This window comes from Nymphalis io, chromosome 17 (assembly GCF_905147045.1).
Source record: "Nymphalis io chromosome 17, ilAglIoxx1.1, whole genome shotgun sequence".
Taxonomy (NCBI): domain Eukaryota; kingdom Metazoa; phylum Arthropoda; class Insecta; order Lepidoptera; family Nymphalidae; genus Nymphalis; species Nymphalis io.
The window spans coordinates 852,898-997,076 of record NC_065904.1 but is presented as its reverse complement, the minus strand read 5'-3'; the positions used below and the strand labels follow the sequence as shown (position 1 = coordinate 997,076).

The following is a 144,179-nucleotide window of genomic DNA, read 5'->3' as shown; positions in this document are numbered from 1 at the left end:
GTTGATGACGTGTAACGGATCTGGTTCTATCCGGATCTACATGAACATTGAATGAAATGCCTTAAGAGGTTAAACGTGCATATGCTACTTATGTTATCACTTTATTACCACAAGAAAAAAATTATGTTACAAAACTAAACATATGAAATAAATAATTGTTTGTAACACTTGTTAGCTTGATAAAATAATCATACTGTAATTTCAAATAACTATTGAGCATTTTGTAAAGAATAGCCGTGCCCATTAAAATAAGTCTGCATTATGAAAAGAATTTAATAAGTTATAATTTATATTATTGTCATATTTACTACAAAACGTGATTTTTGCTTGTTTATTTTTTATATTGTATATTTAAATATTCCGTACTTTTATTATTTAGTAGCTCTATTTTGACTACCGGTTCCGAAAAATATTATATTATGATTAGTCAGTTGAGTACTAGCAAGAGGCTCGCATTGTTTTTTTTTTTTTAAAAAGAGGAACGGTAATTTTTGAGTTGTAAAACAAATTGTATTACCACTGTGGATAATATTGAGTTATATTAAAATAATAAAACTGTTAAGACGGAGAAGAATGTTTGAATTTTAATACCTTCGAAATTAAGAAAGTTTTACACACTTAATATTTTGTGTTACAAGCTTTTAGTTTAATTATATAATTAAACTAGCAGGTAAAAATAACAGTTATTCATTGAATTGAATTGAATTCATTCGCCGTACAAATGGTATAGACTATAGATTAATGTTTGCCTACTGATTAAAAGAATATATAGAAAAATTAATTTATATTGCATTTCATATAATAATAAAATAGTTAATCCGATTTTATTGAATTTGTACAGTTATTGGAACTTTCGTGTGTGTGGGGCTCTTCCTAACTGACATAAATCGTGTTAGTAGAATAGGAAAACGGCTAAACGGGTACGATTACGTTTCGATTCGATTGCGATAAAGTGACAATTTGTTAATAGAATTGGGCTCCAGTCCGGACACCGGCAACGAGGGTTTTCTCTTTACCCGGGCATTTCCTCTACGTCAATCTTAACTGTAACTGCCGCGTCGCTAATTTAGGCCTGAATTTCCGAGGTCTACATTTTTTTTTTTATATTCGCCAGTAGGGCAAATGACTCTACTCCACCTGATGGTAAGTGGTAGTAGAGTCCAAACGCGACGACGGCCAGTACAGTCGGAAAGAATGTTCTGTACTAGCCGTCCCCGCCTTGTCGGCCCGCAAGATGCCTCTTCACGCCTCGTTTGAAGGAACCCGGGTTGTAAGAGGAGGGGAACACGTGAGCTGGTAAGGAATTCCATCTTTTGGTAGTGCGACACAGAAAGGAGTTGCCAAATTTCTTTGTGCGCGATGGAATTGATGTCACAGTTAGGCGGTGACATCGAGAACCAGCTCGCGTGGACTTAAGAAGGAAGGGGGAAGCAGGAATTAGACAGAATAATTCCTCAGAGCACTCGCCGTGATACAGTCGATAGAAAGCGCTCAGTGCTGCTATCTCGCGACGCAATTGTAAAGGTTCAAGGGTGTTTGTGACCTTTACGTCGCCAATAATGCGTACAACACGTTGCTGCAACCGGTCCAAGGCCTCAAGTAGGTACTTAGCGGAGCCATCCCAAAGGTGCGAGCAATATTCCACGCAAGACCGTACCTGTGTTTTGTACAGCAGGCAGGTCTACATTGACCCAGTAATTATTAAAATTTCTGATATAGCATGATAATTTAGCCAACAACATACAATAAATCAAACGCAAGTTATATTAGATAATTGTTCACAAAATAAATTTAAACAGGCATTGCAACGCATGGCTATCAGCTAGTATTTTAAACATCTGCCGTAATTCAAAACAGATTTATTTCGTGAGACCTAATAAACTCATAATTTAAAACAAAACTTTAATCGGCAATCAAGTAATCGAGACAGTCATGTGTAAGTGACCTGACAGAGTACAGTTTATGTCTGATTCGTTTACATTTAATTTAGTACTTCAAACGAGATTATTTTTTTTTATTAAAACTAACTATACAAAAACTCACATATCTGGCTAGAATATTTGAATCGCAGATTGCGAGTCATGACTTCCATTTGTGTTTATATTTTACCTCATGCTCATTGGTGAAGGGAAAATATTGTGAGGGATTCTGCATCGGATGATGAAATCAGCCAGTTCTGTATCCATTAATCTGAAGTGAAAAAAGCTCAAAAATCTTCTCCTCAAAGTAGAGTAAGCGTTATCCCAACAGTAGTACATTTAAAGACGCTTAATCATCTACTTACCTGTTTATTCCAATACAATAATATATTATTATATTTATAATAATTACTGATGGAAGAGCTTTGTGTAAGCTCGTCTGGATAGGTACCACGCACTCATCAGATTTTGTATCGAAAACAGCAGTACTTGGTATTGTTGTGTTCCGACTTGAAGAGTAAGTGAACCAGTGTAATTACAGGCATACGTGACATAACATCTTAGTCCCCAAGGTTGGTGGCGCATTGGCGATGTAAGCGATGGTTAACATTTCTTACAATGCCAATATCTATGGACGTTGGTGACCTAACTACCTTCTTCCTGTACTAATTAAAAGTGGAAAGTTGATTAATTTAGGCGTTATTATTATTCATTAAGAACTAACCGTCCTTGGCTTCACACAGATCTCCATACAACATTTATATCATAAAATATAATATTATATATTTTGGTTTACGCTACGTACGCCAGTACAACTCGCAGTTGGCATGTCTTTATCCGACATCTTTAACAATCATCGTCATATTTCAGTCAATTTACACAAAACCCTGATGAATTAATCGCTTAAACCTTTCTCATGAACCACTCCGTTCATTTGTGAAAACCGAATTAAAATAAGTTCAGTGGTTTTTGAGTTTAACACGTGCAGACAGACACGGCGGGGACACTTTGTTTTATAATATGTAGTATATATATATATATATATATATATATATATATGTATGAAGTAACAATAAATAGCATGCTATATGTTTAAGCTTCTCAAGTTAATCAAGACTAGTCTTGTGACATAATATCTCCAAACTTTAAAACATCTTATTTTCTCTGGAATGACTACGTCATTTATATTCTAGCTGCTTATAATAATTCCTGTCATCATTTTAATTAGATCTGCTTCAAGTTAAATGACACTCAATTAACGGGTAATTAAAAATAGCAAAGGTCATTTCTCAGGGAGGAATTTAATTTAAAATAAGTTGACTTAATAATTAAAGATTCCATACAGTTTCTACTAAAATGCTTTAGAGACCTAAACGAAGAATCTTGTGAAAAATTATCTGAAAGAACATTGACAAATTTAATTGTTACAGATTTTTGGCTACTATATAATACAAAAGTACTTATTCCCTAAATAACAGCGTAATCACCGCTGACAACTTAACTGACTCTTATGGTAAAGATAATAAACATGTGAGTTCATGTATTCACGCACACATTAATGCACTATAACAAGTCTTACGCTCGAAACCTTAAGCTAACGTCATCTGACAGCTAGCGTGTATCGAGCGCTAAAATATTTAAACATGAAAAGCAACAATTTATAAATGTCCTATTGTTGGCTTAAGACTTCCTCTCCTCCTTAAAACCTTACTCCACCACGCAACTCTGTCACCGTTTTTTTTTATATAGAATAGGAAGGCGGACGAGCATATGGGCCACCTGATGGTAAATGGTCACCAACGGCCTTAGACATTGGCATTGTAAGAAATGTCAACCATCGCTTACATAGTCAATGCGCCACCAACCTTGGGACCTAAGATTTTATGTCCCTTGAGCCTGTAATTACATTTGCTCACTCACCCTTCAAACTGGAACATAGCAATACCAAGTACTGCTGTTTTTCGGTAGAATATCAGATGAGTGGGTGGTACCTACCCAGATGAGCTTGCACAAAGCCCTACCACCAGTAAAGTTGTAGCAATTGTTACAGATTCAAATTTCTTTACGATGTTTTTATCCAGCACGAGATGAATTACAAATGCAAACACATTAAACGTATACATACGTGAAATATATAAAGTGAAAGGTGTACGTTATAAAGGTAATAAAATTTGAATATTTTAATTTGTCGAACATATTTATTTTAACGAGATTGAATTTACTGATTTAGTATCAGATTACAGACAGACATATTGAATTGTATTTTTTACGATTTAAATACAACATATACAATATATGTATATGTGATATTTTCAAATGAAAATTTGTTACAGTGTGCTACGAAAAAGACTGCGTTTTCAACGTTTGTTTACCTTTAAGTCTACCAACAAAATGGCGGTTTGAAATTAGAGACCGTCTATTTTAACAAACCTGTTTTAGGGATAAAGACATCTATCCTCCTTATATATATATTAGGAGATGTTGTTTTTTTTGTTAACAAAAAATCGCGGCCAAAAATGATCCAAACGGGCTTCAAAACGAAAAAGTATAACTCTTCTAGACAAATAAAGAAACTTCTAGAACATAAATAGCTTAAGCAATGACGCAAACAAATTTACTTAACTCGAAATCCCAACCTTAATCACTGACTCGGTGAAATATTAAACAGCGAGCGCTAACGGTCTGGAAACCTAATACCAATACTAAATTTACTTCACAGTGGAAAAAAAGAAAAGAATTCAATTTTAAGATGGCCTCCACAATGAGCTTCATTCTACTTAGCACTGTTGCCACTGTTAGTTCCATTTGATGTGGAAAATTAATTTTTTTGTGGTATTCGACGATTTTGTCTATCGTTTCTATATGTAAGATATTTGGTATATGTAAGATTTTTATCAAGTGATTTTTTATATATAATAGGTAGGCGGACGAGCATATGGGCCACCTGATGATGAGTGGTAACCAACGCCCATAGACATTAGCACTGTAAGAAATATTAACCATCGGTTACATCGGTTACATTGCCAATGTGCCACCAACCTTAGGAACTAAGATGTGCCTCTCTTGTGCCTGTAATTACACTGGCTCACTCACCCTTCAAACCAAAACACAACAATACCAAGTTTTGCGGTAGAATATCTGACGAGTGGATGCTACCTACCCAGACGAGCTTGCACAAAGCCTTACCATTAATTATTTGTATGTGTATTTATTATTAATAATAATATAACATTTTATAATTTAATAAAATATTTTTGACGTAAAGCTTTAATATCTGTCACGTGTCTTGAGCTTTAAGCGCTTTAAGCGCGTACTCTTCTTAGTGTTTACTGAATTATTTATTTATATTTTGTCGCAGTTTCGGATCTCTTCCGTGTCCTGAGTTGCAAGTTGCAAGTTGCTTCAATCGCTTACTCTTGTTAATGTTTATTTAAGTATTTCTTTCCAAACCGGTGTTCATTTTGCAACAATCGATAAGTGATTTTCTTTATTGAATAAAAACGAACTTAATTTGGATAAACTATCTTTATTTATTATTTTTATTTATCTGAAAGTTAAATACCTAATTGGTCATGTGATACGACCTTAAATTAAAAGTTTTTTTTGGGCAATTAACATTAAATCTCATTAGGATTAGTAAACATCGTTACTACAGTTGCACAGTCATTTAAACATTGGACCAACATACGTACATTTGTATATAAAAAAATATGTGTGTTATTTACTTTGTGTGAATATTTATATGTATCTACTACATACATGCACACACATATATTTAAAATATTATAGTATAGTAACAGCCTGTAAATGTCACTTGTCACTTTTTAAAGAAGGTATGAAGCTTATTCTACCAAGCTGCTCCAATGCGGGTTGGTTGATTACACATGTGGCAGAATTTCAGTGAAATTAGACATATACAGGTTACCGCACGGTGTTTTCCTTCGCCATAAAGCACGAGATGAGTTATAATAACAAATTAAGCACATGAAATCTCACTCAGTGGTGATTGCCCGGGGTTTTAATTTAATATTCGTTGATTGGACCTTGATTGTGATATATATTGTTAATTTATTTATTTCAGATAACGAATACCCATACATTATACAGTAATTATGTAAATAGCGCATATTTCTGTATTTATTTCGACATTGTTTACGTTTAATATTTTTATTATGTCCTCAGCGCTGCCGCACACATTGACAAATGACGGAGACGATAAAAGTAACGAATCTGTGTGCACGTGACATATTTATTGAAAAGATTAATTGTGTAAAAAATACTATTGGTGAAGAGGCGAAAAAATTGCGAAAAAATATTGATTGTGACACCGGGCGAGCTATCATGCTTTCAGCTTCGATAAATAATGACAATTATGATGTTTAATAAAACTTGTCGACGAACTTCGAACATAGTATTTCCAGCTCACGTGTTCCCCTCCTCTTACAACCCGGGTTCCTTCAAACGAGGCGTGAAGAGGCATCTTGCGGGCCGGCAAGGCGGGGACGGCTTGTACAGAACATTCTTCCCGACTGTACTGGCCGTCGTCGCGTTTGGACTCTACTACCACTTACCATCAGGTGGAGTAGAGTCATTTGCCATCCCGGGGCATATAAAAAAAATAAAATATTTGTAATAATTTTTTTTTTTCAGATAGTCGAGACACAGACGTATTGCGCGTGTCTTGTATGTTATTTAATGTGCCTGCATGTTTTCTATATACACGTAAATGTATATTTAAAAGAATCCTGAAAGATTCAACATAATCTATTCCAATATTTAAATCTTTGTCATATGCTTGATAAATCATAAGAAATTCCTAATTTGAAAATGATTCCATTTTTAAATAACAGGACCGAAATAGAACAAACCTTTAACGGAATCGTATCATCCCTCATTACCGTATAATTGAAATAATCATAAATTAAATAAACTGCGCCTGTGGAACATAAAAGCTTTGGATCTGAATTGAAAACCATTTTCATTAGACTAATGCTATGCGACCTTTAGACTGACTATCCATTTATTTAGAGCAAGACATAGCGCGACCTCAAACAAAAAAAACTTTCTACAGAATAGGGTACAAAAGGGTTGGATATCTTTAAATATATTTGTCGATTACCTGAAGTTAACTAGCTTATTACTAGAAGTTTTAGTCCCAACATATAGCCTAATGCAACCACAGGAGGATTAAAAACAAATAAACTTTGACATATAATCAACGTGATATCATTATCATAGATGTGTCAAAAATTACGTTTCAAATGTCAGAATTATCGGAATTTTAGAAGTTAAATTAAAGTGTATATAATTAGTTAACTAGAATATATCTTTATTTATAATTACAATCTAATATTATTGCCCAATATCACGCGATAAACAAACAGGACAACCGTCCTAAGCAGAAGTTTTATAAAGGCCGCAAACATCGAGAGGAAATAGAATGGATTTTAAACGAGATTTCGTGAAATCGTTCGCATTCAACTCCATGGAAAACGGTTTTGCGATGTTAAACGTTTATTGCTAAAGGTTAACATAAACTGGAGACAGCGCTCCGGATACATGCTACATTATTTATACATATATTTGTTATATTATAGAAAATTCTTTGTATAAATTCCGAATTTAATATTGTAACGTAATTCAGAAATGCTTGTAATAGTCTAGTTGAATAAAGCATGCTTCGCTTTTGATAATATAAATTGCTTTTAGTAAATATTCCGATTTGGTATATATTATCCGGTACAAATGTGTTGTCACAAGTCATGTTGTGTAAAGATGAGCAAGTTGTTAGAATGAACGTAAATCTTACTCGAAGATCGTAGATTCAAATTGGGGCAAGTACCAATTTCATGTGCCTAATCTGTTTATCTCGTTCTCGACGGCGAATGAAAGCATAGCAGGAAACAAGCATGTGTCAGGTGAAATTCTGTCCCATGGTATATCCACCATCGTGCTTTGGAACAGCGTAGCAGAATAAGCTTCAGACCTTCTCAAAAGTAGAGAGAATCTTAACCTAACATTCAGATGCTATTAACTTCACGTTTTTGTTTATATTTTTCATTTTCTTTTGTGTTTTATTTTAAAATCGTCGATAAAAAAAAGATTTACCACTCTAATTACAGCCAAAAACCCAAGTCCGGATCGAAACAGCGAATTTCACATCGCTAGACGACCCGAAAACATTGCGCGATTGACGCTTAAACTATTATGTTATATCTATTTAATATGTTAATATCTGTAAGTAAATAACAGCCTGTGAATGTCCCACTGCTAGGCTAAGGCTTCGTCTCCTTTTTTTAGGAAAAGGATTGTAACTTATTCCACCACGCAAGACTAAGCATACGGAGAAATTATATGGGATCGTAATTAAAAAACCGACACTAAATAAACAATCAATCACGAAGATAGATAGATATTTTATGCGACTATATAATTGCTTTTAACACATAAAACCATAAAAAATACTGACACGCTCATATAATATATGCACGAGTTCTTAACCTTGAACAAAACCACACAGCATCAGCTCAGTGGTAAATTTCTGAGACAACATAATCAGTTGCTAAATTCTTATTAGGTTTACTTGAGACAAAACAGATCAATCTGTCTAGACGTTAAGAAAATTAAAGCTTTCACGTGAAAATCTGTATTAAATTTTGCTTTATATGATAAAACTGTCTTTTAAGATTGATAATATTAGCCGAGCTTATCATTTTAGTTCATTTGCTACCGTAAATATATTTATTTTTAATTCCCACATTTACAAAATAGCTTACATGAATGCATGGCGCATAGCATACAAAATAACCTAACTAGTTATTACCCAACCGTGTTTAAAAGCTCTAAAAACTAAGCGCGAACACAAAACAGCATAATTAATCTTATACTCATTCCTGACTAACAAAAACCCTGTAAAATGCAAGAACATTTTTACAATTCTCTAAACAGATATGTATGTCCACAAAGATTATTTATCGAATAGAAATATGCAATCCATTATTTTAGGCATTATCAATAGTTTTCGCAGCGCACGTCAAATAATGACTTTTATAGGAAAAAATGATTCATTAGATTACATTATTGCAATTTTCGCAGGGATATCTAATTTTTTTAAAATAAATGTTAAAAAGGCTATGTTATTTACTGATAATTAGCTTTCTGTAGGTGAAAGAATTTTTAAAATCGATTTAATATTTTTTGAGTTTATCCATTACGAGCAAACATACAAAAAATTTTAGCTCTTTATAGTATACATATTTCTATAGAAAAAATAGGATTGCCATGTTCTCATTTGTAATTTCTGTTTAACTTCATTATGAAATTAGTTAGAATCGGTTGAGATCGGTTGAGACAAACTTTAATATACAAACAGCGCTATCTATGTTTTTTGTTTTGAATAACAACAAATACACAACGACTAACTTATCTGTTCAAATAAGAGCAGCGCGTAAGTAATCTGTCAATTTAGTATTAAGTTCATGAAATAACGTGATATCTCTGGGTAATATTAAATAAAACTAATAAGAATAAGGTATTTTCCTATAGTAAAATGGAGCCTATATTTTAAGTTTGACTTCTAGCAATACATCACTGAAAACCGCCTTCAATTTCATGCAGTGATTTTTGCGTGATGCAAACAAATTCTAAAAATGTTGTTTTGGTTTCTGTTGCTTTAATTTTTTTTTTTTTTTTTTAGTTTTATAGAATTGGAAGGTGGACGAGCATATGGGCCACCTGATGGTTAGTGGTCACCAAACGCCCTTAGACATTGGCAATGTAAGAAATGTCAACCATCGCTTATAGCCAATGCGCCACCAACCTTGGGAACTAAGATTTTATGTCCCTTGTGCCTGTAATTACACTGGCTCACTCACCCTTCAAACCGGAACACAAAAATACCAAGTACTGTTGTTTTGCGGTAGAATATCTGATGAGTGGGTGGTACCTACCCAGACGAGCTTGCACAAAGCCCTACCACCAGTAAGCTTTTTTCGAATATCTTTAATGTACAGACATCGGCCTGGAATATTTTTTATATGTATAGATAATATATTTATTTCACACAGACATATTTCAACATGTTACAGCTTTTTTCCAGCGAGATTAAAAAGGACTCTGAGCACAATAACATAGTCATCAAATGAAATATTAACTGATACGATAATGTAATATTAACAGAACGGAATGTCCTAGCTAGACTAATTCAACTTGTGTTAAGGATAGTGTAAGCCGAGATGGCCCAGTGGTAAGAACATGTGAATCTTAACCGATGATCGTGGGTTCAAACCCGGGCAAGCACCACTGAATTATCATGTGCTTAATTTGTGAATATAATTCATCTCGTGCTTTACGGTGAAGGAAAACATCGTGAGGAAACAAGCATGTGTCTAATTTCACTGAAATTCTGCCACATGTGTATTCCACCAACCCGCATTGGAGCAGCGTGGTGGAATAAGCTCCAAACCTTGTCCTCAAAAAGAGGAGAGGAGGCCTTTAGCCCAGCAGTGGGACATTCACAGGCTGTTACGGTTACGGTAAGGATAGTGATAAGGAAGTCCTCTCCCCTACTGGAAAAATAGTCGAAAGACACAAATATCGCCTAGGTAAATAACAAATATTATAAACAACAATGACGTAAAGTTAAAATAAGTAATTACATTGAACATTGAAATGTAATTCTGTATATTTTTGTCTTTCTGTCTAGATTCGCGCTTGCAAGTGTGTGTATTGTCTCTATCAATTCTATATTATCTGTGGATATTATTAAAATACCTAGCCCACACTTAATATGGCATGTGGTCACTTCTACCATTCAATGATAAGAGTTAACCCGTGTCATTAAGCTTACAACATATGAATAAAAACAAGCATAATTACAAAATATATAAACGCACTTTCGCCCCCTTACAAGCATATTCCTTAACTAAAACGTACACATACAAGCACACAACAACAAATGTACGTGTGTTTAGTCACGCGTACATATTAATGAAATCATACATAGATTTGTTGGACTCAATAATAAGCGTATATTTGAAATGGTCCCAAATTGTAATTGACGAGGACACGCTGACCGCGATGCGGCTGTTCGTTAGCGAAGTCACGCCAATGACTGGCGCGTCATTAACTAAAGGTTTCCACTCCTCACTAATTTCCCTTTTAACAAGTGCGGTAGGAGAAAGCGTTGCGTGCTTAGGATTGAAACGAAAATAGGGATGTTTTTCGTACGTCATCATATATTTTTGACGTATGGCGTATTACCGTTCACTTAAATGCCCTTTCCTTGTTCTTAATGTTCAAAGACCAAAAGAGCGCACCTAAGAATTATAGTATCCTCTTGAATAAGGTTATGGTTCCGGAGTTACTAGTAAAGTAAAAGTTAAGTAACGGCCTATAAATGTCTTACTGCTGAATTAAGGTCTCCTCTACCTTTGAGAAGAGTTGGAGCTTATTCCACCACGCTGCTTCAACGCAGGTTGGTTGACACTTGACAGAATTTCATTGAAATAAATGATAAAAAATTCTGTACACTCCCTTACCTCGGAAAGGCGTCGGTCCTGCACCTGAACTCTTTCCGATCGTTTCGCATTGCCATCCCAATTATGAAAGTGAAGGAATAGATAGTGCACCTGTGTTCGCGCGTACACTTGTGTTCTATAATATGTCTTGCGCAGTTGGTGATATCGGTTAGAAGAACGTCATAAACGACTGGAGTAATATAACTTGAATACTTTTAACTTTTACCGTTTAACACACGTAGCAAATATAAATGCGAAATGTACACAGTAAATAATTTAAACAGTGACAGTATCTTTATGTAAATGGCAACGATTTCAACTCAGCACGTGGCGTTAACCAAGTAGACAACTGAGAATTGCTCGCTCCGACCGCAGCACGTTTAATTACGAGTTGCTCTGTTTAATTAAAACTGCCGACAAAGATACGAAAAATTGCACACGATATTTATGTATATATAAGAATATTTTGCATTGTTCAACGTGAATTTATTTAACAATAGTGAATAATGCCATTGTTGACAACTTGCTTGTTTATTTTACAATCATTTGATTATAATGAGTTAATCAGTGAATAGACAACAAAGCAGTAAGCCTTCAGTCTCAGCTTCGTACGGGAAATAAGCGTTTAAATCATAAAAATCGACATAACTATTTAGAGTGAAAAGAAAATTCTTAAAGTTGAATCATTTTTCAAATCATTTCATATTTTATTATAATAAATACAAAATTATTATTATTAATTTTTCTTTGACCATTTAAGGGATATTGTCTTAAATATCATATATAATAATTATTCTTTATTATACAAATTAAATAACTTAAAAGATATTAACTACAAAGTAAATAACTTTATAGATCAATAACTCGTACTAACTCTAAGGATGCATGTGTCGGATAAAAGTGTGTTACATCACACATGTGTAACTACTGACCTTTTAGGTCAACCTTCAAAAGACTAGGAGGCCTTAGCTCTGCTAATATTTACAATTCTTTGCTAACATTTAACTTTTTTTTACAATTAATAGGCCAGCGTTTGACTGTTGACTTGCCTGATGTTAAGCATCGACACGGTCTAGGATGTAGCACGCTTGCCTATAAGAAACCTGTTTACTCTGGATTTGAAGACACCAACATTGTACCTATCAGGTAGGCCAATACAGACTCTGACAAAGCATTCCACAGTTTCGCAGTGCGAATGATGAATGTAGATTCAAATCCGCTTCGTACGTAGGCGGGGAATTTCCACTGTGTACCTATGGCGCTTTTGTCGCGTTTGCCTGGCCGTTCGATAGTAAAAGGGGCGGGAGGAATCAGTTCGTGTAATTCCTGATGACATTTCGGAGAGTGTGCCTCTCCGAAATGTATCCGATAGAAGACTGAAAGTGATGCTACCACACGTCGATGTTCGAGACTTTAGAGCCTAGACTCGACCAATGTGTCGTCTCCTATCAGCCTCCTGGCATGCCTCTCAATCAACTCTAGAGCCTGAAGGTGGTACTTAGCAGAGCCATCCCAAAGGTGAGAGCAGTACTCCATACATGACCTCACTTGTGCTTTATATAAGCTGAGCAGTTGGTCTGGAGTAAAGTAAGGTCTCACTTTGGAGAGGATACCAAGCTTTCGAGCGGCTATTTGGGCTTTGGACTCAATAAAAGAGCCGAAATTTAAAGTCGACGTGAGAATAACACAAGGAGGTCAAGATGGTCAGTTATAGGTACAGACACATTTCAGAAAGAGGGAGGTAGCTGGAATTCCCTCTTTTTGGCGGAAAACAAACACGCCTGCGTCTTGGATGCATTGAACATGACCAAATTGCCATCGCCCCATGGCCTCTCTCTGAGCCTGGATTTGAACCTTACTAGCTCGCGCGTTGGACTTGTGACAACTGTCCAATCATCTGCGTACCCATGGATACCGGACATCAGCAGATCATTAATGTGCAGCAGAAATAGGTCACCGAGGGCACTGACTCCTGGGGAACTGACACCTATATTTATAGCCATTTGATCCGAGGAGTGTCCATCGACCACCACTCGTAACGATCGATTCCTCAGGAAGTCTGAAACCCACGCACACATTTTTTTTGTAACTACGCTACTTGGTGATAGAGCTTTGTGCAAACCCGTCTTAGCATGTTAACACCAACCACTCATATAGTCTACAGCTACATTCCAATACTTAGTATTGTTGTGTTACGGTTTGAAGGGTGAGTAAACCAGTGTAACTACAAGCACAAGGGAAATAACATCTTAGCTCCCAAGGTTTGTGACGCATTGGCGATGTAAGGTATGGTTAATATTTCTTCCGCCGCCAATGCATATGGGCGATACTGACCACTTACCATCAGAAGACCCAATTATCCGTCTGCCTAACTTAACCTATTTTAAAAAACAAAGGTATTCTCTTAATGATTTACTTTTGAACAAAAGATATTTGTTTTAATAAAAAATAAATAAATATTTATTCTACCGTTAATCACTTAATTGTTGTAATTTATTTCCGCCTCGACCTAAAAAATATTTGCAAATATAATCAGTATGGTGTTTCATACGAGTACACAAACTTCGTAATATTAGCTGGTAATAGCATGGCTTGAAGATACAATGTTGATATTATTTTAACGAAATCATAGTCAAGTATTCAAGTCATTTAATAATACTGATTCAGCGACTGTCCCTCGTGTCTGTTATTACACTGGCTCACTGAGACTTTAACCTAAAACAGATTTCATGTTTGGTCGCAGGATAAATGGTATAATAATTAACTTTACCAACAAAACTCTAGATTATATTTTATTTTCAGCGTATTTATTTATTAGTTTTCTTCAATTATAAATTCTTGTGATTATAGTTTCACTGGCTCACTTACCCTTCAAACTGGAACACAGCAATATGAAGTTTGCAGTTTAACGTTACTATGTAATGAGAAAGTGATTTATGAGGTAACATCCAGTGATTTTAGATTTCAATGGTTGACGTTTTGTTTTACACCAAAATTTTGACGGATGACATCATCCTTTGGCTCGCCAAGTATGTGTGGGATGTTTTTTACATATGTGAAGATAGAGGAAGCCCTACCACGGAGTATAATGTCTTCATTAGTCAAACCTCGGATTTTGAGGTACCGTCTCCCCCCATTTATTTAAAGCGAATTATTGTTTAATGCGTTATTTTAAGAGGAAATAACTATATATTTCTTACGTGGTGATGTTGGTGGTTAAATTGGTGGTAGGGCCTTATTCAAGCCCATCTGGCTAGGTGCCACCCACTCATCAGATATTCAACCAACAAGCAGCAATGCTTAGAATTATTGGCTTGGAAGAGTGAGTGAGCCAGTGTAATTACAGGCACAACGGACCTAACCTCTGTGTTACCAGGGTTGGTGTCGCATTGGCGCAAGTAAATATAATATTCCTAACGATAGCATTGTCTATGGGCAGTAGTAACCAATTAAGGTCGGGTGGCCTACTTAACAGTCTGCCTACCTAATACAATTTTGGTACATATGTCAAAGTCAGTGTTGATATTAATTGAAATATTTGTTTATTTAGTATGGTGATTTAAATGACATAGTTTTCAACCATGACGTTACGCTCATGCCAATTGATTACTCAATTTTCAGTGTCGGCAAACGAAATAACTTATCAGCAATTCCTCGGCAATAACTCACGGAGCGCGGAAAACTGTAAAATGCGCAGTTTATAACCAATCAATGCAGAAATGTTTGCAAAAGTGTGGCAACACCGCGTTATTTATCGGAAGCCTGTGAAAATATAGTTGCATATTTCTCGAATCACGCTGCCAACACTGTGTGATTTGTGGCCGGCTTAGGGCGTATTCACTCGTTATATTCAGTCCTGTTTTGTTTGCGTGATAAAAAAATAGACAAACACTCACCGTATCGCAATAATTGCATAATATTAATCAATTGATATTTATTTCATTTATTTACTATAGGCAGACGAGCAAATACCCTAGACATTGACACTATAACAAATATTAACCATCCATTTCATCACCGATGCCTGTAACTTGGAAACTAAGATGTTATGTCCCTTGTGGTGTAGTTACATTTATTACAATCAAAATATACATAATTCGTTATAGCTTAATTAAATATTAAAAAGCATTGATTATTTTTTTAATACATGCAATTGAAAACCAACACTTACTCATAAGTAGTAACGTCGGTAAGTTAAGTTATAGCAGAAGTTTCCTGATAGGTACAACGTCGGTGTCTTCAAATCAAGAGTAAACAGGCTTCTTCTAGTCAAACGCTGGCCTATTAAGTGTAAAAAAATTACTTTAAAATTTGAACCCTTTTCCTTGAACATAATAAAAACAAATATTTAAATTAAATATTATTTATTATTTAAGAAAAAAAACTGAAACAAACAAACGTTGCAAATATTATTCACTTCGACTCTTTTATTCCAAATTATAGACGACATAATATCCTGGGGCATTATTCACAGAAAGCCATCTGATCCCAAACTAAGCAGAGCTTATACTATGGAAACCAGACAACTGATATACTACATATACTACTTTTCTTTTGTAAATACATATTTATATAGATAATTACACCCAGACTCAGGACAAAACGTCTGCCCTAGGTGGGAATCGAACCCATAACCTTTGACCTGAAAGGCAAGTATACCAACCACTCCAACCAGCCCGTCAATTATATCATTGTTCTTTGGAGTAATAGTGCAAAAAGTTTCATTAAAAATATAATACCTCGTCTTATTGCTTCTACTGATGACAGGAAGGCTGGTTAATTTTTCGCCCACAGAATCGAAATTGCGATTCAAAGGGAAAATACTGCTAGCATTCTTGCCACCAATCCACGTGATCATGATTTGTACGGTAGCTGTTTCTAATTTTTATTTGCATATATTTAAGTAATTTATTTATCTACCTTGGAAGGCCATTAATGATTTCTAGGGTCTCACATTAAAGAATATCCAATAATTAGGCCAGGTAAATTAAAAAGTATATTTTGCTTTGAAATACGTTAACCTCGACGCTGTTACAGAAAACTCTAAACTCGAGAAGTTATTGAAGCACTGAACAAATTTTTCGTAGTGTTGCCAGCATTAATCAGTAATAAATAATTGCCTCTTTTTAAAAACTGGAAACAATTTGTAATTAATACGTCTTTTCAAATTAATTATCGAATAAAAATCTTACTTGTTACAATTCAGTTACATAAAACGTTTTACTATTCTTGGTGTTATACTTTTCTTGGTGTTGCTAACATAAATATTTTAATTTCTCATAAATATTTTGATTATGAACATGTAGTTTTATTAATATAAATAATAATATAAATGTTTAATTAAATTCATTGAAAATATAAATTCAATTTCATGCATTTATATACATAAATGTTTTATCTAAACCGACGTGTCTCGTGTATCGCATTTAGAATATCTGTCACACTTGTATATCCATTAGACCGTTTTTTTTGCTTTAAAGAGCATACAGTTAAAATGGATTTACAATATCCACATATTTGGAGCTTTTAAAAACTAAATCTAATGTATATATCCGGCTTGAAGGACCATTTCTGGAAAAATAATTTTGTATGCTTCAGCAATTATTCATAAATATATATATTTTTTATAGAATAGGAAGGCAGACGAGTATATGGGCCACCTAATGGTAACTGGTCACTAACGCCCATAGACATTGGCATTGTAAGAAATGTTAACCATCGCTTACATCACCAATGCGCCACCAACCTTGGGAACTAAGAACTTATGTCGCTTGTGCCTGTAATTACACTGGCTCACTCACCCTTCAAACTGGAACACAAGAATACCAAGTACTGCTGTTTTGCGGTAGAATATCTGATGAGTGGGTGGTACCTACCCAGACGAGCTTGCACAAAGCTCTACCACCATATTTCACGGGTATTTTTAAATAAATGTATTTTTTGGATAAACACTATTTTACTGAATATATGTATATAACAACAATCGGTATTTACATTATTTATTGATCTTCGTAAGTATTATTGGCACGAATTATATGAGAAAGGCAAACATGGCATTATTTATTTCAAATTACAGGAGACAAATAAATAATTATTTAAATCGGCCATAAACTCAAAGCATATCAATCAATCAATCAATCAACAGCCAATCGTTGTCCACTGCTGAACATAGGCCTCTCCCAAGGTGCGCCAAAGCTCCCTGTCCTCCGCCTTCCGCATCCAGTTGGTGCCCGCCACCTTCTTAAGGTCGTCGGTCCACCTGGCTGGAGGGCGCCCTACGCTGCGCTTGCCGATTTGCGGTCTCCACTCTAGGACTCGTCTGCTCCAACGGCCATAACTCAAAGCATAATTGACTTTTAATTACAAAACGAGTGTTTTATAATAACCTTGCACTTACCTCCTCTTAAGGTAAGTTAATTAAATATGTTTTAATAAAGATCTTATTAACAGATATTTATAAATAAATATAAAAGTAAATCCCAGCCAATGTTAAGGTAAAAAATATATATTTATAAAGTATAATAAAAAAAAAAAAACGGTATGTAATCATCATCAAATCATCCTGGCGCCCGAGCATTTTGCATTTTTAAATTTAATAATTTAGAATCAATTTATATTTTTATATATAAATTATTTAGGAAATAGATTTGCAATCGATTTGGTGAATGTTTGTAGTAATAATATGGGCACTTTTTTACTGACTTCCGGAGCACTGTTCTTTTGAAGTTTGTTAAATTTAAAATTTTCCATCTCTACCATTTTTATTCTTATTTGCCTCTCTAGAATTTTAAATTTAACCTAAGAAAGAATCACCTTACAATTCTACACTTACAATCCTATTTTATTACAATTCCGCTAACTACTACTGTTATTTACTAATAATGTTTTCTCTGAGAAATTATAAAAGTAACATTCTTCATGTCACAATTCCGGTCGTTCGAAGTCATGAATACAGCTCGTTTTAAATAAATTCCGATTATTATAGACAGGCAGAACTGTCAATTAAGATTTATTATTTCACGGATGCACGTAACGAACATTTTTGATAAATTGTATGTGTCCGAAAATCTGTCGGTTCGGAGTAAATTAAATATTGCGAGAGTGTTATTTCGTCATATTTCTCGATCGAATCGAAAAGGTGAGATTGTTTTACAGTTTTCAAGTATCGACAATTCTATATAAAACATTACATTTGTATGAATATAATTACAGATATTCATTTGGCGGACACAGTTCGAGATAAACATGGTTTGAGTATTTTCTGAATAATTTGTCAAATTGGACCATTATATTGGGCAAACATCATAATTCCAAGCAATTACACCTATTTTCTAACTCAGACATTTTATTTAAATGAAAAGAATATAAATACCTGGTGGCGTGGATATGTGTATAACCGTCTAGGTAGGAAATACGCACTTATTAATTCCTTTAGGTAGGTCGTTTACGAAGATAACATAGGCGCATCGCGAAAAATCCACCCATTAGATTCAAAATGTAGGCGTGCATTGAGCAAATATACATTTTGATTAATTTATATATAAATTTTATTTTTACATATAACAAATTTCAAAAATTGTTTTTTTACATTTTATTACTTAATCCTCGCGAGCTTGACCCAATCGTCATTAACACTATAACAAAACAGCATCACCATCATTTGATGACAAAACACCTTAGAAATAAATCAATCGCCTCCAAACCATTTCGAAGCAAAATGTACATATACTAAATGTAAACGAAAATAATTGTTAAAAAAATAGAATCCCTGAGTTCATTCCACAGGGTCTTTTATCTGTAGCATTTGTTCCCAGATTTGTCATAGTTAATTAATAGTCAAAAAGTAAGTAACTTGCTTCTATATTGTATATTATATTTTAACTTTTAGTTTGAAATCATTATTTGCCTGTCTCGTAACAGATGGTGAAATATGTAAACCACATAGAAATTAGAGAAAAAAACGTCTGCCTGTTCACCCTCCCTAGATCCCTAAGAATTTTCTGTTTTTTTATTCGAAATAAGTGTGCTCTTGGCCCTTCTGGCCTTGACAGCGTTACCGGGTGGAATTGCGACGCTCGAGCCGCATGGTGTAAGTGCACTTAAGGGCTCAGAACACGCATGCCCTAAGGGTTGCTCCTGTGTGGCTCTCGGCTTAGAACGTTTTCGTCATTAACGACATATGAAAATTTTGCTCCCAATGAAAATTCTCTCAGCCAGCTCTTAAATATATAAGTTGAAGTGTAGTAGCTTCCTTCTATTCTACTTTACCGCATCACACGGCTAGCACCCAACACAGTCACTATCTAACCAAACAATTTCAATTGATTTTATTGTGAGAGCAATCTCACCCCTTATAAACTGACTAATTACCTTATGTCTTTTACACCCACTGCTGGGCTAAGGCCTCCTCTCCTTTATTTTTTGAGGAGAAGTTTTGGAGCTTTTTTCACCACACTGCTCCAATGGGGGTTGTTGGAATACACATGTAGCAGAATTTCAGTGAAATTAGACACATGCAGGTTTCGTCTGGATGTTTTCCTTCACCGTCAAGCACAAGATGATTTTTTTTATCGAATAGGAAGGCGGACGAGCATTTGGGCCACCTGATGGTAAGTGGTCACCAAACGCCCATAGACATTGGCATTGTAAGAAATATTAACCATCGCTTACATCGCCAATGTGCCACCAACCTTGGGAACTAAGATGTTATGTCCCTTGTGCCTGTAATTACACTGGCTCACTCACCCTTCAAACCGGAACACAACAATACCAAGTACTGCTGTTTTGCGGTAGAATTAATCAATACACGATCATCGATTAACATTCACACGTGCTAACCACTAGGCTATCTCGGCTTTTTTTTACACTAAGCTTGTTTTTATTCGTTCTTACAAATATTGATTACGTGCAAAGGTATATTTTTAAATCAAACAGGTTTATCAATTTTATATAATGTTATTTGTAAGGAAAACAGTGGTACAAAATATATAAGTTAATATAATGAAAACGGCCATTATTATTTTTTAAATTATTAATTGAGGCAATAAAGACCTATACAATATACAAAACATTTGTATATTAAATATTTAAAAAAAATCGAAACGACATAAAAGTCTCGAATGGCTTTAATTAATTCATACAATTGCTTCGTCACAAATTCAGTATTGCCAGTCTAATTCATTAGTTTAGAATTCCCTATAATTTAGATTGGAAAATAAATGAAATTCGATTTTACGTTTAATTGAAATAATCATTGATGCAATCAGATTTTGTTATATGAATTCGAATTTTATAATTGTTTATATTGTTTTAGAATGTGTTTATAATTTATTATCTGTCATCTAAAGGTAGTTCAATCCTCAACACCCCAATCTTTTCTTATCGCTAGAGTGTAAGTGTGCAATATAAACTACGAAAGTGCGTCGCATTTTCATGGATTGAACTAACTATACTCTGAAGATTAGGTTTTTTATTTCAAATAATATAATAACTTTTTCAATTTATTTAATAATCTGTATTTTTTTTATGTTATAATAAATTGTAAAGTTAGTATTTATTGATTTTAAACTGGGATACATATAAAAAATGTATATAATGTAGGTATGTTCTACATAATTGTTGAAAAAGACTTTGTTACTGGTTATTTTCGATATAATCTATATTAAATACCTGTACCGTACCGTACCGTAACAGCCTGTGATTGTCCCACTGCTGGGCTAAAGGCCTCCTCTCCTCTTTTTTGAGGAGAAGGTAAATACCTGTGGTCAGTTAATATTTAAAAAACAACTCTTTCATTTATATTTAAGTTGAGTGAGCTTCATTCCTTCTCAAAAAAGAGAGGAGACCTTAACCCAGCTTGATATTTAAAATATTTTCATTGAGTTCTATGGGTATTATATTTAAATTACACTTGCTTCAAAAAAAAGATAATGAAGTAAAAAACGATAAGAATATAAATTATTTAATTCATCACAACATCAGAATTGGCAATTATCTCGATTGCCTTGACTTCATAGGCTTTACCTTTTCAAACATAGAATACAAACGTAACAAAAACTATCCTGTGACGCTATCAACAAATGGCCAGTATTTACTCTGCAAACATTGGCAGTTTGAAAACTATAAATTTTTTATCGTTTTTTTTAACAGACGAAATTCATATCTCCAAACCGACCCGACTCTTAATCTAATCATTATGTTAATTATGTTTGTTAAGAAAATTTCAATATGTTTATATTATTTTAACTATGTAACTATTAATTTCATGAAATCTTGCAAGTAAATTTTATCCTTTTATAATACAAAATTTATAAATTGTTATGAAGTTAGGAACCTATAAATTAAATTTATATTAAAAGTTTTTTTTATAGATTAAGACGAGCATATGGACCACCTGACTGTAAGTGGTCACCAACGCCCATAGACATTGGCATTGTAAGAAATGTTAACCATCGCTTACATTCCCAATACGTCATCAACCTTGGGAACTTAGATGTTATGTCCCTTGTGCATAATTACACTGGTTCACTCTTCAAACCGGAACACAACAATACCAAGTACTGCTGCGTTTTTCAGTAGAATATCTGATGAATGGGTGGTATCTACCCAGACAAGCTGGCACAAAGCCTTACCACCAATATAGTAAAGTTATTTGGCATGTTCTGGTAGACATTTTATTTATGTAGTGTCTATTTCCCAAAAAGCCGGGATGGCCTAGTGGTAAGAACGCGTGAATGTTTACCGATGATCGGGGGTTCAAGCCCGGGCAAGCACCACTGCATTTTCATGTGCTTAATATGTTATTATAATTCATCTCGTGCTTGACGGTCACTGAAATTCTGCCACATGTGTATTCCACCTATGCGCATTGGAGCAGCGTGATGGAATAAGCTCCAAACCTTCTCCTCAAAAAGGGAGAGGAGGCCTTAGCCCAGCAGTGGGACATTAACAGGCTGTTACGTTGCTTACTCTCTATTGTCCCTGCACACTTCATACACTACAAGTAACAAAAAAACAATAGAAGGTTTCAAAATAAACTACGAGACAGGTATCATAGATGCACTTAGCTCTGACACCAATAAAAATATACGTAAAGTGTCAAATAACTCTCGAACGATTCAGAAAGGTGCGAACGTACTTCATTTAAGAATTCCGTTTAAGAATTTTATATCAGTGAAATATGCCACAAACGTCGTAGTGCGACTTTAATATAACTCGTAACTCGACTGAATATCCTGAATTTTATAGATAGACAAATATTAAAATTTTAGAGGGGCAACACTCGGATTACAACACAGCTGTTGTGATGACGTCATGAGCGCTTCTCACATACTTGAATCAAGTCATGTCAAAAATTTTATGTCGGTATATTTTTACAGCCTTTTCTTCGGGTATTAATTACGATTAATTAAAAATAAGTTGGCGTGGTTGGACTTGTCTTTCACACCGAAGATTGTGGGTTTGATTCCCACACAGGACAGACATTTGTGTGCATGAACGTGTCTGGATGTAATTATCTATATAAGTATGTATTTACAAAACAAAAGTAGTATATTAGTTGCCTGGTTTCCATAGTACAAGCTCTGCTTAGTTTGGGAATAGATGGCCGTGTGTAAATAATGTCCAAGAATATTATTATAAAGGACAAAATAAGAAACATTTTAAATATTGTAATTGGCAAAACTTAAATCATACAAGCTATAATTGGCAAATTTTAAAACCTGTAACAGATTTTATAATTATACGCTCAAGTAACAATGTCCCGCGTAAATTAATTATTGTTATAACAAAAATCTATGTCATACACAGTCGCGCCATGTGACCATTGATGCGAATCGGGAACATTATTTAAATAACGTAAATTATTTTTCCATGTACACTGTTTTACTGTACTTATCTAAATATACAGACAAGTCGAGTTATATATGAGTCAAAATGGCCCAGAACACCTGCATCTTAACCGAAGAATGTGGTTTTAAGCCCGAGCAAATTTAACTGAATTTTCATGAGCTTAATTAGTAATTATAATTCATCTCGTGCTCGATGTTCAACGAGAACACCGTGAGGAAACCTGCATGTGTTTGGTGAAAATCTGTCACACGGCTATGCCACTCATTCGCATGAAAGCAGATTAATGGAATAAGCTCCTAACCTTTTCCTCAAACGGAAGTCTAAGCCTATCAAGGGTACATTTACGGGCTGTTTACATTATACATTAGTATATAGGCCACTTTATAGTAAGTGGCTATTTTCGTTCATAGACATTTCTAGCGCTTAATGAATAAACTACTTTTTACACCTTAAATCCTTCAAACTTCGGTGGTTCGTTCCTCGTGCTTGTAATTACATAATCTACTGACCCTTCAAAATGAAATACTGAAAGTCAACATGCCCATTCAAAAATCAAAAAAATATTTTGCTAATTACATACGCTTGAGAAAAAAGAAAAATCCCATTTAGATTTTTTCGCTGGTTCCTCTCAGGTGTCTGAGGTATTTCTCTTCGAACCGGTAGTCGATATTTATGTAATTTCCTGTTTAAGAAAGTCAAATATAACTATATATTTTGTTGAGCTTCAATTGCTATTTTTTATTTCGCGCTTACGCCGTCATTGGATCTCAGCGTTCATTTGAATCAATCGTTTGTCAAAATAGCTAATTAACTTTATGGTGACGTCACACAATTTTACGAAGATTTTTTTTAATCACTGTGTAATATTTTTAAAAAATTACCTCAGAAGCATTTCACATACTTATTGATTGTCAAGTACCACAAATTCGGACTTTCAGAATGAAGACACCTGAAAAGACCGAGCAAAAGAATATCAACAGTAATAGGTTTGCTTAGTATTAGATTTTATTTTTTAGTAGAAAATCTATCTGCATAATTCAGTTCTTTTTAAACTTATTCTAGATCCAGATCCAAAGAGCAATTAACGAGAACAAACACTGTGTCTCGTAAAAAGCTGCAATGCAAACGTTTTATCCTGTTTCGAGTTCGCAATAATAAAAAGTCGATGTTCTCTTAGGTACTTTAATTCGATTCGTTAAAAAAAAATTGACTTAACACAAATGCACTTGCAACTACGAATGCAATTATTTACCCAAGTATTAAGTAAATATATATATATATATATATACATATATATATATATATATATATATATATATATATATATATATATATATATATATATACCGTTTTATCTGTATCAGTTAAGATAGTTTCACCTTGATTGAAGATGTACTACTTTTTAAAGGCTTTTATTCAACTGCTATGTGTAGTTGCTTCTTTACGAGAAATTTTGAAAGAATATATAAAACCACTTTTTATGCTATGGAGTTGAAATTATACACCATTGTTCAATTCCAACAAAACTGCATTATTAAGCATAAATTGGTTTTACACCCAGGATTAGCCCTGACGAACTCCTCAACTGTCAGCACCATAAAAAAGTTTTTTTATTCAAGTCACTTTAAAAATTACACTTTTATTCATAAATCGAAGTCGTATATTAACTTACCTCATAATTACCCACAAAATGGAATTAATACTTATTAAAATCATAAGGCAATTATGTTAATTATATTAAGTTTATCAAGTAAGTGAAACGAAGTGTGAAATTATTAATTAATGATTTTTACTCGGCGCTGACGGGGTGGACTTTTCGACGCTTGAAGTGTTTTCAGTTTGGGGAGTTGGAGTTACGGTTATATTGCCCAGCCTTAGGAGTCTCGGTAAACGAAAAGAAAAGTGTAAAGACATTTTGTTTATTGATTTTGAACACACAAACCGAAATAGATACATATAATTTTTTTTTTTTTTTTGAATTAGATAATTCAGGTCTGCCAGGTGTGCATATTATATATATATATTTGATTATTAAATAAACATTCTTCAATTATTCATCAGAGTTCGAGATTTTATTCAAAGATTGTCGAGATTTTCAAAAGAACTACAGCGTCGACGATGACGGTTTCCATTCTGTCATCTCAGCTTAAAACGTCATATATAGTATATACATACATATACTAGCAATTTATATATATAACACATAGTGTAATAAATTTTCTGAAGAAAATGTAGAAAAATATCGTCCAAACGAGAAAATACCGCCATCTGTATTTTTCATGAAAAACTTTTTAGTGTGTGCTTCGTTTAGTTGCATTCAAAGCAGTTTACTATTAAGTAACAAAGATGGCGTTAATATGACAATTTAAGAAATTCTTCGTGTTCCCGAGATTGACGATGTATTAGCGATGTGAGAAATGGTGAATAATTCTTAAAATCTCAATGTTTATGGGCGGTGGTGACCACATTCTATCGGGTGGCCCATTTGCACTTTGATCTTTATATAAAAAAATACTTTTATTTGTGAGTTAAAGACAGTTGTTGCAGCTTTTTCGAAAATCCATCATCAAAAAGGGGGAAACTGATGATGAAAGTTTGCATGGAAGTTCGACATTTTTGATGTTAGAAATATAAAAATCTATTTCCATAGACATTAGCACTGTAAGAAATATTTACCATACCTTGCATCGCCAATTAAAACCGGAAGACAAGATAATTGTAGTTTGGGGGTAAAATAAATCAAGTAAATAAATCTTAAAATAGATTCTTCCTGAGTGATACTGTACTGAACTGTCTCGTTGGTTTAATGGCTAGCCAAAGTAGAGAGAGCAGATCAGCAATGTTACAATTCAATTTCTTATATACATCGCTGGTACAATCTGATCACTATTACAAAGCTTTTATAATAATAGTTTGCCTATGTATTAAGCATTGTGTATGTATTCAGTGTTCTTTAATTTAGGATATTGCTTTAGTCATGTACTAGATGGCGCTGTACGCAGTTAATTCACGCTAACGTTATGACTTTCTAAACATTCATCTCTCTTAACGGAGTACGACTTAATGATTAAATTATTGATTGCTAAATTTTCTATTTTTTGTAAAGTTTCCGATGGTAATCAGGGACTTTAATTATTAAAATGCTCATTTTAATTTAAAAAGTATACTTCAAAGGGTTGTGATGAATGGATTTAAATCTAAATTGTAAGCTATGTATATATGCTTCATTCTGGTAATTCTGGTGTACTTCCCGATTCATCCTGCCCTATCTTAAAATCTTTATTGAAATAGTTTTTGCACATACATAACTAAAAATTCGGAAATAGTATATATAAATACCTATTTTTTATAGATAAATCACTGTAACCATTGTAATTATTTTGTTAAATGACACCTGTAATTTTGTTTAATTGGCACAAAAGTATTAATCTTAATCAAAATAAATAACATATTAGTTTTGAACGTTTTTTGTTGATAAATATTGCTAACACGAGATATTTAAATAAACGCATAAATTATACCCAAGGCTTGGTTTACACTATTCTTTATGTATATACATATATTATTATATGCCCTTAACACTGTACTGTATGGACGAATAGATCAATTATCGAATGTTTATATCTCATTGATTAAAACGTACACGGGATAAAATACTTATTTTACCTGTATGTAGTCGGAACGGGCAGCTAATATGTAAATAAGAAAATTTACACTAACGCCATCTTTGTTACGTAATAGAAATCTTCTACGAAAATACGACGAAGCGTTCTGGTAAAAGTTTTCGAATAAAAAATATAGATGGCGATATTTTCTTAAAAACAGCAGTAATTGGTATTGTTGTGTTCCGGTGAGTGAGCCAGTGTAATTACAGGCACACAGGACATAACATCTTAGTTCCCAAGGTTATTGGCGCATTGGCGATGTAAGCGATGGTTAACATTTCTTACAATGTCAATGTCTATGGGCGATGGTGGTCACTTACCATCAGGTGGCCCATATGCACGTCCGCTTTCCAATTCTAAAAAATAATAATATCGTTTTTGAATAAAATATAATTATAAGATATATTTCCGAGTGTTTTTAGATTTCGTTTTGGTAATTAATTCGATGCTTGTCATATATATCATCTTAAGTCATGTTGTGTTTGACCGTCTCGTTGGTTTAATGGCTAGTAGGACATCGAGGTCCTGGATTCAAATCCTCGTGCCAATAAAAAGTTATTATTTTATTTGAGTAGTGTAAATGTTTAGCTTTTAGTTACCAATAGTTTGGAGCTTATTCCACCACGCTGCTCCAATGTAGGTTGGTAGAATACACATGTGGCAAATTTTAATGAAATTAGACACATGCAGGTTTTCTCACGATGTTTGTCCTTCACCGTCAAGCACAATATGAATTATAAACAAAAATTAAGCACATGAAAATTCAGTGGTGCTTGCCCGGGTTTGAATCCACGATCATGGGCTAAGATTCACGCGTTCTAACCATTAGACCATCTCGGCAACCTTCTCCTCAATAGGGAGAGGAGGCCTTAGCCAAGCAGTGGGGCATTAACAGGCTAAACATCTAAGAATCAATAAACTCTTTGAAGGCGGTTTGGACTTCCGCATCGGAGTTGATTTTTTTCCTTGTAAGAAGTTGTCCAAATTCCGGAAAAAATGGTAATCTGTTGGAGCAAAGTCCGGGTAGTACGGTGGATGTCGCAGATATTCCAATTGTAGCACATCTAACTTAGTGGTTGCTTGTTATGCAGTGTGTGGTCTTGCGTTGTCGTGAAGCAGCACTGGCCTAGAGCGATTGACCAATCTCGGTTGTTTAGCAGCTAGTTCTTCCTTCATGGTTTGCAGTTGCTGACAATAGATATCTGCCGTAATCGTTTGGCCAGATTTTATAAAGCTGTAGTGAACGACACCGGCGCTAGTCCACCAAACACTCACAAGTAACTTTTTCTGAGTCAATTTTCGTTTAGGGCAGGATTTGGCTGGGTCTCCAGGGTTCAGCCATTGCGACGAGCGCTTCCGATTGTCGTACAGTATCCACTTTTCATCACAAGTAATGATTCGATTTAAAATCCCTTCATTATTGTGCCGGTTAAGCAAAGTAACACATCAGTCGACGCGTGTTTGCAAGTTCGATTCCCTCAATTCATGAGGTACCCATCGTTTAAGTTTTTTTACTTTCCCGATTTGCTTCAAATGGATTAATACAGTTTTGTCACTTACCCCCGAAGCCTGCAGCTATCTCTGAAGTGCTTTGTGATGGATCCACTTCCAAAATGGCCTTTAATACTTCATTTTCCACTTTGGTCTCCGCCCGTCCACGAGGTTGGTTCTGTACTATATACTATTTTGGTGCATGTGTTTTTAAAATTGTATGATTATAAAGGTCAATGTCGCATATCTATATTTCGAGTTTTTCATAACAGAATAGCCTTATAAAAGGATTAAAGGGAATACTTAATAATTGCGCAACCGAACGAAGCTTCACCGCAACGAAGGTATATAATGATACAAACACACATGCGAACAAATACACAAGATATATAAACCCACATCTTCACAGGTGTCATTTACTACAAACTTAAAAAAATGTGTAAACCAACCAATAAACGAATAAGAAAATTGTATACTATCTATTTATTTTTTTCATTTAATGACTTGGCAGAATGCGATTAAGTCTGAGCTATTCATATAATAAAGAAATAAACCGCTAATGACTTGTTTGATTTAAATAAGTATCTATAGCTTTCATTGTTTATATTATAATCTATTTTATTCGGTCAATGCTCGACCTGTTAACCTAACCAGATTAGAACAACATTTTCAAACTATATATATTTAATTAAATAAATAAAAGACATTTCTTTATTTTAATTTTTTATTTTAATGTTTTAAAATTGTATTCCTTTGTATCGAATATTTACGTTGAGAATAAGATTGGAAGTTCATCACATCTTGCATCGCAGATCATACGGTTGATTTACCGCTACATAATTAAAATACATGTTAAGCGTGTTGGGATTTAACTGGTTCCGTGATTTAGATTAAGTTTAACATTTTAATATATTTTATGTTCATTAATCTATGTCATACTCTTAAAAATGATAACATTTATATATTTACATATTATAATTCACGTGTTATGTATATGAATTAATTATTATCGATTTCAGTAAAAGAATTCCCTTTATCGTTATAACTTATCGTTAAACCTCAGTTTTCATGAACATTAAATTATTATTTTGAATTATGATTTCGCTTTAATGATGTTACATAATTGTTGTGTTGTTTTTTAAATCGTTTTAATTGTTATTAACTATATATAAATAGGCAAAAACAAAATAATTCAGTGATCAACTAATTATCGTCGAATTTCGACCACTTGACGACTAATTAGTACATTTTACATGTTAATATTAAAAAGTGCTCGCCCGACGGCGCCCTGACATTTGTAAAAAAATGAACATCAATTACGATATACGGATTTTATTGATTCGTCTCGATAAATGCATTTCGCTAACAATATAAAACGGTATTCACAAATGAGGTCACAGATAAAAAGCTATAACTGTTACGCATCAATAATTAAATAAAGAAAAAAAAATGTTACCGACATCTGCGCGCACACATTCGCGCGCGACCTTTGCGCGAGCGGCGGTCAGCGATCTAGTCGAGCGCATCTCTCTTAACAACGCGGTTTCATTTCCGTTTGAACTAAGAATGATTTTTTTAAATGAATTCTTATGTTGTTGTTCATTTCACTGTTAAATCATTAGGCTGAATCGAGTCGTACGTTTTACCGGCAAAGTTACATTAAAAAGTTATTAGAAAAAAAATTGTATTGTAGGTACCTGTTTAGTTTGTTATTTATGAATTTAATAATAAAATTACTTGTAAAATGTTAAAAAGTTTTATTCTTTGCTTTGAATGTGATACGAAAAAATTAAAAAGTGTTTGTGATATTAGTTAAAAAGTGCATCGGACGAGTGTTTACACAAAAATCTGGTAAACATAACGTGACAATGCGTTGGTTTATCATATTGTTTATAATACCGGCGCGAGGGAATTTCATTGAAACACCACAAAACATTACTAGGTCAGTGTGATTTATTTCATTTTCTATTTTATACATACGTAGTATATACATAGCCGCTCGAATATATTATAAATTTTATTTCGTATTGAACAACAGTCACGGCAAGCAAAACTAATTTTAAACTAGCTTCATTAGCATTGTGAAGGAATAGTATTATATGACCTATGTTTATTCAGGTTATAAGCTATCTCTGTTCCAAATTTCATACAAATCTATCTAGTATTTTTAGCGTGAAAGAGTATCAAAAATCCATTTATAGTGTATAGTTGGATGAATTATTTATTTTTCGTTAAATTCTTCTATCGATATGCGATGGTGGTTTGATTCGTAGGGAATTCTAGAACTTACCCTATCTAGTATACCTTAAATAAATTTTTAGTTGAATTTTGTTCAATATAATCTCACTCGCTACTAAACATTTCTTAGAAATAGCCTAGAACTTCCCTTGACTAAGATTATACATCAACGGATGGACCACCGGCTAGCGTCCCTTAGAAGATTTGAAGTAATTCAAGTTTTTAAAACAATTTATGTTCTAAATTACATATATATGTACAAGCTGAATTCTAAAAACTCGAAAACTCTAGAAAAAAAAAATAGTACGCAGTAGTGCTGTAATATTAATAGAATAAAAAAAAATGAAAATGTTTGGTAATTATAGATGAACTTCCTTTTTGTTTTGGCTTAGTCTGTTCTTAAAAGTGACAAAACAAACATTCATAGATAATGTCAACAAAATTAACTACTGTAATACTTTTTACTTGGCCCGTTTGGGTAGGTACCACCAACTAATTAGATCTTCTACCTCTAAAGAGCAATACTTATGGATGTGTTCCGGTCCGGGTAAGTACTGTACCGTACCGTAACAGCCTGTGAATGTCCCACTGCTGGGCTAAAGGCCTCCTCTTCTCTTTTTGAGGAGAAGGTTTGAAACTTATTCCACCACGCTGCTCCAATGCGGCTTAGTGGACTGCACATGTGGCAGAATTTCAGTGAAATTAGACACATGCAGGTTTTCTCAAGATGTTTTCCTTCACCGTAAAGCACGAGATGAATTATAATCACAAATTAAGCTCATGAAAATTCAATGGTGCTTGAACCCACGATCATCGATTAAGATTCACGCGTTCTTGCCATGAGCTGGTGATCCAGTGTAACTACAGGTACAACGGACATAACATCAATCATCTTAGTTCCCAAGGTTGGTGACTCATTATGTAATGAACGGTTAATATTTCTTACAGAGCCTATGTCTAATGACAGTGGTGATCACTTACTGATATAATAATTTAAAAAAAGTTATTTATTATGAAGATTGAAAGATTTGGGGAGATCGTTTGTTTTGCTTACGACTTTGTATACATGATCGTACATCGTATCAGCTCAAAAAAGCTTGTATATTTATTATTTATTAACTCAATTTAAAATGTACGGTAGGCAAGTATGATTCACATCTAGCGCGTTGTTTGTTTAATTGTCACGTAATGTAGTGGCAACAACACCATTTAGGCATATCATTTTTGCAGAGAAGCTTAGCAATTAAAGTAATTTATATTTAGTATACGATCAAATGAAGTTCGATACTATAGCATTTTGATTACTGATGGTTGAGCTTTGTGCAATATCGTCTGGGTAGGTACTACCCACTCATCAGATATTCTATCGAAAAACAGCAGTACTTGGTATTGTTGTGTTCCGGCTTAAAGGGTGAGTGAGCCAGCGTAATTACAGGCACAAGGGACATAACATTTTAGTTCCCAAGGTTGGTGGCGCATTGGAGATGTAAGCAATGGTTAACATTTCTTACAATGCCAATGTCTATGGGCGTTGGTGACCACTTACTAACAGGAGGCCCACATACTCGTTCGCTTTCCTATTCTATAAAAAAAAAATAGTTTAAGTGTGTAATTTAGGCACTTTCCATTTTAGGCATGTCTGAGAACAGTTCTTCACTAAAATCGCTAGGAATATGTAAACATAACCTCTCTCGGAAATAAGAATGAAGTGGCAAGTAACAGCTCAAAAGAATAAGAAACCAGCCATTTATATATGTTAATAAAATGAGTCTAAAGCATCGATTGAAAATCGATTTTCTAGTCTAAATGTGTGGACAGTGCCTGTAGACTAAACGGAAACTACCTGGTAAATTGTATCTTTGAACGAAACGTCAAAAATATAATCCTATCAAAGAGCCGAGTGGTGAAATGTATATCTTTACCGAATCTCCAATATTCAGAAGTCTGTCTGTGTTTGAACAATATTCGGTAAAGATGCACGTGTCACGCGTAGTTATCATGTGCGGAATTGTATATCAGGTCGTAACATCTTAGTCACCAAGGTTGGTGGCGCGGTCTTGATGTAGAAATATGTCTAGCGATTATACCGCAAGACATCTAATATTTTATACAGCTCCAGTTTGAGTGGTATAGCCAGTGTAGTGCACAAAAACACATCTTATTTTGTTACTAAGGTGGGCCGAACATTGACGATAAAAGAAGTGCCTTATAATCCTTACAATGCCATTGAAATGGAGGTTTTTTTTATAGTATAGGTTGGCAGACGAGCATATGAGAACTAAAATGTTATGTCCCTTGTGCCTGTAATTACACTGGCTCACTCACCCTTCAAACCGGAGCACAACAATAACAAGTACTGCTGTTTTGCGGTAGAATATCTGATGAGCGGGTGGTACCTACCCAGACGAGCTTGCACAAAGCCCTACCACCAGTAAACCTTGTGTCCTTTACCTAAAGTTAAGATAAATAAATTACAAGGACTGAGGACATACCATTTTATTCTCTTCTGGTCCCGCGATTCGCGGTACATTGACGCTAAATACGCGGTATATACTTCTATATTGCCAGTGTAAACGACCTTTTCTACCTTTAGATGGGGAAAAATCGTTCTTCCGTCTAAAATACATTGTAAATAATAAAATGACGAAAACATGGTCTTCGTTTCTCGCTGTAATAATAGTAATTATATACAATAACCTCTGTAAATTTTCTCACGATTATTTTTTGCTTCATCATTAATGGACGACTTACAAATAATAAAAATGTTAATTGAATATAACAAAAAAGTTAAGTATTCTGACTTGTCGAACAATGGACAAAGGTCCGGCTGGGTGATCTCAGTAGACTAAATGTGTATTTCTAAGAAATAAATTATTTTCCGCGGTCGTCAATTATCAACAAATAATATAAGATATATCCAAAGAATTGGTTCACAATTTGGGCCCAAAAGATAGCTTATAGCTTACTCGAAAACTGAGCGTAGCAGTTCAGAAAGGTAAAATGGGCATGGTCCTGGGTACAATGCCAATGGACATTTTTTGAACTGCGTATATTTATTAGTAATTTATATATAGATCTATTTTGTTTTTTTTTTTACTTTTCTGTATTTTTTCTTATTGAAAGTTATCAGTCTAAGACTATTAAAAATGTAACGATTGGATACCACAAATTGAATCAATGTAAAAATACTTAATTGAGTAAAAGATTAGTTAAACAAAAACTATAATAAAATATTTACTAATTCGTTCTTTATACGTTACCATCATCAGTATATTTGCACTTGGTCCTTTGGCATTTTAAGAAATATTAACCATTTCTTACATAGCCAATGCGCCACCATGGGATCCGAGTTGTTTTGTCCCTTTTGACTGTAATTATGTTGGCTCAGTCATGTTACAAAACGTTAACACAGCAATATTAGGTATCACTGTTTGGCGTTAGAATATGTGATGGTAGTACCTCGGTGATACCTCGGTGGTGCTCAGCCCGATGAACCATTCTATGATTGTAAATTTTGCAAGTGACTGTATATAACTTGGGTGATAATAATATAATTTTGGGATCGTGCAGGTTGGGAATAGTGGAAACCATTACTATCTATTACTAAACACATTATTTAACGCTGGAAAAACGCATTACGCGTTCCCCCCACGGGAACAGTAGGGGTATGTGGGGTTCGCCGGTGTCCAAGGCGCCGAGCGCGCCTGGAACATCAGAATATCCACTAAAAAACCAGCGATACCCTTTCCGTCTTAACGAGGAGCGCCAGGGGATCGCTTGCGCATACTACCGTGACGCTCTGCAAATATTACTTAACACCTCCAGTAACATTGATTTTATTTGTTTTAACAAATCCCGTACATAACGCTTACAAAAACGCAATATTGATTTCGAGCTATAATTTAAATTAAGCACATACTTTATTTAGTATAACGTAAATTAAACAATTTAAAACAAAATAATATTCATTTCTTAGCATAATATATAAGTATAAGTTGTTTGACGGCCGCACTAATCCAGTGCCATAAAAGGCCGTAGACCTCGAGATCCCGGGTTAGAATCGCAATTAAAATAAATTATTAATTGCAAAATATTAAATTATCAAACGTAAACAATTTCGTATATCGATGTCTCGTACTTTGACCTCTAAACATCTGTCAGTTTGCAGGTCCTCGATTTCTTTTATCTGACCTCCATAACGTTAAACATTACTGGATCTTGTTGAATTTATCGACGTCGACTTTGACCCAAAAAGAATTGAGGATTTAATATTTGCATAATAACGTAAAGAATAACTGTAATTTATCTGTCTTTATGTTATTGAATAACTTATATACGCGTGAGACATATTTATTTTTATTTAACTTTTTAGAGATTCAACGATGTTTGTACTCTTGTCTTGTCTGTTTAGCTTAAAGTTAAATATACAAATCATTTTTATAAACGCTATAATTTTATTTTATATTTTTAATATAAATAGTTTAATGTTCAGGTAAAATTGCCAGGACTGTAAATGTATGGTAAATTTAGCGAGATAACTGAACGAAATAATATTATTGGGATTAATTAAAATCACCCCCACGTTACATGTGGACGAAAAGAACAATAAGAACTTAAAGAATGGTGACCGCTTACCATCACGTGGCCTCTTTATTCGTCTTAGGCAGACGAATAATGGAAAATTTAAAAAAAAAGTTTGGGCAAAGTGTATGTCGATCCGTAAGAGCGTCACGTCATGCCCCCCCACCTACCACTAGCACATTATATAAAACAGAGATACATCCCTGAGAAGTAATATTAAAATGACTAATTTAGTATGAATTTTGTAATTATCATTTAATATTAAATCTATCATTATTATTTATGTGTGTAGTTCACCATGTTCGGACCGGTACCATCTATTCCTGGCGCCAGGCGTGCTAACATCTGGCGGTACAAGCAGGACTTGTGTCTCTCGGTTCTACCCAGAAGGTCCAGCGCGCATGGTCCTGACATTGCTCACAGAGGACGGTCAGAGTTCAAGCGCGACAAGGGATTTGACGCCTGGTATGTACTCTCTTCACCTTTCGCCTTAAACCACTATCGATTTTTCTCGGGTATTAGATTAAACAAAAATATAATCTAATCGGGATGTCGGACTACCATGCAACCGTATTTCCTGATAGGTACAATGTTGGTGTCTTCAAACCCAACACAGTAAACAGGTTTCTTATAGGCAAGCGTGCTACATCTTAGACCGTGTCGATGCTTAACATCAGGCAAGTCAACGGTCAAAGGCTGGCCTATTAATTGTAAAAAAAAAATGTAGAAGTTTCCATACAAGGGTTTTATATTATATAAGTATAGCCTTCGGAGTGTTGTTTAAGTCTTTGTCTAAACTATGAACTACCTATATTTAATGTTATGTTAGATAGTAAACGGCTGGCATATAAGGCATACGTAATACACAACGAAAACACAGCGTAATACATACCAACTTGTTAATGGAGAGAGAGCCGGTTGGCGTGGTTGGTAGATATTTGCCTTTCACGCCGAAGGTTATGGGTTCGATTCCCACCCAGGACAGATATTTGTGTGCATGAACATGTCTGTTTGTCCTGAGTCTGGGTGTAATTATCTATATAAGTATGTATTTACAAAAGAAAAGTAGTATATGTAGTATATCAGTTGTCTGGTTTCTATAGCACAAGCTTTGTACAAGCTTAATTTGGGATGAGATGGCCATGTGTGAAAAATGTCCCAGGATATTATTATTATTATTATAATGGTATGAACTGAGATGATCATAAGATCCTTAAGCCTTTAAATCAGCTAGCTCAGTTCGTACCATTATTAAAAGTTATTATATTTCGCTGTGCACTTTTTTTGCACCATCTCTATGTGTTAACATAATGAAATAATAGAAGAGTGATGTGTCTGTTTCCAGGGGACGGAGGCTGTCTTGATATTTCGGTTCCAGAAAAACCCAACACAAGAGCTGAACTCAGTGTTAATATAAGGTATTATTGTGACCTTGTTGTTTGTAACACAAATATTTGAAAAACATTCTGTTACCAAATAACCGAATATTATAACCGAATATAAATATTTACTGGTGGAAGAGCTTTGTGCAAGCTCGTCTGGGTACCACCCACTCATCAGATATTCTACCGCAAAATAGCAGTACTTGGTATTGTTGTGTTCCGGTTTGAAGGGTGAGTGAGCCAGTGTAATTACAGGCACAAGGGACATAACATCTTAGTTCCCAAGGTTGGTGGCGCATTGGTGATGTAAGCGATAATTAACATTTCTTATAATGTCATTGTCTATGGGCGTTGGTTACCACTTACCATCAGGTCGGCCATATGCTCGTCCGCATTCCTAATCTATAAAAATAAAAAATATTTGAGCAAACTTAGTGAAAGTCTTGAATTAGTCCAATCGCGTTGTTCGAAATTCCATCCTATGATTTGCTTTTTTGGTTAGAACTAAACAAATAATTAAACGGTTTTATTGTGAATATAAAACCGTTTAATTATTTGTTTTAGTTCTAACTAAAACTGTTTTCCTTCACCGTCAAGCACGAGATGAATTATAAACACAAATTAAGCACATGAAAATTCGGTGATGCTTGCCCGGGTTTGAACCCACGATCATCGGTTAAGTTTCTCGTCATTCGTCTTGCAGATATTATATTATATTTTTATATAATAAATAAAATAAAATATATACATACATACACACACATATACTACAATTCACGTTCAAAAACATATTCAAATATTGGAAATTTATCAAATTTTTGCCAGTTCAAAACAATTTCATGATAAAAATCTATCTATTTTCCAGATATCCCGATGCGAACTGTTCTTGGGACCGCCGTATATCCCTACGGATAGCGAGTGGGAAGATAGTGGTCGTCCACACTGATCGTGCAAGATACCGGCCTGGAGACTTGTTGAGGATAAGAGCCATCGTGCTCAAAGCGGACCTTACTCCTGCACATTCTAACGTAAGTACCATATAAAGAGACAATGACTTGATAATTGATTGCTAGCCAATCAACTGTTTACCTATATATATTAAGCGGATGATGAATTAAATAGGGTTATCTTCTTTTTACAGTAACAGCCTGTTAATGTCCCACTGCTGGGCTAAGGCCTCCTCTCCCTTTTTAAGGAGTAGGTTTGGAGCTTATTCCACCACGCTGCTCTAATTAAAGTTGGTAGAATACACATGTGGCAGAATTTCAATGAAGTTAGACACATGAAGGTTTCCTAACTATGTTTTCCTTCACCGTCAAGCACGAGATGTATTATAAAAACAAATTAAGCACATGAAAATTCAGTGGTTTGAACCCACGATCATCGGTTAAGATTCACGCGTTCTAACCACTGGGCCATCTTGACTTATCTTCTTTTTACGAATGTCAAATCAATAATAAGTAAGAAATCAATGTTTAACTAAAAACCAGCTAAACTGCGCTTATGAGTAAGGTCGTTAGTTTTAATTTGTTATCAGTCATACCAGATGGATATAGGGGTATAGAAGGGCTCTTTCGTAATCTAAAATAAGTTGAAAGCCAAGGGTGGCCTGCCATCCGATTTTTTGTAAGACATGTCCGAATTTTTAATTTGTTTTTAATCATCACTCCGGTTTTTCTCATGCAAAGTTTTTCTTTTGGAATTTACGTCGTACTTATAAAGCCGAAGCTAAAAAATCAAAGTAATTAGTACTTAGTAAGAAAAAAAAGGCCAAGTAGTACCGTGCAAGTACTTAGTTATTATTAAGAAAAAAAAAAACTAATTACATTTGTTTAATTTTTTTATTATATAAATATAGTTTTCATTACATGAAACGATATTCAATATTACCTGTTCTTTACCAAACATATTTCCAAAATGTCCTGGTTGCCGAGTCCTAGTTAGTGAGAACCTTAAGCATCGTATGCTGCCTCACGTTCAAGTATCTCGCAACAACTAGGAGATATCCACTTGACCGAACCAGCCTTGAGTGAGTCTCGGGACCCGCTTGTACGTCCTCTTAGCCCTGCATCCAATGTAGTCGTAATCTTCAACACTAGTATATCGTCTGGATACTCTCGTTTAATTTCTCTTTGTTTATTTATAGTTACGTAGAAATGTAACTGTAGAATAATAAAAAATCTCACAAGGAGAGTGGCCATTACTTAGAGACTTAATATTTTGTTTAGGTATTCTCATTGATTAGAATGTTATATTATTTTTAAAAATTAGGTTCAGTGCTTTCATAGATATGGGTAATGTTTGTTTCTTTAATTTATTTAAAAACTACATATTTAAAATATAAAAAATTATACGCGTGTCTACCAAAAAGTCGGTCAAATATTTCACAACTTTCGCCATTGCCGCCAAAATTTATTTCCAATAGAATATTTTTCCCAACTCTGACTAACTTCTAATGAGTATTGTATTTTATCATTTGATTGAGTATATTCATAGAAGTAACATCCCAACCGACGGGATACATGCACGAGTATGTCTTTAGTTTTAAAAAGTGAATAACCGATGAGTACACGCAACTCGGTGCTCGTGACAAAAGTACTTACGACCTTTTTTCATCAGAAGCGCATCACTCAAATTTCGCACCTAAAGAAACGGAAAAATCAAAAGCTAGAAATCGTGCCAGTATCAGAATTTACTGCCGCTTTTTTAGTAAAATGGGGTTAATAAATAGTTGAAATGAGTCAGATATAATTTCAACTACCCACTTATGGCAGCAACGCTCATGGACGAGTACTAACGAATACATGTATACGCGGCAGTTCGAAGAGATATGGGTGTCGGGCCCGCGCGGCGCGTGGGACGGCGTGCGCGTGGCGCAGTGGGCGCGCGTGCGCAGCCGGCTGGGCGTGGCGCAGGCGCAGCACCGCCTCGACGGCGCCGCGCCGCCCGGCCGCTGGACGCTGCGCGCGCGCCTCGCCGACGGCGCGCAGGTACCCGCCGGCCTCGTGCAGATTGTACACGACAAACTTCAAAATTCATTCATACTTAACGCGATGTCGGTAAATTAGATAAATGAATTAATATATAAATAACACAAAATATACATAAATCAGTAGAAATACCCGTAGATTAAAACTATGTGCATTAGAGATTGCCTTTCAATACTCAACGTCAAGCTTATTGTAACATCTAATAATATTAAACATTATATCAGAATTATAAAACTTTCATATATACAAATCAATTATGTGTATGTATTTGCCAATTTAATTCCGTAGGGATCTACGACGTTCCTGGTCGGTAACTACGAATTGCCGCCATTCCAGCTGACAGTCAATCACTCGCCTAAAATCTTGAGGACTAGCGAGAGACTCGTCTGGACTGTGTGTGTGAGGTAAATAGTCCCACTGCTGGACGCTTTTATATTATATTCTGAGCTTATTCTGCCATGATATTCCATTACAGGTCAGATTTGTATGATTTTAATTTGAATCGCTGTATTCCTGATATCCTCTTCAAGGGTCAAGACCTGCAATTTTACTTTCGTTGGTCCATCCGATGAGCTAACTAAAATATTAAAGGACACTTCTCCTAATTTGAATCTTATTCCACTGTGCTGCTAATGTGCAATATAAAGTAGTGATTATACATACATGTGATAAAATTTCATTCAAGCCATTCAAGTTTCCTCACGATGTTTTCCTTACCCGCTGAGATCTACATCTACTGCATCTGCACAGTTAACCAATTGTAAATGCAAACCAAGCCCCTGACAAATCAGTGCTGTGCGAATCGTGGGCTTCACCACGACTATCACTACCAGCTCAGTTATCTGGTTTTAATCTTAAACGATCGCTTTCCAAGATACCCGTGGTCAGAAGCAGTGGAAGGTATGTTAGTCATCCGTCTCCGTGGGGTGGGAGGTTCTGGTGAAGGCACTGGTGGAATTCGAACCGCTGTCCGTCTGAAAGCGCCCCGAGCGTGTCACCGACACGCCGCTGCGTCTAAACGTATAGGACTGGATGGAGACAGTTCCCCTGATGTTGTTGTCGCTGACTTCTCATTTCAGGCAAGTTTTAATACATTTTAATGTTTTAGTTTTATTTTAGTAGAATCCAATTTAAAAAAGTGGTGACTTCTGGCCATGGAAATAGCACTGTAAGTAATATAACCCATTCCTTACAACAGTTATGCGATACATATGATAGCTTGCTTGCTTGTTATAACTTTGCCCAAACCCAATTTAAAGTGTGAATCAAAGACATAGGACAGTATTATACGTTAGGTTTTTATCAGTTCGTCTAAACAATACCAAAGTTGGTATGTATTTACTATTTTGTGGTCTTGCTCATAAGTAGCTAGCTTATTTCAGGACCCGAGGACCTAGGTCCAAACAGCGGGTCGAGTTTAGACCTGTTTCTTAGGTTTGGTTAAATTTTTCTGCTAAGAAATTCTTAGTAGCCGCTTTTGGATTAAGAGAGTGACCAAATGGTTTTCGCACATTACTACAAAATATCTGCTTATGTCTTTATATATTATTAGTAATATTATTGTTAAAGGTTAATGATAAAGTCACTCCAAAATCGCAACTAATTACTTTATTGTGAAAAATCAAAATATAAAATCTACGTAATCTTTAAAATGTTCCTGTTATAGGAGGAGGGGACGAGAATATGGCAGAATACGACCGTGGTGTCCCATGTTGTGGACGATGCAGTCACCTTGGAGTTCCTCACCAAGCACAGTGTTGTTATATCACCGGGACTGCCTTACAAAATTAAAGTACGTACTTGTTTCATTCTGTACAATAACACTCCATAATTGTTCCACTGGACTTAAGTCTTCCCCCTTATTTGAAGGTATATATTGGCGATGTAATCGATGGTTAACATTTCTTACAATGCCATAGACCATAGATATTCTATGGGCCTTAATGACCACTTACCATCAGGTGGCCTATGTGATCATCCGCCAACCTTTACTATCATCATCATCATCATCACCCTTTTCGCGTCCACTGCTGGACATAGGTCTCTCCAATGGCACGCCACTGAGCTCAATTTTCAGCTCTTAATCTCCAACCGCTGCCAGCCACCTTGCATATATCGTCACTCCACCTAGCTGGAGGGCGTCCTACGCTACGTTTGCCAAGGCGTGGTCTCGACTCCAGAACGCGTCTACTCCAACGGTCGTCGGTTCTGCGACATACATATGTCATGCTAATAAGCTGAAGTGACAGTGGGCTGGACACATGTCCAGCCCACTGTCACTTCAGCTTATTAGCTCCTTTGGGCTATGTCGATAACCTTGGTTCTTTGTCGGATCACCACATTTGGGATTCGATCCTTCAGAGAAACTCCGAGCATAGCCCTCTCCATAGCTCGCTGAGCGACCTTAAAATGGTGGACCAAACGCACTGTCAGTGTCCACGTATCGGCTCCATAGGTCATAACCGGTAAGACGCACTTGTTGAAGACTGTTGTTTTCAAGCATTGCGGTATTCGTGACGAAAAGACTTGACCGAGTTTTCTATACGCTGCCCAGCCCAGCTGTACTCTTCTTCGTGCCTCCCCCTCGAAGTTGTTTCGACCCAACTGCAAAGTTTGCCCAAGGTACACATACTCCTGAACAACTTCGAGAGGAACTCCGTTAAGAGCTATTGGTTCTGGACTGACGTGTTCGTTGAACATTATCTTGGTTTTTTCCAAGTTCATCCGGAGGCCAATTCGAGCAGAAGAATCAGCCAGGCTGCTCAGCAAATATTGCATATCCTGCACGGCTTCTGCCACGATGACGGTATCGTCTGCAAATCTCAAGTGCGAAAGGTACTCGCCGTTTATGTTTATGCCCCGCCCTTCCCAGTGCAACGTCTTGAACATATCCTCTAATGCATTAGTGAACAATTTCGGTGAAATGACATCCCCTTGTCTTACTCCTCGATGCAATAGGATAGGGTCAGACTGCTGATTCTGTACTTTGACGGTCATAACAGCAGCGTCATGCAGGCCTTTCAGCACTTGGATGTATCGCCAATCGATTTGGCACCATTGTAAGGACTCCAGAACAGACCAGGTCTCAATAGAGTCAAAAGCCTTCTTATAGTTCACAAATGCTAAGCATAGGAGCTGATTATACTTTCCGGTCTTCTGCCGCACTGTGTAAATGTGGTCTATGGTTCCGTATCCTCTTCGAAACCCGGCCTGTTCCGGGGGCTGAAACTCGTCAAGTCTACGCGCGAGACGATTCGTGATGACCCTAGAAAACAGCTTATAGACATGGCTCAAGAGGGAAATAGGTCTGTAGTTTTTCAAAAAGGTTTTGTCCCTCCCTTTTTGAAGAACATTACGACAACACTCTTGCTCCATGCCTTTGGAGTTATCCCCGAGAATATGACAGAATTAAATATTCGTTGGAGCTACCCTAGTAAAGGTTTTCCAGCTGCCTTTAGTAGCTCCATCGTAATTCCATCTTCCCCGGGGGCTTTTCCATTTTTAAGCTGCCCCAAAGCCATCACGATTTCGTCTTGGCTTACTTCTGGCAACTCTTCTGTGAAGGGGGCTAAAGTGGCTATAGGATCCCCAGGGTTGGGTTGAGACGAGACTGATGTATATAATTTACCGTAGAAGTCCTGAACTTCCTTAAGAATCTCGAGCTTAGAGGCGACGACTTTTCCCTTTGAAGTGGTCAGCTTCGTCAGATGGCTTCGACCTAGTTTTTGAACAAAGACTTTCGACCCCGATTTTGCTCAATCGCTTCTTTTATAGAGCGTGTATTGGAGTTTCGGAGGTCGCCTCTTACTAGCTTTGATATTTTTTTATTAAGATCTGACGAAGTGACTGTAGGGTTCTCACGTCGTTTTCGCATTAGCTCTAGAGACTCTCCCGAAAGTTTGGTCCTCTTGCCGGTGTTTTGTGCTGGATAGAATTTCGTCCCCTCGTCCCTAAGGATATCCACCACTTGGTCGAGTTCTTGGTTGATGTCAACGTCATTGTTGGTTTCCAAGGCAGCGAATCGGTTCTCCAGTTTTAACTGAAATGTACTAGACTCCACGGCTTGGAGCAATTTTGGTCGGAGTGTAGACCTCATTAGACGGGCGCGCTCGAGCTTGTAGTCAATATTTAGAGTGCCTCGTACAAGTCGGTGATCACTTCCGATATTGAACCTTGTGATCACAGAGACATCTCTAAATATTCGCCTCTTGTCCGTCATAATAAAGTCAATATCGTTTCTAATCGTAGCGTCTGGGCTTCGCCACGTCCACTTCCGTTGAGGCTGTTTCTTAAAGAAAGAGTTCATCAAGAATAGACCCCCTTTCTCCAGAAAGTTGACGAGCATTTGCCCCCTATGATTCCTGCTTCCAAATCCGTGTTGTCCTACTACCGATTCGCTGCTAGTATGTACTCCCACTTTATCGTTGAAGTCCCCCATGACAACATTGAAGTGGGCCTTTTGGTGTGCAATGCCTTAGAAATGTCTTCGTTCATTTCTTCCACTTGCCTACCGTAACCCGGGGATTCTTAGCACCCCCTGCCCCACCCTTACCATGACCGCCGCCTTGGCCAGGAACAGCGGGGCGACCGGGAACTAGGGGCCGTTGCGTATAGGTGTGTTCCATAAAAGGTTTTGCCCGTAATCACCACGCTGGGCAGATGGGTTGGTGATCGCAGAGCGTAGCTCATCGTACAGATGACGCTGGTGCCCGTCACAGGTCTGTAGTATTTAGCTACGCCTTAATGGAATGCTTATACCGCCATTAGTCGGTCGCCAGAGCCTCGTTTGTCAATCGGCAGGATGCACCACGTGCAGATGAGGTTGGCTGGAAATAGCTAGATACAGTGTAGTGTAGTATATAAGCAGATGACACATGGTATTGAGGGGCAGTAATAAATTTATCTTCAAACCTTAACCATCTACTTTATTTACCTAGTCCCGTCCTTACATGGCGACCCTGCCATTTAAGGTTCGGTTTCGGGTTCTAACGAAGTGCAGTATAACAATATAATGTCGCTCTGTGTAATATTGGACATTCGTGTATTTAATTGTTCGAACGTTAGTAGCGTCATAATACAAAATGGGCAAAGAACAAAGTAAAGAACAAATTGTGATTGCACAAAATGCCGACGATGTGAATACACCAAAATCAGAAAGTGACAAATATAATTTTGGGTATTTTTCTTTTACTTTTAATTTTGGGGGCAAAGTTTGCCATATATAAATTATATAAACGCTGCCACATAAACTGGATGCGTCAGGAGATGGCCAGGAGCGCTTTCAGACGTTCGAGGCGTGGACCAGAGACTGAAGAAAGAAATCAGGAACGTGTCGTTTAGCCTGGAGACGCATCAATAGATGCTTATAAAAAAATAGGAGTGTAAAAGTGTGAAAAATATATAAAAGGAGAAGTGAAATAGTATCATCAGCAAAGGTGTTATGGTATTATACACAATAGATATATTCATATTTTATCATTATTTTTAAGTGTATATTTTTAAGCCATTTTTTGTTATTTTTCGGTACTAAATATTATATTATGTTTCTTAAGATTTAAATGGATCATATATTAGATATAAAACATCAAATTGAAAATATAAAAATAAATTTAATTAAACTAAGTAAAGGGAAAAGAACTTAAAAGTTGTTAGAACAGAAATATTTAGAGGCAAAAAGTTTATATGACGAATATATAAAATATCGTGACGAGTTAAACTTTAATGCATCTAAAGGGTATATAAAAAAGGAAGAGATAAATTACTTATTAGTTGCTTGCGAAGAAATTGAATCGTTTTATCAAAAAATTCAAACAACTTGTTTAGTTAGTGACCAAGATTTTAGCACCATGACTGACTTTGACATGAAAACTGCTACTTCTCTTCTACCTATTATGACAGGAGATGAAGAAGTTACTAAAAAATTAATAGATTGTATCGAATTCTATAGCCAAACCATTAGGAAAGAACATGAACAGTCACTTATTTCTTTTGTCCTTAAAACTCGTTTAACTAAAAATGCCAAATTACGTTTGTTATCTAACTATGAATCTTCCACAGAACTTATTGCCGACATGAAAAATAATCTGTTGACTAAGCAGTCAGCCACGGCACTACAAATAGAAATGTTAAAATCTAGACAAGGTTCGCAGAGTATTGAGGAATTTGGTAAGAAACTTGAGGATTTATTTGTTGAATTGACTATTTCCCAAGCTAACGGTGACGATAACGCGTTTAAAATATTGAGACCCGTAAACGAAAAATTAGCAATACAGCGATTCACCGAAGGTTTGAGAAACAGTCGATTAAGCACTATTTTAGCGGCCCGCAACTACTCAGAGCTGAAAGATGTTATAAGAGCAGCCAAAGACGAGGAACTGTCGCGTCAAGGCTCTTTTACACCAGCTGAAACGATTTTCACGACTCAACATCGAGGTAAGTACCAACCATCATATAGGGAGCATAGTAGAGGTCGAGTATTAAACAACGCACGCCAACATTACACGTCAAATCGTTCATTTAGGCCGATGCCGAATCAAACATCTATTTTATAACACCGAGGAAACAATAGAGGATCCACAAGTAATTCTCGAGGACGCGGACATAATTTTGAACGTGCAGTATCGCGAGGTAGAAATAATAACGGTAGAAAACAGCATGGGTATCTTATGAATCAATCCCAAAACGATATACAGGTTACTACTTCGGAAAATAACCAAAACTTAGTTTTTTCGTTCCTAACTTTATTCTAGCATGCAATACATATAATAATTTCGTAGAGTTTATAATATTAGGTACCAAATATAGAATGCTAGTTGACACGGGCGCCTCGATGTCAGTGATTAAATACGATGTAATAAGAGATAGGATCCAATACATCCAAAACGCGAAGCCGTAAATGGTATTGGTGGCACCTCGTACACCGAGGGCTATGTTTACATACCGTTTACCTTATGTGGAAATGAATTCAAACATAAGTTTTATGTCTTAAAGAATTTGCCTTGTATTCAAGATGGTTTAATCGGACAAGAATTTTTAACTAATTATAATTGTGTATTAAATTACGAAAATAATACATTTACTTTTAATAGCTTCGACAAACCAATTACGCTCTCCTTAGGTTTAGGAAAATTAGGTAAAAATACATTTATAAAGGTACCTCCGAGGTGTGAAAAGTTTTTTCAAGTTGATTCTTATTTGAATGAATCGTGTGTTATATTTCCCAGAGAATTGTGTGAAGGTGTATTTATCGCTGGAAGTATCTGTCAACCGAAAGAGGGAAAAATATTTATTCAAATTTTAAATACTCGCGAAACAGAAATTAATCTTAGTTATTTTAGGCCTGAAATTGATTTATTATCGAATTATAATATTTGTTCGTTTAACAAAGAAAATTTGGACGGAAAAAGAGTTCGGAAATTATTATCATTAATTAAATTGAATCATTTGAACAAAGAAGAAAGCAGTAGTATACAAAGTATTTGTGCGAAATATGCTGACGTATTTTTCTTGCCACGAGACAAGTTAGGTACGTGTAATCTTTACGAACAAAATATACATCTAAAAGCTAATACGAATCCGGTCTATACTAAACAATATAGATTACCGTTTTCTCAACGTGATGAAATAGAAAAACAAGTTCAAAAAATATTGGCCAATGATATTATCGAACCCGCTAACAGCGAATGGTCTAGCCCAGTACTATTAGTACCTAAAAAATCAGAAGATAATAATAAAAGCTGGCGTTTAGTGATAGATTTTCGGAAATTAAATGATTGTATAATGCATGACAAATTTCCCCTTCCGAATATAAGTGATATATTAGACTCACTTTCAGGAGCTATTTATTTTTCTCAATTAGATTTAACACAAGCTTATTATCAAACGAAGCTAAATGCTGACAGTAGGAAATATACCACATTCACAACACCGTCTGGCCAGTATCAAATGACCCGTATGCCATGGGTTTGAAAACCAGTCCTGGTTCATTTTCACGCTTAATGACAGTAGCAATGTCGGGACTTAATTACGATAAATGTTTTGTATATTTGGATAATTTAATTTGTTTCGGAAGAAATTTAGATAGTCATAATAAAAATTTGTTAGATATTTTAACAAGGCTTAGAAAAGTTAATTTAAAATTAAATCCTGATAAGTTAATTTAAAATTAGATCCTAATCGTAACCTACGATTTTCTTCGAAAAGAAATTTTATACCTCGGACACGTGGTATCAGCGGACGGCATTAAACCAGATCCAGAAAAAATTAAGGCATTAATTAATTATCCGGTTCCTAAAAACGTAGACGAGCTCAAACGATTTGTAGCCTTTGCGAACTATTATCGAAAGTTTATTCCGAATTTCGCCCAAATCTGTATTCCATTAAATGATTTATGTCGTAAAAATGTAATATTTAATTGGGATAAAAACTGTCAAAAATCATTAAGTACTTTAAAAGAAATGTTAATGAGCACTCCAATATTACAATATCCTATTTTCGATTATAATAACACATTTATACTACAGACAGACGCCTCAGGATATGCAATAGGTTCGATTTTATGTAATGCTGATCGTAGACCAATAGCTTACGCCAGTCGTAGTTTAAATAAAGCTGAACGTAGGTATCCAACGATTGAGAAAGAGCTTTTAGCGATTGTTTGGTCTGTTAAATATTTTAGACCGTATCTCTATGGACGAAAGTTCATTATAGAAACGTATCATAGACCCTTAATATTTTTATACAATATGACAGATCCTTCCAGTAGATTGTTAAAATTTCGGCTAATACTTGAAGAGTATGATTTTAAGGTTACTTATGTGAAAGGGTGTGATAATGTAGCTGCAGATGCATTGTCACGCATAGAAATTAGTAGTGAAGAATTAAAGGCGATGAATGATCATATTTTGTCAGTACTTACAAGGGCACAAAAGAAGAAGCTTGATGAAAAACCTTGTAATTCTACTTCGGTTTCTAATATTTCTACTGACGATTGGACTGATCACCCAAGAGTTGTAGAGATGTTAAAACTACCGAAGTATTACACGGAGTTGGTATTTGTGAATGAAGAAGAATGGAGAAAGGTTAAAAAATGCGTATCATTAGAGCGTGGTGATTATGCATACTCGTCGTCAAATCGTACAATTTTTGTGAAACTGTTTACCCAATCCCAGTGTACACGAGCTGTCTCTGTGAGGGAAATGGAATCATTTTGTATCGATTTAAAAATAAATACGTTATATGTAATAAAAGATGAGAATAATTTTCAAATAATTAAAGAGCTAGCTCAGGTTATAAATAAAATGCGTAAGTGGTCCGGACCCCGTTTATGCGTAATTAAAGGAGTTACAAAAATTATAGACGACGATACGAAAAGAGTTATATTAAACGATTATCATATCCTACCCACTAGCGGATACGCAGGAATAAGACGTATGTTAAATAACATTCGTAAAAAATATTTTTGGCCAGGATTAGAGCATGATGTTAAGCTTTTTGTAAAAAAATGTAGTAAATGTCAACGTTATAAATATTTAAATACCATAAAAGAACCTATGACCATAACGGACTGTGGAAATTCAGCTTTTGATAAGATTTATTTTGATTTGGTAGGTCCATTGACAAGAGATAATAATTATAATTACATTTTAACGCTCCAATGCGACCTCACCAAATATGTCGAGGCATATCCGATAGCAGGTAAGGATGCGCGCACAGTAGCTACAACTCTAGTAAATAATTTTATACTTAGATATGGCATCCCTCGGCAGATCGTGACCGATGGAGGAACTGAATTTATAAATTCTACAATGGAAGAGGTTTGTAAAATTTTAAATATAAGTCAATTACAGTCTACAGCCTTCCACCATCAGACCTTAGGATCACTTGAAAATAGTCATAAACATTTAACATTTTATTTAAGAATGCAAGTTAACAGTCATAGTCAGGAATGGAGTTCATGGATTCCTTACTGGTGTTTTTCGTATAACACTTCTGTACACACGAGTACAAAATTTACTCCATACGAATTAGTGTTTGGCAAACAATGTAACTTACCAAGTAATCTTAGGTCGACAATAGATCCAATTTACAATTTTTATGATTATGCAATAGAACTAAAATACCGGTTACAAAAGTCACAAAATGATGCTAAAACAAACCTCATAAATTGTAAAACTTTAAGAAAAATAAAATATGATATAAGTATAAACCCAGTGGAGTATAAACAAGGAGACTTAGTATTGGTTAAAAATAAAAATATTAGCAAACTTGATCCATTATATTCAGGCCCATATACAGTTGCTGTCCAGAGGGTGGATCTACCAGTTATCTGTCCGATAGCTGGTTGGAATCACTACGGGTACGCGACCCCGGACTGCTCTAGCTACTAGTGTCACATTCCTGTATCTTCCGTGACCACAGTATCCTCACCCCTCTCCTTGATACGTTGTTTCCCAAAATTATCCTAGCGTCACGCCAAAGAAGAAGGAAAACTAATATTAAACCCGGAGCGGTGCCTCCGTTTAGGCGTAAGCCAGTCACCTGCGGCCAAACCAGCACCACACGTATTGACTCGTCATTCCTGCGGATCCTGCTGGGGAGGAGGAGAGGATGGCATGGGTACTGGGCAAGCCCGTGTTGCCATAAAGTCGCCTGGCCCAGGCGTAGCAGCATCCACGGAGAGGACACTTCGCTCACCTGTCTTGCAGGTGGAAAACAACACGGAGAGTGGCAGTCACCGGTTATAAGTCAGCACGAATAGGCGTAAGTGCGGACGCCAGGGGCCACTCTTGACAGTAGGAGGATCCATTGTAGATCCATTGATCAGTTACCGCCTGCTTTAAGTCGGGCAGCCCCCGATCAATAAGGTACTGATCCGCCTCAGCGTTAACTTGTTCCGCCTGGGTGAACGGAACACAAGCCTTACAGCTAGACGTTGACGCTGTGACATTAACCACCTGCTCAAAGAAACAAAAATCTCAAAACCCACAACAACGCTGCTTACATGCGCTTTGCGACATGGAATGTCCGAACGATGAGGACAGGCTTCCCGAACACCTACGGAAGCTCCGATTGCGCCCAAAAACTGCGCAAAACTTACAGTATCGACGTGGAGCTTAAAAGGCTCAATATTGATATCGTAGCCTTACAAGAGACCAGAACTGAAGACGAAGGGTCTTTGCGTGAAGCTAACTACACTTTTTACTGGAAGGGCAAGAGTTCCTTGGAAACACGAGAGCATGGTGTAGGTTTCGCGGTTCGAAACCATCTCATCAACGCCATAGAGACACCTGTAGGCGTTTCCGAGCGGATTATGGTCTTGCGTCTAAACACAAAAAGCGGCTTTGTCACGTTAATTTCCGCTTACGCACCGACGCTTAGTTCAAAACCTGAGACCAAGGATAAATTCTACGGCCAGCTCGATGAGACAGTGCGCAGGGTGAATCCAACTGACAGACTGCATATTTTGGGTGACTTTAATGCCCGCGTCGGTCAGGGTACATCAGCCTGGCCTGAATGCCTCGGTGCACACGGCATAGGCAAGCTTAACGACAACGGACAACGATTGTTGGAGTTTTGCTCAAGGCACCAGCTGTGTGTTACCAACACCTTTTTTAAAGGCAAAATGATGCGGAAAGTCTCGTGGATGCACCCTCGATCTAAACACTGGCACCAATTAGACCTTGCTCTTACAAGAAGGAGGGATCTACGGGAAACGCTCCACACGCGGGCGTTTCACAGTGCCGATTGCGACACCGATCACAGCCTCGTCGCTACTAAAGTCCGACTTGTCCCTAGAAGAGTCCATTCTTCCAAGCCACTCGGTCGAAAAAAGATAAATCTTTTCAAGACTCGTGACATGGAAGTAGTGGAGTCATTTGGGGAACTCGTCCGCGAAGAAGTTGCAACTTGGGATAGTACGGCATCAGCGCGAGTCGAATGGGAAAAAGTCAAGTCTCTTCTCACTGACACTGCAGGCAAGATTTTTGGCTATCAAAAGGCAAAATCTTACGACTGGTTTCAAGAAAACGAGAAGCACTTACTTCCCTTGATTGACTCGAAACGCCAAGCCGCTTTAAATTTTCGCCTTAACCCTTGCGATGCGACGCGTAAAGATCTCACGAAGGCAAAAGCCTCACTCCAGCGTAGCACGCGCTTCTTTGTAAATGCGTATTGGACAGAGCTTTGCCAAAGCATCCAAGCGTGCGCAAACGCGGGGGATATTGGCGGGGTGTACGCGGGCATCAAAAGAGCTCTTGGACCTACTCCAAAAAAGACGGCACCTCTCAAGGAAACCGACGGTTCTGTTATAACAGACAGCACCCGTCAGATGGCAAGATGGGTAGAATACTACAAGGGGCTCTACTCGTGCCCAGTGGATATTCAGCCAGAAGCAATGGAGCTTGTCCCGAATCTGGCAACTTGGCACGAGCTAGACGTTGCACCCACAGTAGAGGAACTTTATCTGGCCATCAAGAAGCTCAAATGCGGAAAGAGCCCCGGAAAAGACGATGTTGTCACCGAAGTCGTCAAGCTTGAGTGCCTCTTGCCCATCCTCCATAACCACCTGGCTAAGTGCTGGGAAGAAAACTACGTCCCTCAGGATATGCGAGATGCTAACATCGTCACTCTTTATAAAGGCAAAGGCGATCGTGGCGACTGCAACTGTTACCGCGGAATATCTCTTCTTAGCATCGTCGGTAAAGCCTTTGCCAGGGCCATTTTAGGCAAACTACAAAGGCTCGCCGACCGCGTATACCCTGAGGCACAATGTGGTTTTAGATCCCAACGGTCAACTGTCGACATGATATTTTCACTCAGACAGCTACAAGAAAAGTGTAGGGAGCAACATACCCCCCTAGTCATTGCATTTGTAGACCTAAATAAGGCTTTTGACTCCGTGAGCAGAGAGGGGTTGTACTCGGTTCTTGTCAGAATTGGATGCCCCCCAAAACTCCTAAGGATAGTGCAATCGTTCCACGAAGGTATGGAAGTTACCGTCCTGCACAATGGCAACGCATCCACGCCATTCGACGTACGCCGTGGTGTTCGTCAAGGTTGTGCACTGGCCCCCACCTTGTTCGGAATATTCTTCTCAGTGCTTCTGAAGGTTGCTTTTGGAGATGAACAGCAAGGCGTCCACTTACACACGCGAACCGATGGTAGGCTGTACAACATCTCAATGCTCAAGTCCAAACGCTACAGGGAGGACCTATTTGTAGATAGTCTCCTCTTCGCTGACGACGCTGCCTTCGTTGCTCATGACCAAGCTCAACTCCAGAGTCTAATGGACAAATTTGCCAGAGCGTGCGACCTCTTTTCAATGTCCATAAACTGCAAGAAGACCGTTATTTTAGCGCAAGGATGTTTAGAGCAACCAGTCATCTTGCTTAACGGCGCACCTTTACAGGTGGTTAACAAATTTTGCTACCTTGGGTCGCATTTGTCGAGCAATCTCTCGCTTGATGCAGAGATCGACTTCCGCATCGGCAAAGCAGCCTCTACGTTCGGGAGGCTCTGTTCAAGGGCTTGGGATAACAGACACCTTACGGTAAAAACGAAAATGCTTGTTTACCAATCATGTGTCCTAAGCACACTCTTGTATGGAGCAGAAACGTGGACAACGTACGCAAAACAAGAACGCCGACTAAACACATTTCACTTGCGCTGTCTTCGGAGCATTCTGGGCATCACATGGCAGGATCGCGTGACAAACGAGTCTGTTCTAGGCGAGGCACAGCTGCCTAGCATCATGGCCATTCTAAAAAAAAAACGGTTACGGTGGCTGGGACACGTGCATCGAATGGAGCAGACCCGTCTTCCAAGGCAAATACTACTGGGAGAGGTTGTGGATGCAAAGAGGTCTGTTGGGCGGCCTAAGCTCCGTTACAAAGATTGCGCTAAGCGTGATATGGTTGCGTTTAACATCCCTAGCAATCGATGGGAGGAACTGGCAGAGGACCGTGCCAAGTGGCGACGCCTTATTCACGAAGGTCAATCAAAGCATGACAATGACTGGTTTAAGCTACTAAAAGAAAAACGCACTAGGCGTCATGAGCGGGCTTCAAACCCCCGCCCATCTGGGGGCGCATACACTTGTCGGAAGTGCGGCCGGAGGATCCTCTCTCGCATTGGTCTATTCAGTCATGAACGCAAGTGCCTTCGCGATGCCGCTTAAATCATCTGTCAAAGATGCAGAGGCCTATATATATATATACAGTTGTTAAAGATTTATCACCGAATGTTGTAATTTTAGTCAATGGCAAAGAAAAAACTGTTCATAAAAATAGGACAAGACTTTATGTTGAATGATCATTAAACATATTGTTAAGACTTGTGATTATGACTGTACCTATTATGATATTTGATATTAAATTTCAGCACTGCATTATTACACCTTTGTTTACATATTTGTTTTATTTTGTTTAATCATTATTATATTCAATTTTATTTTACTTTTTCATATTGTATTTTGATAAAAAAATGTATGTAGTGTAGTATATAATAATAATAATAATACTTTATTTCAGATTAAACAATCCATATTAAATTAAAATTAACATTAAATTCAAATAAAATTAAAAAATAATAACAAATAAATTAAAATAAATAATTAAAATTAAATAGATTAGTAACGAATGCTTAAACTATGTTAGTACTTAATCCTAGAATTAGACCCGCTTCACATGTACACCATTCCAGTGTTCCCAGAAGTGACTGTCCAATTTACAAGCCAATGTGCTGTGGAGGGTGTTGGTACTTTTCGAAGTTCTGCTCATAATGGAGGCGACACGCTTGCGTATTATAGAGAAAAAATCGTCCACGCGAGCATCAGCGAACATTGCCGACGCACTACAGTGTCGAGGTTTCCTCAACACCGCCCTCAACACATTGTTGTATTGGACGCGTAGGGCACTGTAGGCCCTCAGCGTATAGTTCGTCCACAGACTGCACGTGTAAAATGATTGGCAATATGCTCGAAATAGGGCCAGCTTTACAGGTGTCGTACACCGTGCAAATCTGCGAGCCAACATATTACCTCGGACCGACAGAGCCCTACGCTCACGTTCAATGTCACTGTTATCACTGAGGTTTTCATTAACTATGTGACCAAGGTATCTGAAATCAGTTACCTGTTTCAGGGGTGTGCCATATAGTCTTATGTCAGGATTACAATTTATCGGCTTGTTCCTACCCCTGAAAAGCATAAATTCACTTTTCTTCACATTGTAACTGAGTCCATTCACCCTGGCATAGTCCTCACAGATCTTTAGCAATTTTTTGAGACCACTGACTGAAGGGCTCAGCAGAACCATGTCGTCCGCGTAGCTGAAATTGTTCATAGCCACGCCATCGATGGAACATCCAACTCCGTCTCCACTCAGCCTCCCAATCAGTTGGTTCACATACAAATTGAAAAGCCTGGGCGATGTGAGGCCACCCTGTCTTACTCCGCACTTCAATTTGTATGAATCGCTTAGTGACTGTCCCCATCTCACCACGTTCGTTTGGTTTTCATACCAGTACTTAAGCAATGAGATTTGATTGGATCTTAAGCTAGTTTCGGTTTTGAGCTTTTGCCAAAGAATTTTATATGACACTCGATCAAAAGCTTTAGACAAGTCCAAAAAACAAGCGTATACCGGCGTTTTCCTGTCAGTGTAGTACCGCACAGTCTGCTTGAGGCACAGTATTGCGGTCTCAGTTGATAATTCAGGCTTAAAGCCAAACTGCGCGTCGTGAATTTTGACTGAATTATTTAACTGTGCATCAAGAAGACTGTCCAGGACCTTTGCTGTGATTGTCGCCAGTGATATCGGCCTGTAATTTGACCCGTCTGCCACATCCCCTGTTCTGTTTTTAACTATGGGCACCACAACAGTCATCATCATTGCATCTGGTAGATAAACATGGCTACAACAAAGATTATAGAGTAACCTGAGAACTCTGGAAAGGTGAATACCGGCATACTTTAAATGATCGATGCTGAGGCCGTCGTGACCCGGCGATTTCCCACGTTTAGTGCTGTTTAACGCTTTCATTATGTCATTTCTTGTGAAACAGACCGGACCCTCACCAGCGACACTAATGCCCCCAGCATCGCTCTCATCCCCACAGTCACAAATTTCACATGGGTCCACGCTAAACTGGGCTTTAAACATATTAGCAATATTTTTAGAGCCACTGGTACCTCCTACCTCAGCCGGAAGGCTCGCCTTTGCATTCAGCCTGTTAGTTTGTTCCCAAAATTTACTGAAATGTTTAGCCTCATACGACGAGGCGAGGATATCCATTTTTATTGTTTCGGCATTGTCTTGGCACCACTTTAATTTGCTCTTAAAAACCTTACGTGATTCTCGCATCTCGTCGTATGTCGCTCCACATGTCGGCCTTCCAGCTAATATCCACGACTGAAAGCAATTACGAGCCTTCAAATGAGCCATCCTAACGTGCTTATTCCATCCCATAACATATTCTTTCTTACTACGCTTTACAGTTTTGTGGCTGGATAATATTGCAGCCTTCTGCAATATACCTATAATATCACTATACAGTTTATCTATAATTACTTTATGCTCGGACTTATTACATACGTTATTGCAACAATCGATCATTTCTATTGGAAAATTAACTAAACTTAACCTATTGTTACATAATTCAGTATATAGTTTAATCTGGTCACTATCCCTATGACCCCATATTATTTTGTTAGTAGAGAGCGGGGTCGATTCTAGTTTTTTATGATTGGCTTGTGCATTATAGTTAAAACTACAATGGACTTCCAGAGGATAGTGATCAGACCATGACACATTATTTATAACATTGATACTTTGTATATGCCTTCTAGCTAGTTCCGTTACAATGCAGTGATCTAACCACCGCGAGGACCCATGACTGTCACTAACATATGTGTAAACATTGTTCTTATTAGCAAGCATTTCATAGTCAGCACATACATAAGACTGATCAGTACAAAATTGCATCATTTCATCAAATATATAAGCAGATGACACATGCTATTGAGGGGCAGTAATAAATTTATCTTCAAACCTTAAACATCTACTTTATTTACCTAGTCCCGTCCTTACAGTGCTCCCTTACATCCCTCAATATACAACAACCTTTACTATAAAAAAATATATTAGGGAATATAATCTCTCCTGCCCAGGTTTCCTCAGAATGTTCTCTGTTACCGAAAAAAACATTTTATATAAGATTTTAAAATTATAAGAATAGTCATTTCTTGCGTGTTCATTTAAACTGCAAATGTATAACCAATAAAAGTAAATATAACTAGTGCAAATTAGTGCACACGACAGAAGTAAATTTAAGTAAAAAAACGCTGCACTAAAGTTTGCCTTTAAAAAGTTGCCATTTATCGTTCTCATTAATCTTAACACAAGAGATTCTATCTCATCACGCAGGTGAAAGCAACTCGCTGGGACGACAAGCCCGCGACCAACGAGAGTGTCCGCATGTGCCGCGCCGCGGCCCGCACTCTCGACGAGGAGTTCAACTCCACCAGCGCTTCGTGCGTGGATTCCATCACCGACTGGAAGGGCATCGCCAAGGTCATGTTCACAGCTGAAGATGATGGCAGTCCCTATTATATTTTTCAGGTAAATGTGGCTTATATTTTTATTCAGTTTAATAAAATTGTATTTATATGGTTATTTTCAAGTATGTTTTGTTGTTGTGTAGGAACAGACTGTTATTTTACCGTATACATGTACTGTGTTTCGATTCAAAAAGTGAGTGAGCCATGTAATTACTATCACGCTGGACATTAGAATTTAGATTATTTGGTAGAGGTCGTGTTGGCAGTTTTGAAAATATGTATATTATTAATAATTTTCATGTATGTGTCTATGGACCGAGGTAATTGCTTACCTTCAGGTGATCTTACTATCAAAAACCTATTTAAAAAAATTGTGTTCATATACAGGGTTACAGGGTAATATGTCACGATCCTTTTAAAGGGTTATAGTTCAGGACAATAGCTATCAAATGACCCCCAAAATGCTTATGCAAAAGTGTATCGTTTTCGAGTTATTAATTTTTTAATATTTTTTTTATTTAAAGGATGATTAAGATTCTAAAATTCAATAAAAAAAAAATCAACGTATTTTCCCTATTTTTTTTTTGTATTTCTTGCTAGGGTACATCCTAGTTAATAATAACCAGTTATAAAACAAAAACAATCTTCAAGCATTTTTAAATTACAGATCCAAAACTGTACAACTTTTCGATTTTTAATTTTGATTCTTTAAGTTACTCGCAATTTTTTTGTAAAAATCACTATGGCTCTTATCGTGCGGATCATTTTAAAAACATCTGCGTTTCCTTAGCTATCCATCGGTACATAAAAAGTACAGTAACAATCATAAACTCAGGAGAAAATTAGATAACAAAGAGACCAGGTAGGAAATTCTAAGAAATGCTATTGTTAAGAAATTAAATCTGGATCAAAGACAAAAGGACCTCAATGCAAAGTAGTTAAAGATTATTTTTAATAGGGGTAATAGGTAAAAAAGGAGAGATAAACCAGAGCTGTTTGTGGAATACTATTATCAATTCCTTTGAATTTACCGTCATTTTTTCTAATTTCCTTTTATCTCATTTCTTTTAGGAATAAGAGTAATAAAACCTTGTCGGGGTACATAATACTCACTGTACTTGCACTGCTCGTATAGTGTGGACGCGCTTTAGTGAATATTGATCTCTTAAATTTTTGAAAAAAACCGCTTCGTTTACTGGACTCTGTTTCTTACAACTTCGTGACTCGGCTAGCTAAAAGGAATTTGTGATTTGTGTTTATGATAACTTGGCGCGTAAAAAGGACTATTATGGCTGCAGAACAAAATTCTTCTCGTCGTCCGTACTCTAATGAGGAATACGCTGACATCTTATTTTGCTATGGATATTGTAACGGTGACGCCGCAGCTGCTCGTCGTGAGTATAATCGTCGATTTCCGGATCGCCGGACACCTGACAATAGTGTCTTTATTGGTGTGTATCGTCGAATTAGAGAAACTGGTCGCGTGCAAAGGAGACAATCTGATTCCGGACGCCCTCGTGTCCGTTCTCCAGATGAAGAAGATGTAATTATTCGTCATTTTCGAGAGGACCCTACAGGTAGGAAATGTGGCCCAACAGGTAGGAAATGTGGCCCAATAAGATTATCATTGATAATCCCCATCCAGACGTTTACCGAGAAACGTCTTTGGGAACCGCTTAATCGCTTTTTGTGAGGGTTTCCCTGTTCTTTTTGAGACCAATATCGAATATTGTGGTAGTTAGTAATACCATCTTTGTCAAACTTTGACTCGTCTGTCCATAAAATTTTTCTCAAAAAATTGGGATTTTCTGCATCACAGTGTAGCATAAATCGGCAAAAATCTAAACGTCTTGCAGGATCTCCTTCTTCAATCACGTGTACGAGTGTGTAATGATAGGGATACAATCCAGCCGCGTGGACAGTAAACCAGACTCTCCATTGAGATACGCCCAGTCGGTTTGCCACAATATTGGTGGAAACTGTAGGGTCCTCTCGAAAATGACGAATAATTACATCTTCTTCATCTGGAGAACGGACACGAGGGCGTCCGGAATCAGATTGTCTCCTTTGCACGCGACCAGTTTCTCTAATTCGACGATACACACCAATAAAGACACTATTGTCAGGTGTCCGGCGATCCGGAAATCGACGATTATACTCACGACGAGCAGCTGCGGCGTCACCGTTACAATATCCATAGCAAAATAAGATGTCAGCGTATTCCTCATTAGAGTACGGACGACGAGAAGAATTTTGTTCTGCAGCCATAATAGTCCTTTTTACGCGCCAAGTTATCATAAACACAAATCACAAATTCCTTTTAGCTAGCCGAGTCACGAAGTTGTAAGAAACAGAGTCCAGTAAACGAAGCGGTTTTTTTCAAAAATTTAAGAGATCAATATTCACTAAAGCGCGTCCACACTATACGAGCAGTGCAAGTACAGTGAGTATTATGTACCCCGACAAGGTTTTATTACTCTTATTCCTAAAAGAAATGAGATAAAAGGAAATTAGAAAAAATGACGGTAAATTCAAAGGAATTGATAATAGTATTCCACAAACAGCTCTGGTTTATCTCTCCTTTTTTACCTATTACCCCTATTAAAAATAATCTTTAACTACTTTGCATTGAGGTCCTTTTGTCTTTGATCCAGATTTAATTTCTTAACAATAGCATTTCTTAGAATTTCCTACCTGGTCTCTTTGTTATCTAATTTTCTCCTGAGTTTATGATTGTTACTGTACTTTTTATGTACCGATGGATAGCTAAGGAAACGCAGATGTTTTTAAAATGATCCGCACGATAAGAGCCATAGTGATTTTTACAAAAAAATTGCGAGTAACTTAAAGAATCAAAATTAAAAATCGAAAAGTTGTACAGTTTTGGATCTGTAATTTAAAAATGCTTGAAGATTGTTTTTGTTTTATAACTGGTTATTATTAACTAGGATGTACCCTAGCAAGAAATACAAAAAAAAAATAGGGAAAATACGTTGATTTTTTTTTTATTGAATTTTAGAATCTTAATCATCCTTTAAATAAAAAAAATATTAAAAAATTAATAACTCGAAAACGATACACTTTTGCATAAGCATTTTGGGGGTCATTTGATAGCTATTGTCCTGAACTATAACCCTTTAAAAGGATCGTGACATATTACCCTGTAACCCTGTATGTGCATATAAAATATTTGTTATAAAATAGTTACAAGTGACATGCCGTCTTAATTACTGAGGTTGCATCGCATTGGCGGCTTATAACTTACAGCGCCAATGATTATTTATAGTAGTGACCACTTACCATCAGGTGTATTGTAAAAGAAATTCTTGGTTCAGTGCTCGGAATTTATCTAAGTTTAGTCTTTTATTTGTAAATTCGTATCTTGTCTAACTTTGTTTTGCGAGCTTATAGTAATTATTTTTAATTGATTTATTTTTGACACATTATCAAGACACTCCATTAAGTAAATCCATGGTTCTATTGTTTATATTGTTTTTCCGACAGATTAGTTTATTTTCATATTAAATACTCCTTGTGTCATCTAAAATAGAATAATTCTAGAAACATTATTAGTATATAAGGAGGCTTAAGTTTATGTTCTATAGTACTTCTCGTTTCACAGATAATAATTACTAAAAATAATAAAATAACTGATTCGAATAAAAATTTGCGCACAAATTGATCATGTCGGAGACTAAAACTAAAGCAAGGATAGTTGTACCATGTAATTAGATAGAACCGGCAGATAACAGTGTGACTTAAATGAAAACGAGTGGTGTGTGCGCAGGCGCGCGCGCGCAACGCGACGGCGCGGCTGGGCGCGCGCGGGGCGCGCGGGGCGCGCGGGGGCGGCGCGCGCGCGGCGCTGGGCGCGCTGCGGGCGGACCGGCGCGCGCGCACGCTGCTGCCGCTCTACCTCGCGCTGCCCGACGCCGGCGCCGCGCTCACCGTGCACTTCGTGGTCAGTGCCTGCCCTCGTCTCTCTGTCGTATCATCGGTCCCTCCCTCTTTGCACCTTTTATTCCTAACACAGTTGATGTATCTTTTATCTTATGATATTCTACGACCTTCTCGTCTGGTTGAATGCATTTATTTTTAATCCGCCGCCTCAGTTACCGAGCATAATCATTCCATGCGTAAGTCGGATGATTCATTTTATAAATTTTGCCTCATCGAGTAAAACTTTGCGATCGAAAATATTTTTTGGAACCGCTTTTTGGAGCGCTTAATTTTTTGCCTCTTGATTAAACTCTGTAATACATTTATCCGACCAGACGTTTGATCACAGGTCATCACCCGCGGAGGAATCATATACCGCTGGGGTGCTACCACCCAATGCCCGATCACTAGCACCACCAACGTGATCCAGACGTCACCTCGCAACAGCGTCTGCCCCAATACCAATCTGGTGAAACTCGATAAAATCTTCGATAAGAATTTAGATGCAAGGAACTCGTCGAAGCTAGACGCTCTCATGGACAGACATTTGTCCAAGATAATGCTGCCGATTAAAGTGTCCCACCAGATGTGCCCCGACAGCCACTTGGTAGCGTATTTCTATTATAAGAACGAGCTGATCACTGCGAGTAAGCATTTCGAGTTGGAAGAATGTTTTGCCAATAAGGTAATCATTATATTTCACACAATTACATAAGCTTAAATAAAGTTGCCCATTACAAACGACCAGGTTTACAATTTCATGTATAATTAAAGTTTTTAAATAAAATTTCGAATTTGAGTTTTTCTATGTTTCAAACATTCCAAAATAAAATGTTTCGCTCAGTAATATTTTTATTTTTATGTCGTGTTTATTTTAAATTTAATATTATAAAGCAGAAGTACTTGTTTGGTTTTGATCAATATTCTAAGATCTAATAATTCTAGATTCAAAATTTTTTTGACATATGGCAGGTAGAAGCTCGCTGGGCATCCCGTCACGTGTCCCCCGGCTCGCTGTCGCGCCTGCACGTGCAGACGCCGGGGCCCGCGCTGTGCGCGCTCAGTGTGCTGGAGGCGGGCGCGGCGGGGGAGGGGGGCGCGGCCGGGGCGGGGGGGGCGGCCGGCCTGCGCGCGGACCTGCTGGCGGCGCTGCGGGTCTTGGTGGACGCGAACAGGAACCTGACGGAGCACGACGCCGCTGGGGAATGTTTCCTCAGTTAGATATTAGTCTTTTATAATTATGTATTATTTTATTGGCGATACGAGTACGTCCACATAATCTTAATAGTTCAGTCGACAAATGGATGTTCATTTAAGAGGAATTATTAAAAGATAGATATAAATATATGTGTATAAATTTATACATCGCCTTCATATACAGCATCAGACACGCCCGACGTGCCCACATCGGGCATCGAACTCATGTCCTCGTGGCTGTCGTCTGCTGGAGTCAGACTTCTCGGCGGTGGCAATATTGTGAGACACTGCGGCCCCTCTCCGGCTAAACTTGTTACTGAAGACGTCATTGTGCCGAGGAGTGACTTCTCTGAGGTAATACTTGAAACACTTTCAATTACGAAGGTATTTAATACCAAACACAAAATAGTCTTTTACTGGTAGTAGGCCTTTGTGCAAGCTCGTCTGGGTATGTACCACTCACTCGTCAGATATTCTACCTTACAACAGTAGTACTTAGTATTATTGTATTCCGGTTTGAAGTGTAAGTGAGCCAGTGTAATTACAGGCACATGGGACATAACATCTTAGTTCCCAAGGTTGGTGGTACATTGGAGATGTCGATGGTTAACATTTCTTTCAATGCCAATGTCTATGGGCGTTGGAGACCACTCACCATCAGGTGGCCCATTTACTCGTCCACCCACCTATTTTATAAAAGTAAAAGTTCAAGATCCTGGTTCGACCCTCAATAGCTAAACGTATAGTTTGATCAATGAAAAAGTGTAAGTTAAAGTTATTGTGTTTTATTGCGACGATAAAAAATATTTATCACCTATGTCTAGTCATGGCTGTGGCGCCTCGTGGGCGTGGGTGCCAACGGTTCAGTGGTAGTTAGTGCTCGAGCACCGGATTCCATCACCCGATACGAAGCGACGGCTATCTGCCTTGCGAAGAGTGGTATCGCAATTTCGGAGCCTGCTGTGTTACAGGTAACATGCTTTTTTCGTTTTTGAATGAAATACTTGGGTCTGTATCTGCTATCCGTTATATAAGGAAGTTGGGCGAGGACTTTCTTTATATTTCAAGTGAGTTATTTTTATTTATTGTTGTAGGGTAACAAGCCCTTCTGGCTAAGTAGCACCAACTCATCCGTTATTCTACCCTCAAATGTCCTTCACGACTTAATTGTCGAGTGTCCCGGTGTAGTTACAGATATAAAAGATCTGAAGATCTGAAACAGTTTACAATTTTATCTTTCGCCCGCGTCAGGTGTTCCGTCAGTTCTTCATCCATGCCACCGGCCCTCAGAGAATGAAACGAGGGGACTCCATCATCGTTCCATATCGCATCTTCAACTACCTCTATGAGCCTCTCAGTGTGAGTATCGTTATTATCATTATGAGAATATAAATTACAAATCACATAGATATTTTTCTATCATATATAATTATTCGTCGCACTCGGATCACGAACCCTTCATCGAAGATGGGAGTTTAAATACTCCCGAGCAGTAGCTATCGGATTACCAATTTTCAGAGTTAATTAAATTCGATCATCACGAAGGTGTCCTCCCCAGATCGAGGTGGAGGTGGTGGCGGAGCGACCGCTCGAGGCCCCCGGCGGCGCCGAGCGCGTGTGCGCCGGGCCGCGCGCGGCGGTGGCGCGGCGCGCGTGGCTGCGCGCGGGCGGCGTGGGCGGCGCGGGCGGCGCGGGGCGCGCGGGCGCGGCGCGCGTGCGGCTGCGGGCGCGCGCCGCGCCCGGGGCCTGCGCGCCGGCGGCGGGCACGTTCAGCGGGAGCGCCAGGTGCGCCGCTGCTACTGGCATCGTTACGCTTATCTAGACTTAAATGCTTATGTAATATAAAAAATATGTGCTGTTCGTATACTATGCTTTCACCCAAATACTACTCTTATTTTAGCATAAAATAATATATTAATAAGCGTTCTAATATTATTACAAGTGGAAGTACGTATTTGGGGCGTCAAATCACAAGGAGGGATAAAATAAATACGAAATTATCAACGCGCGTATCGCAAAAGAGTCGCCCGCAGTAACGAACGGGCGAAGTGACGTCACAGTCACAACTCAGACGGAGCAAGAACTATACGAGAGCGCCCTAAAAGATTTGTTTATAAAAAAAAAGTTTACATGATACAATCATAATTTACATATGTCATTATAATCATTAAAAGATTATTTTAGTACAAAATAAACTTGAACGTGACGATATAAAAGGGGAACTTATTAAGTTAAGAGTATTTGAAATATTGCAATACCCTTAAATCGTTGTAGTAGATATGTATACAACCATTAATGGGCTGAAACCCTAATGTTGTTTCAGTGATGAAGTGGTAATCCGCATCGAGGTGGACCCTGAAGGTGTTCCGGTGCAAGAACATCGCTCTGCCCTGCTCTGTGGTCAAGGTTAGTGATTAAAATAATTCTAATAAAAAAAAATATTCTATAGTGTATACTAGTAAAGAAAAAGCCCGTAGATTTATTTGGTCACTCATAAATGCATAGCTAGATCTTTTTTTTTTTTATATGTCCGGGATGGCAAATGACTCTACTCCACCTGATGGTAAGTGGTAGTAGAGTCCAAACGCGACGACGGCCAGTACAGTATAACGAGTTGCGCAACGATGCAATGTAATGATATTTTATGCAATTCCTTACCGAAGTTTATGTGTATCAAATTTTAAAATATATAATTTACATGTTTATATATATGTCGCGGATTCCAATGAATTGCCATTTTAATGGTCGCCATTGTCGTCCAATATGTTGATTTTATTAAATCAGTCAGTGCGCACGCTCGGCGCTGGCGCTGTCCTGAGAGCAAAAGACCAAGAGACCGCGGGGGTCGCTCAACAAAATGTTCACACGCGCTACTGACATACTCCTTTTATATTTCCATCAGTCGGCTAAATAATAAATGGTACATATATCAGATAGATGGTACTTAATTGTTTTAAATTTACAATTGTTTAATATATATACTGTAGATGTGCCTTTTCCAATAAATAAAAAAAATAGATAGAAAAACAATTTTTATGACAAATATCCGGATTCAAATCCTAAGCAGGCGTAACTGGATTTCCACAAAAAGTGTTTTTATTTGGGCTTTATTAAATAGTTCTTCAACGAAAGTGATGCCTCAGGTATAAATTTGTTTCCAGATAGTCAAAATTTTACAAGCATCCCTGAAATGTCGTGGTCGTGGCCCGAGGTCCAAGCTGTGGCTGGTACTGAATCCGTGACCGTCTGGGCCACTGGAGACACATTTGGACCATTACTTGCTGTGAGTTTTATTTATACTGACATGAATTGGATTATCGAGATATTCATAATTTATGACACTGTATAACGACGAATTATTGAATACATAATTTTGCTATATATCTACGTTCGATGACCCCATTCACTACGACAAAGTAAATGCAAGGACTAGGCAGTTTGAGATTTGAGACCTTCAACCCTCCTTTCCGAAGCGGTTAGAGTAAAATTACCATTTTTCCCTGGGTAGATAGGGCTGAAGCCTTAAAGGTAGGCATAAATCCGGGGCTGCTTGTGACTACAAGATATTCGTTATAGCTCTTTATAAACTGGTGTGAGTTGACTTCTTTTCTCCTCTCAGGATGCGGATGGCCTGGTACAGCTTCCACGTGGCTGCGGAGAGCAGAACATGGCGCGACTCGCCACTAATCTGCTGGCGCTGCAGATGATGACACCTGGGCACGGGACTCTGAGCGCTAAGGATCATGTCGCGAGAGGTAAAACTTTTGACATGCCATATTTATTTAAATTCTGTTCAGTGGTAAAAAACTGCAAATTCCAATTTAAGAGCATTCATTTTAATACATACTCACCGTCTTAAGCTAATACCCCCTCCGTAGGTGTAACGCGCCAGTTGCAATACGCACACCCAGAGGGAGGGTTCAGCGCGTTCGGCACCGCAGACCCGCAGCCCTCCGCCTGGCTCACCGCATTCTGTCTACGATATCTGAGGAGAGCTTATGAGGTACGACCTTTTGTTGATTTTTTTTATAGAATAGGAAGGCGGACGAGCATATGGACCACCTGATGGTAAGTGGTCACCAACGCCCTTAGACATTGGCATTGTAAGAAATATCAACCATCGCTTACATATCCAATGCGCCACCAACCTTGGGAACTAAGATTTTATGTCCTTGCGCCTGTAATTACACTGGCTCTCTCACCCTTCAAAACGGAACACAACAATACCAAGTACTGCTGTTTTGCGGTAGAATATCTGATGAGTGGGTGGTGACTACGCAGACGAGCTTGCACAAAGCCCTACCACCAGTAAAATAGTAATGATAGTACGCTTGTTTCACTTTGTTTGTTTCAGCGTATTTTATTATGTTTTATATTGAAAAAGATATTCAGTCAACACATTAAAAACAGATTACAATATGATCGTCCTGGCACTTAGGGAGCTATTATGACAATTCACTTGGGATTTTTTTAATGAATTAGACTTGTGGTCCGTACTTTGTATTATAATCTAAATTTCTTACATTTTATATTCAGTTTGTTTTGTCACAAACCACAAAAGTGCGAAAAATTTTAGTTTAACGGTTAGAACTAGACATTCAGTAGCAAAATTGATCAATTAAAGCTTGATTATAAAATAAAACGTAATACTACCCAGGTAATATCGGGCAAGGCTCCCGTCCCCCCTGTGATAATACGATCTGAGCGCTGGCTGGCGAGTCGGCAGATGGAGAACGGCTGCTTCCGTCCCGACGGACACGTGTTCCACCACGAGCTGCAGGTATACCAACAGTCTCTAGCACCTCATTCATCTACAAAATCATTTTTTTATAATTCGAAATACCGCACACACAACTTGATCTTTCCAAAATTAAAATTCTATTCAAATATACTCAGGGTGGTTTAAACGAAGATAGCGAGACATCGAATGTTGCTCTAACAGCTTACATCATCATCGCTCTACTCGAAAGTACTTCGCCTCTCCCTCCCAAACTCATAAAAAACTCCCTCTCCTGTCTCCGAGCTTTACCGCCTTCGAAATCAAATATCCCCAATCCGTCCCGGATCTACGCCCACTCGATAATAACGTACGCCTTCATGAGGCTGCGGAGGTACGAGGAGTCGAGAAGTAACGAGGCGGGCGAGGAGGAAGGACTGAAGGAGGACGAGGAATTGCAGGTGCTCATGGAGTTTCTTAGTATGGCGAAGCGTAACGGAGAGTACGTTTGGTGGGATACCGGTGAGTGGCTTTTAATTGATCATTTCAAATATATTGAAAGAAATAATTATTTAAAACATATAATTAAATAATTCAATTCGACATATCTGCCATGACAAAATATAAAAAAAGCAAATAAATTTTAAGTGTTTTTTTTTGGCATAAAATCATAAGCATATCTCTGATCTCCGTTGTTATTAAATAAGTTTTCAAATATTCTGTCAAAATCCTAAAACCTGACCCTCTTCCTCATCACAAGGTGGTGGAAATTCATCAGGTAAATGATTTGTTACTACAAAACACTACTCAAAAAGTTTCAGTATTATAATACAACTAGTTATCGTCAAAGTGTAAGTATTAAGCTAGAAAGTGTTACCACTTGCATATGTGTTTTTTAATGTATTTTTATATCCACGTTGTCTATGACTTGGGTGTACCCGATCTTTAATTTGTTTTTACCATCCTGGTAGTAAACATCACACAAGTAAGTTTCCGGATATAAATGTATTATGTGCAATATAAATGTTGCATTACACGCATCCCATCTCAACCTAATGTTGTCGTATTTATTATGGTGATGGGAAACTCACCAAGAAAAGCACTCCCAGGAGGAGGATATGAGTATACGGAATACGCTTAACCGATTTCAAGTAAACGAAGCAGGGGCAAGGGAATTAGGGTAGTTTTTAAAATATTAGTTCATAACATATATAATATGAAATACGGTGCACGGCCGTAGACCAAAGTCAATTTCGTATGTATGGACCTAATATTATGGTGGCGTGACGGTGGTCGTGAGAAAGTCAGACAAACATTTCTGAAATTTATTTATTTACAAAATATAAGTAAACATTATAGGTTGAACCTAAAGCATTTACTTATTTAATTAATACACTTATTCCTTAATTATTATAGTTTGTATGTATTCCGCTGCAGTTTTGCGAAATACAGCAGGTGATGAGTTAAACAAGTCGAGGCTTGGATTCCAAGCCAGGACACCATTGAGCAAAGTCAACGCGCGTATCAAAGGTGACTCGCTCACCAGTACTAATCGACAGCCAGGCACCGCAAATAGCTTGTGTCGACGAGCGCGAGTGTATTTGTCAGGAACGTTCAATGATATTAGCTCTAACACTGAGGGATTGAAAATGGTACCCCTGAGTAACAGGAAGAAATAGCTTAGCAAGGCAATATGTCGTCGCACTTCGAGGGAATCGTATCCTGTCATTCCTTGTATAAATAAACTAGGATAACAATAAGGATACCCTACGAAGAATCCGTATTGCTTGTGGTAAAGCCACCTCAAGAATTTCTTTTGGTGTTTCTCCACCATGAGTGTGTATTTTACCTCACGTGGAATCCAAATAAGATGAGAAGAATGAGTTACTTTCTAACGTGCTTCTGACGAAACAGTTGTACAAATTTTTTTAAAAAACACTTTCAAGGTCTTTTTTGACTGCCTCAAAACAAACCCTAGGGATTTGTATGCCGTTTTTGTAATATTGTAAACAAGGTCGGTAAAGCTCAGGTTATCACTCATCAAGACTCCTAAGTCTTTGATAGTAGATTGCCGCCCTAGAACAACGTCGTTTAAACGATAGTCGTACTCGACTGGCATGTTTGCGCGTGTGAATGATATTATAGAGCACTTTCAGAGCACATCATTAAACATAAGCCTATTCCGCTTACTCCAATCAATCAATCAATCAACAGCCAATCGTTGTCCACTGCTGAACATAGGCCTCTCCCAAGGTGCGCCAAAGCTCCCTGTCCTCCGCCTTCCGCATCCAGTTGGTGCCCGCCACCTTCTTAAGGTCGTCGGTCCACCTGGCTGGAGGGCGCCCTACGCTGCGCTTGCCGATTCGCGGTCTCCACTCTAGGACTCGTCTGCTCCAACAGCCATCGGTCCTACGACATACGTGACCAGCCCACTGCCACTTCAGCCTGCTAATTTTGCAAGCTATGTCGGTGACTCCGGTTCTTTTCCGGATAATCTCATTTCTGATCTTATCCTTCAAAGATACTCCGAGCATAGCTCGCTCCATAGCACGCTGAGCGACTTTGAATTTGTGGAGTAGTCCCGCAGTTAGTGTCCACGTTTCGGCACCGTATGTCATGGCAGGTAAGACGCATTGGTTGAAGACTTTCGTCTTCAAACATTGCGGTATAGACGACTTGAGGACTTGACGAAGGTTGCCAAATGCTGCCCATCCCAAGCGAATTCTTCGATCGGCTTCCTTCTCGAAGTTGTTCCTACCGACTTGTATTATCTGTCCTAGGTAGGTATATTCACTAACAACTTCGAGAGGTTTCCCCTCGACGTATATCGGTCCCGGCACGACATGCCTATTGAACATGACCTTGGTCTTGTCCAAGTTTATACCGAGACCGACACACCGGGAAGACTCGCCTAGGCTACGCAGCATTTCGGTGAGTTGTTCCAGCGACTCTGCTATGATGACGATATCGTCGGCAAATCGAAGGTGTGAGATGTACTCGCCGTTTACATTGACTCCATACCTAGTCCAATCCAGCGTTTTGAAAACGTCTTCCAACGCATTGGTGAACAGTTTCGGGGATATTACATCCCCCTGTCTCACCCCTCTGCGCAGTTGGATCGCCTTCGTCTTACAGTCCTGGATGTGGACAGTCATTGTAGCGGCGTTGTACAGACATCTCAGTACCTCGATATATCTCCAATCGATATGACATCTCTGCAATGAGTCGAGCACTGCCCAGTCTAAAACCTTTCGATGGAGTCGAAGGCTTTCTCGTAGTCCACAAATGCCATACACAGCGGCTGATTGTACTCTTCGGTCTTCTGCACAATCTGCCGAACAGTATGGATGTGGTCCACGGTGCTGTAGCCTGATCGAAAGCCGGCTTGCTCTGGGGGCTGGAACTCGTCAAGTCGTCTGGCGAGACGGTTCGTGACGACTCTTGAGAACAGCTTATACACGTGACTCAGGAGGGAGATTGGTCTGTAGTTTTTCAAGAGGGTTTTATCACCTTTCTTGAAAAACAGTACCACCTCACTCCCGCTCCACGTTTCCGGGGTCTTGCCATGTTGGATGACAGAATTAAAGAGGCTTGCTAGCTCTTTCAGGACCGGAGTCCCGCCTGCCATAAAGCAACTCTGTTGTGATTCCGTCATCTCCCGGAGCTTTGTTGTTTTTAAGCTGTTCTAGAGCCGCCCTAATCTCTTCTTGGTCAACGACCGGGAGCTCCTCGGAGTAATGGCGCATAAGAGGGGCGCGCTGGTCATCAATACTGATTCCCACGGGCTTATCCGATCTTGAAGAGAACAACTGCCCATAAAACCTCTCTACTTCTCCGACAATCTCAGGCCTAGAGGTAACGACCCCACCATTTTCAGTTTTAAGTTTTGTCAGACGCGGCCTCCCAAACTTGCGAGCGAACACTTTCGATCCCCGATTTTGCTCAATCGCAGCCTTGATGGCACAGGTATTGGAGCGTCGGAGATCGCGTCGCGTCAGCGTTTTTATTGTTCGGTTTAAGGCCTTATCTGACAAAAACGATGGTAGTTCTCGTCGTTTTCTCATGAGCTCGAGTGTCTCAGCAGAGAGTTTTGGTGCGTTGTCTCTTCTCTGTGGCGGAAAACACTTGCGGGATGTGTTTTGCAGTATTTTGACCAGCGTGTCGGTTCTCTCATCAATGCTGCTTATGGTTTCCAACGCGGTGAATTGATTTTGAAGTTCCATTTGGAACTTTTCGGTGCCTTGAGCAGCTTGGAACGTGGTAGGTCGGAGAGTAGACCTCATCATTCTCGATCTTTCGGCTTTTAAGTTGATATTTAGAGTGCCTCGAACCAAGCGGTGATCACTTCCGGTTTAAACCTGTTGATCAATGAAACATCTCTAAATATGTGCCTTTTATTCGCTTACTCCATTCTTCAACATTTTGGATGTCTTTTTGTAACATCAAGCAATCCGATGGCGGTTTGATTTTTAAGAATAATTTCAAATCATCTGCAAATAACAAACTATAAGCTGCACTAACAGCATCAGGCAAATCGTTAATAAAAATCAGAAACTCAAGAGGCCCTAAATTGGAACCGTGACTTATTCCGAAAAACGTAAAATACGGTTCTGAGAGTTGTCTATTAAACTGCACATACTGCCTCCGGTTACAACAAAGGGGAAGCAAACACTGACCGACAATATTTAATGATGAATGGCGGAATGCCGTCTGGATCAGTGGACCTTTTTGATTTGAGATTTTCAAGAGCTAGCTCCACATCGGCCAGACTCAAAGACCATATATGGATGCGTCGGTTAGACACCTCAGCCTGTTCTGCCTCTCTTTGTGCATCTAACTTAGGTGGTTTATCTGAATACACAGATCTAAAGTATTCAGCAAATTGCTTAGCACATTCTCTGTCTGGTACTGATCTCCCATTATTTAAAATAGATCTCCGTTTTTCCCTTTATTACGTTTTGACGCTACATAGCCCCAAAACGTCGACGGATCAAATCGTATATCCTTCTTAAACCGATCTTTATATATTTGGAAGTCCGCTTTAATGCTTAATTTGACTACCGCTCTATAATAGGAAAATGTTAACACGGAATTTATAATGTAAGGTTTTTTTATATAAACGATGAAAATGCGCTTTGAATCTAATGAAGCGCCTAGTTGATGGCAAGTACCACACAGGGTAACAATACCGAGACTGCATTGCCCAATGCGGTTTACGGGGAACACAGTTATTTAAACAGTTATTAAGAATAACATAAAATTCTGCCACAGCTGTGTCGGAATCAGTCATATTAAACACTGATTACCAGTTCACACTCTTTAAACTCTGACACAGTGTATAAAAATCAGTTCGTCTAAAATCCCATTCAGTCCTGGTTCCAACATCACTAACCTGTTCACTTGACGAAATACTATTGTTTGCCTCTAGCTTGCGGACAACTACTATATCAATAAGAGGATGGTAAGTGTCTGGCAGTGTGAGTGTATCTGTGGCCCGATGCACAGAGACATCGCCCAACGGCACACTGGCCAGAACCATGTCCAGTAACCCTCCGAAGCTATTAGGAATGCTATTCACATGCTGTAGTTCGCAAAACTCCAGTAAATACTCAAAGTTGTTGTTAATATTAACATTTATGGATTCATGATGAAGTCCCCACATATTAAAAATTTTTCAAATTTCTCACAAACTAATTCAATAACTTTAAACACTAGCAAATATTTATCTTCGTCCGTATTTGGCGGAATATAAATACACACAAGAGTAACCAATAGATGGTTTAGTATATTAATCCTGCACAAATTAGTTCACACCCTATCGACACCATATCCGTCTAAGCTGAAATCGTGGAGCTGCTATGATAGAAACCCCACCACCACGTTTCGAACCTGGCCGGTCTTCCCTTAGTATACCCCTGGGGCACAACCTCTTCGTCTTCAATGTTAACCATGTCTCCGTTAATAAAAATACATCAATCTGCGAAGCACTAATTTCGGCAGCTAGTTGGTGCAACTTCGTGCGTAGTCCACGTACGTTTTGATAGTATAACACTAAACACTCGCTATCTTTACTAGACTTACTTGACCCATGTTTTATTTTGTCGTAGATCGCTGGTGTTTCTCCTACAAAACCATTCGTTTAATCTCGCATTTGGGGGCCAATTTTCCGCCTCCATGAAAAACAAAAATAAACTTTCTGGTACTGTACATAGTATTACAAATGAAGCGTACCTTTTATGCTTTAAATCTAACTTCTCCACAATATACGTGTTTTCCATAGGTTTTTTCTTTTGCATATAAGCCTGTACAACTTCGGAAGTAGTGTCATGTTGAAGTGACCACAGATGGATAGTACGCAATTTTTCTATTGCTGTTAATTGTGTGTCAACCTCGCCCGTACCTTGAATGACTGGACGAAGTATTTTACGCCGGCGCATTGCTATCCACTGCTTCGTCTCGTTGACATATTTTAACTCATTCGGTGCCGGACGCACCGATGAATATGCAGCATCAGTTAGTTGTCTACGCGCCGATTTATAACGACGGCGGCCGATAGCTTCAACTGTATCGCCGCACGATGTCGCCGCCGGCGCATCGTTGCTCGGAGGATCGGTGATCGTCCGAACTCGGAAATCGTCGGGGATCGCCCAGACTCGGACATCGTCAGTGACTGTTCGGCCCTCGCCGGTTCTCGTCATAGCTCGGTTGCCGTCGTTAGTTGACATCAACGCCTTCATCTTACGCGTCAAGATCTTCGCACTCGTTTTTGTTTGTTTAGTTTGGCTGCTGCTCTGAAGATGACGTCGTTGGCCTCTCGCTCTTGTGATGGGTCCGATTATTATCGTTATCTTCGATCTTCCTACCCACTGTTGAACTCTGGTCTTACTCGATGTTTGCATTTAACAAATCAAATTTTGATTATAAACTTCGAACCATGTCCACCAGGGAGTTAATTTTAAGTTCTAAAGGAGGCACCAAACTTTGCATCATCTTTAGTATATCTGCAGCTCCTAACTCCGCCATAATTATACAACTTATTTATTAAAACACCGAGGATCAGAAAAAAGCGTGTGCACGAGCGGGTGGTGCGCGGGTTAAATAAATGCGGGGAAATAAATCACCGACCGCAACTCAGCGCCGTGAAATAACCATCCCGAGCTCAACCCCGCCAAGGAAGTGCTAACCCGCCGAGGGCTGCCCGCAGGCAACCCGGCGACGTCGGTGGAGGCGTCGGGCTACGCGCTGGCGGCGCTGGCGCAGTGCGGCGCGGGGCGGCGCGCGCGCTGCGCCCGCGACGTGGCTCCCGCCGCGCGCTGGCTCGCCGCGCAGCTCCGCGCCGCCGGCGGGTTCGGCTCCACGCAGGTACGCGCCCGTAGCGCTCCAGACGCCGACTGCGCCCGCGACATGCCATAACACCGAGTGTTGCCATGAAGTAAAAAAAACACCTCCTCTCATTGCCCTCTAGTGTTACAGACCAGCTTGCAATTCACAGGAAAGGTGCTGCTGCCATACTTGCTACCGTTTTAATAATTATTTATGGAATTATGTTCCCTTCTATTTCGTATGGAAAGAAATATCAATACACCGGATTTTCGATGACACATTAAATATGTCCATGAAATTATAGCGATAACCCGAAGCGACAGAATCGAAATTGGTGCTTTGTGCGTCTCTAAGCGACGCAAAATATACATAGGTGTGGACCGAGTATGGAATAATTAATGTCACGAATAAGCAATGAATGGTTGATAGTATACCACCCATTGATACACTTTCCTTCATAAATAATGACTTAACTTTGCATATCACCTATAATATGCGGTTAATGTGATATAATTATAAAACAAATCTTATTTAATATAGGACACGCTCGTAGCACTGGAGGGTTTAGCTCTCTGGAGAGATCTCCTCCCATCGGCTTCCAACGTGACAATCAAAATCCGCAGCGGGTCGCACTCAGACGCGCTGCAGTTAACCGCCGATTCCACTGTGCCAAAACTCGTAAAGTTGCCAGCCAGCCAACAGACCACCGTGGCAGTTGAAGGTAAGTTATAGAGCTATGCACACTAGCGAGAATGGCTGAGGTCATATAACTCTCTCTACCTGTGAGGAGAATTACACCGAATCACGAGCTGAACACGACAATGAAGGTGACAAAATGATTCGGCAGTTCCACCGACTCCTGTTGAAGACGTTTCGATATTAAAATGTCCTATGTCAACGATCTACCCCCCAGGCCCCGGCTGCGCGCTGGTGCAGGCGACGCGCGTGTACCACAGCGCGGCGGCGCCGGGCACGCGCGGCTCCGTGCGCGTGCGCGTGTCCCCGCAGGGGGCCTTCCACTGCGCGCACGGGGCCTGCTACTGCGCTGCGCTGCTGCAGGTGCGACACACTCTACTTCTCTAGTGACCGCATCTGTTGGCATCCTCCTTCTAACCGAGTGTCCGTCGTGACTAACAATCACAACGATCAACGCACAGAAATATCTCGCACAGAAATATTAGACGCAGAACATTCAGCTTTTCATGCATACCGAGGCACGGGAGTGTAACACTACCAACTTCAAAATCCAGACTTGAAGTGAAAATTTTTGACATAATAATCCAAAAATAGACAACGGATCTCATCGAATACCTATGTGAAACTAAACATCAAATGATTATATTTCCATTGCATATATTAAGTACGTAAGTAAGTTAAATGCGAGATGGCCCAGTGGTAAGAACGCGTGAATCTTAACCAATGATCGAGGGTTCAAACCCGGGCAAGAACCACTGAATTTTCATGTGCTTAATTTGTGATTACAATTCATCTCGTGCTTGACGGTGAAGGAAAACATCGTGAGGAAACCTGCATGTGTCTAATTTAACTGAATTTCTGCCACATGTGTTTTCCACCAACCCGCATTGGAGCAGCGTGGTGGAATAATTTAAACCATCTCCTCAAAAAAGGAGAGGAGGCCTTAGCCCAGCAGTGGGACATTCACAGGCTGTTACTGTACTGTACTGTATAATAAGTACATCATCGACAGGTGTGCGTGATGTGGACAGACTCATTCCCCCCCATGTCGCTGCTGGAGGTGTCTCTGCCCAGCGGATATGCGCCAGACGCGGAACGTCTCTACGCACAGCTCACTGACCATACACGTAAGTAAACAGCACATTCTCTAAAAACCCAACTACCCAAGACACTTTACACTTATAGACATTCAATACCTGATACCTGGCTACAAAAATAACAGTAAATTTAAGTATATTCCTCGACTACAAATCCAACCAAAAAATTTTACCAAATATAAAAAACGTGCACCACGTATAACGTGACAAAACATTACATTATTGCGTCAAAAATATTACTCATATGTATTTTGTATGTTTTCAAATTCAATACAAAAACATTTCAAGTATTGTTTTATTGTCAAAAATGTACGACCGACTCGAGAGCCCTGAGAAGAACCATCGAACCTTATAATATACTAATACCAATTGTAAACGCGTTATTTTTATATAACTCTATCTGTTACGCTAAACCACTGAACCAGATTAGATGAAATTTAGTACGGCCGTTTTTCATACATAATAATATCCTGGGACATTATTCACATACGGCCATCTGATCCCAAGCTAAGCAGAGCTTGTACTATGGAAACCAGACAACTGATATACTACATATACTAATTTTCTTGTGTAAATACATGCTTATGCTTATATAGATAATTACACACAGACTCAGGACAAACAGACATATTCATGCACACAAATATCTGTCCTGGGTGGGAATCGAACCCACAACCTTCGGCGTGAAAGGCAAGTATCTACCATCCACCAACCGGCCCGTCAACATCAACGTTAGACTCAATTTTAACCCTTGAAGCCTTTACTTTTACTTCAACAATAAACTATTCAACCTATGTAATGTCAATGATTACTCCTGAAGTACTCGGAGGGATCAAACGATGAACGTAATAATAACTATATTTTAATGTTCACAGTACTTTAATAAACCTGATCAATTATGTAACATTGACATTATGTATACGTACTATTACAAAAAAACTTAGACAGCGTGATTCAGGAATTTCAAATAATGAATCAACACCATCTATTGACAAACAGTAACAAACATATTTACTCTTAACAACAATTTTACGGATCAAACCATTAAAGATTTACCAAAGGATTTCAGCTAAAGCCTCACTGTATATAAAATGCTCGTCATTACGGGAGTAATTTAAGAGCCGTCATTAATATCCTATTTAGTGTATTAAAACGTTAATCCCTCATCACTCTCGAGCGCGCCCGCCCGGCGCTACGTCAAAGTAATTCGGTCAAATGTCCTCCCGCTAATGCGTTTCAAAACCACATGTCTAGCTCGTTGAGATTAAAAACTAAATGAATTTTTAAATTCTAACTTACTACTCAATGTTGCCCTTTTTTAACGCCGGAAAAACACATTACTCGTTTCCTCCACGGGAACAGTGGGGGGTATGTGGGGCTCGCTGGTATCCAAGGCGCCGAGTGCGCCCCGAACTTTGGAATACCCACCAAAAAACCAGCTGTACCCTTTCCGTCTTAACGAGGAGCGTCACAGGATCACATGCTACCGTGACGCACTCAATGTTGTCCTGACTAACATCGTTGCCAGTTTAACTTGGTGGGTTTTGTGCAAGCCCGTCTAAGTAGGTACCACCCACTCATCACATATTCAACACCAAAACGATTTTAGTTGTAAATACGAAAGTTTGGCGATAGTCGATGTTGCTGGTTTCCGGTTCGAATGGTGCGTAAGCCAATGTAACAATAACACAAGAGATATCTGAGTGTACCATTAAAATTTCTTGCAGACCACATACCATCAGATGGCCCAAACTGTCTATCTATTTGAAATTTAAAAAATACCTATTCTTTTTTACTTTGAATTAGGAAATATTTTGTTATGATGTATGTATATAGTACTTCGAATGGGCAAGTAAATACTTCGCCTTTACCTGTAAAATTTGTTTCCGAAGTGATTATTTTAAAGGAGAAGAAATGTTAGCGAGTGTTTTTATATCGAATATTATTATTGCTCACCATTTAAATACACTCGCCTATTAAAACGGAAAGAGCCTTATAGAAATTTTTGAGTCATAAATGTTGCATTCGTTAAATAAAACTCACATCACGTCCACAAAGATTTTACTATACAGTCGATGTTTACACCCGAAGTCGACTAAGCCCAATTCTAAACGAAACTTGGGGATGTTTTTTTAAGTTGGATTAACATATTTTTTATGATTTTCGAAATTAAACTTCATTTACTTCCCTTTTTAAACTGCGTTAAGAGTAAAACGTGCTTTTTATTGTATGTAGATGGCGTTGATTTATATTTCGAAATTCATATTCCTTTCCATTATATACGTATTCTCAATGTTACATGATTTGATCAAATTTATTAAAGTTTCGTGAATAGTGTATAGTTCTTATTACGTTCATCATTTGGTCCCTCTGATTACTTTGGGCGTACACAAACTGCTTACAAAATAATATTATACATTTACCATCAACATAGAGCGAACGCCTCGTTGGTCTAGAGTCTAGTGGCTAGATCTAGGCCGCAGACCCGGAGTCCTGGGTTCAAGTCAAGGTAGGGCTAATATAAGTTATTGAGTTTTTCCGTCGAAAATTCTCAATAGCAGCCCTGAGTCTGGAAGTTAGAAGTGTGTACACTCCCGTGCCTCGGAAGGCACGTAAAGCCGCGTTGGTCCTGCGTCTGAACTCTTTCCGGTCGTGTCGGATTGCCGTCCCATTGGATTATGAGAGTTAGGAAATTGAGACTGCACCTGTGTTTGCACACGCACTTGTGCATATATGTCCTGCGCAGTTGGCTAATTTCTCTTGAGATTGGCCGCCGTGGCCGAAATAGGTCTGGATTCATATTTTACTTCACCTAAATTTAAAAATGTCACTTCTAATTTTCTCACTTGCTTATATATTAATATACTACATTTGTCATCAACACAAAGCGAATGCCGACATCATCCCGTAATATCTCGAGGACTTCTTGATAAATAAATAAAGAATTCTCCACAATTTATATTATAAATATAAAGCTTACTGTTAATTTAGTACGCAGAATTGTTATAACAATGCCCGTCGGGTTCGCGCCGTAGAGTTAATCACGTCACTGCGCCGGGTCAAGGGCACCTGATTGCACTGAAAAGCTCTGTTTATTCTTACATGCTTTACTGAAACCATGTTGGAAAATGAGATGGAAAATTCAATGGAAATGAGAGGCGATGTTACGAACAACTGCTTTTATTTTAAGTAAAACTTCTTTAAAATTAGAGTAGGAAAAAACTTCAAGGTCGATTTTACTCAAAGGTCATTTTGACCTGACTGGTCTCTTAGGCCCGAGGCCCCTTTAATGGAGGAGGTTTGTTATCCACATTACTATCGCTCGCCGCTAGATTGCACTGTTAGCTCACCACACACCGCACTTTTATACGATTGGTATAATTTATTTGAGCGTAAATCGTTTCGAATAATAATTTCAAATCAAAATCAAATCAAAAAATGTCGGTTTCCAAAGTTAAGCGTTAGCTAGTTATATATACAGTAACTAGTATTCGCCCTCGGCTTCACCTGAGTGTTAGAATGAGCGATATTATGTAGAAAAGCCTATAACCGTCCTTGGTGTTCAAGCTTGCTTCATACTAAATTTTATCAAAATCGATTCAGTGATTTAGCCTTAAAAGCTTAACAGACAGACTTACTTTCGCATTCATAATATCAGTAAAGATGGTATATTATTACAATTTGTCAAAATAGTATGAAAAAAAATACGACCACGGTCACGTCATGGTCTCCTACGTCCATAAACATCTAAGTATATATCTTAAGTTTAAATAGAAAGTCTCGATAAGAATAAAGTAGAAACTTGCCGTTGATTGTAAAACGGCAGAATAACATGCGATATTTGCTTATGAACAAAAAAAAATTCAACAACCCAAGTGACTGTCGTCTACGTCATGCATTCGTCTGTCCGTGAAAAAACAACAAGCCTTTATTTTAACATGGAAAATAAACCGTCACAAACAAAAGCTACATACAAACAAACGTTCGTCCTAGATTTTTAGCTCAAACGAGCTACTGACGAAAAACGTGACCCGGTCATGAACACTAACCACTGGAACTACGAAACGAAACCACGTAGTTTGACTTTAAGGATTTTTTTATTTATCTTAGACAGGCAAATGTGCTACCTGATAAGTTAAAACCGCCCATAGAGAAAAAAACCGAGATGGCCTAGTGATTAGAACGCGTGAATCTTAACTGATGATCGTGAGTTCAAACACGGGCAACACGGGAAAGTTCGGGAGTTCAACACGGGAAACCTGCATGTGTCTAATTTCACTGAAATTCTGCCACATATGTATTCCACCAACCCGCATTGGAGTAGCGTGGTGGGATAAGCTCCAAACCTTTTCCTCAAAAAGGAGACAAGGCCTTAGCCCAGCAGTGGGACATTCACAGGCTGTTACTGTAAGTTAATAATAGTAGTATAAGAGTTTGTCGGTTTCTTTGAACATAATTAATAGCTGGATTGTCGGGTGATTAACCCTACTTCGCTCACTTTTTGGTAAATAAGATTTTTTTTATTTACCTGCACAAAGCTCTACCACCAAAGTACATCTTTATTAAATCGTTGAGTCTGTTAACGTTGCAACTTAGTTAACGTGTATGTTTGTTTATCGCTTTTTGGACGTAACTTGTTGTTATTTGATTGTAACTTCAAAAAAAAATAGGATTTTCCGAGATTCCTCCAAAATCCAGAGCTGTTTCGCGTCCCTTAATCAAGGCCGGGCTTAGATATCCAAGGCACCTAATCACTTTGACATTTGAGATACCGAAGCAATTACATTATATTATTATTATTTTTATAGAATAGGAAGGCGGACGAGCATATGGGCCACCTGATGGTAAGTGGTCACCAAACGCCCTTAGACATTGGTATTGTAAGAAATGTCAACCATCGCTTACATAGCCAATGCGCCACCAACCTTGGGAACTAAGATTTCATGTCCCTTGTGCCTGTAATTACACTGGCTCACTCACCCTTCAAACCGGAACACAACAATAACAAGTACTGCTGTTTTGCGGTAGAATATCTGATGAGTGGGTGGTACCTACCCAGACGAGCTCGCACAAAGCCCTACCACCAGTAAATTTATGCCTTGTATATAGACATAAATCCGTCGCTATCGTTAATATTGTTAAGTTTACTATTTTATTACTTACCTCATATAATACAAATGTAAAGATGGTGAAGCTAGTACGAATATCGTTCCAAAATAATATTCCATGTATATAAACATCGTAATATAAATGTAAACAAGCTTCGCATTATAAAAAGAAAACGTTCGCAGTTGTAACTCTGTAAGCTAAATGACTGTCCTAGATATCCGTTGGGAGACAATGGCGCGGGATGAAAAGCGCATCACGTGACCGGGTCACGGCCGGTCGATCCGGTAATTATATTAAAACATACCGACGATAACCAATCTAGTAAAATATATTAAAGCGATGATTTGATTTATTTAAAACGGACTTATTCGACGAGTGGCTGGCTTTGACGCCATCGATTCGCGGGTCCAGAATAAAAATGTATTCTATAAGGAGAATATTCTATTCGTTAATCCAACGTGGTTTTTATAAGGCTAATACTAATATTTTCAATACGATAATAATTGTCTGTCTGTTTATTAGGTACCTCGTCTTTAATTTGTCGTTTTCGTAACATTATTGTGCAACACAAGCTTAAGCTTAGCTAGGGTGGCAGATTTGCGAGATGGCTATTTTAAGGACCAATTTCACCAATCAAAAAAGTCTTAAGACAAATGATTTTTCCTCAATCCTTTTCGCTGTACATGCGATCTATATAAGCTATATTTTGTGGATTCAAAATAAGTGCAAATACTCGATAGCTTATATTTTGAAAATATGTAATTCCGCTACTGGTTCTAATAAAATAAAAATAACGGCCAGTGATGTATAATATTTGCGTGACATTTAACCCATATCCAAAAATATATCGGTAATCCAGTCGGGCTGGCGGCGCGCGTCCAGACTGAGGAATGCGAGAGATATTTTACTCGTTGACATTCACTGCAGACGCATATACATAATCCATACAATATATTAGGCTGGAGAAGCTTAAAATAAACAATAAAATGCTATTTAATGCTACTATAGATAGACAGTACTCAATTAACTAACGAACAACGAACATTGTTTCATGCAAATTTAAAAAAAAAATATAATGTCCTCCAGACCGATTTCGGCCACGGCGGCCAATCTCAAGAGAGATTAGCCAACTACGCAGGAGATATTATAGTGCACAAGTGTGTGCACAAACGCAGGTGCACTCTCTATTCCCTAACTCGCATAATCCGACACGACCGGAAAGACTTTATTGGCCCGACTTGGGAATTGAACCCAGGATCTCCGGGTCTGCGGTCTTAAATCAAGCCACTGGACCAACGAAGCAGTCAAGCACTTTAGCACGGCTTTACAACAAGCATCGTCATTTTACAGAATTATATTAAATGTAAAGCTACCATCCGGTATAGATTCTACCGAGAAGAACCGGCAAGAAACTCATTACACTTTTCCAACATTTGAAATACAATTAAATTTATAATTATTTCTCTGAGAGTCAACAAGTACAAATTCTACGCTTTTTTATCATCTATATAATGTTATGTTAAGTAATATACTTTAGGTATTAATGTTTATTGCACTCATATATATTAGAACCAAAATATGCCTAATCTTACATGATTAATCTTACATTTAGCTACTCTATGTGATTTATGACAGAATTCTATCAATGTTAAACAGCCTTTTTTAATTTTTAATTTAAGTAAAATGTATTAATATTCAGTCAATAACAGTGGCGCATTTTTATTCCTAAAGGGGAAAGTCTAGCCTTTTAAAATCAATACCCAATATCGTATCGTAATATATCGTATAATAGATTTAATTATTATACCAATCTGCAGTTCTCCGTCGTATAGAGCTGTCTCCAAACAGCGGTAAGGTGAGTATGTACCTCGGCTCGCGGGACGGTAGCGACACTGTGTCGCGTGTCGGCCGGCAGTGTGTCGACATACACGTGGTGGGACCGAAAGCACGTACCAAGCCCGCGTACGTCAAGATCATTGACTACTACAGACCTGATATTAAGGATACACAGGTGAGTCCGATTTTTGCTTAATTTACTCTATTTATTAAATGCCTCTGCTACAATTTGTACTGTTGTCTATAATAATAGGAATGTTTTAATTTTTGACGTCATGCCACGTAAATCAATCTCTGCACAATCTTCAAACGTAAAGGCTGAATTAACAATATTTTATATTGAGTATGTTCAATGAAATTTAATATTTTTTGAAAAGCTGAGCATAAATTACGCAGAAACCTTTTAAATGATTGTTAAAAAGTTCCGTTTAAGTAATATACGTATAAATTTCACCGGATAATTGTAAATACCTTTATATTTAATTAAATTTATCGAGATTGAAAATTTTGAAAGGTTTATAAACCAAACCAAACTTTTCGCTAGTTTATAAACTTTTGGGTTAGGCTAGGTATGTTTATAATTTTACTGAAATTGACCCGTTTTACTATTTAAATAGCGGTGCTTACAAATATCCGATAACATATACACTTTATGTAAACCGTAAATAACAGAACAAAGTATATAGAGCACTTATTACATTAGAAAATAACTCTTATTAAACACAAAACTCAAATAAAATTATATCTTCAGATGTACACAATCCCAGAGGACTGTCCCTCTCAAATATCGGAAAATACAAGCAACTACCACGCGTCAGACAATCTATTCAACGAAGCTCGCTCGCTCACGGACAGCGGGGAAATTGTCATCTCACACGAATACTCCTTCGAAGATCTACCTGGAGGGTTCCCGTTAGAGGATCCGATGTATGAGAACCTCATAAAAAATAATGATTACAATACAATTAAGGATATTGAAAACGAAAATAGTAATCAAGAAAGAGTAATTGTTACTATTGATCAAAATACAGATTTAAAAGCTGATGATGTAACTGAAAAAACAGCCGATGCGATTAAGAACACAAAAGAAAACATCGAAAGGAATACAACAAAAGAAATTGATTTATCGACAGAAGCAATTGAGAACAAACACGAATTCAAAGGAATCACTGAAGTTGAACGTGCAAATGTGACCGGTATTAAAGAAGAATTGAAGCAAGAATTACCTGATAAGAAATTATCTATTAACAATCCTTCACTATCGACCTTTCATGTGATCGATTCGGAGAAAGATCTAGATTTTCCGACGGGTGTAGAAGGACCGATACCCGCGGTAGTTTTACCACCAAAGAATTTTGTTGTTCCACCAGAAACAGGTAATATATCGTCTTAATTTTAGTGATAGAAGGTAAGGCTTGAATGTACTTGTACCAAATGGAGTCGAGATGCTTTACTGGTAATGATAATGTCCTTCTGAAAAATTTCGGCCACGGTGGCCAATCTCAAATGAGAATAGTCAACTGTGCGGGACACATTATAGTACAAGTTTGTGGCCAATCAAAAAGGCAACACTCTATTCCCTCTCTCTTAAAATAATAATAAAAAAATGTCCTATAAATTTTTCATTTAAAAAGCATTTGATAAATAATTCCATTTCTAATTTTCAGATCAAACAATCCACTTACAAACTAACTGGCGATCTTCCCCCGCAGTACTCTACGACCAAGAATATTACGACCAAAAATATCATACAGAAAACAAAGCCGATGGTATTGTCACTTGAGAAATTCGATAACAAATCATTTATATTTGTTATTTTGATGCATTTATACAAAAAATACCTCCCGCGTTAGTTGTAAGTAATTATTATTAATAAATAAGACTGAAGACATTGTATAGTCCAGGACTTTCCAACCAGTAGGTAGGCTGAAACAATGTAATAGGGCAAAAAAAATATGACGCTAATTGGGTTGGTAGCCTCTGGTATAGTCCACGAACACAACTCATGATCACCAAGGAGCTGGTTACGCTACCAGTCAATAGCCAAGTGTAATAACAATGAAATATTATAGTCACAGTAACAGTAACAGCCTGTAAATGTCCCACTGCTGGGCTAAGGCCTCCTCTCCCTTTTTGAGGAGAAGGTTTGGAGCTTATTCCACCACGCTGCTCCAGTGCGGGTTGGTGGAATACACATGTGGCAGAATTTCGATGAAATTAGACACATGCAGGTTTCCTCACGATGTTTTCCTTCACCGAAAAGCACGAGATGAATTATAAACAGAAATTAAGCACATGTAAATTCAGAGGTGCTTGCCCGGGTTTGAACCCATGTTCATCGGTTAAGATTCACGCGTTCTTACCACTGGGCCATCTCGACTTTTTTAAATATTATAGCGTTTAAGTTAATTTATTGCTTGTAATTAGGATTAAATGTAAACAGCAAAAAATTATAGGCTGTGAGTAAAAATTTTAAAACATTGTTTATTGTTTTATCGGCGGAAGTTTTGGAGATAACACAAATTTATTATAACATCTATAAATATATTTATTATTCATAAAGAAATAAAGTTTTATAAATATTAAACAGTTTTTAATTATTTATTACGAATTTTACCCATATTTTATTATGAAAGTTATAAAAATGAAATTTACTAATACGATAGATTTTGGCATATAGTTTTGTCTTATATAATATCCATTAATATTGTATGTCCATCCTTGAACAAAAGGACGCCATTTAAGACAACTCGATCGATTAAATCGAAATCGAATTGTCTGATCAGATTTTCAAATTGAAGTAAGTAAACATTATTTAACTTCTATCGAATCCATTTCAAGTGTCATGTCAATCCATTTCAATTTTTTACTGGTGGTAGGGCTTTGTGCAAGCCCGTCTGGGTAGGTACCACCCACTCATCAGATATTCTACCGCAAACAAACAGCAATACTTGATATTGTTGTGTTCCGGTTTGAAGGGTGAGTGAGCCAGTGTAATTACAGGCACAAGGGACATAAAATCTTAGTTCCCAAGGTTGGTGGCGCATTGGCTATAAGCGATGGTTGACATTTCTTACAATGCCAATGTCTAAGGGCGTTTGGTGACCACTTACCATCAGGTGGCTCATATGCTCGTCCACCTTCCTATTCTATAAAAAAAAATAAAAAAATGTTTTTTTTTTTTAATTCTTTTTAGCATCAAACTTCGAAACTAAAATCGAATCTGCGCCTTTATATCTAACGACTAGATCAACGAGACAGAAACCAAGTTTGTCTCTGGCGGACAGAGAAATTAATGTTATATCTTGATCAAATTAAAATTGTGCTTTAGTCGAGATTCATTTGAATATCTGAACGAGTTCTTACAATTTGTTTTCATATATTTAAATATTTGCTTAATCAAAATTTACTTATTGTTTGAAGTATTTTTTTAAACTTATGATACCGTGTATTTCTCGAAAAATTATGAATATTATCAAAATTAGGGCCCAATTCTACTACCAAAATGTCACTTCATCGCAATCGAATCAAAGTGTGATCGTTGCCGTTTATCCGTTTTCCTATTCTTTAATTTAATTATCGACTATTGGTACAAAAGCTAACAATTAAGTTTGGTTTTGACACAACGACATATGTTAACACCATATCGGTTCGGTTCCGATCCGATAAATACAAAATAGTCAAATTTGGATTCGAATTGAATCGGGAACGTATATGTAGCATAAAACTTGTATATGTTTGTTTCGTTATATTTTTTGAGATTTTCGTGTTTACAAAATAATTTTAACCTATTTAAAACAATTGAGTTACAAGTACAGAGCGTATTTCTTAAAAGATTTGTTTTAAAGAAACCGATTGTTATTTTTTTTAATGTAATTATAATATAAAGTAGTAGGATAAAAAAGAAAATTCACGAACGCATAAAATTGTTTTCACGCGATGAGTCATGTTTGAAGCAGCACACAGACGGCCCTTGACACATAAAACAACATACATCAATATAGCCGACAAGAATCTTGTTTCCAATTCCATGGAAAACTCGCTGATGAATATTTTTTTAGGTTTGTTCGACGGAATTCAATACCGAGGCGAATCAACATTTGCGAAACATGAAACGAACTTTAGTAATTGTAAATTTTTTTTAATACGAATTCAGTTCATTTATTAATGGGCAAGAAATGTTTCCATCATCGTTTCATTCGGCTAAATAGCTATTATAATAATTTATTATTAAATTATATAGACATGATCATTTTTAAAATATAAGCCATATTATAATGAAGACATACGAATCGTATTTATTATTGCATAAATTAGTTAAAAATAACAAAAATATTTTCGCACTACTAATAAAATAGTAATATCCTGGGCCATTATTCACACATGGCCATCTGATCCCAAACTAAGCAGAGCTTGTACTATGATAACCCATATACTACATATACTAAAATATTAAAAAATATATAAAATATGCCTAAAAATGACTTCAATAATGATAGCATTGTAAATATTATACGCAGATGTTATTAACGTCGATTGTCATTTATTACGAAGGCCAACACCGAGAACAGGAAATTATATATATATCGAATATTTCTTCATGATAAAACAAGCATTGTAAATAAAAATGTTATGAAGAAAGATTATTTCAAAATATTTAATACATCACCAATATATTTTTGTTTTAATTTAGTACAAATACTCAACCATATGAAATTTTGTAAACTGTAATTGAATAGGTTGCAACATTAGGCCCTGCTAATAAGATAATTTAAAAAACAAAGCTTTTTGGCGGCAATTGTGACATTAATGGTAGGTATTTAATAAAATACACAAATTCAGTATAAGATCGTGCGATAGGTACCACCCACTCATCAGATATTCTACCGCAAAACAGCAGTACTTGATATTGTTGTGTTCCGGTTTGAAGGGTGAATGAGCCAGTGTAATTACAGGCACAAGGGACATAAAATCTTAGTTTCCAAGGTTGGCGGCGCATTGGATATGTAAGCGATGGTTGACATTTCTTACAATGCCAATGTCTAAGGACGTTGGTGACCACTTACCACCAGGTGGCCCATATGCTCGTCCGCCTTCCTATTCTATAAAAAAAAAACATACTATCAGGTGAAATGAAGACGTACCGTAATCGCTTCGTTTTTAAAACCATTAAATTACTTACACTAACAACTTACTGATATTTTATCAAAATCAAGTCAATTTAATTATACTGATAAATTAATTCACATATAAAAAAATACATTTACTTTTTGTATCTAGCCTCACTTTTTGTAACAACCCAATCGCATGACAGGATACAGTTTCAAAATTTTCAAAACGAACTGCATCATTTTCAATTGTAATCACCCATTTAAGAGTGAAAGTATTAACGTGTCTTATATATTTTTATAAATAACGGTAATTTTGCAATTCATTTACCGTTGCATTTTAAATCTTCGTCTTGTAATTAATTTTTTAAAAATCAAATTAATTAACGACATACAATGTACTTGAATAATACTTCATATCAGTCATTTTTTTAAACGTGTGACATATATGACAAAGACCATTCATTCCGATTTAAATGTTTTGAATTCGAAGAAATAATATCAATAAACAAATCGTAGCGTAGCAAACACTACCGCGAATTTGGATTATTGTATAATGTTAAATTGTTAATTAAGTAGTCTAGTTCCTTGGAAATGTATATTAACAACTTATTAATATTATAAATGTAATTAAATCATTCTAAAGTTTTAAGATTGGAATAGTTTTCGCACTTTCTTTATGTCTCGTGTTCCTATCGCTTACTTTTTCAACTAAGTTTATTTATTGCCGACGTTATTAAGTAAAAAAAAATTGTACGTTTTTACTTTTTTTAAATTAACTACATTAACGAATTAATATAAACACAATAATATTATACATTACAACTGTAAGTCTGTACATAAGAATATAGTTTAATATTTTATATACTAGGATCTTTCCAAAACTATATAATACCCTTCTGAAAAAAGATGTAGTTTATTTTCCGAATTAATCGCGCACATACAATTACAACGAGACAGATATTATTTTTTGATATCGGTTAAAAAAAAATAATGAACGAATCATCTGCCATATTTTCAAACGAAAAAATGCATTCAATTTAAATTCGATTCTAAATTAGGATGTGGACGGTGTTGGCGGCGGCACCGATATGACTCATGCTCACCGATAGATACGTCATTGCGTTTCCACTAATGTATCCTCCAATTTAATGTTATTGGACTTAAGTGACCTTATTTATAAACTTGAATATATTTACTTACCACTTTAATATCATTGTAGTAAACTAAGTTTGACAATCATTCAATGTGATCATTTGACCACAATATGAGTTTGGTTGCAGTATAAAAAATAATCAGTTGATACTATAGATAATGCATCATATCAAATGCCACACCCTGTGTACACAAACAAGATTAACTGCCTATTTATTGTAATTGGTAAAACAAAAAAAAAATAAAAAATTTGTTAGCAACATTTTAATATATATTTTTATTCAAATGAATTCAATCATACATTACAGAATACCTGAATTTTTAATGTACGTTCTTTAAATTATAATAATAATTACAAAATAAACCTTATTGGCATTTTATCGTTACATACATATAAAAGTTATGCTATCATTCGCACTCTCAATGTCATAGCCGTATGGACAATAAATTTCTACCAACCTCGAACATTTCTGTAACCGTGTTGCTTGAGCAAACCTCCACATATTTTTTATTTTAATAAAATCAATATATTGTGCTCTTTGCCCATATAATCAGCATTAAAGCTATGTGGACAGTTTTTTAAATTAACTACAATAAATGCACCATTTGAAAATCATCAACGTTGCTTTATTAATTTCACGCAGTACTATTATGCAAGCAATATTTACGAAATAATATACAAATTAATAATACTGTTGTTCAATGCTATGATTGGATGGACTAAAGTGTCATGAAATTTATAGTCATCACTGTTCGAGCGATACTAATAAGATTTTAGGTAAATATTCTCTGTAATTGACGTGTCTTTATCGATTCAAATTAATATAATCAGATTTATATTGCTCACACAACAATAACATTTCGAAATAACTTTCGTAAATCAAAATTTTAAATCAGTTGAAATGTTTGCTATGGACCTAGAGCCTACTCTAGAATGGTCCAGACCTAAATAACAAACAGTTCACTATAATCTCATCACTACAAACTGAAACGGACAGGTGTAGTACTCTCTCTGAAATTAAAAAATATGTCTTAATTCCACTTTAAAGCGGGCGAAGCAATCAATATCCTTTCATAATGAGAGTAACAAAATGCATTAAAATTTAACAGTTACAATAGCGATTTCTCTATATACTCATAGATAAATACGCGCCGAGGAGCGACATCCCTCGGAGCAAGTAAACATTTGAACAAGATTTACTCTTATGAGAATATGTACAGAGGCATGGAGCGACCGCTGCAGCTCAGAGCGCAGCGGCGGGACATCATTGGCTCTTCAACTCCTTACCGATCGTGTAGGAGACGAGCCTTGCCCAGTCAATCTTGCTTCGGGTCACCGGCAACTGTCGTCGAAGAGCCTTGAAGGTGGTGTCGCTCATTGTCTTGTAGTTATCGGATATGGCTGTCTGGTACGCGTTTTCGGCATCACAGACGAGTCTTACGAATTCTTTAGCCGTGGCGGCTTCGCCAGTCGCCACTAACGGAGCACGCACTTCCTTTGAACTAACCAGTTGAACATTACCATCTTCATAATAGTGTACTTGTACGCGAAGCATACCACGAAGCTCTGTCGCACCGCTACCCACTGTCAAAGACCATACTGAACGCCACCGACCATTCCAGTAATTCTTGGGTTGAAATTGGTGATCTTCGATGCACGCAACGAGGGAGACGTCTCCAGATTCTAGAGCACGTCCCACGACTAAACTCGCACCATGTTTATAATGTTCGGCAACATAATTTGTCAGCTCCACGTCGAGTGCGGCTCTCCATGGTTCAGCCACTCGGTCGGGTTCATACGGGTCGTATTCGGATGCCTCCTTACGTAGGTGATCATACTTGAAAGACCGCTTTGACCGCGGGTCGAAAAACCTGCCTCCACCAAGGTCATTATGGTCCGTAATTAGCGTATGGAGTTCTGAGCCTTCAAGACGCACGGGCGTGAGCTGGTCCTTGTTGTACTGTGCGAACGCTCCGCTCGCGCCCTCTTTGAGGAGAGTATCGTTGTTTAGCAATACTCTTACATCGTTAAACACTTCATTAAATTCTCCTGGTGGCGAATGTAGTATAAAATCCGAAACAATTCTCACTTTTTCCTGATCACTAATCACTTCGTCACCGTCCGCCGCCATTTTTGATACTTTTGACACAACCACAGAAGAAAAAGAATAACGACCATCAACAATGGTCTGACAAATTGATGACGGAAGGAAGTTTATTCAACTCCACTTCTATACAAAGTGTTTCTATTTGTTTAATATATTAATGATAAAATTAGAAAAAAGTTTATTTTAAGCATTAAATATTCATTCCTTTTTTATATAGTTTAAATACAATTTCTTTTGTAAGTATAAATATCGAAATATAAAAATATTAACAGTTTGTATATTATACATGATTTATTATTTTTTGTTTAGATTAGTTTTAAATTGAAGTCTAAAACTTAAAATATTGGCTTTTTAGGTTAATTCAAAAAATATACTTTGTGAATCGGAGCTGTCATACTTTGTCAATTGTCAGTATGTCACTGTCATTACCGTTTTCGATGAGATTTTGCTGAACAAGTTGTGTAACAACTTGGTACAAAAATTAAGCTTTCTTAAACTTTAGCAATGCTGTCTTACAAATATTACGATACGCCTGAGGGCCACGACATTTTTAAAAAAGTATTTGTGACATCAAAATATGCAGGGATTGCTGGGTTAGGAGTGGCGACTTTCGATGTTCTCATGTACTCTCATCCTAAAGGGCTTTTCAACACAGCCTACAGATATGCATTTTTTATGGGTCCTATGGTGGGAATGGCCGCTGCTTTCACGGTAACCGCAAACACGGCACAGAATATAAGAGAAAAGAACGATATTTGGAATTATTTTCTCGGTGGCGTTGTGGCTGGCTCCGTATTTGGTGCTTGGAGAAAGTCAGTGACAGTGGCAGTTCCAATGTGCCTTGCTCTTGGAGCCATTGGTATGATAAAGAAGACAGCTATTGATGAAAACTGGACATTAGTCCCAGAGATAACTTCATCCCCTAAATCTATTAGATCCGTTCGTCATGACTGGACTCTTGTGAAAGATGTTGATGAACTGAAAACCTGGACAACTGGTTAGATTTTTGTTATCTGTTCTTAGTTTCAAAATTTCCATTTAGTATGAGACAAATCTATAAGCAATGAATATAGTATTACAAAGATTTATAAAAAAAAATCTTAGACATTCATAACCGATGTATTTCTGGTAAGGGCTTTGAAAGACTAAAAATTAAAATCTGTATTAAATAAATAATAAATACTCAAAAATACTAAAAGCAAAATATTTTCAACTCAAAAATCCAGTATTGGTTTTTTATTTATATTTAATTATGTTTGATGATATTTTTCAGTGTCTAATGTTGTTTCTTAACAGTAGCCTTAATTACCAACAACCAAGGAAAAGGTTCAAAATATTAAAAAAAACATATATATATATATATATAAATAATATATTTTTTTTTCAGGTTCCAACTAATCTCCCTTGCAAGCAGTACTAGTATGAATAGCCTGTAAATACAATCAACATTTTTATTTAATTAATATGGAAATATAATTCATAAGGTGACTTACTGTGTATTATTTATTATTATTGACTTAATTTACCAATACATTAATATATACATGATTTTAAAGAATATTTTATTATAAAATATTTATTCACATAAACCTATGTTTTATCAGTTAGTTCTTATGTATTTTATAGGAATCAGTTTTTTTTTTTAATTTTGATAATTTAATAAAAAAAATAATAAAAGACGGCCTAGTGGTTAGAACGTGTGAACGTTAACCGATAATTGTGGGTTCAAACCCGGGCAAGCACCACTGAATTTTCATGTACTTAATTTGTGTTTATAATTCATCTCGTGCTTGACAATGAGGAAACCTGCATGTGTCTTAATTTCATTGAAATTCTGCCACATGTGTATTCTACCAACCCGCATTGGAGCAGCGTGGTGGAATAACCTCCAAACCTTCTCTTCAAAAAGAAGAGGAGGCCTTAGCCCAGCAGTGGGATATTCACAGGCTGTTACTGTAGTAAATAAATATTAGGTTTTAATGTAAACAGGATGCATTAAACTTTATTTTAAATAAACTGTTTATACAACCTGTATTTTCTGTTTACGGAGCTGCAAACCAGTAATGATTATTAAAATATAAAACAATACCAAGGCAAAAGAGTTATTTAAGACATTCAAATAAAACTTCATTCTACATTAAATATTTATTTCTTAAAAACTAATGAAACATTTGAAATAAGCAATAAATAACAAAAAAATGCTTTGAAAAATGTTGACACACATTCTATAACATCATTACAAATTTCTAATAAATATTACAAAATAGATATTTTACTCTTCTGTTATTTTTTCAAGAATAATACAAAAAAAAGGAATGTTCAGGTGTTACGACTGGCTGTGATTGTTGTAAGAATTCCTTTTTCAAAATAAAAAAAAAAATAAGGTGAAATATTACAATCATTTTTAATTCCCTTTTTCTTGGCTCTTGATACTGTGGTTTCAGCCAACAATAATTCCTCTAAATATTTTTTGTTTCATATAATAAATGATGACAGTTTTAGAATTTATTCCCAGTAAAGTGTATAAGTATATGCTACTTATTAATATTAGGATTAAAGTTTTCATTTAAAACACAAGAAAAAACTTATGTATAATATTCTACATAGTCTATTTAGTAACATTAAGTATTACGGCACATATATACTTGTTAATGCCGAATCTGTATACACAATAAATAAGGATAATTCGATAAGTTATCCTTTATTAAAATCACACTTAAAAAAGAAAAACAATACTATTAGTCCTGTCAAATTACTGTTATGTAATAAAAATTTCATTCATATTTGTTATGTAAAGCAGAAAACAATTATTTAAATGCAGAACTTTAAGAAGCCAACGCCAGAGCTGAATCAAAAAGTGAGGCCGACAACTTAAAACAATAATGATTAAATTTTCATTCAAATAAAAGAAAGATTGAAATCATTGTAAGTTATCATTAAAAAAATGAAAAAACGTCTTCATAAATAATTTAACAATTAACAATAATCAAAATTAGTGCTATTTCTCAAATAAATTCTAAATGTTAACATTTAAGTTTATCAACAAAATATAAAGTAGATAAATGTTTAAAATACAACAACAGTTTTAAAATATCGTAAATTTGACTAGTGGACATCACAATCTTCATAATTTCGACAATTAATTATTTATAGTAAAAATACCAAAAATATCACTTACATACATAATAAAATCTAAAAACACGCGTAAAAAATCTACCCAAAAAAATTTGTAAAGCTGGAAGTAAATTTGGCACAAATTTTAACACAGCAACACAGCGATAACACAGACATAAATAAATTCGTATTTTGACTTTGTATTAATTGATACATTTTTTATCTGCTCGTTTATTGAATAAAGTTTTTTGTTTCTTTTAAACAATAATGTTTTTTTTGTATAGTCTTACAATTTTATTATTAAGCCAAATTAAGTATAGATTAAAATGTACAATAAATAAAATGCGAGACCTTTTTGACAGTTCTAGAAAGACACAAAGAGAGAAGAGCTTAGCCACGATATTGTATTTTTTTTTATCCTTAATAACTACTTTGAAGTTAACAACATCAATTTCTACTTGATTAGTGATACATATTTAATAAATTATATTGCACAGTAAATATAAAAAAGGTTAACTTAAAAATAAGTTTGTTCAATAAAATGTTTCTCATGAAATAATTGCCAAAATAAAAATATTTAAATAAGATAAAGTTAGAAAACTAAATTTACAATGCAGAAAAAGAGCTTAAAAACTGACAAGAAACAATTCTGAGAACAATTGTGTAAATACAGTTACCATTATTGTAATAAAATTATATGTTGTGGAAACATTCCTTGGAAGCTGGTGATGTACGCCTTCTGTTATCATTCTTGAATTTTATCGGCATTACATTAAGGATAGTAGTAAAAATATCAGAAATCATTTAATTGTAAAGTGTGTATTGATGCAAATGCTATAGTTCCGTAGCCATGCTAAAATTTAAAAAAAAGTTGGGAATAGGACGGCGCGAACTTGCAGAGTACGTAATGAAATTATAAGATTTCTTTGTTTGACTGCGGAACAATATGACATTTGTTTATTACAATCGAATCATCTGCGTACTGGAATTTAAGCTTCTTTTTTACATTTTTTTTTAAATTAATTTTTAGTCTATGGTATATTTATGGCAAGATTGTATTAACAGTAAAAAGGTTTAAAAAAAAAGGCATTAGACCATTGGATGGTATAAGGTAAGAGGTGGTAATTAGAGCATTGGGAATATAAGATGTTTAATCTCTATAAATATGTCCCATACCGATGATGCCAAAATAAATTAAATACCTATCTTTGTTGTGACGTCACATAGCTGTAAAAATGTAAACAAAATCTCGTATTTAACAAGTATCTTATTGTTGTTTTTAATTTTAAATTTCGTTACCCTTTTGTTAGCGATTTGTCACATAAGTTCACATATTTATTAATTAATTTATTCTTAACGTTACCTAAGCTCTGTTCGTAATTAGACCGACGTTATAACGATTCGTACAGTAACCAGCTACCAGTAATCACCAGCTTCCCTACCTTATACCAATATCAGTTCATTTCTTCTCAAAACCCTCAGGCTCAATCACTTCGTCTTCTTCGCTTTCTTCAATTTCTTCTATTTCCTCAATTTCTATCTCTTCTTCAATTTCTTCATCGGATAAATCATCTCTCTGAAAATAAATTTTATTATTATTATTACCTGATGCTTAAAGTTTTCGTCTCGAATTCCGCTGTTATGAAAATAGTAGTTATGTATATGTTTCTCTCAACTTTTTGATGGATTTATTTAAAAACAGAACATATATTTTTTTAAATAAATCCTGCAAAAAGTTGAGAGAAACATATGTGATGTTGAGATAAACATGTGGGCTGACGCTAGCGAAAATATGAATACGAAAATGACAAAAGACGAATCACATAAGGGCTTAAATTCAATGTTACCTATCTTCGAATCTAATTTAGAAAAAATCTGAACAATACATGAGCTTATGTGTCAACGAAAAAAAGACGTGACGTCAGTTATGTCGACTACATGATGTTCATGAAGGAATTGGGAAAAAAAGAAAAGATAATAATACCCTGGGTCATTTTTCACACACGGCCATCTGATCCCAAATTAAGCTTGTACAGAGCTTGAACTATGGAAACCAGACAACTGATATACTACATATACTATTTTTTTTCTATCCACCAACCACGCCAACCCGCTCGTCTGCCCATTAAATACATCGTTGATGGCATCGTCGACTACGAGACCCTGATCTTAAAGATAAGCTTAAAATCTACGAGACTATTAAGGAAAAGATAAAACTGGAACATTCTAGAAGTACCTACAGAAACGAAAAACACGGCATCATACGTCACGATAAAACGTTATAAAAGTGCTATAATTGTGCTGAAGGTGATCATGTGTCAGATGACAGTCCACACGAGGCCAAATGTCCAAAATGCTTTAACTGTAAGGAATATGGTATTTTACCGAAGTGGCCACATAAAAAAAGTACGGAAGATTAAAGAAGGCGGCGTAAGGAAGATTCGATTTTGTCAAGATTGCGTAGCTTCGGCACTTCCGGCAATAAAAAAAATTACAATAAATCGACAAATAGGAGCGCGAGCGGCGAACGCGTGAGCAAGCAAGCAATTTTCGGTCAATCATCGTTCAACAACGCGGATGCTGTCATCCAAGATAGCAAATGTCAAATTCAAATCGAGTATGACATTTACGATGTAAACAAATAAACAGCAACGAGAAAAAACTTTGAAGATCGTAGAATTATGTGGAAAAACGACAAGTGCACTTATTGATTCGGGCAGTATGAACCTGGTAACTTTCGAGTTTAGTGCTACTGTTAGAAAATTAATGAAAAAACACTGTCAGGACTTGGTTTAGCTAAAGTGGTGTCATTACGTTTTCCTTACAACAAATATACGACGATGTACGAAATACGGCAATGTGATATTTTACGTGGTACCTAAATACTGTAATACCTTATGATATAATTAATTTTCATAAACATGTTATAGCGGTTATGAATGGTAGTGATGTGTGGATGAAAGCTGTGGACTGGGTAAATGAAAATTATTATTTCAGTTGCCGTGTCGAGGTTGGTCATGTTATACTTACCTTAAAGAAGAGGTTGTTCAGATAGTTGAGAAATACCAACCCTGTCAAATTAAAGGAGCTGCTATCCAGCTGAAAATAATTGTGAAAGATGATGTCCCGGTGGTACAACGTCCACGACGTATACCACTAAGAGAGCAGGCGGTAGTTGAAGAACAAATTGCAGAGTGGCATGAGCAAGGGATTGTACGCTTAAGTACTCAGAATATGCTAGTCCATTAGTTCTTGTTCACAAAAAAAGATGGTGCTATAAGGGTGTGTGTGTTAGGTTAGTTGACTATAGAAAATTAAATAGTAATGTCATAAAAGATGAGTTTCCATTGCCGATCATTGGGGATTACATTGATAAGTTGGCTGAGGCAAAAGTCTTTTGTGTACTGACTTTAAATATGGATTATTCCACCTGAATTTCAGCAGTGAGTTTGTAAAGTACACTGCATTTACACACACCACGAGCAGTTCAAGTTTTTGAAAGCACCATTTGGCTTGTCCATTTGCCCAAGCTATTACATGAGATTATAATATTTGTCGATGATGTTCTTATTCCAGCAAAAGATGAACAGGAATCCGTTGATAGATTAAGAGAAATAAAATGGAAGAAAGCACATCATATATGTCACAGCATATCTTATTTAAGTCATACGATTGAGAATGGACAAGTAAGGCCTGCCAGTGACAAGATTGAAACTGTTTCAAAGTTTCCAGAACCCAAAACGGTTAAGCAATTGCAAAGTTTTATTGGATTGGTTATATTTTAGGAAGTATATCCAGAAATTTGTATCTATAGCACGGCCGCTAACAGATTTACTTAAAAAGGATGTTAATTTCGAATTCTACGATGAGCAACAGTGTGCTCAATTGTTTGAAGGAACGTCTGACTACTAAACCAGTTTTCCAAATACTTAATCAAGATTGGAAACAGAAATGCATACAGATGCATCACGTCTGACTTATGCTATTATACTTATGCAGCGATCTGATGATAACAATGGCTACATCTAGTAAACTTCATGAGTCGGAAAACAGGACCACCATGTTATCAATTGAAAAGTGAGGCAATTATTGAAAGGGAAAAAAAATTGACATTTACTTGTATGGTTTAATTTTTATATTAGGTTAATTCCAGATGACAAATAAGAAAAAAAGATTTGTGTACGAGGGTTGCGATAAGGGAATTGCTTCTTCAAGAGTTTGACTTTGTGGTTGAACATTGACCAGGACGACAATGCAGCATACGGATGCATTAAGCCGAAACCTATATGTAGCAATTGTAAGTCTGCATAATGAGATAAGAAGAACACAGCAGTTGGATGATGGTCTAAAAGCTATATCGGAGATTTTACAGGAGAACTTATGCTGATTATTATATTGATAATGGATTGCTTTATAAAGGAATGGAAAAGCATTTAGTAAACCCCTATGGAAAATGAAATCATAAAAAGGGCTCATGCAAATGCACATTTTACAAATAGAAAGACGACTGAGTTAATAAGTAATTACTGGATTATTTTGCCATTCAATCCCAAACATAGATGAATTAGCAAGTTTTGATTCTTTTATTCTACTCTTATTTACATATATTTTTAATTGGTAACCCTAATACTCGTCATCGGCTACCATAAACAAAAGATGAAATGTTTCATTTGAAAATTTGAACTGTTTCACCTTTACTTATTTATAATAATATGATATTACCTCTGCAGCTGGTTGAGTCAGGCCGCTTGCTGTGGTATAGTCATCAAACGTAGATTCTGAAAACATCACATGTCAATATCAATCTGCAAAAGTAGACTACGGATTCTATTAGGAAGCGGTCGGAAGCACTGATGTTTTTTTTTGTACATGATTGATACATTTTCTTTTGGGAGTATATGTTTTATCTAAATAGATTAAAAGCAATCATTTAAAAATTAATAATTAATATCAATAACTTTATAATTTTTATTGCAACGTAATATTTGTTTTAAATTGAAATACTCTTAACATTGAAAAGCAAACTATGATTGGGTCTTTAATTCTTTTTCATAAAATTAAAATGAATCTCACCCAGGTCTCTGTCGGGCGTGTCGCGCGGAGCGTCCTGTATCAACGATAGCGTCATTTTCCCGCTCACGACCAACTGAAACGCATTAATTAATGTATTATGCGTGAGCACACACTGGTGTATTCTCTAATCTCTTGCTCTCATTTTGACCTGAAGGGCAATTCGAAACAGGTCTCTAAGAACATCTTGATGATTTTTTTTTATAAAGCAAACTTTATTTGCAAGACCCTGTTTGAATCAGAGCCGAATCATTTCAAGAAGACGAAGGAGAGATTGAAAAAATATATATGTAAAAACAATTATGTTGCATCTTTTATTATAAATATTATTACGTTTTAGACAATTTAGTGATACATGTTTATGTATCTAGCGCACTTAAGATTCAGAGCTGGTTTCAAACCAACGAGTAATAATTAACATATAAAACTAATATTAACAAAAATACACTAAATAGTGAGCTTTAAGTCAGAGGCACGAGAAAAATAAAATTGTAATTCAATTATAAAACTTATTTACGATTTATTTCTCTCATAAAGAATATGCATATAGCATAACATATGCAAGTGACTCCTAGTCGGTCTAGTGGCTATAAAGCCGCGGTGGTTGTCTGTCGAAAAACCCTGAACTACTTCCAGTCGTGTCGGATTTGCCGTCCCATCGGATAATGAGAGCGAGAGAATAGAGAGTGCACTTGCGTTTACTTATACACTTGTGCACTATAATGCCTAGCGCAATTGGCTAGACACACTTGAAAATGGCCGCCGTGGACAACATCGGCCAGCTCATCATCTGCATTTGTAAAAATAGTACGAATGATAAATAAAGGTAACATACCGGTGCATGTTTGCTAGGCTTTGGTTTATTCGTCCTGTCTTCCGCAAACTCTGATACCAAAACTCGGGATTGTTGAGGGATTTCCGTCTCGAGGAATATAGATTTCACGACGTCAGCTTTGTGCTAGAATTAAATTATTCTTTGTGCTGTTATACAATACAGATTTCGAATTACATTAAATAATTATAACTAACATTGTTTAACTTAACACTGGTACCATGTTGGGCGCCAATTTTTTTTTTCTTCTTTACAAATCTTTATTGACATATTATTAATACCAACTAAATAATACATTAATACATTCAATTTTAAAATTAATAATTTTATAAATGACTTTTTTTTAATTAAATTTAAAGAAGTATATATATTTTTTTAGTTATAAGAATATATATTTAATGTAACGGTGGGCGGGGCTTTTGTAAGTTAGCAACAACGTATAAGATTATTAGTAGAAAGAGAAATTAGTAGGAATTAATACTACAGAATTAAGGGTGAATATTTATTTAAGGTAACGGTTGCACTTAATTTAGGTAAGGGATATTGTATTAAGCTGTTTCCAAGGCGACATTTTCCGTGTTAAAGTTACGTAACTATACATTAACGTATACTTTATGTGATGAAATATATGACACTAAAGATTACAGGCAAAATATAATTAACACAAAAGGCTCGACTAGTACTCGCTACTACATTACAGTACAAAAATGGTTTCAATTTTATTAATATTAAACGATAATAAGAGGGCGTAGTGGTCCATAAAACTATATTTTTAAAAAATTAATAAATATGTGTATATAAATTAAGTAAGTAAGAAATCAAACATATTTCATGTCGTTGCCATATATAATAATGAAAAATATTTTATAAATAATATAACTACATATATTTAATTCGCCGTGGAGTACCGGCTTAGAATAGTACTCCCCCAATCTCATCCCGTGGGTGTCGTAAGAGGCGACTGAGGGACGGGGAAAAGGGGGGATGGGCAGCAGCGTCCCCCCTCCCATAAACATCTTACCCCCTACTGCGCTCGCCAACACGCCTGCCCAGCGCGGCGAGTATGGGCAAACCCCTCCCTTAATGGCAGATGCGCCCAAAAAAAGGCCCCCAGTTACCGGCAAGCCCGCTAGGCCCGACCAAGGTAGCGGTCGCGGTATCGGCAGGGCAGGGGGTGCTAAGAATCACCGGTTCACGGCAGGCTACCGTATAAAACGACTGAAAATGGCAACGTATAATGGACGCTCGATGAGGCTGGACCATCACCTCGCCGAATTAGAAGTAGAGTTAAGTCATATAAACTGGCATATACTGGGGTTATCTGAAGTCCGAAGACAGGGGGAGGACACGATAACTCTAGAGTCCGGTAACTTACTCTACTTCCGCGAAGGTGATAACCTCTCCCAGGGTGGTGTCGGTTTTCTTGTCAAAAAGGATCTCATTAGCAGCATTGTGGAAATCAGTAGTGTGTCGAATCGGGTAGCGTACCTTGTCCTAAAACTTTCCGACAGGTACTCCCTGAAGGTTGTACAGGTATATGCGCCAACTTCGACATACTCTGATGATGTGGTCGAAGCGATGTACGAGGACATCGCAAAGGCCCTCAACGACACCTCGAGGGCCCACTACAATGTTGTTATGGGAGACTTTAATGCTAAAGTGGGAGTACAAGATAGCGGTGAATCGAAAGTCGGACCTTACGGCTTGGGCAGCAGAAATCACAGGGGGCAAATGCTGGTAAACTTTCTCGAAGCGCAGGGGCTTTTTTTGATGAATTCTTTCTTTCAAAAGAAGCCTCAGAGGAGGTGGACCTGGCGAAGCCCCGATAACGTGACAAGGAACGAGATAGACTTTATCATTTCGAATAAAAGGCACATATTTAGAGATGTTTCAGTGATCAACAGGTTTAATACCGGAAGTGATCACCGCTTGGTTCGAGGCACTCTAAATATCAACTTAAAAGCCGAAAGATCGAGAATGATGAGGTCTACTCTCCGACCTACCATGCTCCAAGCTGCTCAAGGCTCCGAAAAGTTCCAAATGGAACTTCAAAATCAATTCACCGCGTTGGAAACCATAAGCAGCATTGATGAGAGAACCGACACGCTGGTCAAAATACTGCAAAACACATCCCGCAAGTGTTTTCCGCCACAGAGAAGAGACAACGCACCAAAACTCTCTGCTGAGACACTCGAGCTCATGAGAAAACGACGAGAACTACCATCGTTTTTGTCAGATAAGGCCTTAAACCGAACAATAAAAACGCTGACGCGACGCGATCTCCGACGCTCCAATACCCGTGCCATCAAGGCTGCGATTGAGCAAAATCGGGGATCGAAAGTGTTCGCTCGCAAGTTTGGGAGGCCGCGTCTGACAAAACTTAAAACTGAAAATGGTGGGGTCGTTACCTCTAGGCCTGAGATTATCGGAGAAGTAGAGAGGTTTTATGGGCAGTTGTTCTCTTCAAGATCGGATAAACCCGTGGGAATCAGTATTGATGACCAGCGCGCCCCTCTTATGCGCCATTACTCCGAGGAGCTCCCGGTCGTTGACCAAGGAGAGATTAGGGCGGCTCTAGAACAGCTTAAAAACAACAAAGCTCCGGGAGATGACGGAATCACAACAGAGTTGCTTAAGGCAGGCGGGACTCCGGTCCTGAAAGAGCTAGCAAGCCTCTTTAATTCCGTCATCCAACATGGCAAGACCCCGGAAACGTGGAGCGGGAGTGAGGTGGTACTGTTTTTCAAGAAAGGTGATAAAACCCTCTTGAAAAACTACAGACCAATCTCCCTCCTGAGTCACGTGTATAAGCTGTTCTCAAGAGTCGTCACGAACCGTCTCGCCAGACGACTTGACGAGTTCCAGCCCCCAGAGCAAGCCGGCTTTCGATCAGGCTACAGCACCGTGGACCACATCCATACTGTTCGGCAGATTGTGCAGAAGACCGAAGAGTACAATCAGCCGCTGTGTATGGCATTTGTGGACTACGAGAAAGCCTTCGACTCCATCGAAACCTGGGCAGTGCTCGACTCATTGCAGAGATGTCATATCGATTGGAGATATATCGAGGTACTGAGATGTCTGTACAACGCCGCTACAATGACTGTCCACATCCAGGACTGTAAGACGAAGGCGATCCAACTGCGCAGAGGGGTGAGACAGGGGGATGTAATATCCCCGAAACTGTTCACCAACGCGTTGGAAGACGTTTTCAAAACGCTGGATTGGACTAGGTATGGAGTCAATGTAAACGGCGAGTACATCTCACACCTTCGATTTGCCGACGATATCGTCATCATAGCAGAGTCGCTGGAACAACTCACCGAAATGCTGCGTAGCCTAGGCGAGTCTTCCCGGTGTGTCGGTCTCGGTATGAACTTGGAAAAGACCAAGGTCATGTTCAATAGGCATGTCGTGCCGGGACCGATATACGTCGAGGGGAAACCTCTCGAAGTTGTTAGTGAATATACCTACCTAGGACAGATAATACAAGTCGGTAGGAACAACTTCGAGAAGGAAGCCGATCGAAGAATTCGCTTGGGATGGGCAGCATTTGGCAACCTTCGTCAAGTCCTCAAGTCGTCTATACCGCAATGTTTGAAGACGAAAGTCTTCAACCAATGCGTCTTACCTGCCATGACATACGGTGCCGAAACGTGGACACTAACTGCGGGACTAGTCCACAAATTCAAAGTCGCTCAGCGTGCTATGGAGCGAGCTATGCTCGGAGTATCTTTGAAGGATAAGATCAGAAATGAGATTATCCGGAAAAGAACCGGAGTCACCGACATAGGTTGCAAAATTAGCAGGCTGAAGTGGCAGTGGGCTGGTCACGTATGTCGTAGGACCGATGGCCGTTGGAGCAGACGAGTCCTAGAGTGGAGACCGCGAATCGGCAAGCGCAGCGTAGGGCGCCCTCCAGCCAGGTGGACCGACGACCTTAAGAAGGTGGCGGGCACCAACTGGATGCGGAAGGCGGAGGACAGGGAGCTTTGGCGCACCTTGGGAGAGGCCTATGTTCAGCAGTGGACAACGATTGGCTGTTGATTGATATATTTAATAGTAGGTTTGTGCAAGCCTGCCTGGGTGGGTACCACCTATTCATCATTACTCTAACGCTGAACAGCAATAATAGTATTGTTGTGTTACGGTTTGAAGGGTGAGTGAGCCAGTGTCATAACAGGCACAAGGGATTCCCAAGGTTAACATTTCTTACAATGCTAATGTCTATGGGCGTTGGTGACCCCTTACCAACAGGTGACCCATATGTACATCAGCCTACATATTCAACAAAAAAAAAATATTATATATAAATGCAATTTGTACTATTGCCGACGGTAGCATTTACCATTAGGTGGCCTATATTAATCATTGAAAAGAAAAAAAACCGCAGTTTTATGGATCACTATACTGGTATCATTCATATAAAGTTTGCACAATATGCACAGTGACATGAACGCTCACCGGTGCGGGCTGCGGGGCGGCGCGAGGCGGGTTCTCACGCCAGGCCCCACCGTCGGCCGGATGGGCGGTCACTTCCATTCCAACGACCTGAAATGTAACATTCGTATCAGAATAATTAGTTAAATTCAACAAATATTCATCAATTAATTCAACTACCATTCGTTTTATTTACCTTGACGCTTTGATTTTCTGTGTTATCTTTAGTTTCAGCGTTTTGCATGCGATGGTATTCGACAAGTTCTGCTAAGGTTAGTGGCTCTCGCCTTTCCTCTTCTTCGTTCACAGAATCATCAGATAACTTTGTTGCATTATCTCCTGCACTGGATTCTGTTCCGTCGGATATTTGAAAAAGCTCTAAGAACGTATCACTTTCTTCTTTTTCTTCTGCGTTGGTTTCATCTTCAGGTGTTGATTTTATTATTTCTGCATTTTTGGGTTTGGTTGCGATCTTTTCAACATTATCTTTAATTTTACTTGAAGGAACGTTGTCCTCCACTACTTTAAATACGACAGGATCCATCAATTCTACGCTCGGAGAATCTGGTGTGTCCGGCTCAATAACCGGTACTTCGTAGTCTCCACACCATGTGGTCGGATAGTCGTCATCAGTTTTCTCTTTTTTTACTGATTTCGGCGGTACCACTTTATCTTCTTTCTCAACACCAGAAATTTCAAGGTCGAGATCGGATTTTTTCAGGGATAATTCATTATCTTTTTGTTGTACAGTTGTTATTGGAGGCTCAATATATTCACAAGCTACTATTTTAACAGGGCTACTATTGAAAAGCAAATTTCCGTTTGTAAATGGGCGAGCGTTATCCAGCACTTCCTATAAACAAATATTCATGTCATTTTATCTTAAATTTGCGTATAACACATATATAAAGCTTTGAAATAAAATTGAAAAATCTAAAGCAACATAACAAGTTAATATAATTTCTATGTCAAACGTCTAATGTAACAAGAAAGCATATCTAGGAGCAATAACATTACTACCTACTGCCAAACTCACACTAAAAAAATATATGAGGACTGCTCAGTTAATTCTACGAAAACCAAAATTATTACACTAAATACACACATGTTCAATATCTGTGGAATATTATAACGAGAGAAATGAGCATTTCTTAATTATTATCTTGGATTGTTACGTGAAATGATGTATTTATTGTTCGGTTATACGATTTGTAAATGTTATTTTTGTAATTATTTCGTGAAATCATCAACTAATTAAATATTTACGTTCGCTTTGTTATGAATGTGATTTATATGTTAAACATTTAGTGTTATTATTATAATTCAGTTTATTATACTGTAGAGTCAGGTAGCAGAACAAACAGACAGATGATCAGCGAACGACATGAAGTAATGAAGCAACAGAAGAAAAATAAATTTGTTATGACACAAAAATAAGAAGAGGAGGCGTTCTACGTCCAATACGGATTCTATGATCATAATATTGCCAAAGATATTTTAAGGCATTATCATCAAAACGAAGCTAAATGTGCCAAGCGCACTAATCTTGTTCCATGATTAAATTACGCCGTTATATAAACTAAATACATCAGGACAAATGAGAGAGAATAATATGATGAGACATGTATTTCATGATTATTAATGTAACAACCCAAAGGCAAGCAAAACAACGGATAAAACGAAATTAACGATTTCAAAAATATAATAAAGCTGACCCTTTACCGGATACATAAAACTATATAACAATAAAAAATAAATTATCAAGTAATAATACAGATGTACAGAAGGAAAACGATGAGCGATTGTTATAACGCATATTCGATAGTCAATTGTCCTTAATTAAAAAAATATTCAAAAATAATGGATGCGATTATTCGATCGTAATCGAAAAAAAACCAAGCAATTGAATATTTCAATTGTTTTAAGCAATCGCCCATCGCTAGAGGCTACAGTTGATTGAGATGAGCGAGAATGCAACTTCGGTTTCTTTTTTGTTTTGTATCCAGAAGAGGATCAGATGATAAACTTGGACGTATTACGTCCAAATTCGCTAATGCCATGCAAAGACCTGTCGTTGCTGGTTTTGTGTGTAGCTCGCCTCCATCTGCTGTTGGACCTCCGCTACCAGACCAGATATGGCCGATACAACTGTCGGCCATAAGTTTTGAATTAGTATTCACTTTGGCTATATTTAGTGTTTTTTTTTTTTTTAATTTATATTGTTTTAATTAATACAAATAACTTATATCGTATTTGTTGGTTATGCTTTACAATTGGGTATCATGCCCAAGCACATTGCAAAATTTATATACAATATAATTATTAGTCATAATTAAAAATTGAAATATATATTAGGTTATTCTTTGTAAATTGGAAACGGTTTAAACATTCGTTACAAAATAAATAATAATAAATCTTGTTTTAAATTTACTGAAAAATTTCAAAATAGCAAAATCAATTAATCTATTGTATTTCGAATACTCCTAGTATTATATTTCTATGTTTATTACAAAGTAAAAAAAAACGTAATCAGTAATAATTTTGTTATCAGAGACCTTGGCCAAGTTCCTGTGACTAACTAACTTTTTATAATATTCGTATTTCAAATTTAGAACATTTGTTCACCATCTCTTCCCAAGCCCATGATTTTGACAATATGAATGATATTTAGCATAAAAAGTAAACAAAATATTATGTAATGATAAAAATATATGCAGACAAAAATAAACTTTCACAAAAACGTATAACGAAGGACGCTAAGCCTAAAATAGTTTGATCATCGGACGATTGGACTTGCTTGCATTTTGGATTAACGCCAAATTTCGGGTCGTGGAATGGACCGCATTTGTTACTGTATAACAAAGTTTATCTTACAGGGAATTTACATTCGCATAAATTTAGCGTATTTTGTAAATAAATAATTAATTTCTGAAGTTTTAATTGCATGTCTTCCTTTTATTTTTAATTTGCTTAATTCTTCAAGGAATGCTTGATGTAATACGGATTTTTACGTTGCAAACGTTGCAATTCCGCAACAAATAACGTAAGTAAATTCGAACTAGTTAAATTAATTCCGTAGAAAAATTCATTTTGATTGATTGTCTTTTTTTTTAATGGTAAATCATTTCACTGTGTAATAAATCCAGTATTTTTTTAATATTACCAAACAATTTCGAAGATAATAATTAGCGCTAATGTAAATAAAGTATAATTAAAATCAAATCTATTTCATTCTTTCTACTACATAAAAAAATAACAATTATAAAACCGTCACCATGCCTCAAGCGTTATTATTAAAACATCTAAGGATAACACGCAGATACTTCTCGGCGAAGTTTTAAAAGGATTTAGTATTTTCTAACCCTTCAAGTAAAAAAGAATGATGTTCAAATCGATACCAATTACGATTACGATTCGATACTCCTCTCATTAGTAAAAATATAATTGAAAACTTCTCTATATAAAACTTTAATTTATTAAATGTATACACTACGTAAACTATCTGTGGAATTGGTTTAAAATTCAGTTTGACACTTGACAGATTTGTCCCATACATAATTAAGGGTGAAATTAAATAAAAGCTTTTAAAAAATAAGCCGAGATGGCCCAGTGGTAAGAACGCGGGAATCCTAACCGATGATTATGGGTTCAAACCCGGGCAAGCACCACTGAATTTTCATGTGCTTAATTTGCGATTATAATTCATCTCGTGCTTTACAGTGAAGGAAAACATCGTGAGGAAACCTGCATGTGTCTAATTTCACTGAAATTCTGCCACATGTGTATTCCACCAACCCGCATTGGAGCAGCGTGGTGGAATAAGCTCCAACCCTTCTCCTCAAAAAGAGGAGAGGAGGCCTTTAGCCCAGCAGTGAGACATTCACAGGCTGTTATGGATTACGGATTTTAAAAAATAAATATCGTTAAAGTTATTGACGTTTGGTGTCAAAACTGGATAGCTATTACAAACGATTTCTAAACTTAATACCAATTGATAGTACTCTGCCAACGAATAACTTTAAAAACAATATTAATCTTGAATCAAAATTTCAGTTTTTATTTTGTAAAAACTATATTATAGATCTAAACTATAACATCTCAATACACTATAAAATTATACATGTTGCCGAATTGTATGTTTTTTTTTTTTGTGTAACAATCAAAAATATATGGCAACACGTATCGTCTCGATGAAAACACAATCTAACAATCTCTGGGACTTTTGAATATACCTCTAATAAACATTAGACTATTATGAAGGATATATTGTCGATTCTACCGTATTATAAGCGAAGGCATTTTTTTCCAAGATAACCAGATATTTTTCAAAAATAAGGTCCTAAGTTTTCATAAATCAGCTACAATCAAAACACGTCAAACAATCAGAGATACTAGGAGGACATACAAGCAAAATACATCTAATAAATAAAGAAGAGTTATCGAATCGCATCAATAGTGGCTAGCCATGTACCGCGTCGCGCCTCGCGAGCTGTCCCACGATCCGTTGCATCGCGCGCTCTGTCTGGGCCAGACGCGCCTTCAGAGCCGCTATCTCCTCGTCCCCTGGATATTCCCATTTAGAATATAATAACAAAAATAATTTAAAACAGCCACCAACACGCATTGGACCAACGTTGGAAATTGGAATGATCTTGGAACCTTCTCTTCAATAGGATCGAAGCGTTTTGCCAGCAGTTAAAAGTAAAAACAACCTTAAGCGGGCCTTAGATACCTGCGTGATACACAATACTAATTCAAGGCGCGATTTTCCGCATAATCAGTGCGTTATGCACATTCCAATCGCAATCGTTGACAGCGTAATTCAGTTTAGTTTATGCGCACGAGCATTGTCACTGAAACATTAACTTCTATAGACCTATGTGACCCTACACATTGGCACGGACTACAATTATATAACAAAATAAACGCTACTGTTTTCAGTGAGAGAATTGTTGCGTTTGCGTTCATTCTGTATTCGTCGCCCGTTAAAGCTTTCGACACGGTCACATAAACGATAAGGCGCGAACGTGTGCGAATCGAGTGACGCAGTCGCAAAAAACGTCCACATTCGCGTTCGCACTGTAACACGAGCGTCACGGCGCGAATGTGAATGTCACTCTGTAGTCCCATGACTATTATTAAATTAATTCAATGTATTAAAATCGACATTCATCCACGTCTAGTGTCTTAGTTTATTTTAGTAAGGGTAACACTAATTAACTATAATTATTATAATTTACTGTAAGAAGTGTAGTACAATAGTAAAAATATGCTTTTTTCCAAAGAATCGTTTCGTGTATGTACAGTTTTCCGAATGAGTTATTTCGAGTGTTGCAAGTCGCAATTTATATTAGGCATATCCCGATTAGGTAACGTTATGAAATGTCCTTCATAAAATTTCTCCTTTTTAAGTATGAATGTTATTAGTAAAAATATTTTAAGCCAAGTAAAGCTAAGTTTATTTTTGTAAAATAAGTTTAACGAAATTCATCACCAAGGTATCTTCGTAATCAATTTTGAAGCTGTAATCCCGATTTAAGCTTTCGGATTTAATATTAGAGAATATTTCGTATAGTAAAACCAACAAACCATAAGTTACGTTTTATGAAATATGAGTTGTTTAAAAAGTGTTTTGTTTATATTTTTAAATAATAAACCACCCAAATAGTAACTTAAATTAATCTATTATTTATTTTAACAAAACAACATGATGTGGATATATGTTTATATAAAACTCATAAATTGTAGTAAGGAGTGTAAAAATTGCAAAACTGAAATATATGTAAATAAGATGTTTGCTCTTCCCGCGCGATCTTGGCGCGAATTTATTGTGACAATGTCTAACAGAGATAAAAAAAGAGAAAATAAAAATACCGATTTAGGAGAAATAATTATCTAAAACGACGGTGTCATAACATTGAATATTTTCTTAACAAAAACGACATCAAGCGATTGGACCGACATCCGGCAGAATGATACGCAATCGTTTCTTAAGGCTCGTTAAAAGAACGCATCTCAATAAAAATACGCGCTCGCCACGAGCGCCGATAGACCTAGTCTACGTTATGTTACTATGTTTTCAATAAATCTTATTGACAAAAGCTCGGTTATTGGGAACTATTTTAAATTGGATTTTTTTATTTGATTTAGTCAAGAGGGTATAGTGAACGAAAACTAATAATATCATAACTTACCAAAGACTAATCTTCGGGAAAAACTAAGTCCGTTCAAAATTCTATATAATATATAAAATTTGATAGCGTTAGGATAAACGCTGAAAGGAGTAATACAACTTTAAATAACTCCGTTATCGCTTAATGGTAACTAATTAATGGTTCAAGCTAATTAACTCTTCCCTATTGATTACCGAAAAAATATAATAAATATATAAGTATATATATATACATGATAATACATATACGTAATAATACTCACTTGTATCCGTTTCTTTGTGTCCTGCATGCGTTAAAGAATAAATGAATTAAATTAAACCCAAATTTTTAAGTTATTTTATTTTTATTGGTAGAATTTGAGTTGAGTATTTTTTTTTATTCAGGGAGGGCAATTGACTCTACTCCACGTGATGGTAAGTGGTAGTAGAGTCCAAACGCGACGACGGCCAGTACAGACGGGAAAAACGTTCTGCACTAGCCGCCTTCGCCGTGCCGGCCCGCAAGATGCCTCTTCACTCCTCGTTTGAAGGAACCCGGGTTGTAAGAGGAGGGGAACACGTGAGCTGGTAAGGAATTCCATTTATTGCCAAATTTCTTTGTTCGCGATGGAATTGATGTCACAGTTAGGCGGTGACATCGAGAACCAGCTCGCGTGGACTTAAGAAGGAAGGGGGAATTAGAGAGAATAATTCCTCAGAGCACTCGCCGTGATACAGTCGATAGAAAGCGCTCAGTGCTACTATCTCACGACGCAATTGTAAAGGTTCAAGGGTGTTTGTGACCTTTACGTCGCCAATAATGCGCACTGCACGTCGCTGCAACCGGTCCAAGGCCTCAAGTAGGTACTTAGCGTAGCCATCCCAAAGGTGCGAGCAATATTCCACGCAAGACCGTACCTGTGTTTTGTACAGCAGGCACAGTTGTTGTGGCGTGAAAAAACACCGCCGTTTTTATAACAGCCTCGATGTAATCCCTTGGACTAAGGTCGCAGCGAACGTCAATCCCCAGCATGGCGATTTTGCTTTGTATCACCAGCGGAGTACCACAGAGGGAGGGAAGAGGGGAAAATTCTGACTTTTTCGCTGTGAGAGCGCATACCTATGTTTTCTTGGCATTAAACTCAACAAAATTATCAGAGCCCCATTTGGCGATGAACTCTAATGTCCTATCGAGTTCAATGACAAGATCCTTCCGCCTCTCCTCAATTTCCGCTCACCCAGCCACTGCGCGTCCGTCGTATCCACCATGCACTGTACTATCGTCTGCATAGCAATGTATGTTCCCAAGAGAAAGCATATCATTGATATGCAAAAGAAAGTGTGTGGGAGATAGCACAGATCCCTGGGGGACCCCAGCATTCACAACATAGAATTGTGAAGCGCAACCATCAACTAAAACACGAAGGCTACGCTTGTGTAGGAAGCTGGCAATCCAGGTGCATAGCTGAGCAGGCAGACCATGTGCCGGCAGCTTAGAGAGAAGACTTCTGTGCCAGACCCTGTCGAAATCCTTGGAGATATCGAGGCTGACAGCCAACGATTCTCCATGCTTGTCGATAGTTTCACCCCAGAGGTGTGTTACGTACGCTAGAAGATCACCTGTGGACCGTTTTGGTCGAAACCCGTACTGACGATCATTAATTAGACAGTAATCTTCTAGGTTGGATCAGTTGGTTGTTTAGAATCCATTCCATCACCTTACAAAGTATTGAGGTGATAGCTATTGGTCGATAATTTGCCGGGTCAGACCGATCCCCTTTTTTAGGAACCGCTTGCACATTAGCTCTTGTCCAAGCCTCCGGCACACATCCCGAAGAGAGAGAAAGTTGAAACAGGCGCGTTATCACAGAAGACAGCTTCGCCGCTCACTTCTTCAGCACTATGGCTGGTATTTCATCGGGACCGCTAGCTTTCCGTATATCGAGTGATTGCAGCTCCGCACGCACATCACGTTGCCTGATTTTGATGTCAGGCATCGTGTGGCCACATGAAGGTATTGTTGGTGGCAGCGCAGTACAATCATCGATCACGGAGTTGTCGGCAAAGAGTTTAGCCAGGAGATCGGCTTTCTCCTGCGGACTGTGAGCTAGCGATCCGTCCGGATTTCTGAGCGGTGGCAGCGAAGGTTGGCAGAAATTGTTTTGCACAGACTTGGTCAGACGCCAGAAGCTACGGGAGCCCATAGGATGCGAAATAAGGTCATGACCAATCTGTACAATGCGCTGTGCATCCGCTCTCGTGTATGCCTTCCTACAGGACTTGGAATTTTTATTGTAGTTTGCTTACAGTGAGTCAATGTTAGATGCCGTGCTAATGCAGCCGTTGATCCTCTTGCGATATGCCGTCTGCTTAGATGATACAGCATCGGTACATTCACGAGTGAACCAACGGTTACGCGTACCCCTACTGACGAGATCTGAGCTAGGAATGTAGTATTCCATTCCCAACATGATCTCGTCAGCAACAGCAGCGGCACTAGCTGTCGGGTCATTCCCACTGAAGCAACGTTCCTTCCGAGGGACCGACGCATAGTAATCGCACATACCGTCCCAATCTGCCGACTTATAGTGCCAAACGCGACTTTTGCATACCGCTAGTGGCGGCAGCTTGGCCTGTGGCACTCTGGTAGATATAAGGCTGTGATCCGAAGAGCCAAGAGGAGCCTGAACCACAACATGATATTCCATCGGGTGAGAAGTCAGAAGAAGGTCCAGTAGAGAAGGTGCTTGCCCATCAATGTCTGGGATCCTGGTGGGCTGATCAACCAGTTGGGTCAAGTCATGTGTGAGAGCAAAAGCATGAGCAGCCCTTTCAATCATGATTCGTGGTGACCATTAAAATCCCCCAAAAACACCAATTCCGCGTTAGGATACTGCTCTTGCGCAGCATCTGCCACCCGACTAAGATGGTCAAATAATCGGCTTGTCTCCAAGTCACCATTGTGGGATCTGTAGAGACACACGTAGACTCGACTCTGACGAACCAGGTCCACACGTACCACCAACATGGTGAAGGAGGGGTCCTCCAAGCAGCGCAGTCGGTGACAGCAAACATCCGTCCTGACGAACAAGCATACTCCGGCTTTCGCTTTGAAGGATTCTTCAAGCGTGTAGCAGGACGGAGTATTTGTGTCTCCGTGAGAAACAACATTGCTGGCCGTGCTGTCTCGAGATGGTGGTGGACAGCGTTGAGGTTAGCGTGGAGTCCACGGATGTTAGAGAACTCGACCTCAAACAGCGAGGGTATGGTAAGGGGTGTGCACCGCTGTACGACCGTTATTTCTGTTTTGTTGCGCTACCATTTGGGAAAAAAAATGGAAAAGAGACGTGAAGCGAGCGACGTATTGCCACGATAGGGATGGGCAAAATGTGGGGGCGTGTTTCCCCAAGTGGTTGCCAAAAGGAAAAATACACTGACTGTATATAATGTGTGAATAATACGTTTTTCACGCGAACTAATGTAACGCGATTTAATTTTTAACAGAGTAAATACTGACATATGACGTCACACGAGTCACTCTGCGTGTGTTTCGAATTTCTTCTTACATAATAGCTCTAAAGTCTGTAGGTCCTTTTGTTATGATATTGTAATGATATAAATGTATGTATTATGTTTAAATCATTCTAATTGATTTGACATTGAAATGTTCAGAAGTGTATGAAAATAATGACATTATATAAAATTTTAGAAATGGAGGTATAAAAAACAACTGACTCGCAACGCGGGACAATTACAATCTAAATAGCTTCAATATCAACTTACCCAATCGGTCAGGCGAGGTTCTGGAATCATCCCTGAATACACGTCGCCGGAATTGAGGATCGGGCGTTACAGGATCATATGGCACGCCAGTACGTTTAAAAAGTATCTAAGAAAATTACGAAAATATTTAAAAAAAGGATAGAATTGAGAGTACCAGGAGATCATAACTTCCGAGTAAATGAATATTTGCATAAAAATACATTGTTTTTAAAAGCTAACATTAAACATGTAAAAGTCTCTGATATTATACGTTGATGTCCTCAAGACTGATTTCAAACACGGCTAATATCAATGGAGACTAGCCAACTGCACTGGACATATTATAGTGCAAGTGTGTGCCCAAACACAGGTGCACTCTGTATTCCCTCACTCTCAGACTCCGATGGCACGGCAATCCGACATGACCGGAAATTCATGCACAATGCCAACAGCTTTAAGTGCATTCCGAGGCACGGGAGTGTACACACATCGAACTCCCAGACTCCGGGCTGCTACTGAGAGTTTTTCGATAAAAAAACCTTTTATTTGCGCAATCTGGAGTTTGCACCCAGGACTTCTGGGATCTGCGGCGTTATATCCAGCCACTAGAGCAACAAGGCAGACAATCTCAAGCTTAAAATCTGGCCTTCATATATTAGGTACCAGGTGACCATAAAATATAAAGAGACATTGATATAAAATGTTCATTAATGAAAGACTAATTATGATAGTGTAACAAATATCTACCTTACTGAGCGTGTACACGAAGAATACAATGATGCAGATGGTGTAGATGGGCATTACGAAACCCATTGAGGACTTCGGCGCCGGGACCGGACCGCCGGGAGAGCCCAGCGGAGGACGCATGCCCGGGATAGGTGGGGGCTGAAAACGAAAATATATTATATTTCAAATAAAAAATATAAGTTTGACAAAAACAAAACGGGCAAAGGCTTTTTCTCTGCAGTAAAACTTTGGATATTATTCCACCACTCTGCTTCAACGCTAGCTGGTACACGGGTGGCAGACACATTTCTTATGTCTTTCTTTTACCATCGACCAAGATGAGTGAAAAACACAAATTAAGCAATTAAAAGAGTAATATTTTGTAGATATATCTTAAATACATTACAATTTTAGATGTGTAATATTTTTTTTGGATCGATATATAGAGACAATTGGTAAGATTGTTAGTTTAATTAATTGCCAACTTTGAATTTTAGTTTTATAAGATCTCGACAGAAAATCCTAATAACTTTTTAACGGCTTGTACCGCAATCTGAACGCAACCAAGATTTTAAATGCCAAAATTTGGAGACATAAGTCACAATGACGCTCGAACTGGAATATACAGCCTTGGCCAAAAGTATTAGGCACCCCAAAAAAATGCTCAAAGCTTGTTTACTAATCGAACAATGAATAAGTAGTAGGACTAAATATTTCTTCTGAACAAATATTTACCTTTCTTTATTGGCAAGTTGAATAATTGTTGTAAATTTTACTTGATGGTAGGACTTTGTGAAAGACCGCTTTTACACGTACCAGCTGCTCGTCACTTATTCTACCGCTACACAACATTAATAAGTATTGTTGTGTTTTGGTTTGAGAGGTTAACTGGTGTAAATACGGCACAAGAGATATTTCATCTTACTTCCCATGCACCACCGCATTGGACACGTAAGAGTTGATTAATATTTCTCACTATTTCTATTAATGAAAACTTACCATCAGGTGGCCCATTAATTTATTAACATTAATAATAAATTTATGAATGATATCTTTGACACCGGATACGCACCTTTTTATGATCCATCTTGTATTTATAAGACAAACTTATTCAATTGCCACACTAGACCACTAATTAACAAACCATATACAAACTAGCCGATATTGTTTTTCGTCTAAATATTTATATTTCCAGATTATACAGCAACAATTACTAAAGGTCTTTAATGTCTGTTTTAATGTCGGCTTTGAGTACAATATTTTGAGAAGACTGTTTGAATTTCGAATCACGGCTGTTCAGCGATGTGCTCGGACACCGAATCGGGATTTATAAGCGTTACGACGTCGTGAAGGCGATTTCCTGTGTTTACTCTTAAACCAGACAGACATAAGACAAAACTGTCGTACGTCTGTCTTCTAATATTTCATAAAAGAATAGACCAATGAATAAAATCGCCTGTTGAACCGCGTGTAATTTTGTAAAATAAAAACTGCGCACTTACTTATAATTGTTGTTCAGCGGGTAACTAGTTAAACAATGTTGTCTTCTTCTATCGAATGTCAAATCAATTATGACAGAAAGAGATAAATCAATGTTTAACTATCAGTCAGTAGTAGAATCAGTATATTATATATGTAACATTGTCAGAGACATTAAAACCGTTAAGATGCATGTCATTTTATATTGAAAAATAATAAAAAAATCCCGAATATAATGAATGAAATACACATCGCGAAAGTTTAAATTGTACAGGCAATCCAAAATAATGAAAGTTTGGTTGTTTGATCGCGCAAACCTTAGAATCAATCGATTCTACTAACAAACTGTTACTATATCGTAAACTAATCGAAGCGTAATGATCACCGTTTAATCGTTTTCCTATTCACCTAACACAACAATTCAGTTGCGTTTCGGTGGACGTCGGATCGGTATATAATCGGGCACGTATCGTAAGACATATATATATATATAAATTAGTAGAAAGATTTTGCGATAGACAGCCTATTTATTGAAAAAGGTTATAAGATCATATAGCTTGATGCTATAATCCCTAGCCACTAACGAGGCAGTCAATCTCGGCAATATAACAACATTATATTTGAAACTAAAACCACTTAGTCGCAAGTCTGCCCTGCTATAATCGAAATCGTTTGCGTAATTAAAAAAATAATTCATCCGGTCTAAAAGTATTAATAACTCATCTGTGTTTTTTGGTGTTCAATAAAATTATGACGTTACTTTGAATCGCAAAGCCCGCTTTTGAAGAATGATTTATATTCGTATTTACCCCTCAATTAAGCGTTAATCTTGTATTGAGTGGGGACGACAATACCCCAAAGGGTCAGGATCGAACCTGCGAATATAACATCGCTAGACGACCCGTAAACCATTGCGTTATTGTCTGTATTGCGTGTAATGACTTAAATAAGTTACTAGGTCTTTAGTATAAAAAATAAATATACTTTATTCAAATACTTGAATAAGACTACTTATAAGACGCTACACCTACGCTCATACAACATCAATTACTGTTTAAAAACAGTTAACAAGATTAAATAGAATTCATCATTCGCTATAATCGAGCAGAACCTAGATTCTACCTAAAAGTATACACAAAAGGAAACTATTTGGTCTATTCAAACACTTGGATATTAATTTGTGCTATTGCCAAATATACGAAATTGACATATTTTAAAGCGAGATGATGAATAGCTATTCATGTGCATTTTTAATTTTCTAATGCTTAACTACAGTTATGCTAAACTTTATTTGGGATTCTAGTCAAAAGCAGGATTCCTGGTATCCCGTTAAATAAAAAATAATGGTTGTTTTGTTTTTGGTAACTTTCAAATAGACGTATTAACTTTTAAAAAGGCAGTTATTTTAGCTGACATCGCCCAGACTTAGAGATCCAATGCTCTTAGGCATGTTTGACGTTTTAAGTTTCGGGCCCTCCCAATTCCAAAGTGGTTAGGTTAATGAATGAAATTATATTATTTTTTGGCTGTGTGGGAGCTTAGGCTGATGCCATGTAGGCGTAGGCATGAATTGAGAGGTGACCAGTGACAGCTCCATATATTTTTATTTTATTTATTTGTGTAGATTTCAACTAGAAGTATTGTATAAGAACGAACATTCGCATACGTACAAACTTTACAAATATTTTGTCAATGGGCGTCCATAGCTTTAACATGTCTATATTTATTACAAATAAAATAATAATTATTAATTTATAATCACAGTGGATCGTACAAGTAATTAAATTGTCAATTCATAAATTAATTACATTAGATCCTCTTATTTAATATTAGGACATGCCAATGCGCGCGCGCAGCTCGAGTCGTTTATTTCTGCGCAGTGTGTCTAGGCCGTGAATGTGGGTCGTTACCAATGTCGGCTAAACTTGATTTGTTTATCTCGATCTGTACTTTAACTATTAAACTTTTGAATGTTGTATTTATAGAACTTAAAATGTTAGTATTCGTTGTATAATACTTGTTTATATTTCCGTATATTTACATGATTTCGATTTTTTAGTTTGATTAAATTCTGAACCTTCAAATTTATATGTAGTTTATATCTAATTGTAATAATAATAATAATTAGCGCACATTTCAATGCCTCCACTTATTTAAAACCGTTTATTTAATTATTTATTTAAATTAATCTTTAAAGGCGATTTAGAACTTCCCCTCTTCCTAGGAAGTTTAAATTTTTCCACGTTGGTACAGTTCTGATGACAATGCGTATTATGGTAAGCGTGACGTCTGCACTCGGTATTGATCTCTACTAACAAATTGTCACTTTATCGCAAACGAATCGAAGCGTGATCGTTGCCGTTTATCCGTTTTCCTATTCTTAAATTAAATTATCGACTATTGGCACAAAAGTTGACAATTAGGTTTTCTTTTTGACACAACGGTATATGTTGACATCATATTTTTTTTTTTATAGAATAGGAAGGTGGACGAGCATATGGGCCACCTGATGGTAAGTGGTCACCAAACGCCCTTAGACATTGGCATTGTAAGAAATGTCAACCATCGCTTATAGCCAATGCGCCACCAACCTTGGGAACTAAAATTTTATGTCCCTTGTGCCTGTAATTACACTGGCTCACTAAGCCTTCAAACCGGAACACAACAATATCAAGTATTGCTGTTTTGCGGTAGAATATCTGATGAGTGGGTGGTACCTACCCAGACGAGCTTGCACAAAGCCCTACCACCAGTGAATATCGGTTCGGTTCTGATCCGAATAAATAGATAATAGAAGAATAGCCAAAGGTGTGTTTGAATTGAATCGGGAACGTATCGTAAACGTTACATGTCAGTAAAGTTCGCTCAAAGACGACACTCCTTAACAGTCATAAGCAGAGACAATTATGTATTTAAATTTTTTTAAGAATGTTATTCAGTTCTTGATTATTATATATTTGTTTAATAATTTAAGCTATTTTTATTAACTACTAATATCCACTTAAATTCCAAAGGATTATTATATTTCATTTCTACCAATGATGCCTTGCTAATTTAAAGTTGTATTATTCATTATAGGAGAGCGTGGTGCAATCAGTTCCAAACATTCGCCTCAAAAGGATAAGAGGCTTTGCCCAGCAGTGGGACAATTACAGACCGCGTTTTTTTATAATTTTTGTACAATCGTTGTTCTTATTGACAATTAATGTAACTGTAGAACTTTGTCACCGTTGTATGTTGGCAGATCTTGGTGACTAATACTGCAAACACAAAAAATACCTACTATATATATATTTCAGCTTTGTAAACTGAACTAGTGCTCGGCGTACTCTATATTTAACTCACAAAATCAATACATCCTTCCTAGGACAAAATGCATGCGCTTTTACAATAAAGCCGCGCAGGTACTCGCTTTTCCTGTACGAAATAATGTGGAAAAACATTATAAAATTCGGCGAATTTCTTATAGAAATAATCTTAGAATACATTATTATATAGATGATAAAAAGAGTGGAGTAAGTATTGCCTGATAAAAAATATAATTTAATAGAAAAGACTAATTACTGAGTACGTTGAAATAAAATTAGTGAATTTTCTCTTGTATAATGACGATTCAAACGTGCTTGTAAGAGCTTACTTTATATTTGAACTTTGCCTATTAATATATTTTAATCATATGTCGAAAAAACATTAATAAATGATAAAAGTAAAGCAACAGCCTATGAATGTCCATCATCTCCTTTTTTGAGGAGAAGTTTTGGAGCTAATTCCACCACGCTGCTCCATTGCGGGTTGGTGGAATACACAAGAAACAGAATTTCAGTGAAACGAGTGAACGAGATGAATTATAAAAACAAATTAAGCACATGAAAAATGATATCATGTTGATAAATGATCTAATATTCTTAATGAAATGTAGTTTTGCATTTCATTTGGATCCTTCTATTCGTAAAGGGCGTTCAAGTATTACGTAAGCACAGAGTTGTCTATTTAACTATTGTGAATGCTTTAGTATACAGCCTTTTTCCTAAAACAATAATTTCTACTATGCGACTTCATATGTCTGTGGTACTATATGTCTTTATGTCACTAAAGTCTACAAGTTACGCAATCCGAGCATCGCTTAAAAAATAAACATTTTCCTTTGTTTGTGATCAAACAAAAACGTAATAGACAATAAAAAAAAAAACATTACACGTCTCATACGATTTCGAAGTTAAATACGTAGAGTATAGACACAAAGCGGTTCTATAGCATTGAGATGGTAATGTAACATGTGACCGAAATGACCATAATGTTGGAACTTCGAGCGTTGACTCGGTGAATGACTAAAAAGGTTTTAAGTGCGTAAATGTGTTACTGTACTTACAACAAATTTAAATTGTTTAAAATTCACCATGACGTGACCGTTGCTATTCTGTAAGAACTCACTTCATTACTCACCGGTGAAACGTTGACAACCGTTATGCTGATGTAGTATTTTGGTGCGTGTATTCTTGAAATGTTATCATTATTATGGTCAATGTCGCGTATCACTATGTAACATTTCACGACCGTTTTTTGCAGTGAATTTTGAGTTTGTTCTTCCAGAATAGCCATACTGGACATTAACTCCTGTTAATATTTATACAAAACTAATGTTCACCCGCAGCTTCGCCCGCATGTTAGTTAAGGTAAAGGGAGATGTTGGTGTTGGGGGAAAAGATTTTATAACAAAAAAAAAGTAGCCTATATATATATATCCTTTCTCTAGGTTCAAGCTTGCTTGCTTCATACCAAATTTCATCAAAATCGGTTCAGTGTTCTAGCCGTGAAAGCGTAACAAACAAACAGACACAGTTACTTTCGCAATAATAATATTAGAATAGTTAGATAGAATGTTTGAAACTCAAAATCGCTAACATAGCAGTATTATACTGTAAAATATAATTTTGTATTTCAAACGTGGAATGTTGTAAGCCGACTTACGGTATACGTTACTTTAACCCTTGTGTCCTTTAAATACAATAGTTATTACAGTCAATGTCGCATGCATCGCTTTTTGATATTTGAGTTTTAAGATTAGCTAAATTTTAACCTTATATTGTTCTGTGTGTAGTGAGTTAATGTGATATTATAACACGCAATAATAGATATCTTTCTAAATAACATATTATTATTTTTGTACTGGTTGTATTTGTGAATTCTTCGAATTAGTTCTCGCTAATACATGCCAACGTTAGGGTTGGTACTTTTTACAAATTGGTAAATATATTTAAAATCCCGTAACCCGAACGCAGGAGCTGTGATGGCTCAGTGGTTAGAAGACGTGAAACTTAACCCATGATTCAGAGTTCAAACCCGGACAAGAACTACTGAATTTGTATGTGTTTAACGTGTGTTTGTAATTCATATCGCACTCGGTGGTGAAAAAAAACAACGTGAGACCACAAACCCTTTGTAAACATTTCAGTAATCATAAAAATATATCTGTCTAACAAATAACATGATTATTTTAATTGCATCAATGAATTAAACCTTCAAAAACAATATTATTCGTATTTTTTTGGTTGAAATAACGACAATATCTCCTCAGACGGCAGACCTTACAGCGTGGATCTCGGAACCTGACTGAAATTTGCAACAACCCTAAACTAAATATTGACGGCCATGAAAAGGGTAATCCGTACCTCTTTGACAATCAGCCAGACACTTGTTCTATCAATTGTGTCATGACAAATTGAGACATGACTCGTTCATATCGCTTTAGTCAGCAGTCCACTAGTATATAACACGAAATGTCAGACGGTGCGTTTGTATAAATATCCTTTATGAGTATTTGGGTAACGGAATTAATATGCATCCCATCATCATACATAGCGATGTATAGATATTTCATTACTGAATTTTAAGTCTGTGGAACATCTCGAAGACCGTTGATAGCATAAATAATAAAAACTCATATTACATAGCAAGTTTATATAGCAGAATCATGTAACCGTAACCGTAACAGCCTGTGAATGTCCCACTGCTGGGCTAAAGGCCTCCTCTCCTCTTTTTGAGGAGTAGGTTTGGAGCTTATTCCACCACGCTGCTCCAATGCGGGTTGGTGGAATACACATGTGGCTGAATTTCAGTGAAATTAGACACATGCAGGTTTCCTCACGATGTTTTCCTATTATATAGATTTTCCTATTATATTCCTAGATGTTTTCTTACCACTGGGCCATCTCGGCTCTTCAGAATCATGCACCTTTCAATAGAAGCCTACCGCATGTCTTCCGAGCAACCGTTAGACGGAGGAAATTGAAAAAAAAAAAAACCAAGTTATATAAGCACATTATTTTTACAATGCTGTTCAAAAGTCAACGTGTTTGAGAGTACCTACCGAAATTGCCACGTGACGGGCGGGTCACGTTTTTGCATCAGTTTACTTGAAACCTTTGAAAAACTTTCCGACTCAAATTTCATCTCGTAATTGTAATTTCATCACATCGAAATAACTCTTTCACAAATTCGGTTCTGACTGTGAGAATTACATTTATAATGGGTTTTCATTAATGTATATTGTGACCCTACATACCCTAAATGTTTGACCAGTTTTTCTATATATATATAACGAAGAGCAGATGACAAAAGCTATGAATTTTTAGCACTAGTGACATTTAAATTTAGAATACAATGCGGAACCAAATTAAACATATCGGCAGGAAACGATAAAAACGGTTATCGTATTAAGCCACATACGAATGCGAAAGGCTTTGTTGTACTAGTAGTTAAGTTGATATTTATAAGATGATTGTTGTACTAAAGTGGCGTAGACAATATATGTCATGTAAATATAAATGTGCCCCAATCACAAGATCACCGAGGTCCAAAAATAATGAGAATGACATCATGCGTGTAACTGTTGCTTCTTACGTTTGCTCTGAGACGCGAGCGACGGGCGATTTTTATTTTTAGAGAGTATTCGAAATTTGAATCATTTAAATATTAAATATACCGCAAGTATAATAGCCGAGAGGACCTAGTGGTTAAAACGCGTGAATCTTAACCGATGATCGTGGGTTCAAACCCGCACCACTGAATTTTCATGTGCTTAATTTGTGTTTATAATTCATCTCGTGCTTGACGGTGGAGGAAAACATCGTAAGGAAACCTGCGTGTGTCTAATTTCATTGAAATTCTGCCACATGTGTATTCTGCGAACCCGCATTGGAGCAGCGTGAAGGAATAAGCTCCAAACCTTCTCCTCAAAAGGGAGCGGAGGCCTTAGCTCAGCAGTGGGACATTAACAGGACAGACACACATGCTTAACTTCTATCAAGTGCTTATAAATAAATATTCTACAGGTAGTTACATGCTAGTCAGTACCATGTGTAGCTAACAATCGAATATTCAAGTGCTACTAAGTAGCACGGTTTAAGCATAATCAATTCGAGCTTTGAGTCCACGTTTACATGCTATATATACATATGCTTATGTATGTATGATCTTAAGTATTATATTTTAGTTTTCAAGTATTTTCAATGCCAAAGCTAGATCATTAATTACCATTAATAAATCATCACAAAATTGTTACTCGCTATATAATATAAGGTAAACGTAAATTCCATAGACATTAATGGTTTTGGCAATAAATAATAAAACATTAATTCGGTAATATTTTGACAATATAATTCTAGCACGCTATAAACAAAACATATCACCCTTCTCCATAAGTACCGACAAGTAGCATGCTAGAAAAGCCAAACCGATTGGCAATTTAGTAGCGAACTCAAAATTAGATACCTGCACACATGTTTATTATATCTGAGAGCATTCCTCAATAAATAGAGAAAAAGGGGCATAACCTAAACTAACACCTACTGGGGGTAGGTTACTCCCCAACATTACACGTGGGCAAAGCCGCGAGCGGAACACGGTCGTATGTAAGAAATCAAATATATAGTATTTCGTATATATATAATATTTTACTTATATCGTTTTATTTATTTTTTTCCTAAATCTAGCAATCTAGCGTTTATATTTAAGTTGTTAGATAGAAAACAGTTTATATCTTGATACGTCATTTACGTACGCCAACGCTGCGCATGCGACGCTTTCTGTCACTTCGTGTGGTTTAATTCCACATTATGAAGCTTTACGTATAGTTCTTTTGTAAACAATACGTTAAATAACATAAGCTATAATTATAAATATTATAAAGTCGATCGACTTACCGACCGAGTACATTTTAGTCGAAAATATATCCGAAGAATTTTAATATATTTTAATGACTATGTATAAATATGAAACAGTTTAGGTATATAATCTGTATTATAATATACATATACTTGATCGGGAGAATTCATTGTACTAAAACCGTGATAAATAAAAGGTATATAATAAAACATTATAAATAGATGATAAAAACACGGACATTTTTATACCTAACGCGAAACAAGCAGCAGACTGAATTATTTTATACTAATATTTGTAATATTTTAATTGCAAATGTTTGTTATCGCATCCGTATTATTAAATATATTTTCTTATGTATGTATGTAACACATAATGGTGGCTGATCTTAATCTATTGTTATCTTATATAAATAATTGTTGGTCTGTAACTATACATAAACTAAATTATATACAAAAACAATACGCAATTAACAACTCATAGTTTTTAATTTATAAGGTGATCTTAAAATATTTTCGTAATGTAAAACCTATTTAAACATACTTTTAAATTTAAGTACTTACCTTATTTTAGTGGAAGCAAAGATCGCGAAGCTGCCAATGTTAGAACATTATATACCATTGAGAGCCTGGATAGTTTATAAATCGTATTTTAAATATACATAAATGTACGTAAAACGTCATTTTTTCCCTTCATCAAACGAAAAGAACTTAACTTTATAGGTCTATTTCAAAATTTAAAAGAATAAAAGCTCAAATAAAATTTTAGCCACATAACAGAAATATATAAAATAAATATAAATATTGCTTTTTTTGTTCACCTGGTTATATGTACTTTTTTAATATATCTTCCGATTGTAAAAAGATTTTAATTATTTATTATTTGTTCAATAAGTTAAACTGAGTGAGAATTTATTCCTTGTTTGTGGCTATAAGCGGCGCTGGAGTTAAAATGCTAAATCGCCAGCATGTTTGAAAAAAACATTTAATAAACAAATTACGTTTATGATTTTGATTTCTATGCATTATTAAAAATTTTCAAACATACAACAAAAATCACCTTTGATAGTAATTTTTAAATGTGTACCAATTAGTCGAATAACTAAAGAAAACATATTTTTAATTACGCCGTTCAAAATTTTACAAGGAAAATATATAATCAATTGCTGATAAATATTTTAAATATGAATAACAGTTAGTTTAGTGCTCTTAGAATTTAGTGACGAAAAGAAACAAAGATTATATTTATTACTTATTGTTTTTAAGCTCGTTTCGTTTTGAAATAGGCCCATAGTAGCTATCGAATTCCAGCCCCTCAAAGGTTTTAGCTTCCTGCCACAGCTCCGAAGCTATCACACGCGTGACAACTGACCTTGATGTCCAAATCGTAGTACACAGAGAGTGGTGATCGTACCCTGACGTGAGGTGGTAAAACGACGGGGCGCGCCGGTGGTGGTGGTCCTGGTGGTATCGCCCTTCCTCGCTCGAGTAACGCTGGGTGCGGGCCCATACGGATTGGTGATCGCTCTTGCTTAATCGCTGTGGAATTAAAGTATTATAAGTATTTATGTTTCCGTTTTCATAAGTGAATAATAATGGGTTGCAGCCCTTGTACAATTAGTTGGAATACGAAACAAAACGACATTAATTTTTATTAGTAGAAAGACACACAAACAAGACGCTGAACGGCCAAAATTGACCTACTCTTCCCTCTGAAGAGAGTTTACTTATTTTTTTAACATCTCACGGCATTGTCATACATTGGATTTTTTTTGTTCCTTTTATATGAAATTACACTGACTAACGGCTTTTTAAGGAATACCAAAAATTACTTATAACATGTTCTTACAAACTCGTTTCAAATAGTTAAACTTTAGTCCGTTTCAGGTTAAATAAGGTATCGCCACGGTAGAATGCGAAAGCAATCCCGTGGCGCTCCTCGTTAAGACGGAAAGGGTACCGCTGGTTTTTTAGTGGGTATCCCGATGTTCAGGGAGCACTAGGCGTCTTGGACAGCGGCGAGCCCCACATACCCTCCCACTGTTCCCATTGGGGGAAACGCGTAATGCATTTTTCAAGCGTTAAAAAAAGGTATAATTACCATTAACGGTAGCATGCGCAAGTGATACCGTGGCGCTCCTCGTTAAGACGGAAGGAAAGAGTACTAGTGGGTATTCCGATGTTCGGGGCGCACTAGGCGCCTTGGACCGCGGCGAGTCCCACATGAGGGATGTGGGACTCCCCCACTTTTCACCGTGAGGGGTATGTATTTCATGTTTTTTTTTTCAGCGATAAAAAAATTTATAATCATCATAAGCAGCTGTTTTAGTAGTATGCTAGTAGAATCAAGTACGGTAACGTAATAGAATACTAAGTATGAATGTAGATGAAAAGATTTTAGCGGAGTAACTAGATATTTTTTACTGATTCTATTCGGCTACACAATTACAGGCGGTGAGTTACGGTTACCGGAAGCTTTAAAACTTTAATTCAAAAATACTTGTAAGAATCTATTTGTTTTTTTTTTAATATTTAGGCTGACGTGCAAAAAAGACTTGCTTGCAAAACACCATACATGAAAAAGGTGGTAAATTTACGGGTGGTAGGGCTTTGTGCAAGCTCGTCTGGGTAGGTACCACCCACTCATCAGATATTATACCGCAAAACAGCAATACTTAATATTGTTGTGTTCCGGTTTGAAGGGTGAGTGAGCCAGTGTAATTACAGGCACAAGGGACATAAAATCTTAGTTCCCAAGGTTGGTGGCGCATTGGATATGTAAGCGATGGTTGACATTTCTTACAATGCCAATGTCTAAGAGCGTTGGTGACCACTTACCATCAGGTGGCCCATATGCTCGTCCGCCTTCCTATTCTATAAAAAAAAAAAAAAAAAGAAATGGCAGAATTTTCAATTCTTTCATATTCGTTATCCAATAAAATATATATCATAACTATTAAGGTAAAAGGTCGTATGTACAATTATATTTACAGCATATAAAAGTCAACTATTGCATATTTGTTATCTTAATTTTTCTTTCCGCTGTTTCTAATGTAACTAATGTACAAACTAAGATTTATAGGACTGTAAAAATAAAAAATATATAGCAACCTAAGAGTAAGACCTTTTGTACCAGCATCAACGGTTTACAGCTAATTTTATTTCGCATAAAGCTAGTCATTATAAAAAGAATTAGGTCATGTATGTAATATATTTATTAAAATTAATGTGCTAAAAATATTAATAACAAATTATATTTTTTGTAGACACTAGCATACTACTGTAAAACTTATAAACGACATTTTTTTCAAACACCGCGCAAACGAGGATAGGCTTGATATTAAACAAGCATGTTCGTTAAAACTTATGATTATACTAACAAACTGTGTATTTTATATCGGTACGATGAAGGAAGATCGATGACGTAGGTACTATGACGTACGATGACGTAATTGATATAGCTTTCTTCAATAATACTAATAAAAATTATTGTTTGTCCTCTATGAGTTCCTAAACCATTGATTTGATTGTGATGAAACTTCGGTGAGTAATTCTGTGTCATCACAGGAAGGTCACTGGATCAAAAAAAAAATTATTTGTATGATGTGTATTGTTTGTCCTTTAGTATAAACCCGTGCGAAATCAGGTAGCAAGTGATACTGTAAATGTACGTTTGTCCGATTGTTTGGCGGCACACTACCACGGTCAGCTGGAGTTAGACCGTGGACTAGAATATAGGTATTTTTTAAATTGTACTTAAAATAAAAGCTTAATAACTACTACACTTTAGTATATCTTTATTATAGCACCTGAGGAACGTCTGTAATTAACAACATACAATTAACATATCTAGATATAGTATTTTTTTTTTTTAAATACCGAGTCTTTTGCTATTGCTTCTCGTTAGAATACGAATTGGTGATAGTTACACATTTAATATCCTTACCATAATATTATAAATGCGAATGTGAGTTCGTTTGTTTGTTACGCGTTTACATCTTAACAACTTAAGCGAACAACATGAAATTTTACATACACGTTGTCAAGTAGCACAGAAAAGGACGTAAGGTACTTAACAAGTACCCTCTTCCACACTCGCAGGCGGAAACTAATAATGTTATAATTGAATTCGGTGTGTCATGAAAACATCGGTTATATGTTAAGAATATATATAACAGTGTAACCTTAATATAACGAGCCTCGATATAACGATTTTCTCGATTTAACGAATTTTTCAAAAGCCTCTAGAACTGTCAGTAATATCTAATTACATTACGAATACAGGCAGTCCTTGTACTTACGGCATGTTAGGTTCTCGAAATACGCGACGTAAATCGAAACGACGTAAGTCGAGACATATTTTTTCATATGTTTACATGTAAAACTCAAGGGTTAGGATCCACACGGACTCGAAATAAAAAAAACTGCATTTATAACAAAGGATATACATACTTTATTATCAAAAGTAAGTTCTTAAAATAATTATACATGCACATATTAAATTTCTAGTTATTTTTGGTATTTGTGTGTTACATATTAATTTTAATAATAATTATAAAACTTTAATATGTAATCAAAATATGTATGTAATGAGAAATAATAAATTAAACTTTTGGCTTAGTGGATGACAAGTGAATTCTCCTATGCCGGAAATCGGAAGAAATGACGTATGCTTGAGGAATAGTGTCAAAACATTGTTCGACGTAACTTGAATCGACGTAAATCGAAACGACGTAAGTCGAGGACTGCCTGTACATATATCAAAAACTTATAACGACTTTTTCATCTTTATATGATTTTTTTCAATCTTTACCATTTACATAACGTAAGCTATCAATTATTCCCACTAAATTCTACAATAGTAATTAATGTCTCGACAGGTTCAGACACGTTAAATTCTTCGTGAGACAGTTATTCAAATAAAAAAAAATACTGTGTTTTAATTAAAGTCTGTTCTCATTTATTAGTCGAAATCGTTCGCTTAAACAGGGTAAGCAGAGCATCTACGTAAATTTGAGGTTAATAAGAAAGTTTTTTTACCTTGTTAAAACGAATCGTAGTCCAACCTAACCTCTATACAACAAACCTCATTGTAACAAATTATTTGATATAACGTATATTTTGTTAATTCCTTTGAGTTTCGTTATATCGCTGTTTGTAAATTATTTTGTTTGTTTGTTTTGTTTGTTGTGATGTTTGTATATTTACGTTATGTAAAAGGTAATAGATGGTATTTTACAACATTCTTTAATTTGTGTAAATGGTTGTATGAGTGGCTACCACCCACTTATAAGATATTTTACTAATTAAAAACAATATTGTATTGCTGTTCAGGTTCAAAGGGTGAGTGATCCAGTGCAATTCACAGGTTTAAGTGCAGTACAGTAACAGCCTGTTAATGTCCCACTGCTGGGCTAAGGCGTCATCTCCCTTTTTGAGACGAAGGTTTAGAGCTTATTCCTCCATGCTGCTCCAATGCGGGTTGGTGGAATACACATGTGACATAATTTCAATGAAATTAGACACATGCAGGTTTCCTCACGATGATTTCCTTCACCGTCAAGCACGAAATGAATTAAAATCACAAATTAAGCACATGAAAATTCAGTGGTGCTTGCCCGTGTTTGAACTCAAGATCATCGGTTAAGATTCACGCGTTCTAACCACTAGGCCATCTCGGATTCCGTTTCGGCGCTGTGCTGTAAATACAAAATTGAAAATTATTAATTGTACTACTACTAGTATTACGACGATTTCATCCACGATATTAAAGCATTAAATTAAAAAAAAACTGTATTTAAAAAACTTTGAATAACTGTAGACATAATATTACTTTTGATAAAGCTATTAATAGACATCTTGCTGTTAATACAACGCATTAATTAGAACCAGTGTATCCATTTCCTAATTAAACACCATGGTAACGCGGTCTAGCTTACTCATAAACGGAATTAATCACTAAGAATAGTCTACACATACACGTGTCATTTAAAAAATTGAAGTGTTTTATGAAAATATAAAAAATATTTTTATATTTATATTGTTTAATTTAATATAGTTAAATTAAAACTATATTAAATTTAATATAGTTAAAAAAGCAGAGATGGCCTCGGGGTAAGAACGCGTGAATCTTAACCGATGATCGTGGGTTCAAATCCGGGCAAGCACCACTGAATTTTCATGTGCTTAATTTGTGGTTATAATTCATCTTGTGCTTGACGTTGAAGGAAAACATCGTGAGGAAACCTGCATGTGTCTAATTTCACTGAAATTCTGCCACATGTGTATTCCACCGACCCGCATTGGAGCAGCGTGGTGGAATAAGCTCCAAACCTTCTCCTCAAAAAGGGAGAGGAGGCCTTAGCCCAGCAGTGGGACATTCACTGGCTGTTACTGCACTGTTACAGCAATACTTTTCACACACATATCTCAATAACCGCTCCCAGCTCCACAGCCGCTCATGACTTAAAAAATAGTTAACCACAGTTTGTCCCACTTCGTCAATTGCAATATTACCTAATTTGTGTTTTAAACCCGTATGGGAATTCAAGGCCCATAGACGCTAAACAACGCTACGTAATCGTTTATGTATGCTTGTAAGTAAAACAAATACGTGCTCTCGGTGAATATCATCGAACATGTGGTTACGTGGCTTGGTGAGCATGTGTACTTCTAAACTGGACTTCTAAAGGTACTATTTGAGAGTTACGTCACAATTTCACTTTTAATATTGAAAATTTGGAATTTAAAAATGGAATGTTATGCGTATATTAAGTGTCGTGTAGCTGAGAGCGAAGTGATGAGGCCGGAGCTCGGAGACTTAAAAGCTTTTGCGAATACTTCGTGTATATTGCAAGCAAATTAAATTTTAAAACGGTTTAATTTATCCAAAAAAATGCTATGTTCATTTTAATTTTGACAATAACTAAACTAGATATATATTTATTCTATACTCCTACATTTGTACTCTTACCCATTTATATCGTATGTACATGCAACTATTAGAGTTTACAGAGTGATTACAGGCTGCAATATTAGACATCAATTCTATTTTGTTAATTATAACAAGGCTTTAAAATGTTTTCTTTAAGATTTTTATTATTCTTATACTTCAACTTAATATATGCAAATCAAATACTTTCCCTATACCCTGCTTCTAACTTCAAAAAACTTTTCGAAAGCAAACGAATGACTCGTCAAAGAGTGTTTCTTATTAAATGCAAGCTACAATGGTCTTACGAGCTCAGCATAAGGATTGTTATCTTACGGGGTCAAAAGGCCCTACAGCTGGCTTAACAAGAACAAACCAAAAGTTAAGACGACGTGATTTTAATTTTCATTAAATTTTTGAATATACACTAAATATAAATAAGTTTACATAAATTAAGCCCATTCGTTTCATTTGCAAATAAAGGTAACTTTAGTTAAACATTAATACAACAGACAAAGAAATATACAAATAAAGTGACACCTGTTAATGTCCCACTGCTGGGCTAAGGCCCTTTTTTTTGAAGACGTGATCCAAGACAATCCATTGGTTACAACACATGATATATGCGATGATTTCAGGTCCAAATCGAGTCAATTTCATTTGCTTAATTTGTATCTATAATTATTTTAGCTGCATGGTGGAATAATTCCAAACCTTTAGCTCAAAAGAAATATATAAATTACTTAAATATATATTTTTTGTCATTGGCACAAATGAATTTACAACTCAAAAGTAACTAAATTTAAACATATACTCCGTTGAAATAAAAAAATCCCGTGTTAATACGTTTTAAAAGCGAGTGATTTATGCAAATTGTTCTTAAGCATCATGCGACTCACCAACGCTGCCTGCCTTTCAACACGGCTAAGTAACATCTCACTTAGAATATTTAGATGTCATTAACACATGGTCATGAGCGTAGCCAGAAAAGGGGCCGACGGGGCCTTTCTCACTGTAAGTAAGATTTCTATAAGAAAATCTAGTGAATTTAATATTTCTAATTCGTACAGCGCGTACGAAGCGCGCCCTAAGCTAGGGCACACGCAGGACGCAACTTGAGCGTTTAAGTTCTCTAATAATTTCATTACTTGCCCAAACTGGAGCCAAGGCCTCCAAGGATATCAAGGCCCCCGACACACGTACTTAAAACATCTCGTATCCTGTACTAGTAATGTAACCCATTATCATGATGAACCGAGTCTATCTTCTGGCGCCTCTTAGTCACCATACCATATCAGCGCCATTATTACGTTGACCTTGCAATCAGGTCTCTATTACCTTATCTAAGAATAAACTCGTCAATCCCAAGCCATTACAGTCCTAGTAGCATCTCAGAACCCGTCATTATTATCATTATTTTATTTTGGTTGAAAATTGCATTTTGGCCCGTTTTACCAATTGGCGCCTTTAGCACCTGGTCTTTGACCCCTACTTCAGGAGCAACGAATCTTTACCTCGTACTTATCTGTACCACGTATTAAATAACAAAATCGATGGCATTTAAAAATTAATATAATATATATTAATTTGTACTTTGATGAGAAAAAAGCCAACAGACAAGTTTCTTGCCGGTTCTTTCAAATTTCAAATAAGATTATTGTTATTTGACTATTCAAACGTGCTTATAAATAGCCTACTTGTATAAAGTTTATTTTGATTTTAATTAAAACCGGAGTCATTTCTTGTTAACATTCTGCAAATTGAAGAATGTTTTAAATTAAACATACGCGAAATCGTATCTGAATATTCGCCAAATCGTAATTAATTCTACAGTTTATGATCGTGACGAAATATATTGTTTGGTTAATCTGACCGAATCGACAATGTGTTGACATAAAATGTAAAAAGTACTGAAAATTCAGAAACAAAATTTTGCAACACAAAAATATTGTTGCTATGTGAAATTAGCAGCTGAAGATCTTCGCTCAACGCTCGTATGTTATACGCTTCACTCAGTGACCTTAGCAAGTGACAATGGTGCGTTAATACTTTTGTTCTTGTATTACAGCTAAGAAGAGGCCACTTAAAACGAGTTACTTGAAACTCCGCATGTCACCTTGCGAAAGCTGTATTTGCATGTACGACGCAATCTATTAGACAACTGACAAACATGATGACACGAAATATGACATCTTTAGATTTAATAATTCTTTAAATACACCGAAACCGGATGAAATCAGTTTATCTACGCTTTTTTCGGATTTCACGTATCTCAATTTGTCTTACTTATTCGTATAATTTCACGTTATGGAAAACTAGAAAAGAGCGAGACGAAAAATATGTATCCATCTCTATCAGACCACGTGCTTGGAGAGAAGCTATATTAGTCGGTCATCAGGCGGTCCGTTGAAATTTTCATGAAGAAGCCCATTGTATCTCTACATGCTACTGATTTATACAAAACGATTACTGCCCACGACTAACTCCGACTCGATTTTGGACGTGGCGATTAGATTGTTTAACAGTTCCGTTCCTATGCAATCATTTCCGCGAAGAACGGGCAAAGACGTATTAAAAAAAAAACACGGCCATTACGTATAGTGTCATCCTGCAAATGTGAAACATCGACAAAATGATGTTTATTGAAATTTATTTTATAATCAAAGAAACGGATAAATATAGAATAAAATAAATAAAAACAGACACACTCTTTAATGAAATAAATATATTTTTTCTTTTTATTATAATAATATATAGAACAGACGCACACACAAGTAGAGAACGGTGGCAGATAAGAGCATGACGTCATAAAAGAGCGCCATGCCGTTAGTCAAATACAATTTAAATGAATCTTTCATAAAGTACTGAATATCCCCAGTTATTTTTTTATAACTTAAATCACAACCGATACTAAGGATACATACACACAATGTTCTCCATAATTTGATGAAAAAAAATCGCTTCAAATTCAGTTATCGAGTATTAGAACGAGTTTCACACACTTCATACAACTTACGTCACTGTTACGCAAACGATAATCTTAGTGCACGTGTTTAATTCTAGGAGATGTCAGGAATAAAGTGTATCTAAACACAGATGCTAAAAAAAACTCTTTAATGAGATCATTCATTGCCGGCGACCTGACTAAGTAATCCTTATGTAAGTAACTAGATCGCTTGGATCCCTTGACCTAAATACAAGACGTTCAGAATTATCAATACAAGGAATATTAACGGTCTTGCTGGTGTTCAGTTAAACAATGATTTCTCTCTTTCTGTCATTAATGATATGACATTCAAACGATAAAGACACGGCATTTTTAAAGCTTTACCTTACTAATTGTACACGGACCCGGCCACACATGGTTAGTAATTCGTTCGTAGAACAATCGACAAAAAAAAAATCGTTGAAATTCAGTAAAACTTAAAATTAATTGTAATTCTTCTATATTGAATAAAGTAATTTGAATAAAATAATTAATTTCTAATATAAATTGGAGGGGGGGGGGGCATAAAAAATCCATATCACGTAAAATATAATGCAAAAAAAAACAAACACATAGATTGTGTTAAAGTTAAATTTATTAGAATTAACATACATCCAGTTTCTGAAACGCTAATCAAATTTAAATTAACTAAGAGTTCAATCGAAATGGTTATTGGTCAATGGCAGCCTATGACGTAATGAGCTACCAATAAACGTTCGTGTTTAGCCGGAAATTTAAAGTCAGATTCATCAGATTTATTTGCGAAATTATGCGAAAAACTAATTTATGGTCATAATAACAAGCAAATTCAAGCCATATTTATGTTCGTATACATCATAAATTAATTATGTACAGACCTCGTTGGTCTAGTGGCTTTATGTAAAGCCGCAGACCTGGAGGTTCTGGGTTCAATTCTAGAAATTTAACCCAGGTCCAATAAAAAGTTATTGACTTTTTCTGTTAGAATATTCTCAGTTGCAGCCTGGAGTCTGGAAGTTGGAAGTGTGTACACTACCGTGCCTCGGAAAGCACATAAAGTCGTTGGTCCTGCGCCTGAACTCTTTCCGGTCGTGACGGATTGACGTCCCATCGGATTATGTTAGTCAGGGTATAGAGAGTGCACCTGTGTTTGCACACTTGTGCACTATAATATATCCTGCGTAGTTGGCTAATTTCTCTTGAGATTGGCCGCCGTAGCCGAAATCGATCTGGAGGACATTATCATTAAATTATGTACAATAAAGTATTTCACTCAATTAATAGTTAAATTTTGCGTTTTTAAGATATAGACGTGGTTTCCGTGCCTAAAATATTTACGCTAAGAGAACTTTATCGAATTATAAGGCGCATATTACAGAGTTCTTCATTAAGTATTTAATACAGGTTCTAAATCCTAACAAGAATTTAACACATGTTTTGCGAATACTCGTTAAATAAACGTAATATTTGTTTAATACAAAATTAAACATTTCGCAATCTTTGGAGGTTTCATACAACATTTATGTCAAGGTATCATAAAATATTAGATACAATAAATAAAACATATATCAACTTGTATAAGAACTAGAGCGTTTTCACCAATATATTTTGAAATTTGTAGAAGAGTCTAAATTTAGTGTACCTACGTACGCGACGTGCTATGCGTATGATTGACAGAACAACTACACAGTGTACAAGGATGTCCGTCAAGTGATAAATAATTAGGCTGAAATTTATTTAAAAAAAAACAAGCTACCCGTCCCGGATTCACACGTTTAAAATAAACGTAAAACGAATATATTAAAGGACAAACATACAAAGAAAAATTCTAGTTTTGGGGTATGAACCTTCCCGGGCGAACACAAAATTACTCACCAAATTTAATCAGAATCGTATCAATAGCTTACTAACGAACGCATCGAGGGCAAACATACAAAAAAAATCCTTTTTAGTTGAATACGTAGAAGAAGACTAAAGTTGAAAACTATATTTTAAAGTCAAAGTTCCCAGAAATGTTATTTATCTAATGCCAGCTCTACACTCGGCTAACCCATGATTCGCCGCAACGAACTTAAATCAAGCGTGGTTTCAGTGCAAAAAATAGGGCTCTCTTAACTCGCAACGCTTTTTTTAATCCCTTTGTCACGAGACTTAAAACCGACACCAAACGTGGAAAGCCGCGAAGCGAAAACGCAAAGCAGCAAAATCATCTACACTTGCGTTTCACGGCTTGTGGGGACTTTCGAGTCGATTATGTAGAGCGGTAGACATAAAATTAAAAAATAAAATGAAAATAATAATATAAGAATACTCATGTTTTATTTAGCCAGATGATACCCGGCATGCATTGCAATTCGACTCTTGCGCCAACTATTGTACGTTGATGGTAATATGCCAGAAACCTTTGAGCAAGTGTCAATAAGAACTGTTCTAAATTTCTAATAAATCAGTGTTTAGAAACACTATTTCACACATATATACACATACATGGTTAAATATCTATTAATTTATATAATACTGGCTGTAAGTACTGGTATATAATGTGATGCCGCTTTAGATTTGTTTATTAAACTATAATCCAAAATTCCAATATGACATGCAGGGTAATATTCTCTTCGCTAAAGTATATACTGATTGTCATGGCGATCAATTGGACGGTAGTGAGTTATTAGAAATTAGATAATATAAAAGCCTTCTCCATAAATATGTATGTGGCTTATTTAATGTTAGTCAATCAAACAGTAAAATAATCTCAATGATATATATGTATATTTGGGTTAATGGCGGTTATACAGCTGTTAGCTTAAATTGTTAGTCATGATATTCTCAAATCGTCAATTAGTTGCTTATTAAGGTAATTTTATTAGTGAAGGAAAGCATTCATGCTTAAAATATAAGACTAACTGTCTTGTTTTGTCCAGGAATTTGTTGCGAAATGTGTACTCAAGCTATAAATCGGAACACCGAAATGTTGTTTGAGGCAAGAGCTATTGCTTTTCTTCATAGATTCCATCAGCATTTTTGTTGTCTTCCCAACACTCTCGTTTCTTTTTACAAATGCCGCTATATCCAAGCCACATGTGGCATTGACAGCTTTGCGACATTCTGCCGCTGATTGTGGCGTAAACTTTTCTTTTCCAAGAGCTGAACTACAAACTTCATTAAGGAGCTCGAGGACAGCCACTTCTCTTTCAAACAACACCTCACAGCAGCCTATTAAAAACCTTATATAGTTATACTGTAAAATATAACTCGCCAGATAAAAGGAAATTTAATAACTTTTATGTTGCCAGCATCTTAAATTGTCAAGAAAATCTACAATATTGTTTTTTGTCATTGGATCATTGGATTCAATTAATAAGGAATTTCAAACAGATATAACTAAAAAATTGACAACTATATCTGTGGAAATGCACCTAAATAAACAAAAGATATGTCACAATGCAGTTTACAAAAATATTTGCTGATAATAAGACACATATTTGTAATAAATTTCAACAAGGATGTAAAGAAACCTTAACATAAAAAAATTATATAAAATAAAGCACCTAACAAAATTGTAGTAACTCTCTATGTCAACAAAACCCTGCTAAATTCAATATTTGTAATATTACTCATGTTACATATTAACATTAAAATAGAGTGCTGAAACACAGAATCTGATATAATATTTAACAAAACTTATTTCACAAATATAAAGCATAGTACATAATTTTGTTTCATTACAATAAACAATATTATTAATTCAATGATAAAACATTTTAATAACCATATAATAATATCCTTTGTACAAAATTCATATCTAAAAATAATAATACTGTTAATGAGTTAATGAAATATCATTAAAATAATTGTTCATTATTATTGAAACATGGATATTTTATACAAACATTTTTCCTGATATTTGATCAATAATATAATTACATACTGAAATATTATTACTAAAAAAATACTTTTCAAATGAATGGGTTTTTTTTAAATGTTTATAAATGTAACTAAATTACTTTTCTTTGTTTTTTCCATGGGCATGTTTTTTTATAATATTCTATCAGTTATATCAGCGTTGGATCAAATATTTATTTAAAAAATATATAAGGATAACATTTATAAAAAAAATATGATTAATAATTCAATTGAACTATTTAATCATTTATAGGTTTGTTATTAACTTGTTTACTTCATAATGTTCAAGAATATTATTCTAAAGTATCAGAAATTTATTTAAAAAAAAATTAATCTATGCATACACAAGACTGTATGCAATTTTTCATATATGTATGTATATAGTACATTAATGTTTTCTCTTATATAAGTTACGGCCACATTCCAATCAGATCTTTTGTAAACATGAATGCTTAGTCAACAACTGGACCGACATTATATTTGTATAGCAAAATCTTGTTCTTGAGAATCGCAAACATCGTTATCTACGCAACTCGGGTACTTTCGACTTGTATCTTCATATTTCAAAACTTTTAACGAACTTTCTATATTTCATGTGTTTATTTTAGGATTACAAGACAATAATTATCCGTTTAAAATGATTTAAATCAACGCGAAACGTATAATTAGATTTAGAAGCGTGTTTCGGTCCAGCGATATTGACATTGAGCTAAAGTTAAAAATACCTATTTACCTGTCTCCCGGTCAAACTTGTTCGGCTTAAGCTGCTCTGAAGTGTGGCCCAGGATAAGCGGAGACAAGATCCTGGGCCACAGAACGGCGAAACACCCCACAACAATCACTAAAACGAACATCGTTTTTCGCGGCCCTAGCACCTCGTCGTTCGCCATTCTGTCGTCGTGTTTTCGTATTCGTAATTCACGCACAGAGCCAGTCGCACTCTACGGGAACATCGTCGTATGTGATATAAATAAAGATTTTCGATCTGACTGCCGCGAGAAAAGAGGAAAGTGCGCAATGACAGCTGTCAGACACCCTCCACCCCGCGTTACGGGAGCGATCGCGATACGAGTTTGTCTTCGTTACGGGAGCATCCATCTTCTTAAATTTTCTCTCGTCGAACGCCGGCGGATTGAGCTGGCTCGATGTGACACAGCCGTATATCACAGTCAATCAGCTATGCCGACATCTTGCCTTCCCAGCCACCGGCTTGTATTTTAGTGAAATCGTCGAAGCGGTCACTATATTAGTTCAAATATTGACAGAGTGAATTAGCGTTTGGCGGACGAGCGTACGGCGCTCGCGGGCAGACCTCGGAACAATATGCCTGGGCGCGGAGGCGGCGCCGGCTATTAACCCTTCCCCACCGCGGCATGGTCTACACGCGCTCAGATGAATACCAATTAGACATTCTATGTAGGTATTTGTCATTAGACGGAGACATGAAGAATAAGGTACCCCCATACTTCAGATGTACTTTTCCATTGAGTTCTACCTTAACGACACTCATTTACGTTGGTCACACGGAATTGAGAACGTCACACGATTTTAAAACAGCCAGATGATTGTTTCTACACATGAATATGTCCTCAGCCACTGAATACTTATGTAATTAGCTAGGCTCCGTTTTATAGAATGCTTACCAAAGGAATAGCAATGAAGTATATGAGCGTATTACGTAGATAAATTTTGTTATTACGCATACTATCGAACGCAAGATAATACATCGTCAAAAATATTTGAAACATCAGTTGAGGTAGTTCCTTAAACCCACAATAAAATAGTAAGAAACGTAATGAAAGCGGTTTTTATCGTACTTTTACCGGAAAAAGCTTAAATTGTTTTGTTTTTTTTTAATAATTATAGTTAAGGTGCTGTTATAAAGGAAGGCAACAATTTCTAAGATTAAACTAAAGAAGAATGAGGAATACGTTCAATATTAACCCTATATTATTTAAATAATAAAACAACGATATATTTTTGAACAGATGTAAGGTAAGGTGGTAAAACGAACGATATTTTTTTAGTTCGACAGTTTGTCGCATTTTTATTCAGGTCACACACATCCCCTCCCACCAAACAATGGTTGGTAGCACTCCTTTCGATGCAGGAAACGGCGCACGCGCATGCGTTACAAAACACCTAGCACCGCCATATTTTAAAGTAAGGAGCCAGTTGTAAGTCTGCCTGGATGTGATAGAGACAGTTGCCATAAAGGGTACATCCTGGTTGATTTCCGTCCATCAGTTTTGGTCCAGGAAACGCGTGATTCACATTCAAGTTGATTCGTAAAACCTTTTTCCGTACGAGTTTAACACCCTCCGGTGGAAATAAACAAGTTGTATCGGCTTTACTATTCAGATCACGTCACAAGTATCGGGTACAAAAATGACAAAAAATATTTACCTAACACTTATTAATCACAGACAGTTTTAAACAATTTCTTGTGTAATAAAGCCGCTATATAAACATTTAATTAGTTTACTGTAATATTACCTACTAATTAATTATTTTCTATTACAATGAGTCAGGTACCATAAAGAAACTCAAATAAATGTATTTTACAGTTTCGTAATGAGTAAAAGTAATCGATTTACTTTAAGTTTTGACTAGATGTTTATTAAGCTAGTTACGAATGAATTTTTAATTTAATAACATTTTTTAAAACTTATAATGGATTATTACAAACTATGTTTATTTAGAGGTAACTGACACGTAGGTACGTATTTTTAAAATACTGTTTTATTTTATATTTTTGGTTCCGAACCCGCTTGCAATTGCTGGCTGGCTATAAGTAAAGGTAACAATCAAAGTCTGAAACTTTCAATAAATATATTAATAAGTACCTTCTTTTATATAAATTTCCTGCATCAACATTTTGCAATAAAATTATTTTTAGATTAAGAATGACAATTAAATGGAGCAACATTAGTTGTTTTTCGACATTCCGTGCATTTCATTCTCTAAGCCTTGTTACAAAATTATTTAACAGCCTCAATCAATTATTGTTGTAGAATTTTTAACATTAAAATACCTTTATAATCGACTTATTATTAATAATAACTTTATGTTAAAAATTATGGTTGTGTTTTTTGCTACTAAAACACTACGACCCGACGGCCGTACTTAAATTTAGGTATTAAATTAAAAAACGGACGGTAGCTTATCAAATGAAATCTACAACCGACTGCTACTAAATTTTATTCGCTTATTATGTTTAAAAAATATAAATTGTTCCTTAAATTCGAAATTTAGTAGGACGAACTTTAAAGTTCATTAAACTTTATTTTGTTTAATTTAATTAGGTCTTTCAAATATTAAGAAAATAATATATATAACCGTATTTAGGAATATTATGTATATCTTGATATAACGTTATATTATAATATTTAATAAGAAATACATCTGCGGATTTCTACCAATGTGGAATTAAAAACACTGATTTAAAAAAATATAAAAATGCAGTAAAAAAATACGAGTAATAATATTAAATCGTATAAACTAAAAATGGTTCTTTTTTGTGTTATATTTATATATGAACATGGAAACAAGGTTTTGAAAAAAAAAATTATATAGATAAAATATTGTAGCTGCACAACATTAGGCAAAGAACTGGGATACAGTCTTTTGCCTTCTTGGGTATAAGGAAAGGATCAAAAGATTACAACTTACTTTAAACAAAAAAAAAAAAAAATATAATTGTTTTATTTACATAAGAATTATCCACATGGAAGACTTAAATAATTATTTACAAATCAAATTTTAAAATACATGTACAAATCGTGACCTCGTGGAATGGTGGCAAGAATGCTAGCAGCATTTCTCCGTTGAATCCCAATTCCGGTGCTTTAAGCGAAAAATGAACTAGCTCTTCTGTCACATATATGTAAGCAATAAGAAGGGATGTTATACGTTTTTATAAATGTTTCATCACTCCGAAATCCAAGTGTTTGAACTGCAAATGGAACAAAGACATTATTTCGAAATGTTAGTTGAATTTACCTTAATGTTTGCTTCTTTACAAAGGTTTCCTGTAAACATATTTGCTACTATTCTACTTCGCTGCGGATTGGTAAAGTGAAAGATAAGTACACATGTGCAATTGTGCATGTTTAATTTCACATATATACAGGTTTCAGTTTACGTTCCTTTTTCGGAAGTTTTATTTGCATTAAAGCCTTCAATATATATAAATAAAAATTAAAAATAGTTACTGTACAAATTATTTCTTATTATTGTATTATTATCATACTCCATCTCTTGTCTCGTAAATCACGTAATACTCTTTAATATATATTGTACTTAAATATTTTTTACTGTAAGAGCATCCGACTTAGACCTTACTCACACTGCCTTCTGTTGTATTCTTGCCGGTTCTTCGCTGTATAATCAAATTTCTGAACTGATGGTAACTTTAAATTAAATCTTTTAAAACGACTCTAAAGTGCGGTCAAGAGCATACTTGAAATATGTATATTTTATTCAAATATTTATACTATGGTATTCTTATCAAAGACCTAATTGTCTTATCACATAGACAAGAAATTTTAATAACTAGGTACCTATTAATAAAAAATATTTTTTTCGATTATGATGGTGACAATTTTTTATCTATTATATTTATATCTTTGATATTAAATATTTATTATTAAATCACAAAGTATGTATTCAAATTCGATATATAAGTACTTTACACAGTTGCATATTATGTATGTACATTTTCTCATTGAATTACGTAGTGATTAGGTGTAATTTATACATAGAATATATTATCATAATTTAATTTTGCTATTACATAGTAGGTACTGTTTGTACTATAATTTAATTGCATATTGTAAATTAAGTATATAGACAATTTAAATAAATACAAAGGGCGTAAGAAACAGATGTGTTCCCGCGTATGTAGTGTTGCCACGTTTTCGTTGCTATCAGGATTAAGGTAAATCTTAAATTGATATATATAATTTTAATAATTATTTGTTATACTCCTTTTCTTTATATTCGCCGGGAGGACAAATGACTCTACTCCACCTGATGGTAAGTGGTAGTAGAGTCCAAACGCGACGACGGCCAGTACAGTCGGGAAGAATGTTCTGTACTAGCCGTCACCGCCTTGCCGGCCCGCAAGATGCCTCTTCACGCCTCGTTTGAAGGAACCCGGGTTGTAAGAG

The 144,179-nt window shown here is 36.6% G+C and overlaps 4 protein-coding genes and 1 long non-coding RNA gene across 12 annotated transcripts; 3 read left to right on the top strand and 2 right to left on the bottom strand.

Moving 5' to 3' along the window:
- The first annotated feature begins 29,977 nt into the window (after positions 1 to 29,977).
- On the top strand, positions 29,978 to 85,615 carry LOC126774702 (alpha-2-macroglobulin-P-like). The gene is made up of 29 exons (XM_050496239.1): positions 29,978 to 30,385; positions 35,555 to 35,727; positions 36,608 to 36,680; positions 37,510 to 37,672; positions 39,464 to 39,634; positions 39,923 to 40,038; positions 40,509 to 40,713; positions 41,301 to 41,426; positions 57,058 to 57,252; positions 60,979 to 61,152; positions 61,480 to 61,815; positions 62,103 to 62,346; positions 62,512 to 62,681; positions 63,152 to 63,298; positions 63,579 to 63,686; positions 63,886 to 64,112; positions 64,651 to 64,733; positions 65,489 to 65,610; positions 65,947 to 66,082; positions 66,206 to 66,330; positions 66,985 to 67,107; positions 67,224 to 67,566; positions 74,249 to 74,406; positions 74,908 to 75,088; positions 75,281 to 75,426; positions 76,076 to 76,190; positions 83,087 to 83,280; positions 83,857 to 84,481; positions 84,773 to 85,615. The coding sequence occupies exons 1-29, from the start codon at positions 30,312 to 30,314 to the stop codon at positions 84,886 to 84,888; spliced, it is 5,169 nt and encodes a 1,722-aa protein (XP_050352196.1). The 5' UTR covers positions 29,978 to 30,311; the 3' UTR covers positions 84,889 to 85,615.
- A 4,002-nt stretch (positions 85,616 to 89,617) lies between these two features.
- On the bottom strand, positions 89,618 to 91,547 carry LOC126775009 (F-actin-capping protein subunit alpha). The gene is given in 2 exon segments (XM_050496719.1): positions 89,618 to 91,529; positions 91,532 to 91,547. Coding segments are annotated over 2 exon segments (912 nt in total). The 3' UTR covers positions 89,618 to 90,633.
- A 342-nt stretch (positions 91,548 to 91,889) lies between these two features.
- Positions 91,890 to 93,504, top strand: LOC126775041 (NADH dehydrogenase [ubiquinone] 1 alpha subcomplex subunit 11). 2 transcript variants are annotated; one of them, XR_007669851.1, is made up of 3 exons: positions 91,890 to 92,473; positions 92,864 to 92,960; positions 93,274 to 93,504. XR_007669851.1 is itself a non-coding variant. In XM_050496768.1 (2 exons), exons 1-2 carry the CDS (start codon positions 91,981 to 91,983, stop codon positions 92,872 to 92,874), a joined length of 504 nt encoding a protein of 167 aa, XP_050352725.1. In that variant the 5' UTR covers positions 91,890 to 91,980; the 3' UTR covers positions 92,875 to 92,964. The 2 variants fall into 2 exon arrangements, 1 of the variants encoding a protein (XP_050352725.1); XM_050496768.1 differs by lacking the exon at positions 93,274 to 93,504 and having other exon boundaries at positions 92,864 to 92,964.
- A 102-nt stretch (positions 93,505 to 93,606) lies between these two features.
- On the bottom strand, positions 93,607 to 140,229 carry LOC126774962 (resistance to inhibitors of cholinesterase protein 3). Of its 7 annotated transcripts, none has more exons than XM_050496643.1 (13): positions 139,742 to 140,211; positions 138,010 to 138,318; positions 126,582 to 126,748; positions 115,593 to 115,730; positions 114,867 to 114,972; positions 111,368 to 111,388; positions 109,404 to 109,495; positions 105,129 to 105,785; positions 104,957 to 105,043; positions 100,496 to 100,618; positions 99,664 to 99,736; positions 99,313 to 99,368; positions 93,607 to 96,166 (listed from the first exon to the last, which is right to left on the bottom strand). In XM_050496643.1, the coding sequence occupies exons 1-13, from the start codon at positions 139,896 to 139,898 to the stop codon at positions 96,050 to 96,052; spliced, it is 2,103 nt and encodes a 700-aa protein (XP_050352600.1). In that variant the 5' UTR covers positions 139,899 to 140,211; the 3' UTR covers positions 93,607 to 96,049. The 7 variants fall into 7 exon arrangements, with proteins under 7 accessions (XP_050352600.1, XP_050352605.1, XP_050352607.1 ...); XM_050496648.1 differs by having other exon boundaries at positions 126,624 to 126,748; positions 139,742 to 140,210; XM_050496647.1 differs by lacking the exon at positions 93,607 to 96,166 and adding an exon at positions 97,462 to 97,689 and having other exon boundaries at positions 139,742 to 140,215.
- Positions 133,888 to 134,843, top strand: LOC126775055 (uncharacterized). The gene is made up of 2 exons (XR_007669857.1): positions 133,888 to 134,134; positions 134,209 to 134,843. It is a non-coding gene; the product is annotated as an uncharacterized LOC126775055 (long non-coding RNA).
- Positions 140,230 to 144,179: the final 3,950 nt, after the last annotated feature.

Coding starts and splice junctions, on each gene's coding strand:
- LOC126774702 (XM_050496239.1), top strand. CDS start 30,312: ATGCGTTGGTTTATCATATTGTTTATAATACCGGCGCGAGGGAATTTC. Junction 40,039..40,508: donor GTCTGGACTGTGTGTGTGAG/GTAAATAGTCCC, acceptor TCGCTTTCCAAG/ATACCCGTGGTCAGAAGCAG. Junction 74,407..74,907: donor GCGGGTTCGGCTCCACGCAG/GTACGCGCCCGT, acceptor TATTTAATATAG/GACACGCTCGTAGCACTGGA.
- LOC126775041 (XM_050496768.1), top strand. CDS start 91,981: ATGCTGTCTTACAAATATTACGATACGCCTGAGGGCCACGACATTTTT.
- LOC126774962 (XM_050496643.1), bottom strand. CDS start 139,898: ATGGCGAACGACGAGGTGCTAGGGCCGCGAAAAACGATGTTCGTTTTA. Junction 114,973..115,592: donor TCGTGTACACGCTCAGTAAG/GTAGATATTTGT, acceptor TAATTTTCTTAG/ATACTTTTTAAACGTACTGG. Junction 96,167..99,312: donor TGACTCAACCAGCTGCAGAG/GTAATATCATAT, acceptor ATTTATTTTCAG/AGAGATGATTTATCCGATGA.